The sequence below is a fragment of the Telopea speciosissima genome, chromosome 4 (genome assembly GCF_018873765.1).
Source record: "Telopea speciosissima isolate NSW1024214 ecotype Mountain lineage chromosome 4, Tspe_v1, whole genome shotgun sequence".
Lineage (NCBI taxonomy): Eukaryota > Viridiplantae > Streptophyta > Magnoliopsida > Proteales > Proteaceae > Telopea > Telopea speciosissima.
Genome location: NC_057919.1, coordinates 9,542,461 through 9,664,401, shown reverse-complemented (window position 1 = coordinate 9,664,401; position 121,941 = coordinate 9,542,461). Strand labels below are relative to the sequence as shown.

The 121,941-nt window shown below is 39.0% G+C and overlaps 9 protein-coding genes and 1 pseudogene across 15 annotated transcripts; 5 read left to right on the top strand and 5 right to left on the bottom strand.

Moving 5' to 3' along the window:
- Positions 1-3,087: 3,087 nt before the first annotated feature.
- Positions 3,088-36,168, top strand: LOC122657703 (phospholipase D delta). Its single transcript, XM_043852492.1, has 11 exons — positions 3,088-4,171; positions 8,887-9,003; positions 11,041-11,235; positions 15,226-15,507; positions 15,603-15,671; positions 16,244-16,391; positions 19,271-19,419; positions 19,844-20,014; positions 21,297-21,497; positions 21,735-22,046; positions 36,158-36,168. Exons 1-10 carry the CDS (start codon positions 3,200-3,202, stop codon positions 22,026-22,028), a joined length of 2,598 nt encoding a protein of 865 aa, XP_043708427.1. The 5' UTR covers positions 3,088-3,199; the 3' UTR covers positions 22,029-22,046; positions 36,158-36,168.
- Positions 26,865-27,479, bottom strand: LOC122657707 (plastocyanin B'/B''-like). The gene has a single exon (XM_043852498.1). It carries the CDS (start codon positions 27,394-27,396, stop codon positions 26,890-26,892), a length of 507 nt encoding a protein of 168 aa, XP_043708433.1. The 5' UTR covers positions 27,397-27,479; the 3' UTR covers positions 26,865-26,889.
- Positions 33,586-34,914, bottom strand: LOC122657709. Of its 2 annotated transcripts, XR_006332342.1 has the most exons (5): positions 34,700-34,908; positions 34,506-34,600; positions 34,142-34,399; positions 33,749-34,038; positions 33,586-33,713 (listed from the first exon to the last, which is right to left on the bottom strand). XR_006332342.1 is itself a non-coding variant. In XM_043852500.1 (4 exons), exons 1-4 carry the CDS (start codon positions 34,803-34,805, stop codon positions 33,871-33,873), a joined length of 627 nt encoding a protein of 208 aa, XP_043708435.1. In that variant the 5' UTR covers positions 34,806-34,914; the 3' UTR covers positions 33,586-33,870. The 2 variants fall into 2 exon arrangements, 1 of the variants encoding a protein (XP_043708435.1); XM_043852500.1 differs by having other exon boundaries at positions 33,586-34,038; positions 34,700-34,914.
- Positions 36,169-38,000: 1,832 nt separating the features above from the next.
- Positions 38,001-39,723, bottom strand: LOC122657705 (pentatricopeptide repeat-containing protein At3g12770-like). The gene has a single exon (XM_043852497.1). It carries the CDS (start codon positions 39,569-39,571, stop codon positions 38,063-38,065), a length of 1,509 nt encoding a protein of 502 aa, XP_043708432.1. The 5' UTR covers positions 39,572-39,723; the 3' UTR covers positions 38,001-38,062.
- A 142-nt stretch (positions 39,724-39,865) lies between these two features.
- LOC122657704 (DDB1- and CUL4-associated factor 8-like) lies at positions 39,866-51,345 on the bottom strand. 4 transcript variants are annotated; one of them, XM_043852496.1, is made up of 6 exons: positions 51,157-51,345; positions 43,503-43,754; positions 42,725-42,868; positions 41,505-42,248; positions 40,331-40,488; positions 40,105-40,273 (listed from the first exon to the last, which is right to left on the bottom strand). In XM_043852496.1, exons 1-6 carry the CDS (start codon positions 51,274-51,276, stop codon positions 40,237-40,239), a joined length of 1,455 nt encoding a protein of 484 aa, XP_043708431.1. In that variant the 5' UTR covers positions 51,277-51,345; the 3' UTR covers positions 40,105-40,236. The 4 variants fall into 4 exon arrangements, with proteins under 4 accessions (XP_043708429.1, XP_043708431.1, XP_043708428.1 ...); XM_043852494.1 differs by lacking the exon at positions 40,331-40,488 and having other exon boundaries at positions 39,866-40,240; positions 51,157-51,344; XM_043852493.1 differs by having other exon boundaries at positions 40,105-40,488.
- Positions 51,346-54,242: 2,897 nt separating this feature from the next.
- Positions 54,243-70,093, top strand: LOC122657708 (serine/arginine-rich splicing factor SR45a-like). Its single transcript, XM_043852499.1, has 7 exons — positions 54,243-54,349; positions 54,479-54,498; positions 68,369-68,440; positions 68,524-68,623; positions 68,704-68,853; positions 69,485-69,554; positions 69,733-70,093. The coding sequence occupies exons 1-7, from the start codon at positions 54,347-54,349 to the stop codon at positions 69,957-69,959; spliced, it is 642 nt and encodes a 213-aa protein (XP_043708434.1). The 5' UTR covers positions 54,243-54,346; the 3' UTR covers positions 69,960-70,093.
- An 8,398-nt stretch (positions 70,094-78,491) lies between these two features.
- LOC122659698 (bifunctional nuclease 2) lies at positions 78,492-93,019 on the top strand. Of its 2 annotated transcripts, XM_043854798.1 has the most exons (11): positions 78,492-78,609; positions 78,675-78,978; positions 80,755-80,967; positions 81,091-81,143; positions 81,229-81,285; positions 86,237-86,302; positions 86,469-86,540; positions 88,608-88,717; positions 92,285-92,376; positions 92,559-92,623; positions 92,970-93,019. In XM_043854798.1, the coding sequence occupies exons 2-10, from the start codon at positions 78,720-78,722 to the stop codon at positions 92,609-92,611; spliced, it is 975 nt and encodes a 324-aa protein (XP_043710733.1). In that variant the 5' UTR covers positions 78,492-78,609; positions 78,675-78,719; the 3' UTR covers positions 92,612-92,623; positions 92,970-93,019. The 2 variants fall into 2 exon arrangements, with proteins under 2 accessions (XP_043710733.1, XP_043710734.1); XM_043854799.1 differs by lacking the exons at positions 88,608-88,717; positions 92,285-92,376; positions 92,559-92,623; positions 92,970-93,019 and adding an exon at positions 86,992-87,367.
- Positions 93,020-100,984: 7,965 nt separating this feature from the next.
- On the bottom strand, positions 100,985-104,291 carry LOC122659699 (multiple organellar RNA editing factor 7, mitochondrial). Of its 2 annotated transcripts, none has more exons than XM_043854800.1 (4): positions 103,923-104,291; positions 103,161-103,261; positions 102,991-103,056; positions 100,985-101,172 (listed from the first exon to the last, which is right to left on the bottom strand). In XM_043854800.1, the coding sequence occupies exons 1-4, from the start codon at positions 104,222-104,224 to the stop codon at positions 101,042-101,044; spliced, it is 600 nt and encodes a 199-aa protein (XP_043710735.1). In that variant the 5' UTR covers positions 104,225-104,291; the 3' UTR covers positions 100,985-101,041. The 2 variants fall into 2 exon arrangements, with proteins under 2 accessions (XP_043710735.1, XP_043710736.1); XM_043854801.1 differs by having other exon boundaries at positions 103,161-103,258.
- Positions 104,292-105,796: 1,505 nt separating this feature from the next.
- LOC122659697 lies at positions 105,797-107,313 on the top strand (annotated as a pseudogene).
- A 1,540-nt stretch (positions 107,314-108,853) lies between these two features.
- LOC122658309 lies at positions 108,854-109,921 on the top strand. Its single transcript, XM_043853230.1, has 2 exons — positions 108,854-109,054; positions 109,202-109,921. The coding sequence occupies exons 1-2, from the start codon at positions 108,854-108,856 to the stop codon at positions 109,919-109,921; spliced, it is 921 nt and encodes a 306-aa protein (XP_043709165.1).
- The last annotated feature ends 12,020 nt before the right edge of the window (positions 109,922-121,941 follow it).

Genomic DNA, 121,941 nt, shown 5'->3' with positions numbered 1-121,941 from the left:
TTTATATTTATCGTTCTTTCCTATTCGATGCAAAATCTTCTTCTCTATATTAGCCAACTTTTTTTTTTTGAAGAAGGTTGGCTAAAAAAATATACAATTCAAAAGATCGTCTATTAAAATAATAATCTAAATTTTCCACTAATAGTGATCTAATTATCATTATTAAAGAGAAAACTCTCTACAAGCTCCGAGGGTGGAAGGAGAAACTTTTGTCACATGCAGGGAAAGAAGTTATGTTGAAGGCGGCAGTGGCTCCCATGGCTAATTTTGCTAGCTCTCATTTCAAATTGCCAGGTTCTTTTCATGACTTGATTAGAAAAGCTGCTGCTAGATTCTATTGGGGTGAGGCGGAAGAAAAGCAGAAGATCCACTGGATGTCTTGGCAGCGTCTTTGTAGACCTAAATCTAGAGGGGGTTTGGGTTTCAAGGATACTAAGCTCCAAAACCGGGGTCTACTAGCTAAAGCAGCTTGGAGGTTATGGTCTAGTCCGGATTCTCATTGGGGTCGTTTTCTAAAGTCTATATATTTTCCTCATTGTGACTTCTTACAGGCCAAGCTTGGGAATTGCCCCTCTTGGGGTTGGAGGAGTCTCTTGCTGGGCCGTGAAGCTCTGTTGGAGGGCCTTGTTTGGAGAGTTGGTGATGGAACTAAAATAAATATTTGGGAGGATAGATGGGTTCTAGGACTGCCAAAATTTAAGATCCAACACCCCAAAGCCGAGGGATGTGATCTTGTTTGGGTTGCAGACCTTATTGATCCAGTGGCTCGCAGATGGAATCTCGGTTTGTTTAATTCTTTTCTGCACCCCTCAGATGTGAATGTTGTTATCCAAATCCCTCTTAGTTTGTTTCCGAATGAGGACAGGAGAGGTTGGGGTGCTTCTAAAGATGGGCGTTTTTCAGTTAAATCAGCCTATCGCTTGTTTGCTAAGAATGAAGAGCAAGACCAGTGGGCTAAGGCTTCATCTTCAAGGAGGCGACATTGGGATCAAATTCCAGATTCGGTCTGGAACCGTATTTGGTCAATTAAAACTTTGTCGAAAATAAAGTCCTTTCTTTAGCGGGCTTGTAATGAAGCGTTGGCTTCAGGTGAGAGATTACAGTCTCGGTAGATTAAAATTGATCCTAGTTGTTCTAGATGTGGAGCCCCTTCTGAGTCGAGTGATCACATTCTGTTTGATTGCCCTTTTACTCGATGTGTGTGGTTTGGTTGCCCTCTGCAGTTTGTCCCTCCTGATGATGCTCCTCGGCTGGCAGATTGGATCCAGAGTTGGGACTTTTGGTTTAGAAAGGATAAGAAAAAGGCTCAGGATTCTCTATCTAGAGCGTCCTTTCTTTGTTGGTATCTCTGGAGGGCTCGAAACGAGATGGCTTTTAATGGGAAGGTTTGGACTCCTTCGGATGTTATTCAAATGGCAGAGAAGGCCTTTTTAAAATTCGATTCGGTGACTCATGGGCCTGGTTCGCAGCAGATGAGTGTAGGTGATGACACCTCTTCTTCTACCCTCCATTGGTCCCCCCCTCCAGCAAGTGTGATAAAAGTAAACTACGATGCAACGCTTCCTAAAGGATTTGCTAAAGGGGGAGTGGGTCTGAGTTTCAGAGATCATACGGGCTCCCTTCTGGTGGCTAGGTTCCTCCCTCTCTATTTCGGTTCTATCTTACAAGGGGAGATGATTGCCATTCGCAGTGCTCTAACTACTGCTCTGGAGTTGGGTTTTGATAATATTCTTGTGGATTCCGATTGTAGGGATGCTGTCCTTCTCATTGAGGATAGGATGATCATGGTGTGGGAAGTGGAAGACCTTGTCAATGATGTTCGAAGGCTTTCTTCCTCTTTCTCTTCAGTTGTTTTTTCTTTTGTTCCACGGGCTATGAATGTTGTCTCAAATGCCCTGGCTAGGAAGGCCTTGTCTCTTGGGTGCGTGACAGATTGGCCAGTTTCCATGCGATGGCTTCAGGATCTTTGTGTGACTGAAGCCACAGGTTGTACCCCTTCTTCTCAATAATACGCCCCTTTACCAAAAAAACAAATAAAAAATCTAATTATCATTGTAAGCAGAAATTTATATATTAGTCAAAGTTTATTAGATTAAAAAAAAAAAAAAAAAAAATTCTCTTTTCTCTATCTCCCTTTTTCTCACGTAAAATGATTTCACTGCCTTTCTACTTATGGCTCCTTTATGCCACCTTATCCCCAAACCGTCTCCCATTAAAAAATATCTCAAAATCGTGATATTGTTATCTCATCCATTCCCTGCCCGCTATATTTTTTCAAGTTCCTCTAATGGAAGAGGTGGATCCCATCTAAGAAGTGTGTTGGGGCAAAGGTAGGGTGATCATTTTTGCCTCTTTTATTATAAGAATTTGAGAAAATAGAGGACTAGAATCCTTGCAGTAGAGGCGGGGCAGTGGTGCACACGCATGGCCTTTATTGTGCCATCGGATTTGCCCCGCCACCCCACCGATACTGCAGTAGATTTCAATACAAAAATGGACCTGCCCAGGGAACGGAGCAGATAGGTCCCATGAGTGTCTGTAATAGAGATTGGACACAACTTATTGCGATCCGCGGCCGCGTGGAAGAATTGTTCATTTCATCATCACCTTGGGATAAGAACAAAAGTGATTCTGACGGAGATCTCTGCAACTCCAACTACTTCTGCATGAACTGCCATGGCCCCATGGAGAGCAGTTTGGTGAGAAGTGACAAAACTGATAAGGTAACGTGGAATTGACGAATTAGGATCCGATGAGTCTATTTTTGATAACAATTAGGATCCGATGAGTCGTTCTTACTTTCATGTTCCATCTTTCCACTCTGGCTTTTGCTCTTGGTTGTCACTTCCTCCTCTATATCTGTCTAAAGTTATTCCTTCTTTCCAGATCTGATAAGGAATCATTTTTTTAATCATGGTTCTCTCTTGCTTACTGAAAATGAAGAATAAACGGAAACCTCTCACGGCCTTCAACAAGCTCATGTGCTTTTGATTTGAGTAATTGAGTTTCAAAGTTTTATAGTTCTCTGTTGCAAGCAACCTTTTAGACTTTCAGAGCATTCAGAGAATCAAAATTTCAGATCAGTCAGAGTTTTGGAAAATTTCATTGTGAGAATATGCTTTTCTTCTTGCTGCGGTTTGGATGCTCTTGAGTTGTTCTTCCTACAGTTGCTTATTTCAGCCTCTTCCCCAACTCAACCATGGCTAACGGTTCAGAAGTAGACATTGCTATCTCTGCTGAGCCTGCTCCAATGGAGACCAATTACTCGCACCAGATCATTTACCTTCACGGCGACCTCGATTTGAAGATTCTCGAAGCTCGTAGCTTGCCCAACATGGATTTACTGTCTGAGCGTCTCCGTCGTTGCTTCACGGCTTGTGACACCTGCCGAGTTCCTCGCGCCAATGGCAACCGCAAGCAACACCCTCACCGCAAAATAATCACTAGCGATCCTTACGTTAAGGTTCTTCTGACTGGGGCTACCGTCGCTCGCACCAGAGTTATACCTAATTCTCAGAACCCTTATTGGGAAGAACAGTTTCTCATCCCGCTCGCTCATCCTGTTTCTCACGTCGACTTCCAGATCAAGGATAACGATGTATTCGGCGCTCAGATTATCGGAACCGTTCAGGTTCCTGCTCGTAGAATCCTTACCGGAGAACTCATCGACGAATGGTTTCCGGTGATCGGACCCTATGGGAAGCCTCCAAAACCTGATTCGGCTCTTCACCTTGTGATGACTTTTACGCCCGTTGAGAGAAATCCGCTGTTCAAGCACGGCATTGCTGCGGATCCGCAGCATTTGGGTGTTCGTCACACTTACTTTCCTGTTAGGAAAGGGTGTTCATTGACTCTGTATCAGGACGCCCATATTGGCGAGGGGGACCTTCCGGATATTAAATTGGAGAAGGGGGCGGTTTTCGAACACGAAAAGTGCTGGGAAGATATCTGTCATGCCATATTGGAAGCCCATCACTTGATTTATATTGTCGGTTGGTCTGTTTTCCACAAGGTGAAGCTGGTCAGAGAACCAACATCCGGCAGGCCGTTACCAAGTGCTGGGGAACTGACACTTGGTGAGCTGCTCAAGTATAAATCCCAAGAAGGAGTGCGTGTGTTGTTGTTGGTCTGGGATGACAAGACTTCCCACAACAAATTCTTCATCAATACAGTAAGAAATTTAACTGACATCATGTTTGGATTGTTAATTTGTTATTGCTCTGGTACAGTTTCTTCTGGTTCCGTTCTTTATGCTGTTGTTTCCCAGAAAAAATGCGTACACATTTTTCAGCCCCCCCCTCCCCCCTCCTGTCCAGTTGCTAGGGACCTAAATTAGGAGGATTTTCTTTCGTTCTTGTCTTAATTTCTTTAATATTTCATTTAGCAATGTGGCTTCTGTAACCTGTCTATCATCTAGAAAAAGAAATCTCCATGACCTTGAATGCTGCCATGCATGCACATTTGAGAAGAATACTGTGCCACAGTTTTTTTCTGTTCATTGGAATTCATTGTTGAGGTCTGTTATGAAATGGGTCATATGGATCTCAAACAACTTTAATCAATTACTTTACCAAAGAGTAGGAAAACTAAGGACTTTATGTAGTTCTGTACTTTCCTAGCCAAAGAAGATAAAGCATTAACGCATGGCGCTCGTATTTTGATAATTCAAATCCCCGGTAGAAATATATTAACAAAAACTCAAAATAAGATCAAACAATTTAATTGCATATCTATTTTTTTTTTTCTTTGGGTGCAACATACTTGTCTGCTCATATAAATGTCAAGTATCAAAATAAAGTGAAAAGCTACAGGAAAAGGTGACCTCCATTCCCCCTTTTTAAAAGCGCAATACCAGGAGGACCGCAGTGTCAGCTATATGGGCGACCCTTTACTGTGATTGGTGCACTTTGCTATTTGGATATGGGCTAACTGTTTAGCCAATGCCTTCCAAGGAAAAGAAAAAAAAGAAGGGCATATCCAGTGCACAAGGCTCCCGCCACGGCGGGGTCTGGGGAGGGTCATAATGTAAGAGTCACTGTCCAATTCAGTGGTCAGCTACCTAGAGGACACCAAAGTCCCACAAATGTTAATCAGTATTCCTGCACTTAGAAGTTATCAGATACCCAATTTACATTTTGATCATGGATTGTTGCTTTTCATGCTTAAAATATTTGAGCTGATCCAATTGCAATTGAGTTTGAGTGGAAGAGTTACTTATGATGGGAAAATTATGCCATTGTTTTATTTAACCCCATTTTATGAAAATAAGGAACATTTAGAATAGTTAAGCTTTAAAAAAAACATTTATTATCAGACGGCTACCCCCTCCCCCAAATTTTGTGGGAGAAAAAGAAGTGACCTGTGGAACATGGTAAATAAAAAGTCATGGAAAACAGCAAAGAAAGAATAAAAGCATTGTTACAATCAAAGTGAGGCCCATTTTCTGCCATGGCATTGCTAGGTCTATTCTCCAATGGAATGATATACACAAAAGAAAGAAGGGATTGGAAGCAACGAGTAAGATGATGTTATCTCCTGGCACGAAGTCAAGTGAGAAATCCATCTAATAAACACCTCTGAATCGTGCTCCACTTGTTAGCCGACCACTCTAAACAAGTACTGTCAAAGTCCAATTTTAAGAGATTTCAAGTTTGTTGTCCTTGAGTCACCCAAACCAATAGGTCCTGTGAACACTACTATGTGCTGCCTCATGGTCTCTAACTAATGTAGTTTAGAGTTCTTGAGAATATTCTAGAAGCACAAACCACATTACAGTCCAGGATCGATAGAAATAGATACTAGCAGAACAGGGACAGAATTGACTGGTATTAGTATAAATCGATTGTCTCACAAACCCGTGGTCTGTTCAGCCAAATTTCCAGGTTGTGTATAGTATGATTTCAGATATATCAAATAATGTAAGAATCTGGAAAATCAGAAACCAGAAAATAGAGTTTTAAATGAAGCTTTGGGTGGATTGATGGGATGGTTGCAGAAAAAATTCAGAAACAGAGCAGATTGTATGATACGTCTATAAAGTGAGGGATAAACTAGAAAACAAGAACATATTTTAAGAGATGACAGAAGTATAAGTGTATAACTACTAAATTTCAGACCAAAGCATCGACTACCATAGAAGATATGTATCAAAGGAGCAGTAATGCATAAGTTGACCTCGAACCAGGGAAACCAGTGGGAAATCGATTGCAGCCAGGATCAACACAATAAGGATGAACAAATTGAATAACTGAAATTTTTATTGTTTTTTTTTCCCCCCTGTTTTCATATGAAAGAAGAACATAGAAAAGGATAAGAAGAAGAAGAGGATATAGAGAACATAGAAGAAGAAGAAGAGGGTAGGGGATGGCTTTCCCAGCTGTTGAAACAAGGATATTCTCCCGTAAACGATGGCAACATGGCCTGCAATTAGATACTTAAGAAATAGTAACTTCTAAAAATAGAAACTAGGCTTTTATAGTTCAACCACCATGCAAGGAACAAAATTAGAAACTAGTAAATATAGTAACTACTAAAAAGAAAGAAACAAAATTAGAAACTATTAGCTACCTAGACTTAATAACTAAGAAACTATGACAAAAATAGAAACTAAGTTAATTTCTAATAGAATATTCCACCAACATCCAGCAGCTAATCTTCACACCAGCTGTCCATATCAGCCCTCAAATCACTATTTATGTGAACAGTGACTCGGGTACTGTTGATGTGAACAGTAACTTTTTTAAAAAAAAATTCTCTCTTGGTCTCTTATCTTCTTCATGCTTCTCTCTGGGCTGGGGCTGCTTAAGGCTATGCTCCATTGAACCAACAAAAACTAGCCACATCATCAGACCAGGCTGCCTCTCACAGCAGTCGAATACCACAACCTTGCTGGGCTGGTTTTGGGGCTTGTTCCTGCGGGTGCATATGGACTTGTGATCTACATCAAGCAGGCTGAAACTTGACAGAAAACAGGGTTTCTGCTTAGAACTAGAAACAGGAGGAAAAAGAGAAACAGAAGAAGAATAGAAGAAAGGAATGAAGAGATAGCACCTGATTTGCAGTAGAATGTAGAATTTGGAACTAGAAGCAGAAGAAGAGGAGAATAGCAACTAGATAGATCTGGAATACCAGTCCTATATGTAGAGCTAAACAACTCCAAAACCCTTGAAAAAACTTCAATTTCTAATAGCAAATCAATGCCTAATTGATGAGGGATTTATATATATAACCTTTTAAATTTCCTAAATTGACTTGTAAAAGGACTCCTAATCACTCACACAGTGAATAAAGTGACTAGACTCTAAACAAAATTATGTACTTGCTAATAAGTATCCTAATTAAACTCAAATACTTTAACTACTAATCCCATGTACTAACTTCACCCGCATTTTATGGGCTTATAAATTTGGCCCGTTACAATGAAACCCAAAAAATTAAAGGCCAACCTATAAAAGAACTACCGTAAGCTTGTTTTCAGCTCATTGGACTGCTTTCTAGACTAGTGTCTAGGCCTCCATGTGGGATCAATGTCTAATGCAATTGCATCAGTTGACACTCTAACTGTACTACCTTGTGCAAGGTTGGTTAAGAGCTTCGGTCTTATCTTCTGTTGACTCGGAAATACTATTGGCGTGTTCATCTCAAGGTCATATTTGTTGTTTGGTCATGAGTACTTATCTCAAGGACATATTCTCTGTTGGGTCATGAGCACTCTTGATTTTGCTCACTACTTCAACCTGTGTCATCTTTGGCCTCCCCTTGATCTTCTACACCTATAATTTGCAGTTTGCACCATATCACTCCTCACTGGCACATTTGATGGTTTTAGTGCACCTGGTTTTGCCACCTATTTGTAATACTCGCAAGTTTCACTGTACGTGTCCATATTTAAATTCTGTCCTTCCTCGTCTTTACTCTCATTCTGCTCAACATCTTTGTTTCAGCGTCACTTAGCTTATGGATGAGTCTGCTCTTTATTACCTACTAACTAACATTTAGCTCCATACAATGTTGCTTGTCTTATAGTTGTCTTATAGCTGTCTTATAGAATTTGCGGTTTAGTTTTTAATGGTATACATCAATCGTCAAGCCTTGTCAAACCTCCTTGCCACTTTAATCACTGCCTGTACTATGCACGGCATCCACGCTAATTCATCCCTTCTCTTCTATGGTTCAAAGTGGTACTAGAACTTTTCAATTAGAGATATCTCTAGATCTTGATCATCAATTTTCACCACTCCTCCACTTCTACCCTGATTCTTTCTAAAATTCACTTTATGTATTCTGTTTAGTCAGCTTATGTTAAATTATTTTGATTCTAAAGCAGTTCTCTATAGTTCTAACTTGGCATTTTCCCCAGCTTTAATCTTGTTCGCCAAAACCATATCATCTGCAAACATTATAATTCCTGGGACTTCATCCTATTTATGTCTAGTGTAATTGCTGATAACAAATGCAAAGAGGTAAGGGTTCAATGCTCACCCTGGTATTTGTTTCTCCCCTGCATGTTTAACAGTAGTAACTGCTCCATCGTGCATATCCTTATTTACATCAGGATATCTTTTTGAATCAATTTTCCTCTACAAAATCCCCCTAATTATTTCACTGGCTATTATTTTATATCCTTTCTCTGAGCTAATGAAGACCAGGGGAAGATATATCTTGCCAAGCCATAAGAAAAATACTTTTCTTACACAAGTATGTTGCAGTAGTCATTGTCCAATGTCACTCTTTACATGCAATTCCTGCACTTTCAGTATGGTTTCTGTGCAGTTACAAAATTTACAGTGAATTGTAACCTAATACTCTTTGGAGCCATGCAGATTGTTTCAGGATGCTCAGTGTAGTTGACATTTCCTAACTTACATGATTTTGCTCTGACTGCAGGCAGGAGTGATGCAAACTCATGATGAAGAAACTCGGAAATTTTTCAAGCATTCATCAGTCATTTGTGTGCTGTCACCTCGTTATGCCAGTAGTAAGCTTAGCATTGTCAAGCAACAGGCAGGCTTTAAACCATGAGTTCAGTTGTCTTACAGTAATTTGCTGATTTTGTTCGGATTGAGTTTTTTCTGAAGATTTGGCTATTCATATGTTTTTCTGTCAATTTTTTCCTTCTTTTTTTTTTTTTTGGGGGGGGGGGGGGGGTGTCATATGCTGTTGTGATTATAGGAGTCATAACCATCTAACCTTTGAATATTAGGGTATTGACATGCTGGCAGTCTTAATATAGCAGTATATGGTTGCTAAAACATTTTCAATGTCTGGATACTTTCATGTGAGAAAGCTTTATCATTGAGGTGCAAAAATAAATGGAAGTAATAAAAACAACAAAAACACTCTATACAGAAATGAAGAAAATTAACTGAGATTCTCTCATATACAGCATTAATCCCGCAAGTTGAGACCAATGTTCACCATAATGATAAAACAGGTTTCTAGGTGGGTTACCAATATTTTTTCCCCTTTTTGGTCCCACCTAGATTTCTTCTCTGGGTGATCTGTCCAAGTTCAGACATTTACATAGGTGATGTGGCTGATGCACACTATCCATTAGATCGAGGCCCATAAGATTGGATGTCAATTTTTATAGTTCATATTTGCTGTGTGCCGCACCATGTATTAACATTTTTTGCCCAAAATTTTAAATCTTCTAATTCAAAAATGGCCAAATGAAAGGACCGTGTTTTGAAAATGATGATGTGGTGGCACACTAACCCCCCCCCCCCCCGACACACACACACACACTATTTTAAGGAATTCTTTTCCTTCTGTGATTTCCCACCCCCTATCCTTAACCCAAGAAATTTTGCTTGAACTTTTTTGGTCAGACCAAAATTAGACACTTGTGTTTTCTTTTTGCTTGCACCTTTTGAGTTCTCCTCCTCTCCCTTCCCCCCAAAGCAAAGTCAAAACTGAATTCTCCCTATTTTCCGAATGTTCTAATTACTAGGTTGCTTATATTTTTAATTCTCATTTCATCACACATCACTTCTTGTTAGGAATTTATGGCCTTTACCAATCTAACAAGGTATCATCTTCAAAAAGTGGAGTTACTTGATAAAAACCACTATAGATCAAATGGAGAGCTTTCTATAAAGGATGTAATCATTTCTCTATATGTAGCTCAATTTTGTCATCAGCTTTCTGCTGTCTCAACTATGTGGCCTGATCCTTTAATCTTGTTCTGATGTTTCGATCTACCAGGGCCATGCCTTCCATTATGTGTATACCATTGAATGGATAGCTCTGTGTGTGTGTGGCATAGTCATTTTGTTATATCTATCCCTATCTCATCATCATCACTACTGCCCAACTATCTGGGTCTGATCCATGGATGCTGTTCTGCTTTCCATTCTACCAGTACCAGATCCATGTCCTCCATCATGTGTATTCCATCAGAATATTTCTCGGTATTAGGGGTTCCCTGTACTTTCTTTGAACCTTGGCCCCTAGCAATGGCTTCTGCTAACTAGAGCTCTAACTAGCAATGGCATTCATTGAACATGAACAGATCATCTCCATTGGCTCCATTTTTTTTATCAGCAATTGGAGATGCAACTCGCTGCATGCACTTCTATCTGATTCCCATTCCTAGTCTTGTGAATCATTCATATTTCAAAAGCCTTCTGCTATGTTCATTGTATGTAAATAATTCCATGAATTAAATGATGACAATGTGAAAAGACATAGGCACCTCGCAGACTTCTTTGCTAAGTTTAATAGGCATCATTCTATGCACCCAGGTTTTACTGTGCCAAAACATTTGTGGGTGTGAAATTATTTCCTGGGCCTTTTTTGCTTGCTGTTCAGACTTGATAATCTTTCTTTGACATGGCAGACATGTATGCAAGTATCAATAGGCATTCTATTCACTAATCAGACATATCTTAGTGTGTAGAAAACATTTCTGAATCTGAAATAATTTATGAGGCCTGTTTGCCTTTGAGTTTTATTACTTGATTTCTTTGGCTTGGTTTCTTATCCCAACTTGTTCAATGATGACATGCTAAAGTTGATTATTGTGGTTTCTGCATCCAGGTTGTTGGGACCCTCTTTACACACCATCAAAAATGTGTGATAGTGGATACACAAGCATCTAGAAATAACCGAAAGATTACTGCGTTTGTGGGTGGTCTTGATCTTTGTGATGGTCGCTATGATACTCCCAAGCATCGACTGTTTCGTGATCTTGACACTGTATTTCGGGAAGATTTTCATAATCCTACACTTCCTGTGAGTATTCTTCCATTCTCACAGTTATCTTTTGTTCCTCGTTTAGCCTATTAGTTTTTCTCTCTTTTATTGGATTTGCTTTAGAATCTAAACTGGGATTTGCCTGGCTATGTGTTTCTAGTTTAAGAAGCAAAGCAAATTGATGCTGAATTATCACCAAACTGGGCTTCTTTTATTAGGAATAAGTCTAGGGTTGGCATATATATATGTTGGGCCCTTGATCCCAAGAATTTTCTATGTAATAGGCCGCTTTAATGAGCCTAAACTAGGGGTATATAGGTTGCATACGGGATTAGCCCAATACTTAGTTTATTTTTATGTTTTTAATTGAACCGGTGCAAATTGGTTGTATCCAATTGGTTCAATTTAAGTGATCATGTGACTTGGTTAAGTGAACATGTGACAACTTAAGTGGTCATGTGATGTAAGTTGGGCTAAATACGAATTTGATTAATGAAAAGCTTTTGTTTGCTGCCATTGCTGCTGCCCTGCTCTGTTGAGTGTTGCTCCTTGTGAGTTTGCTTCCTTGTGGTTCTATCAAGGTGGAAAGGGACTGATGGAATCCGGTTGACTCCTTACGCCGTGACGGCTGGGAGGATCTTCTTTAATTCGAAGGTGGTTCTATCCTTCACATCTGTTCAAACTGCTGCCAGTGGAATCTCCAGTAAGTTTGACACCCAATTTCTTCTTCTAACCCTCTAATCCTTTCCCCCAATCGATCTCCTTTATTTTTGGTTTGAATCCCATAAACCTTAACTCCATTAAACCCTAGATCTTGCTGCCCAGCCATATTTAACCATTAGAATTACTTCAAATTCAAACCACAGCCTCTCCTTAACACCCCCTACACTCGACCCAAGCTGCTGCCCCTATTTGTCTTTCAAAACCCTAAATTTGACCTAATTTCTAAAACCCAAAACCTGAAACCCTAACCCTAATTTCTGGAATTTTGAATTCTTATCTAAACCTAACCAAATCTAGCTTTCTAAACTCCCTAAAACCTGCCTATTTTAATCGTATAAATTATATTCCCATTATCCTACCCTAACCCCAGGACTTGACCTAAATTCTAGTGCTGTCCATTCGAACCAGCAGCCCCTTTTATTATTTGATCCTGTTGTTTGGCCTCTAATAGGAACCTTCTCCTATTTAGAGCTACATTACAAATAGATCTCAGAGTAAAAATAATGTGGGCAACAAACTCTTTGATCAGTGGAAGAGAAGCTTCAGAAAAAAAGAGACAAGATAATAGTATCAAAATTAGAGGAGTGAAGGAGCACACATCTCGTAGGGTTCAATGTGGATCTTCACCTACAACTCTGATCTTAACACAGACAGCAACCCAGGCAATATAAAATTTGCATTGTCTATAAGGTCCCAAAAACATTGGTGATTACATCCTTATTTTAGACCAACTTTGATGCTCTAAAAGACTCCTAGAACTAGCAAACTTCTGCAGCATGGACACTTAACTGCCGGACACCTAACTAGAGTAGATAATTGATTTAAGCAGTTACATAGCTGTAAAAAAAACCCACTTTTATTCACCATATGACTGGACAAGTAACTAAACACAAATGGGCTTCTAAAATAATTCTCAGCATGTATGACCTAACCCTTTAGACATTACACTGGGTTCAATTAAATAATGACTATTGAAGTAAAAAGGATTATTTAATTCAAAATGTGTTCAATACTGCCCACCCTATGATATACAATACACCTAGTTACAAAAAGTACACATCAAGGCCCATGTTTGGAAATCAAACCACATATTTGGTCGGCAGAGATGCTTCTGCATCAAAATGAATCTTATATGCCTGTTGCTAAGAGTGTTGTGATGAAGTTACTAAAACAGTGATGGTGTTAGTTTCTTCAGAACAAAAGTTAACTCAAACACCAAGAAACACAAAGAAACAAAACAAAGCAAAGATGACACAAAGATTTAACGTGGTTCACACACCAGTATGATGTGCTACGTCTATAGGTGAAGCTGAAGATGATTCACTATGTAATGGAAGAAAATACAACGGAGATCTCTCAAGCACACCCAAACGACACAGCAAAAACTCTCCCTAGAAACCCCATCTCGAAAATCCCCAAATCTCACTTGTTTCACTTGCTTATACGCATCCAGATGATAAAAACGTATAAAAATTCCTTCAAGTTGGGTCGATCCATTGTGTCGGCCCAAGCCCTCCGCTACCATCACAGGCCTCAGAAAAAAATCCCGTTCAGGTTGCCACCAAAAATGTCGGAGCGGGCCAATCTTCAAAACAGGTACAAGAATTCGAGACGCACATAACAAAAGTTGATGTGCTCCAATGAGACTCCCCCTACCCATCTGATCATCAATCTCCAGTCATGGGTGGAGTTAAGAGTTTTCTATATAGTTAGTGATGGCATCATGACAATCAATGGAGCTACCTAGCTAGCGGATCTCTTTACCCTATCATAATTTCCAATATTCTATCCAATAGATACTCTAAACCAAACTGTAGAGGAAGTAACTCAGCTCTAGTGGAATCCCCTTTTCCAATATGACCTGAAGTTCTGAACATGCCCCAGGCCCCCAGCTCAACTTTATGACCATCCCACCTACGAGAACCTCAAATACCTTGTGGGCCTATAGTCGCTATAGAGCAACCATTGAAATTCAGCTTAAACATACCTTACGGAGTGAGCTGCTATGTGTAGGGGTGCCAGTTGGGTTGAAATTCAGGCTCAACTTTGAGCCAAAATGAGCCAGGACTGGGCAGACTTGGCCTAAATATATTCAAAATTTACCAAGTCCCCAACCCAGACCTGGCCTGCTTGCACCTCTATCTGTGTGAAATGTGAATCTAATGGCGACTAGAGAAAGGTCTCCTTTCACAATGTAGAAAACCTGCTGGTATACCTCTAAACGGATCATCCTCTGCTGCCAAATGAACCACCTTGGTTGTTACCTTACTTATATCTTGTTGTATATCTGAGTAGATATCTTGAAACAGCCTTGCATTCATCTCCTACCATAATCCCCATAGGCTATGACAGCCTGGATAATAATTTGGCTCTTTCCCAAGGGCACAAAAGGCCAAGTGCGGCATCAGTTTAATGAAAGACCATCAGAAAACAGAGCCAAATTGTCTTGGCAAAAGTGCAGTAAAGAAATAGTCACATGTTGCTTCATCCTTGAATTTGAGACGAACATGAAGTAGAAGGTGCATCTATCAAAACTGGAAAAAAAAAAAAAAAGAGGTGGAAGATGTCATCCCGTACATCTCCACTAAGAGCATTTGAAGCGAGTTACCTGTTGTAGGAAATTTTTTACCTCATTGCCCTACATTTTAGAGAGAGTGAGGGATTTTGGATCTTCATGACACCTTGTGAAGAAAGGTCGTTTGGGATTAAAGCGATGGTGAGTGTTTTTGAGAAAAAACATGAAAATTACTGCAGTGTTGACTGAGTAATTCTTCATTGGCATCATCTGTTCTCCAATCCTCCGGAGAAATTTTAATCAGGACATTTATGCCTTGCCTTTTCTGGGCCTCTGAATTATATTTACTTGAACCATCTGAAATAGAATCCCTTTCAGATGTAAGCCTCTTGACATGCAGTCTGGTTTGCTGACCATACACTTTCCAACAACCATAAATGTCCATAATTCAGTTGGCCTTTGTGCATCTTATACTAGCTGCTTCTGTACATGCTGTCTATTTCCTCCTCTCCTTCTTGTGGTGAAGTCTGTTTTAAAGTAGCTTTCCACTGTTGAGATGAGGCTCATTGTTTGTGTGTATTATGAGTTTATGACAAAAACAATGGTGTCCTTGTACCCATTGGCCTGTCACTTAGAACCGTTTGTGCACAATGATGGTGTATGTGAATTAGTTTGCCTTGGCTATCTCGAGATGGCGCTTCTAAGTTTTCTTTCTACTTTTTAATGCTTTTTTGCCATTCCAATAGTTCTTCAAAGCTGAAGTAATTATCTCCTGGTTTTGTGTATAACAGGCAGGAAGTAAGAGTCCACGACAACCATGGCACGATTTGCACTGCAGAATTGAAGGTCCTGCTGCATATGATATCCTTAAAAACTTTGAGCAACGTTGGAGAAAAGCAACTAAATGGTCTGAGTTTGGCCAGCGTTTCAAAAGGATATCTCATTTTCACGATGATGCTTTAATAAAGATAGAACGTATCTCATGGATAATTAGTCCTTCGCCATCTGTTGGTTATGATGATCCTATCCTTTCGGTTTCCAAGGAAGGGCATCCTGAAACTTGGCATGTTCAGGTTGGATAATCTGAGCTTTCACCGGTCCATAACGTCTCTATTTGGTTTCAATGATTAGAATCATGTCATTCAGTTTAATTTCTGTACTTTGGCAGGTTTTCCGATCAATTGACTCTGGATCGCTAAAAGGATTTCCTAAAAAAGTTCAGGAAGCTGAGGCTCAGGTTTATCTTCTAACTTATGTCTTTACTATAAATTATTAATGGGAAGTTGGTAGCACAACATGCATTGTGCCAAGCTTGGCACAATCTGCAGCCTATATAACTAACTGTCAAGTGGCAGCTCAACTGACACTCAGTTTTGATGCAAAAGTAGGCCCCCTATCCAAAATCCAGCAGTAAATTTTGTTTTGCAGGAAAAAGTCAAGGTAGGTGCAAAACAGGTGTCTGGTTGGAAATACATGCAGAAAAGTCCAATATAAGATGGGCCATATGGTTGAGTTGGACTGCCAAATTTTTACACGTGGCCAAGCAAGTGGATTCCTGATCCAATCAATGCATCAGCTTGGCCATGTAGGTCAAAAATAGGCGAATATTGTGCTAGGCCTCGCTAAATACACATTCTGTTGCAAGTTTTCTCATTACTAATTGAAAAACATAATTTATATATTCAGTAGGATGGCATGCTTCTAGGGTTGTTGCCTAGGATTTCTACATTGAAACTGTTATTCTGTTTTGTAATTCTTCAACTTCCCCATTTTCTAATGAGGAAGCTGTTTGATGTTTTTCTATTGCAGAACCTTGTCTGTGCAAAAAATTTGGTATTCGATAAGAGTATTCAAACAGGATACATCCAGGCAATTAGATCTGCACAACACTTCATATATATTGAAAATCAATATTTTCTGGGATCATCTTATGGGTGGCCATCTTATGAAAATGCAGGTTAGAAGCAACTTCCCCATATAAATTGCTTTCCTTACTTTGTCAAAATCATTTCCATTTTTTCAGAGAAATGATTCCTTTATTCTTGTGATAATTGTTTGTTTGCTTTCTGAGTTTTTTTTATCAAAGAATTGGTTCATAATTGCTGTTCGTTCTCAATGCTATCAATTTGAATTTTTTGTGGAGCAATGGTCCCACAATTATCATATAAAAAAGTGCAACCTGGTGCACGAGGCTCGTGGTACTGCAGGATCTAGGAGGGGCAAATGTATGCAGCCTTACCCCCTGCTTCATAGGACAGGCTGTTTCCAATTGTCATATCCTTTATGCAATTTATATGTCCAATGGGCCCCACAATTGTCATATCCTTAATGCAATTTGTCCATTGGTTCGCAAATTTTTTTTTTTCATTTTTCTCCTTTTTTGGTTTTGGAAGTGTCATAATTATAATGTTGTGTCATTCATTAGGTTATCTGAGAAAGTTGTATCATGTCATTGGGATTGGTGGGATTGGTGATATTGTAGGTTCCTTGGGACAATTTTGACAGTCTTGCTGCAAATGCTGTTCCACACCAGTAATGTCAGTTTTTTGACTGAAATGCTCTAACACTAATTGTATCACTTGTACACTGAACCTAGTATGGTTGCAGTGCAACTCGTACGAGGAACGTAGAATCCAGAATTTCATTCTCAATGACATCTTTCTTTTTTTTTCCCCTCTACTTGGAAATAACGGCCAGCAGTCCAATGGTTTATTGATGGCCTGACCATCAAAACTGGTTGGCTTGCCGACTGTTACAAGTTCTTGGACCACAGCCAGTTCTGAGGCTGATATGGATAGTTGTGCCCTGGCAGCCAACGGCAAGCAACTCGGTGAGCCCGATATGAGGAAGGCGTGCTCGCTTACTAGCTCAGTACTCTCCGCTCCTTCACCATGCAACAGGTCCATATTTGAGCCCATTGTACCAACGATTCTCTCTTCTTAACCGACTTGACATTGTGACTTGTAATATTTGGAAACGAAATTTTTTATCCGGCCTAGACTTCTTTGAGAACTGGGTGATCAAAAGCTGGACTACTCAAAACAAACCGGATTGGCTGATATTGTAGGGATGGGATCGCTCTGCCCGGTGATCAATCTTCAACCAGAAATTTCTAAGAAAATAGAGCTTAGGAGCTCCAATGAAAAAAATGTTGCAGAAACTCAGGAAAACAGAGCAAGTTGTAAGAACAGAATATAAACTGGTGCAGAAACTGGTAAGTAATGTCAGAATTTAATAAATAATAATGATAAAGGATTAACTGCCAAATTTCAGGGCTAATTAACGGGTAATAATGAAATTATGGACAAAATTAAAAGTCTGAAATCAGGTCAGAAAACAGGGTATCACCTATAGCAGGGAAAGAAGAGGATATGAGAAGTAAGAAATAAGAAGAATATGGGAGGAATAAAAGAATGAGAGTATTAAGAAATCAGACCTGTGAAAGAGAAGATTTTAGAACCGAGAGAAGGGAAGAAGAAGACCTAGTCGCACAGCCACAGCACACAGCAGCGTAAGAATCTCAAACTAAAAACTTCATTCAACTATCAATATCGTGGGCAAGGCCCTTACAAACATTTTTTTTAAAGAAAGCTAAAACAAATTCCTAATCTGACTATAACTCTTCCCACACATGGAAGTTTATCTTTAACATGACTCCCTAAAATAAGATCGAAAATAGCAACAACTTACTCTCCTGCGTTGAAGTTTAACAAAACCAATAAAATAATCACATGACCCTTTAAGTTGTCACATGGCCACTTAAACTGACCCAAACCACAGATTGAACCAGAATTAAAAGACAAATAAAACTATTAACTCATAGCTATCGTTCCTGCATCACTTCTGCTCCGAAGAGGAAGGTTTGGATCTTTCAATCTTATGTCATGAGGGATGTGACCTATGTTAGTTCCGTAAGATACCACAGCTTTTGGCGTTCTATGATTCACCTCTGAATTCTATTACCCGTTCCAGTGGTCCTTGAATGTATTAGGCTTAACTAAATTTTTAGATGTTGACTAGAGAGTTTCGTATAATGGAGAGAGTTGGTCTTCATCATCGTCATAAACCTACCAGGAAGAGAGATATTATTATTGCCCCCCCCCCCCCCCTGGCCAAAAAAAAATCATCAATTTTTTCAAGAAAAGGATCTTAGGTACACCTAGAGTGACTTTATCCCAAGATACTCCATTCAAGTTGAAGCTGCTAAATGTGGCCCTAAATACTTATACAAGTGGTTTGTGTTTGAATGCTACAAGCATCCAATGGTGGGACTCTCATGCAACTTCAACAGCTGACCTCATCCTATTATAATTTATAATACTTGGAACACGAAACCTTAAGAGTGATAACATTTAATGTGTCACTCGAGACTTTCAGATGCCAGGTATCTTAGCATATCTAAATATTGTTCTGTTTTATCAGAGCTCCCGATCAAATTCTCGACTTAGAAGCCCCAATTAAATGGCTAATACACTAACTAATTCGGTTCAAATGTACTGCTATATACCCGATTGATTGTCTTCTATAATAATTTCTTCTTTTTTCCTTTAGTAAAGTGGTATGTGATGCATCTCTACATGTCTATTTGGTTTTATGCAAATATAAAGTCCTTCTCCATGTTGCCTTTTGGAATTCCAAAAATTTATATTTAACTGTGCCTTCATTCTTTCTAGATGGTATTTTAATTTTGGACAATTGTAGGTGTGTAATTTGTTATTTACTTGACTTCAGTTTTTCCCATCATGTATTTTTATAAATTTCAATACTTTTCTGTATGTTTTTCTTTTAACAATTTTAGCATAGATGTTTGATGTTGTCCTTTTTTCATTTGATCAGGTGCTAATAATTTAATCCCAATGGAGTTGGCATTAAAAATTGCTAGCAAAATAAGAGCCAAGGAGAGATTTGCTGTATATATTGTCATACCAATGTGGCCTGAGGGTGCTCCTAGTTCTAATTCTGTGCAAGAAATTCTGTATTGGCAGGTGATGTGGTTTACTTATTTCTTAATTTATTTTATTGACAAAACATGAAAAGTGATAAAAATCTCACGTAGGATTCTCGTCGTGTCTTGTCTTCTACCATACAGCACAACTAGAAAACATGTCATTTTTTTTTCTTGGTGATATTTGTTGCCTCTAAGTATAACCAGGCTAAATACTTTCAAGATGCTTGGTGATAATTCTGCTTCTATTTCCCGTATAGCATAATAACAGAACAAAGTATTCATTCCCCTGAATTTCTTCTTTATCATAATATCAGCATGATTTATTTCAAAACATTTAAATGGTTTAACACTGACTAATTGGTTATATACTATACATATTGGTATTACCATTATGTAGTAAGCGTTTTCATGGAAATTTAGCTTATGATTGAATTTTAACTTTCTCGTGTTTGCTTTTGCAGAGCCAGACAATGGAAATGATGTATGAAATTGTTGCACGGGAGTTAAAATCCGTGCAGCTTGAGAACTCACACCCTCAAGACTACCTTAATTTCTATTGTCTTGGTAATCGGGAAGAAATACCTGATGAAATGTCACCACCAACTAGTCAACCATCTACTAATGGTGATACGGTAAGCATAGTATCATACAGAAATAAATCACCTTTGTGTTGATTTACTCTTTAACCACAAAACTTAAAAGTAATCTTCAATTATAATGACTAGTGTGTCCAGTAGTTCATATAACATTAGTTATCTAGAACTGTGGATCCACTTAGCAATAATTTCCCTTGCAACGTAACACATCTGATCGTTGCTGATGCGTCTGGTACTGGTTTAAAGTTGAATCTGGAGAGTTAGATAAATTTACCACCATCTAAGCTTCCAGTGTTCAACTCCAGTTTTATCTGGGTTCTCTTTAACAAATGCTTTTATGAATTTTGTTGAAGTGTATAATCATGTGAGTTGTAACCCACCCTACCAATCAATACAAGAGCATCTCTTTGTATTTTTCCACACACTAATTATTTCGATACTCCAAATTTCTGTCAACAAGCACCTCCTAACTGTCACTAATTTTCTATTCTTGAAGGAGAGATTTTCAGGCATTCTCATAAATCCCTTTGTTGTGATCCGTGATGAAATTACCCATCCTCCATCCAGCATATCATTCTCAATCTATGATTTACGGCATTCAATCCGTTTGAGAATTAAACTCATTCCATGTTACATGTAGTATACATGCAATAAATACCAAGAACATCTCATTGGATGTTAATTTGGACATAAAATAAAATAAATCCTTTTTCTACCATGAAATAGACATGCAACATGCCACATGCCACATGGTTCCTAGGTCTCCTGCTGCTTAAATGTGTAGTTACTATTTCTGGGGTAAATGCCAGTGAAAGAGATGGTGCATGAGCATCTCATGTATGGAGAATTCCAAGTATGGGTTCCCCAGATCTCAGTTTTCATCAGGTTTTATGAGCTTAGATTTCATGTAAAATTTGGCATCTTAAGGATCAAATATAGTTTATTTTCCATATAAGAACCACAGGTATATTGGAATTTCATCTGTGATTTGAGATGCATTCAAATGATCCTTCCCTCAGCTAACAAAAACTGCCTGGACAAATCGATAGCACAAAATAATTACTTGCGATATTTCACATTTTAGTCTTCCTATCTGTATTGCTTTAAATCCCAAATCGCCTAGTTTCTTGTGGAATTTTAATGTGGTGGGAGGTAACCAGCAGATTGGTCTGACATATGTTCATTGAGAATTATTCTCACATCAAAATGAGTAAATAACAAGTAGAGGTAGTATCTCCATATATAAATAGCATGATGTTCTATAGTTTGCTAGAAATTAGAGAGAGTGATATTGAAAATTCAATAAATTTTCTTTCAGGCCTCTGCTTCTCAAAAGAACCGACGGTTTATGATTTATGTTCACGCCAAAGGAATGATAGTAGATGATGAATATGTCATTTTAGGATCCGCCAATATTAACGAAAGATCAATGTCTGGTTCAAGAGACACGGAGATAGCTATGGGTGCGTATCAGCCACATCACACATGGGCTGAGAAGAAGAAACATCCACATGGCCAGGTTGGTAAACCTTTTCCTAAGGTTTGGCTTTCATTTATTTATTATGTTTAGCATATTTTTTTGTCCAGAGTCCAAGATGTGGCCTAACACATTGGAGTTTGAATTATTGAGTTGTTTGTACAAATGCATGAGTTGCAGTCAGAGTAGATATAAATCAATCTTCCTTTTCCATACCTTGGTGCCAATTGAATTGTGGTAATCCAATCAAAAAATACAATGTGCTTGTGGTTTGTGCAGATATATGGGTACAGAATGTCTCTGTGGGCAGAGCACCTGGGGATAGTAGATGACCTCTTCAAGGAGCCACAAAATTTGGATTGTGTTAAATATGTGAACGAACTGGCTAAAGAAAACTGGGGGACATTCGTAGCCGAGGAACCGAAGCCAATGGGTGGCCACCTTCTCAAGTACCCGCTCTTGGTAGAACCCAATGGAAAGGTGGTCAGTTTGCCTGGACATGAGAATTTTCCTGATGTTGGTGGTAAGATAATCGGGGCTCCCACTACACTTCCAGATGCTTTAACCACATAGTGTGCAGTTATTTGTTTTGTTTGATAAATTTTAAGGGTATTGGTTGGTGATCACTCTTTGTTGCATCCACCTGCATGTAATTTCATATGTACAACAGATAAAGAACAAAAATGATTCTTCACCTATGGTATCGACAAATTGAATACAAAAATTGTAACATTTCTATTCCCATTTTCCAGTCGGTATTCAATTGTTCCAAATCCTGAGCTGTTGGACAGGTTCAGGAGCCTCAGTCAAGGTAAGCTTCTGGCAATGGCGCTTGCTTGAGAGCTGCTTATCGTTCCCAACTTCCTGATCCCTCGGAAACATGGGCAGTTGTTGCCCAGTTCTTCCAGGACTTCTTCAGTAAAATAGGGTGAAGAGAAGTCAATGAGTTGTAGCCTCTTACAGCTACGGACGACCTTCAAAACGGCCTCCTCCGATGCATGGCAGGACCCATCGAGAGAAAGATGTTTCAGGTTTGGGTAACTACAAAAGAGCCAAAAAATAAAAAATTGGTTTGATGGATTGTTTCAAGGAGAAGAAAATTAAAGCAGTTTCAGATGAGTAACAGTAACAATTAATAATAGACCAGTCGGCAATGAGACGAAGGATGTCATCGTCGTCGGGAGGGCCACCAACACCAGAAGTGGCGAGGAAAGGTGAGATATATATATATATATATATATAGAGAGAGAGAGAGAGAGAGAGAGAGGTGAGCTTGGCTCTTCCTCGTTATCCGGTTATCGACCGTTGGATTAGAGCTCGAAGTCGCAGCACACCCAAGTCATCTGAGCCATCGTTAATCAAAAGGGTTGATGAAGAAATCATGGCAGGAGTTGGGTTCGTAGCTCTCCTTCACGTAGGGTCTGGTGAATCGTATTCATCGGAGTCGACGGTGATCATCGACGCCCAGCAAAGAGGGTCTTGGGAGGCCTGATGCCATGTGTGGCAAACCAGAGATCGGCTCCCTATTCGATCTCTGAGCGTGCTTCTGCACAATATGTTGATCAGTGGACCTCTAGGCAACGACTCCCATGGCCTCTCTTCTTCCTCCTTTAGGACCTCTCTCTCTCTCCTCAAAACAAGAGGGTAAACATCCTATTAATTAATTAGTTGGGAGTGTTTTTTGAGTTTTGTGAGTTTTGAACTCTCCCACTTCCACTCCCACTATGGCAGTATGGAAGTTTCAAATTTCCATTCATGTCGGAGTTGCATTAGCTGGAAATTGGGAGGGGAAATAATTTAGAATGCTCCGTACTTTGAAAGTTGGATGGTGATTTGGGCACATGCCCCCCGCCCCCCTTTCCCATCTTTTCCCTCTCAGCTAGGGATTAAAATACTTTGTAATGCGAGCATCTGATGGTGCAATGCAGTGCGGTTCTGAGAGCTCGACATGTGAAAGAAGTTTCATCCAACGGTGCAAGCTCAATGCAGAGCTGTTTTTTTTTCTTTCTTTCTTCTTGAGCTTGGCATCGTTGGATGTCATATCTTCCACGTGCCGAGCTCTCAGGCCTGTATTGTAGTGCACCGCCAAATTAGGCACTATAGAGGATTTTTTTTCCCTCAACTACCCCTTGTCATCTCGGTAGCATCAGCTTCATTTTCAGGTCTATCGACCTTTGGAAGTTTGTATTTTTTTTATTTTTTTTTGGTAAGGCTCTTTTTCACTTACTCCATGGGTAAACTATGTGATTTCGGTTAAATGGTGCTATTCAATTCAACTTTGAAGCTAAAAAAATAAAAATCGAATCATTTATTAAACGGTTTCATATAATAAAACAGAATGGAACCGTTTATTAATCGGTTACATGGTTCTTTACGTGAGGATAAAGTTCAAAATTAAAATAAAATTATCTACCAAAAAATATTAAAATAAAACTGATTAAGCCGGCAAATGTTTCTGTTTTGAGCATTGGAACCCTTTTTTTTCTGGGTAAATAAACATTCTTAATTTTATTTTTTTTAGGTAAACAATGAACATACTTAGTTTGGCAACTTAATATTGTAACTAACTTGAGCCCTAACCCCCAAATTCAAGTTCATCTTGATGCGTTGAAGAATGGGAATTAACTTAATCATATTTTTATATGGGTAAAGCTGTTTGTAACCAAGTCTTGTTGTAATCGGACTTATTTGCCCATCCCAGTCTACTTGTCAACCCCTAAAAATATGGTGTTTTTTTTGTAATTTTCCTCAAAAACCTCCTCCTATCTACTTCTCCGGTTCTCCCCTTCTTCTGCGTCTCCGGTTCCGGCTCTCCTTTCCTTGCTCTCCGCTCCCTGGCTATGGCTCCCTCTCCCACTCCCACTCCTTTCCTCTCTCTTACCTCCTACGACTCCTTACCCTGCTGCCACTTGCAACATTCGGGTCTCATGGTTGGATGGGTGTTCGATTACAGGGTGGTGCTTGCCGGAGAAGAATTGCCGCTGCAAGTTCTTCGTCTATCAATATGGCCTTGTAATGAAGGTTATGGTTCCAATCATAACCAACACAACAGATCCCAATTGGACTAGTTGGAACAACACGGGATTTGCCAAGATTTTATATCTGTAAAATTAAGTGTAGTGAGGTTGGTACAGGTTTCACGATTTCTACAGTCAATTGTCTCAAAAGCCTCTTTGGTTCAATGAAGCAGTCCCAATAGAATACTAGTCTGATACGAATTATGCAGCCCCTATACTGCTGGATCAAGAGACAATTTTACACAACACCAAGAAAGCCATATCTGCTATTGAGATTGATGCTGATGAGTCAACAAGGGAGGAGAAGCCACAGGAGAGGAGGACAGCTAGAATCAAGAAGATACCCACGTGGACTAAAGATTACCATATGTGTTAGTTGTTAGTTGTGGTTGTTAGGAATAAGTGACAAGTGGAAGGCAAGCTGTTTAGAGTTAGTTAGAGGTTGATTGGAGAGTTATAAAAAGGTTTACGTTTGTAGAGAAGGAAAAAAAAAAGATAATCAATGAAATTCTTTTTCTTTTTGGAGTCCTCTGAAACTCGAATTCAGAATTTCTTCACTTTCCCTGTTTTCTCTGTTTGAATACTTAACATAGTCCCATTGAAATTATGAGGATTGATATACAGTGCATACAGCCTTCCAAATACAACCAATAGGGATCATGAATATCAACTGAAATTATTTCAAAATCTCTGAAAACTAACCCAAAATCGAAGGAACACCACCATTTTTGAACAATAATCAAAACAAAGCCTCACAAGCCTACTTGCAGCAACCCCCATTACTCTCCATTTCCAACAACCTCACAACACCTTCAAACTGCCACTCAATCCATGCCTCCACCCATTCCCCCACTCTGCAAAATCTTCCCGGCCTCCTCTTAAAAAACCATCCTCGCCCCCACCTCCACCCTTTAATTTCTCTCTGTGTTAATCCCCTGCCCCACCCCGCCATCCTCGGCTCGGAGGGAGCTGCCTTGGAAGCAAAAAGGAGAGGTGAGTTGGGATTTGGGAAGGATTAACTTCTAAAACAAACAGAGGCCAACGGGTTTCAGACCGACGATTGAATCGGGAGGAAGAAAAACAGGAAAAACAAAAATATATAAATGTAAAATTACATTATGTGCCCTCAAATCATAAAAAATGCATTCTATTTAGGGGTAAATAAAGTCTGATTACAAATCCTGTTTGTAACAAACAATCGCACATAAAAAAGAATTGGTTAAATAACAAAATAAAAATTAAATAATTAAGAGAGATCCAATATTTGCCGGAAACAAAAAAGTGTGGGCAGACAAACACAGGGATGCAGGCAATACATCATGGGTAAGGGGAACCTTTTTGCCTAAATTAAAAAAAATAAATATTATGTATAAAGTAAATAGATGTACACCTAAATTAAGCAAAGAGAAAAAGTTTTCTAGGAGGATGGGGGGTGTGCAGGCCACGCCCAGACACAATGGGGTGAAATGCTCGCCATGCCCCTATGAATAGCACAAATCTTGTCCCCACATGCCACACACAGTGTGCATTCTCATTGGCTTCCGTGCTCTCTTCCCTCCTCCCAAACCTTGTTCATGTCCAGTCGTGGTGGGTGGTGGGAGCTGGGCAGTCCAGTGCCTGGAAACCACCCCAAAAATGGGGTTGGGGTGCTCATTTCACATGTGGGGCCCAGATGAGACCCACCTATGAATGGCCATCCCACCACTATTTTTGCTGTAGTTTAGCAGGGCTGGACGCTCCAGCCACGGTTGGATAGAATCTTTTTTCCCCCTCCTCTCTTCCCCTCCCCCTGAATTTTTATCACCTCCAATTCGCTGTCCCCTCCAATCCCTCATATAAGAGCAAAAATGACCACCCTATCCCACCTTGGGCAGTGTGTTTGGGCAGTGGATAAAGTGATCATTTTCCCTCCTATGTGAGGGAGTGGAAGGAATTGGAGGGGGCAGGCATTGGAGGTCCCCCCCCCCCCCCCAAACAGATGGCGCTCCCCCTAAAGCAAAAAACCTTTTCACTGAAAAATAAAAACCACCACTACAGGGATATACAGAATTTATTTTTTTGGTTTACTCTGGTTTATCTTCACCAGCTGCTATAGCCAATTTTGTAAATTTTTCTCTATCAGATATGGGAAAAACAATTGAAATTTCTGTAGTACATGCATAGAACAGATCCATGAAATTTTGGAAATTAAGCAAATTAATGTTGAATCAAGTCTAAGCGACTGAATTTAACCAGCCAAAGTACAAATGAGGAGGAATTGTAAGAATGAAGCACCAGTGGATGAAAACTAAGAACCTGGCATCTATGCCCCTTCTCCCAAGCCCTCTTTACATAACTCTTAATCTACTACCCCAAAATGAGAGGAGAGAAAACCACAAAAAGCCCCATCAACAACAGATCCTCCTTGAGAGCTTAAATTAATTAACAGTCACTGTGCCAACCATGCCAGCTCCTTGATGAGGGGAGCAGTAGAAAGCGTAGGTACCCTTCTCGCTAAGGGTGACAGAGTAGGTCTCACCAGGACCGTTGAGGAGGTCTTCCTCGCTCATGGAGATTTTTGCAGCATCGACCCCAGATGGGATCTCGTCCTCATCGAACACCACATTATGGGGGAACCCAGCATTGTTCTTGAAGATGATCTTCTCTCCGGGGCTGATGCTAAAGCTGTTGGGCACGAACGCCAACGACCCATCATCTCCGCCCAGCAAGATCTCAATCGCCATAGCGTTGCTGGCAAGAATTGCGCTTGCGGCCGTGGCCACAACAGCTACTCCCACTTCTTTCAGTGATGCCTTCACACCGGCAACAATTGGGGTATGGGTGGACACAACCTTGGCGGTGGCGCCGCCCATTCTGAAGGTTGCTCCGGCCTTTAGGCCGGTAAAGGAGGGGATGGCAACAGCAGCAGAGGTGACACTAGCCATTCTACTTTTTTTAAGGGAGATAAGTTTGTGAAGCTCGTAGGTGTGGATTGCAGAGAAATCAAAAGATGGAGAGGAAGGGAAGGATTTTAATAAAGGTAAGAAAGGAGAGGGAGAGGTGGATATGGAGCCCTGTGAGTTTGTGGCTTGTGTTGGAGGATTGTGGATGGCAATTGAGTGATGGGTTATCCGCTGCAGCTTCATCTTATTGGCTGAGATGGATACCATTGGATTTTTTAATACAAAAATCTAATCAGATTTGAAGTGAGAGGAGGCTATCATGTGAGGGATTGCTCTTTAGCCAGAAATATATCTATCATTCATGGGTCAGGTCGGGTCATCACTCGGGGAGGAATGAAACCATAGATACTGAATATTTTGTGCCACGATTTGTACTGAGTGATGCTATTGTCCACCATGGGTATAATAGTATGGATTCCTAGGGAAGCGAACTCTAATCGTTGATTCCCTAGCTAGGACTGCCCTATCTACAGCAAGTAAGATAGATTAACATCTATCCACTCCGACCTATGTAATCAAGACGCCCTGTGTGTTCGACTTGCCCTTCTTGTCAATTAAATTTCCATTTGTCAAAAAAAAAATAATAATAAATAGATTGAACCAGTAAAAAAGAAGTGGGGTTAACATCTCGAACTCAGATCCTCTCCCATGGGTGGGTGCCTCTTCAGTGTGCATCCAATGGTTGGGCTGGCATGATGTGTATCCTAGCACACATCTTGATAGGCATCAAGCCAATCCAATCATCGTATGTTCACTAGAGAGGGACCCACATGGGAGAGGATCTGTTTCTTAATATATCTCACAAATTTTTTTCTCAAGAAAAAAAAAATTAGTGAAGGTTCCCCACAATGCCAGTGTGGATGGAGGAATTTGTACGGCTTACCAAAGTAAGTTATGTAGGACTTACATATTCAGAACATGAGAGAAAATAATAAAAAAGCCATGTGAGACAATGAGGGAAATTGCAATGTGACAATTGCATCTTGTTATGACCAAATTGGTGAACTCATAAAATTATAACAATCTTCTGTGGGTTACTTTGAAACCAATTGAATTCGTCAAACACTTTTATCCTTGATGTAAATATATTTTTCTTTGATTATCAAAAAAATATATTTTTTTTCTTTTCCCGTTAAAAAAAAATGAATTCGACAATTTGAGGTAAATCAATGGTAAGCTTGAAATATGTTAATCAGTTTTCGTTGCATATTATCCTCCATATAATGTGGGATTGTAACCATGGTTTGAGGAATCACTATCGAATCGCCTGATACAGTCGATTTTGCATGGTTTTTAAAGTGATCAATATCCAATACTGTGCACTAAAACCATGATTGTAAGTTGTAACAATATCCACTATTGTAATTTTGTAATAGTAGGATGGTGATCTCCAAAAGTATTTGGTACCTCCCTCCCCTCCCACAATCCCCTCCAACACCCACCTCCCCACTACGACCACCCCCACGACCACCTTGCTCCAGGCCTCGCCCTCTGCATCTGCCCCTGCCCCTGCCATCCCCTCCAACAGCCCACCTTCCCACTGCTACCATCCCCCACGACCGCCTTGCTTCAGGCCCTGCCCACACTTCTCACAACCACATTCCCTCAGAGTCAGGATCCTCTACCCACATAGGGGAGGGTCAATGAAATGAAATTTCCATTCATCTGACCCATGTGTCAGATGGTGTGGAGATTCCAATTCATTGGTTCTCGCTATGGGGTGACAACCCATATGGGTAGAGAATCCAGACTCGTTCCCCCGCCCCCTACCCCCATTATTGTATCCCCTGCCCAATCCCTCCATAGGTCCTTGGTGTCTTTCATATAATTGAGAGTGCTCTCAACTTAATGGCTCAAGGTTTTGAATTGAACCCTTGAACATGATATATGTTACATAAGAGGGACCATAACTCCATAAGTAACAAAAGACCCAACTGGTACCATTATAGCACGGGCTTTGGAACTCATACTAGACCCAGGCCAACAGGACCTCAAAGCCTCTAGCTTCAGTCTCAACACTCAAGTTTTGTACTTTTCACCAATTCACACACGGACCAGTAGGATTATGACCTATCGTTCGTCAAAAGTTCTGAAGAAGCCCCTGGCTAACTGCCTAAAGCTAACAAGTAACACCTGAGATGGGATATAAGGCCTGAACAAGTTCACAATTCATTGGCCGGCCATGGCATGTACACCCAAGTCACAGTCCACACCACAGTCCATGCTAGTGAGAGAAGAGATGTCTTCTCCGAAACAAGTCTGATGCAATCGGAATTCAAGCAAAAACTACGTCTAGATTCAGATTTTGATGTTTGATGATCACTAAGGTAAATTTAAATTCAATACATGGTGAATCATATAATTGAATCATCCACCAATCCATATATTCTCTAACCAATGGGAGTGCACGAGCCGCCACTGCAAGTTCTAGAGAGGGTCATAATTTAATAATTTATGCAGCCTTACCTCCACATGGCGGAGAGGCTGTTTCCTTATTCAAACCCATGACCACTAGGTCACAATGGAGCAACCTTACCATTGCGCCGAGGTCCACCCTCTAAGAAGCAAATCTGTGTAAATCAGCAAAATACCTTGACATAAACCAATGTCAGAATTTCAGAAAATTTCATAAAACTTCAAGGGTCCATGAATAATTCAAGGAATGAATAGTTTAGTTTAAACAATTCAGACTTCAAAAAATCAGTCACTGAATAATTCATGATTACCCTGGGAATTCATCATTCCAGCCCGGAAAACCAATATAAAAAAATGAATCAATATATTTACAGAACTTAAATAAAAAGAATTTGGAAAATGAACTAGTTTTTTTTTTTTTTTTTTTTTTTTTGTGGGGGGGGGGAAGCTAATGAAATGGTTCTTGGTCTTACATTTTTTTTTTTAATTTTTAAAATAATCCAAATCCTATATGTTGCCATTTTTCCATATTTTATACTAATACTTCAAACTGACCATATGAATCACCCAATTTTCACTACCTCCAAATCAGTCCCAAATCCGAATTTGTCAAACTATGGTGATCACACCAACATCAACTTTGCACTGGTCTGATGGCTGAGAAAATAAAGCAAAAATCTTCACCATGTAATGTTCTAAACAGTTGGGGTAGGGCCGTGGGCACCAAACATGACAAACATAGCTACTCCATCTCAATCAGCCAAATCAACCCACCCCATATGACAGATAATGGCAATTTGCACTCCACTTAACAGCTTGTGTAGAGAGCTTTCTCTAGTGTGCTCACGTGAACCCTTGTCTTTTGACAAAACCCAACACCCCCCCCCCTTTTTTTTTTTTTTGACAAACCTAAATTGGTCATTTGGAGAATGTAAGATTTTCTTCACGCAGATCATTGACAAACCTAAATAGTCTCGTAGATATCCCCAAGGTGCCTAACAAACCTAATTTTGCACCTAGCTCTAAGCTCCTTGATACCGTGGAGAAAGTTTGCAGAATCCCACCATCTCATAGTTACTCCCCCTAACGTTTGAAATGCCCTTGGCAATGTTTCAGGGGTCCCATCCAACAACCAAAAGTGGAGGATGAAGAGATTCCTTCTTCACCTTGTATGAAGGAAAACCCGGTCCTACTCCTAAAGCTTCATCTGTCTTGGTTCACTAAACACATCCTTAAATAGACCTGATTTAAGGAAAATAATCCCTGAACAAGAAGTAAAACTAAAAGAAAAAACAAGATAAAACAGCTAATCAAACAACCTAAGCTGCCTCTGATTTCAGGATTCCACCTACAATAACCCAAAGGCCCCAAACATGATCTGGAGCCATGAACAAACACCTGGAACTGATAGTTCAGTAGTATTGGTTTAATGATCAAAGGGGAAGATCTCCTCAAATTGCAAGCTGAACAAGTTATGGACCTATTATGAGTGTTACTGACAAAACTTTATACCGAAAACAACCATGTTTCATATAAATAGTACGAGCATATTCAAGATAGCCACAAAGGAAATATGATAATCAGCTATGCCCCTATATATATCCACCACTTCAGGAAGTAGGCATGTAATACTACCAGTGGCAGCACATAAAACAACACCCTCGTCCTTATGTGGCCAACTTAGTACAAGCCACATACCAACTAAACAAATTTGTCAAAATGTTACAGTCCATCATTATTCCCAAACATTTCTAATTGAAACTTGAATCCACTAATTGCCAGTCCTTGCTGAATCAAATGCCAACTTGAGTTTGTTAAGTGCTATTCCAAGAGAAGTGGTACAATCTTTTTCCATTTCTAATGCATCTTAACATTGATCTCCAAGGACATCAAATGGATGTAAATTCAGCAAACTGAGCTTTTAGTTACCAAAATAGCAGGGAGAAAGAGATGAACTTTTAATAATAGGTTAAGATAATAATCTCTCCTCCTTCTATGCTTTGAACCTTGTTTGAAAGTAATATGGGTGAGAGGATATCGTGCTGAAGGATTATAACATCACAGACAATTCTGTTCAAGTATTATCTCAATCCCTTCAAAGTTTATCTAGGGAACAGTTCATAGATATGGTGCACTTAACATCGCAAACTTTGGGATGAGGGAACTACAGATAAACTATCCTGTTGTGCATCTAAAGCAAAATCTATAGAACACGTAGCCTATGTTCAGACTATGGTTGAATAAATTAAACATTAAATATGGCAAGGGAATAAGATTGTGTAAAATGGCTAGCAACCCGACTAGAAGGAAATTCTACTGGGAAAAAAGGAAGGCCTAAAAATATGAAGACATAACCTAATCTTTCCAGGACTATGATTGGTTTTGTTAACAAATGAAGGGCAGTAACCATAGTTGTCACGGGCACGCGATCAAGTCGGTGGAGGGTGTCACGTCGATATATCGACATGTTGCCGCCATGCGAGCATTCGACATGTTTTATTTTTATTTTCTATTTTTAATGTGTTAATAGATGTATACTCAAGCCATGTTTTTTTTTCTCTATTGTTTCTCAAGTTTTAAGAAGAAAATTCAGAAATCAAGAAGAAATCGAAGAGGAAAGAAGAAATCGAACAAGAGGAAAGAAGACGAAGAAGAAATCGAAGAGGAAAGAAGAGGGAAGAAATCAAGAAGAAATCGAAAGAAATTGAAGAGGAAAGAAGAAATCGAAGAGGAAGAAGAAATCAAGGGAAGAAGAAATCAGAGAAGAGTCGAAGAAGTCAGGAGAGGGGGGGGGGGGGGGGGGGGGGGGGGGGGGGGGGGGGGGGGGGGGGGGGGGGGGGGGGGGGGGGGGGGGGGGGGGGGGGGGGGGGGGGGGGGGGGGGGGGGGGGGGGGGGGGGGGGGGGGGGGGGGGGCAGCCCTCTCGGCGCAGACGCCATGGTGTCGCCATGGCGAAGCCATGACAACTATGGCAACGCCATGACAACTATGGCAGTAACCAATGGGAGGGAGTGAGGGACTAAGGAGGGAAAGATCACTAGATAAAAAAATAATTATATTCTAATTTTTCTTATCATGGGAAAAAAAAGAAGGGTAAGGTAATCCCCAGAACAGGTCAAGGACAAGCCCCACACTCATTTCAAATCTAGTACTAAGACTTCTTTAAGTTAATTTTCCAGAATGTATCAATGTGTATTGGACGTAATGCCAAAGGCCCATAAGATCCACATACATTTCAAATTTTGTACTAGGCTCCACTGAGTAAACTTTCCATAGACCTATGAGTTCTGAAACAATGTGTAAGGTAAAACTGAAATTGAATCTCACTCGATCATCACATCTATCACTTAAACTGCACAGGAAAATAGTTTAAAGAACATATGAAAACATATATTCTATTCTACTCCATCCCCCCCCCCCCCCAAAAAAAAAAAAACCCTTTCTTGGGGTTTTACAGTAATCTTTCATAGTGTTTATTATGACTTCTAGAAAATTGAGGGGGAAAATCTTATGATATATGGAATGATTCAAAGTTCAACCACACTCCCTAGGATTAAGGATAAAAATATCAATTTAATTAACACTGCCACAGAGTAGAATCTAATACAAGTTATAGAGATCCAAACGTAGCATAACCTCCTCTGCAAATATAAGGACCTGATCAAATTCCTATAGCTAAGACCGAATAGAAATTTAACCCTTAGGCAAGTCACTCTTGCAGGGTCTCAGACCGAAAGGAACATATGAACACCATGAACTGAAAGAGACTACAACAAACCCATCATCGGTAATAGATCAGACTTATCATACGAACTGCTATTTCAATGTTTATTATTTTTATATACACACTAAATAAGTAATGTTGCTACAAAAAGAAAATAGGAGCCACTAAACAATACAGTAGCCAGTGAGACTTTCAACCAACAGAACCAATAGACCTAGAAGAGACATAAATGAAATATTTACAACGGAGATTAAATAGTTTCCAGTGCAGCGAAAGGAAGGCCATGAATGTACACACCGCATAAATCTCCTCTTTCATTTTATAAGAGGGGGAAGATATCATCATCTTGGTCATCCATGTCCAGAAACTTGAAACCAACATCTCCTTGCGGATCTTTATAACGGAAACTCGGGCCAACATAGCACTTCATCTCGTGGAACAGATTTAGATTATCGACAAGCTTATGAAATACATTGCATCCACAGCACTGCAGAACAACAATAGCAGAACGAGATGAAGTTAGAAAATAGGGAGAGAAAACAATTATCGAAAACAAGAGGAAAAGAAAAGGCTTTGTTTGGAAAATGAACCTGCACAAAGACGGTCCCATCGGTGTAAGCATGGGGATTGATGGCACGAGTTGTCCGCTGGCCACAGACGTTGCAGGTGAAGGCCACACGCATTCTCCGACGAGGCGATTTGGTGAAGAGGGACCAAGGGAAGGTCGAGATCTTCTCTGTGCCAGATTCGTTTTCAACCCCAGCAGGAACAGAAGGGCCTTCCATTCCAGAACCAGTCGTCCAACCCCTTCCGGTTGCCGCACTCAGAACCAAACCCATGGCGGCATCCTACACCACCAGATCCTCATCAATAAGGAGAAAAGCCTCAATTCTAACAGTTCATCAAACAAGAAAATAACGAGAAGAAAAAGAAAAAATTCATATTATATTATACCCTAGAAAGGGGAGAAAGGGAGAAGCGATTTTTGAAAACAGGAACTATGTTCATGTCATTTGAATTGGATCGGAAATCGTCATCGCTTTCATCATCTGACTCCAAAACAAAAAATTGTTAAGAAAATACATAGAAAACGGAGAAGATAAGAAGGAAAAAAATAGAACGAACGAGAAAAAACGGATGTTACTAACTTTTGCAAGAAATGGCGAATCGAAGTGGTCTTGTTGTTGTGGATAAATTCCGCTTTGGAGAGAAGATTGAAGGGATGACCGTAGCAGTAGCACTTAGGGTTTCCATCTCGCAATCGCTTCGTCTCTGTAAATTCTCGAGAAGCCTTTCTGAGAGTAGTTTTGAAGAGTCGCTCTAAGGGAGTTGGGCGCGAGGATCACTCCGGTTCTCAGCTGTTTGTAGAGAATATTGAGATTTGTGGTGATTTTCTTTCCCTGGGAGGCATTAAAGTCCAACGAAGCCTATCTATGTATATATATTTTCAGGAGACTCCAAAAAAAATATATATATATATATATATATATCATTTGCGTGCTCGTGGCCACGTGACTCGTGAACTGGTTGGTTAGGTATACAAACGTACGATTGGAATCTGGATCTATCAATCAAGTTTTGTTTAATCAAATATTAACAACTGGATATGTCGACCAATAACATGCCAACACGATAAATGGTAGCGCAGTAATTACATTATCCTCATCAACCCATGGTTTAAAATCCAAGAATCTTTACCAAAAAAAAAAATCCTAGAATCAAACTCGGGATCATGGTTTTAGACTTTTAGTGCATGGTATTGGATTGGTATCGGACACCTTCAAAATTGATACAAATATTAATACGAACAGGGCCTATATGTATCAGACAAGTTTGCTCATGGAATTTTTAATTGTGTTATGCAAAGAAATTTGCAGGAAATCTTTGATAACACTTCAATTTATGAATCGAAAATCCAGAGATCTCAATTGGTTCCTATGGTTCTGATCTGAACCAGAATATAAGGAAGAAAGTGGAAAAGAGAAATATGAGATCCCGTTCAGTCTCAAACAAGAGAGTTTTTGAGCGAGCGAGCCCCCTCCCCTTTTGATCCCACTCCTGCTATTTATGGTTTCTCCTCAAGTTCCATCATCCTATTACTTTTCCAAGAATGCTCTTCCAAAATCTTGATTTCCTACCCACGGGTTCACGTAATTCGAACTACAGTAAATCACTTTCCTCAACCCTCTTTTTCACCATTTGCTTTCGAAGTTCTCCTTGTCACATGTCCCTATGGGATTGGATGATGAGAAATTATTCATAACAAACTGTTTCACTGATATGGGATCGACATGATAATAGAAACAAAGACTATCGATACCGATACTTCAAACTATGATCAGATCCTTTCCATTTGTTTTGAATATAATGGATCCGAAATTAAATGACTGATTGAACCTTAGAAATTGGAATTAGGAGGAAGGAGCAAAGATTTTTATACATTTATATATTTTTTTTAATCAAAAGACTTGTAAAAATTTGATAAAACTTAAAATAAGTAAATTATTGTTGATTCTCTCTGTCATGTACATACTAAACAAGAATAAAGAGTATTTATAGTTGATTTCAAAATAGATTCTAAGAATTGACATTAATCGGAATCAGAGTTTACTGATTTCGAATCCAATAAATGGATTCCACCATGTCAACCATACATTTGGGGTACTAATACATGTCGTTCCCAATAATAGGAACCAGGAATTTGGAGATAATTTTTTTTTTTACAGAATGAGTCTATTATATTTAATCTTTCATTCGAAAGCCCCAGTATAGAGAAGTGATTTATTTCAAATTGAAAGAGTTAAAAGAGTTAGAAGTAAACCTAAAATAACCATAGGAAAAGTGGTGAAGAAAGACATGTACAGCTTAGAGCCGATATTTTGTATAGCTTTGAATAGAGCTAATTGGAGAAATAAGATCCATGTGGCTAACTCCATTCAGTTGAGATAAGGCTGAGTGGAGTAGTATTTAACCTTTCATCCGAAGCCTCCCCTCGCCCCGCTTCTTCCCCAAGCAAGATAGTTGATCACATGACTGCTTGGGATCACTGCTATGTACTAGCATGAGTACCACCTAATACATTAGCAATTGTCTTCGAATAGAATTGAAATATGAATAAATTTTACATTTGACAATGTGAGTGAATGAAAACAAGTTATAAATTGTCTAGTGGAGCAGCATCAACACATTTTGCATTCAAAACCAATTTTCATGTTGTTAACATGAATCTAACTCTAGGATGCGATTTTATTCTCTTTATCGAGCTACATCAATTGGATCCAGCTACTCTCCAGGGAGTGCCCAGAGGGCATCCAAGGGTTGGCCTGTGCTGCACACATCTCGGCGCACGCCTAGGGATGTGTGCAACACAACCCAACGGCTGGATGCTCCCTGGGTGTGTTGGGCTTCTTGGAGAAGAGCTCAATCCACATCAATCAGGGCGTAAGAAACAATTTCATTAATAGAGCGACACATATGATTAGGGAGGAGAGCGAGTGTTTGGGAAAGTCATTCGCGAGTAATAGGTTGTCTAATGGAGCAGCATCAACACATTTACATTCAAAATCAATTTCCATGTTATTAACATGGAAACTATTTGCAAAATGCAATCTAACTCGAGAATGGAGTTTTTACTTTGTTTTTATCGAACCACACCAATCAAAAAGCAAGAAAAGATTTCATTAATAGAAAGACTCACATGGTTATGAAGGAGAGAGAGAAAGTGTCAAAAGTGCCAGGGCTGTGAAGGAGGAGAGTGTGTGTGGGTAAGCATCCCCACATTATTCATCCTTCCACCCTTTGGGCATACGTTTTCAAAGCTAAGCAAATTTCATTGATGGACACTTTGGAATACCAGTTCAAATTCACATCTAAGGATAGCTTTGGTTTCTTGATTGCTTTGTATACTGATCCAAATGCTGAAACATCTCACCCCCTCAAAGTGGAATTTAGCTCGTCTCCAGGAAGCCCAGCATGCCCAGGGTGCTGCTAGCTGTTGGGCTGTGCCGCACACATCCCTAGACGTGCGCCGAGATGTGTGTGGCACAGCTCAATCGCTGGATGCCTCCTGGCAGCATCCTGGACGCTGGGCTCCCTGGAGACGATCCTGACCCCTCAAAGTGAGCCAAGCTTAATTAGCAACATCTAAATATCTGCCCAATCAATGTAAACCGAGAAGTCGGGCATTTAATCCCAAACTTGAGTTGCTTTAGGAGTCAGCTTGGGCTGCCATTGATAAAGACTACTTGATACTTCTCTGGAGCCCTCTGTTGCTTGATACATATGGAAATCAGTAAACTAGAAAGTCCTCAAAAACACAAAGCCTCTATCCTGTATGATAGAGGCTGCTGCTGTCCACTTCAATGACCTGCTATCAAGTTTCTGTTCTATTATTAAGGTGCAGCTTGTGGGGGATAATGGGAAGATTAGATGCCAATGTTGAGTCTTCATGAACTGAACTGAACTGTTAGGTACAGCGGCAGCCGGAGAGATGCTTGCTTTAGTTTTCAAGTTCAAATTATAGCCTTCTCTTCCCCCACAAGTACTTCCAATCTTTCCAGCGTGTCAAAAATCTGGCCCGTCATTGGATGCGACTCATCCTCCACTCCAAAAGTGTGGATCACATTGTCCACCTCAATAGTACTGCATCCAAGTGGTTTCTTAATTTTCTTCAGTCTCATAACCTTTCTCAATCTAGCTACATCCTCCCATCGACCCGCATCCTCGTACATCTTTGCTAGAATTATGTATCGCCCTGCATTGTTAGGGTCAAGAACAAACAATCTTTCAGCAACCTCTTCCCCCAGTTCTATATTATTATGAATTCTACAAGCACCTAGTAAGGCCCCATAGGCATTCTTGCCAGCCTCCACAGGCATGTTTTCAATAAATTTGACTGCCTCATCAAGATAACCTGCTCGGCCTAGCAGATCTACCATGCAAGCATAATGCTCATCATTCTTCTCAACTGTATAATCTTCCATTTTGTAGAAAAGCTTCCAGGCCTCGTCGACCAACCCCACATGGCAACATGCAGATAACACACTAACAAAGCTGATACCATCTGGTTTTACACCAGTCTCTACCATTCTTGAGAACAAGTCAATCGCCTCGTGGGCATGGCCATGCATCCCGTAACACCTTATCATCGCATTCCACACCACGATGTTCCTCTCAGACAATTTATCGAAAAGTTTCCGAGCAGTGTCCAAGCAGCCACAATTTGCATACACAGTTATTAGACCACTGCCCAAAGCAGCATCCACATTCATTCCTGTCTTTATTATGTAAGAATGAATCCAAAATGCTTCTTGGATGGAAGCTGCTTGGGCACAAGCTGGGAGTGCACTAACAAGAGTAGCGTGGTCAGGCATGCCAACCGTATCATCCCACAATAATTGGTGGAGAATGATGAGAGCTTCGTTAGCAAATCCATTCTGCATATAACCAGAAATCATAGAATTCCAACTCACAAGATCCTTATTATGAATTTCATCAAAAACTCTCCGAGACATTTTGATTTCTTTGCACTTGGCATAAAATGCAACAAACGCATTTCCCACAAACAAATCAGCCTCCAAACCAACCTTGACGACATGACCATGGATAACCCCACCCTTCTTTCCATCCCCTAATGAAGCACAAGCCTTGAGCACAAAAGGGAACGTGTATCGATTTGTAAATATTCCCCTCCTACGCATCTGATCATACATGTTCACAGCTTCCACAAACGGGCCCGAATTGGCATAGCCCTGGATGACCACATTCCACAATAGAATATCTCTCTCGCACACACGATCAAACACTTTCCTTGCATCTTCCATACTCAACTCACCACGGTCTGCATATTGACTCACCAGTTTCGCCGCCAGAAAGGGATTCTGCTCATAACCACCAGTGACTATCTGAGCATGAATAACTTCAAGGCCTTTGGTCCCTCCATAACGCTGTAACAAGCGACTGTACTCATAGGAGTCCCTGAAGGGCTCCTTCCATCTCTTCACTGTACAAAAGAATCTCATAGGTGACCTTAGACGAGAGTACGCTAGATATCCAGCTTATGAACCCCAACACTTCATTAGGATGTTCAACAGAAGACCCATACAAGATGATATACACCTTCGGAGGGTTAAACGCAGCGAACCTCCATTTGGAAGTAAATTGGTTTTGGGGAAAAGAGAAGTTGTGGATTCTAGTTCTAACATTGTCACATTTTATATACATAATCGATGGCCCACATTCTGAGTGTTAACTTTAAACGATTGAATAAAAGATGGAATGGTTTCGTCCAAGGAAATGGCAAAAATATGATATAGAATAAAGAAATAATTGTAAGATTATTACAGAGCTCACAGCCAAGTACTAAAGATTGATTTTATTCCTTTCCCTTCCCGGGATTATGTACAATTTCCATCGTTCTTAAACTACCAATTAAACCCAAAACATCAGTTAACTATACAGTCTCCACTGCCGGCATTGTTGGAGGAATCTCCTGTGTCGTCATCTTCATCTGAGGTACCGTCACGATTGCTATTAAAGGACATTACAAGGTCTAGCAATTCCCTGCTTGGCTCACTATCCTCTTCAACAGAATCTGATCTTGATCTCTGTCTTTGCAGTGATAAGATCTGAAACATTAGCTCCTGGGGATATGATATCCTATACGGCAAGTGCTTTCTCTGACGTTTCAACTGGGTACAGCATCCATACAATCATCATCAACAGCACCACCATTAGAACCGTCGTCGTCGTCATCATCGTCATCATCATCATCATCATCATCATCGTTGTCGTCGTCGTCGTCGTCGTCATCGTCATCATTGGCATCATCATCATATTCATCATCGTCATCGTCGCCGTCAACAACAAAGTCATCATCATTGTCTTCGAAATAATAATCAATGGGGAACAAGCAAGTCTTTCGACCAGTTTTCTGAACCTTAGCAACAACAGCAGAGAAATTAGAACTTCCTCTGCTGCCCATCGAGGCTTTATACCAGAACTCTGGCATTTGCAGAGAGGGGGGGGGGAAGCACACTAAATAGATCTGCTAGTTCTGTCATCCTTTTTTTGTCCTGTCTCTAATGTATGGATCACAAAAATCAACATTTTACAGTTTCAAAGAATGCAAGGCCAAGGGTAGAAATCAAATAGTATGCATCAACTATAACAGTTTCACAATTGTGTACAGCTATGATGTTTATGGACAGCAGTAAGTGCCTATACCCTCCAGAATAGATTTACCCAAACTCAGATAGACCACTAAAAATATAGCCATTTTCCAATTTTTTTTTTAAAAAGTACTAAATGAAAGTAAGTACTAGGGAAAAAGTAGTAGGAAATATTTTTTTAACAAGTAAATAAAATAATAAAAAAGAGAACAAGTCACAAATCAAATAAGGAGTTAAAAAAGAAATTAACCCATCGCAGATGTAGCCACAGCATAAAATTAGTCTAAGAAACTTTCTAGCAGCTAAGTGACATCCCACCAACAGTACACAGGAATGCTATGATAACCAGCAGCTAGATCTTCATATAGATACCTCAGCCAAACGTGTACCCTTTAAGATGATGGTGACCATTCAATTGAAAGTGTTCATTTTGATAGTCGGAAAAGACAAAGGGTGAGGTAAAAGATCAGATTGGATGACTACAACCATCTAAGAAGAATATTTTTGGTAGAGAATGCATCAAGGTCCAAGTGGTGGTTATCAGGTCAAAACGTTTGCAAAACTAGCGAGCTACCACATCAAACTGTACCACCAATAGAATACCACTAAAAATGACCCATGAATAACTAAGTTCCACAAAATATTTGTAATACAACTACACACTGAAAAAGGATGTCAATAAGAAACACAGTTTTGAGCTTTCCCATGTTCAAGCTTCAACATGGAATACCATAAGCCATGTCTCAGTGTAAGGCTCTATATTCTTCAAAATAGAAGGGCATACCTGTTCAAGGTTCACCGGCAGAGAAGCTCTCTCAGAGGCCTTGGGAATCCATATCTTGACATCATTCTCAATGCCACTACTAGCGAGAAAGGTGGCATAAGGATGCGGCTCAATACAGTTAACGATATGCTTGTCTGCTTCCATTGCACGCAGGAGTTGCCCACCTTTCTTCCTCCAAATAAAGATCCGACCACAGTCAGATCCACTCACCACATACTCACAGTTGGGGCCAAAGAAGCCAACACCCTTCACCGTTTCGCAATTCATATGCCCAGTATAGACTTGGGGCATAGATCTCTCATCTGAATCCTGAGTAGACAGAGATGATATGGATACTGGATCAGATTCAGCGGCTTCGCCATCCCCAGATGATGATGATGATGCAATAGGATTGGATCCCAGTCCCATATCCCTCGTGAAAAGATAGATATGCTCATCATTGTAAGACACAAGAAGCTCACTCTGATATGAGAAGGATAAGCCTGTAATTACCGCCTCCCTATCACTGATCATATGTGAGGGGCAGAAGGAATCTGCAGGTTGACCAATATCAGTAGATCCATCCCACTTGTATTTGCGGATGTCATAAAGCCTAGCATATTCATCAGTGCCCCCAACAGCAAAGAAATTTGGATTTCTTGGATCAATGGCGATTGTGTTTAGATGAACAATGCTGTATCTTGATTTATCATGGAAAGATTTGCATGCGAAGAGCTCAGTAGCAAATCCAGTTCTCAAATCAAACTGTGAGAAATCTATTTTTAGGATTACATGGATTATGAGACAAAAAAGGAAATCTAAGTCGCAATTTGAAGCGGATAATCCAGGAAGGTACACCAACAACATGATAAAATGAAAGTAAATGGATGTTGCCAGTCAGGGTACAACCAAGAAGATATGTAAAGCCAAGAAAAAACCCAATCCTAGGTTATTCATCCTCCCATATTTTTTATTTTATTTTACGAATTAAAAGAACATATAAGGGCTCTTTTTTTTTTCTCTTTTTTTTTTTGAGGGGGGTGGGGGGAAGAGGTGATGGGTCCAGCAAGTCTTCAGTTAAGAAATTTTGTTGCTGGAACCCATCAGATGGTTTGAGTGTCACACCTAACATCTGAGCCAAATTTTACGATATAAAATCATTAAGGCCTAACATAGTTCCTCCACATATTAAAACAAAATAGAACCAACAAGCAAAGAGTTAGAGAGATCACACAACTTACATGCTGGACAAATCCATCTTCACCACAGGTGTAAAATATGTGAGGGCTTCCAGGCTCAATGGCCAACTTATGAGCTCTTCCTTGATGCTTCCCGAGCATTACTGTCTCCACCTTTCCATTTTCAAGGATCTTAGTATGTCTCACCTTAAATTTGACAAGGATGAAACAACATTCTCATTAGGAATCCAGTCTGCAAGCTCAAAAAAATGTTGCAAAACTGAAGTTTCTAAAGCATTATCAAATTAGAATTTTTCAAAAAGGATACATGCAGACAGCATTGCAGGACTTGAGGCTATCCTACCAATGAGCTACACATGCACTTGGAGGTGCACAATGCAGGTAGTCAACTGAGATCTAGCCCGAAACCATTCAATTTATAACACTCTTCAGAATGTTCTGAGATACTGATTAGGGATACAAGTTATGATCCATACGATGGAGAAGGTTGCTCCATTGTGACCAAGTGGTTACGGGTTCGAGTCTGGAAACAGCCTCTTTGCGAAAGCAGGGGTAAGGCTGCATACATATGACCCTCCCCAGACCCCATAGTGGCGGGGGCCTCGTGCACTGGGTATGCCCTTTATTTTTTTTTATTAAAAAAAAATTGGAGAATGGGTGCTTAGCTAACAGCTAAGAAGTCTCCTATGTGCAATCCACTGCTAAAAATAGGGTTTAGAACTGCAGCATGGGTGCAAGATACAGCAGAAAAGGATGGGTGGAATAGCTCTTTCTTATCTGGCAGTTCTGAATTGAGAATCCTCCCTAAGCTAAAATGTACCTGCCCATCAGCAGCACATGAGACAATGTTACGATCATCTGTGAATGGCATGATCTTTGCTTGGAAAACATTCTTAGTGTGCCCTGAGTGGAAAGAAAGTTTAACACGTCCAGCCTCCCAATCCCACAGCTTAATCAGCCTATCATCTGAGCCTGACACAAGAATGTCACCAACTGCATTGAAACTAACAGTGTTCACGCAACCTCTGTGCTTTTCCAGCTTTTTGTAGAGATCAAGTTGCAGCACAAGATTCTGAGTCAAGAAATGAGCATCAGAAGTTAAGAACTGCAGTTCAGAAACTAAGAATCACATGAATTTATGGTATTGGTAGCATATGACTAAAAAAGTTTGTGTGGCCATGTGGGAAAATATTCACTGAACAATGACTATTTTTAGAGTAATTTATTCACCCAAATATGAAAACAATGTTCAGCAAAAGCATTTGCACCACGGATTTGAGGGCCTGCAAATCATATAATTACAAGAAAAACTGTAATCCTCACTTATAACCTAGAAATAAACAGTAAGTGAGTGCATTTTGGTTTTCCCTAGCATCTGACTGTATATGTCATCGTTTTCTTTGTTTTCTCCTAATTTATTGTTTATGTGTGTTTATGAATAGAGTGCATACGCCATATGTAACTTGGTCCAAGGCATCTACCATTATACCCACAGTGATTGACCATACAATTGCCTCTTCACCAAAAATGGATTCATTCTCATTCATAATGAAATAATATCAAAGCTCGTGACCACAGAAAGAAGAAGGTGATGGAGATTGAGGAGGAAGAGAGAGAGAGTTGTGTGATAGAGAGATGAATCCCCCTACCGTGACAGCCTCTAAATATATACCGACTCTTAGCAGTAAGCCTTCTACGAATCAAAGTCAGATGACAACTTGAAACCAAAGTCCAACCAGAAACAAAACACTTAACTAGCCTAGAAACCTAATTACAAAAGGAAAAGACAAACAATTAACTTGCTAATAACATAGACATGATCCCATGGTACAAGGTCTATGGACATCCATAGACCTTTAAGCCGAGACACACTCTAACACTCCCCCTCAAGCTAGAGTGTACATATCTCCCATACCTAGCAAAGAACAACCACTACGAAACACACACCGAAACAGCGTCTTTGTGAACATATCACCAAGTTGATTGCCGGAATTGACAAATGGAGTCGAAATAAGCTCCTGCATAACCGCATTTCTCATAAAGTAACAATCGACCTCAATATGTTTAGTCCTCTCATGAAAACATGGATTACTAGCAATATAAGTCACAGTTTGATTATCACAATACATCTGCATAGGTTTGGTGTATGGTGAACCACAACTGTTGTATTAGAGACTTTAACCACATCAACTCTTCTACAATATGAGTCATAGCTCTATACTCAGCCTCCACACTCGAATGAGCCACAATAGTCTTCTTCTTAATCCTCCAAGACACAAGATTGCTACCAACAAAGGTACAGCATCTAATAGTTGACCTACGATCATCGGCAGCACCAACCCAATCAGCATTAGAGTAGCCCATAAATTAATATCAGTATGAGTGTATGACCATGACGACAATTAATAAGACCTTCGCCAGGAGCATCTTTCAGATACCTCAGGATGTGACAAAAATTATCCCAATGAACATGTTTGGGATTCTCCATAAATTGATTAATAACTCCAACAACAAAGGAAAGATCAGTGTGAGTAACAGTTAAATCAATAAGCTTCCCAACCAATCTTCTGTACTGATGTTTGTCCGCAAAGTCTTTGCCATCACACATACGAAGTTTCAGATAAGGATTCACAGGATTATCAACTGGCTTACAGCCTAACATACTAGTCTTGGATAGAAAATCTTGGACATATTTCTATTGAGACAGGTTGACAACCTTGCAACGAATGACTTCGATACCCAAAAAATATCTGAGCATCCCTAAGTCCTTCATCTGAAAATGTCGATGTATTTGGAGCTCCTCTGTCATGCCTTTAAAAATACTGAAGTACTCACTCAATGAATGTTCCCCTTGTTTCTTGTTAAAAATTGTCATGTAAATCATAGATGTGGGATATATTCTTTTCCTGTGATAAGGTTTGATTCAAATCATCCCACACTCCTTTTGCAGTAGTGTGGAACATGACATGGGCGGCAATTACAGAATCCATACTATTCCACAACTAGATGAGGGCATCATTCTTACGCATCCACTCCTCATAAGATTTCATCTCAACAGGTTCCTTGGAATCTGCAGATGGAAGGATCAGACTAGAGATACTTCAATTTTCCTTTTGCATTAATATAGTTTTTTACAGCCTGAGCCCATAATAGATAGCTAGCAACTCCAGTGAGTTAGGTAGTGGTGATCTGGATACTGAAATTGTCTATGGAGGGTTTGGGATCAGCCATCATGCACAAATCAAACTGAAGAAATAGCTAAACCTGTTATGCGTTAGTATAAAGGAAGGAGACACAACTCCTCAAAGCAGCACCTGAACTGAGAAGTTCTTCACCAACCAGCAGTACCAAAAGAGGGAAGTAACCCTTGAAGCAGCCCAAAATAGGGGTGAATATAAAGTGTAACAAGAGGCGGTGTCAGACAATCACTACAATAGAGTCAAACGGCTTACTATATAAAAGCAGGGAATATTACCCTAAAAACTTAGGTCAATCTGAAAAACAGATTATGAATAATTGCAGAAATTAATCCTAAGAGAAATAGGCCAAAAAAAACAGGGTACCACCAGACTGAGATGGAGATTTCTGATTGCCAAAAGACCAAAGCCCAGATGGGCCCCAAAACTGGATCGAAGTAGGTGTCCTAGGAGGACAATAATCATACAGAATATGAAGAAAAAACTGCTGGACAGATAATTAATAATTTCAGAAATCAGTTTCTGAAAACCAACTACAAAACAGAGTACCGTCAGGAGTGGAGATCAAAACTTGATCAAGTGGACTTCCAAGTGGGTTCAATCTACCCCCAAAGCTGAAGAGAATCCATTGGTTGGATAAAGAATAATTGAAGATCTCGATTGGGAGAAAATATGAATTACATAATCTGCCGCAAGCTTTAATCTGCAAAAACCTTGGCTCCAATTGATTGTTCAATCGATGGACAATAATGATTAGGTAGTAGAGACCCTTTTATCACCATTACCATCAACTAGGGCCTAAGATAGGCAGTTATTTTCAATTAAATAAGCCCTCTAAGTGACTTATTTACATCATAAGAAGCATAGGGTGCTGCAACCCTTAATAAGAAACCTGTGAGACTTTCAAAACCAGAATCTGAGTATAGAGAACAATTATTGAATGTGCTCTGATACCATAAAATAATATCAAAGCTCGCAACCAGAGAAAGAAAAAGGAGATGGAGATTGAGGAGGAGAGAGCTGTGTGAGAGAGATGGATCCCCCTACCGTGACAGCCTCTAAGTATATATATATATAATCACTATACCAACTTGTAGTAGTTAGCCGACTAAGAGTCAAAGTCAGATTACAAATTATAACCAAAGTCCAAACAGAAACAAAACACTTAACTAACCTAGAAACCTAATTACAAAAGGAAAAGACAAACAATTAACCTAACTAATAACATAGACATGATACCATGGCACAAGGTCTATGGACACTCATAGACCCTCAAACAGAGACACACTCTAACACATAACTAAACAGGAACATCTTCATCTCATACAGACCTAGAATGACCTCATTTCTCTTTCCATTTCTAATAAGTATAGCTTGATATGAGTCCATTCAGAAGCAATTCCTTGTGGATTTGAATGCTTTGGAAACTCAAATAAAGTGATTTCATTCCAAGTGGCAACACAAAACAGCCTTAATTTTTTTTTCCCATTTTCTTTCAGAATTCTAGCTTTTGGCTTGCAACTTCTGAGAACATGAACAAAAAAGCATGTAAGATTTGGACCGCAAATAACTTGTTCTCAAACCATCAAATTTTTTTTAGATATTTATTCACACAAAAATTCAGAGATACACACAAAAGACAGAGAGCTGAATTCCACCAAATGAAGAAAAGAGGAATACACAAAAAAATATAATGTCTTACATCTCATAGAGGGATACTATCCCAGTAGAAAACCTAAGAGCCTTTTCCATTTAGGATGTGTCGGATTTTTTTGGAATTCCTGCCATCCCTCTAGGCCTCAAATATGAACCCTCCATAAGGAGATTCACCTACTAGATTGGAATTTTTTCCCAAAAGGTGACATTTGTAGGTGGACAATAAAGAGCGCTGGGAAATTTTCAGAAGGGAAATGATTTTATGAATTAACTTATGCATATCAGAATACTACAGAGAGGAAAAATCAATAAAAGGAGGCTTTATGAAGGTTGGACCGGGGAAAACCCAAATGCTCCATATTCCAGTGTAATAGCAAATTTCTGAAGTGATATCCTTCTCTTGCCAAAGGCCAAGCCCACGATAATCATTACAATAATTTCAAGATACTCTTTGCCATACAGAGAGAGAGAGAGAGACAAAGACAGATTTACTCTTCTACCCTTAATACTAGCATGTAGCTGTACCCCAAAAGATAATCTTCTCCTTGGCTTCCACATATCCCAGTTCACAGTCCTTAAGAAGGCCCTTGTATTACTTTAAAAGCAAATACACTAGTCGACTGCAGCTGCAATAAACTTCCACACTTTCCACCATCATGTAACATAAGGATCTTCTCTCCAATATCACAATAAAGTGGACATTCCACAGGCATGACCCAGTTCATAGCTTCAGAGCCATTCAGTAAAAAATTGTGGTTCACACCTCAAGTGAGAAAGTGAAATGAATCAAGATGCATGACACCGTTCCAAGATTGAATGAATTCAAGACTGAAAGGCTGCGGCACATAGGAAATATGGAATATGAAACTCGATTATGTATCACTCGAAAGGGTCCCAAAAAGGGTTGAAGCTGTCGCAACATTTGTCCAGCGGGGCCCTATCCAACACTTGACCAATACCAACGAAGCGGCAACGACCTTTAAAGGCGCCTGACTGTTTTGTCTCGCAAGCAACTTCACTAAGGCACTTCCCAATAAACAGCAAGGTGGGATCTCAGCAGGAAATGCTAAGGTTGCAACAAGCCGGCCGGCCGATAGGCGAAAGAGAATCAACTAGTTTAGTTCTGATCTAAGTAGCGACCGATTCATTCGAGTGCCGTAGCAGCAGCTAGTCCAGCCTTTGAAGCCTCAATCCCTCGCTAAATTGGGACAGGATATGATAGAACCTTCTTTAGGATGAAACCTCCCGTCTTCAGAGATCCCTCAAAAAGAGCAAGCACTCAGTTGGTATACAGAAAACTCTCTGGATGAGGAACTTAATGGTTATGCTGTCTTACTCCACATGAATTGTCACTTGTCAGACAATTTCCCCTGTAGATTTCTTGCATGTTCATGTCGAGCACTTCTGTTGACACAGCTAAACAATTGAAATGGACACTGCTGTACATCTTTTGCTTTTAATCTAGCTTAACTTAGCTTAACTTGCATATTTCCTCTCTATCCTAAATCTTTTACCGATTGCTTCCTTTGACTTGCTTTACTAACATTCATTAAAATATTGAACGCCTAGCCCTTAGTTTTACTTACAATTGACTTGGCTTCTCACTTAAATAAAATAATTTTTTCTAACATACAAAGGGGCAAGAGAATATAAATTTTTCATTTTAGCATCAAACAATCCCAATGTGAGATTGCCTTTCACTTATGAGAAGGAATTAGAATCAGGTATTTTGGAGACATCCAGATACTTATCAAATATAATTGATCAATTAAATTTACCCATGCCTGTTCTTGTTTCTGGCTATTGGAGGCAATTGCTGAATTCAACACTGTGTCTGTCTATACCAGACAAACATGTCAATGTCCACATGCCATAGTTTTCTCCAGTCCATATCAAGAACAAACATGTCAATGTCCACATCCAAGTTTTCTCCAGTCCATTTGAAGAACTAAGTTTCCCCTTTCACCAAACCATTATCACCAGACAAGTTGCCTGACCTGGTCCGTCCAGAATATTCAGAGGTGAGCTAAAACTACAAAAGACCCAGTCACAAACTTCCTTCACAAATATGGCATTGGATGAAAGTATGGGCTCAAAGCACATCTACAAGTATGGTGATGCTGAAACCAGATCTTTCTTCTTTGTATGATGTCCCAAGTGTTGACCTTTTTTTGAATAACTTCCCAAGCACGTACCTAGTGCACAAGGCTCCCGCCATTGCAGGGTCTGGGGAGGGTCATAATGTACGCAGCTTTACCCCCTCTTTGCAAAGAGGCTGTTTCATACTCGAGCCCGCAACCAATAGGTAGCATTGTAGCAATAGAGTAACCTTACCATTGCACCAAGGCCCGCCCCTCTAAATGCCTTGTATTTGTCTAGGGTGAAATTGCCCCAATCACTTTGAATGGTTACAGGCATGGGGGCTGCGTATTATGGTTTTGATTGTTGCCAGAGGGCTAGGAACAGAAGTTGTGCAAGCAGCTGCAATCAATCTCAGTACCATAGGTCCCAATTGTACATGAGGAATCCCGCTATAAAATGGGATCTTTAGCTGTTTATGTCGCACAGCAGTACATTGTTATTTTCAGCAAACTTGTGCAATGCTCATGTCCTTAGCTGAACTTCTGTTATTGTTCGTTACCTTTAGATGGGCTATCTCAAAAGATATTAAATGAATCATTGTTGATGGAATGCCTCCAGCCACGTCCACTGTTGACATTGGTGGATGGGATTTGGAGATTCACATACTTCACTAAGGCAAGCTAAATTCTTCTCTTCCAGCCATTTCATACGAATAACTTGCCCAGTGGATAACATTGCCAATCATAAAGGTATTTCATTCCTCCCTCGCAGATGTAATGGAATTAGCTGCTGGTGCTTTCCTTCTTTTCTCTGAATTCTCTCTATTTTCTACTGTGTTATGTTGGTTTATTAAATTCTGCAATAGCTATATTGGCTCTATAATTCCAAATGAATACCATAACATAATATCCCGATTCCTTCATTGTTTGATCTTTATGAAACCAATTCCCTAGCCCTGCACCCAATTCCCTAGCTCTGCATCATAAAGACACCGATATATCAATCTTGCACTGGTCCATTGAATGCCCAAAAGTGCATAATTGGACATCAACAGCCATTCAATCCCAACTTATCAACTATCACCGAATAGTGTGATTATCACTTACTCCAAAAACAGATGTCAATTCATCAAATAACCATAGACTGAAAGCTGTTCCTTCTACAGTTCCTTCTACAATTTTTAGTCCTTATGAAAGGAAAGGAACAGTGGAATCTTCGATGAGAAAGATAACACTGTATATTCAGCGGTGGGTGCTAAATTTTCCCCCCCTTTTTTAAGTCTCCCTCTTAGGCTTGAATTCGGACTTTGGACATAATTTCTATTAAAAATCAGAGCACTAAATCCGGATAGTTATCCTTCCATAGCAAAGTACAAACATATCAGATATTCAAAACAAGCAAAAAAAAAAATTTTGATACACGGTCAATGAAAGACATAATTTCAGTACCATAGAAAGTTAGAAACCAAAATGAACCCAATATCGAATAGGTGAAAGGATTGAAATAGAGAGGTGGAGTTGGATATATCCAAGAGATTACCTCGGAGGCGCCAGCAGTGTGAGTAAAGGCTCGTGGCGATAGCTCGCCGACCTCTCGCTGGTAAAGCCGTAGGACTTCCTTCTCAGAGGTTATCCTCGTCCTCTTCCCAAACCTAATCATTTTTCTTCTATATCGAAATCGAAGTGTTGTTGGGTGATTGATTGTGATGGATCGTTTGAACAATAATAAACGCCCAATGCCTGAAACGGTAAACCTTCCCTCTCTTTTTGAGCTTTCAGTGAATCGGTAAATGCAGAAGAAATGAAAAAACAGAAACCAAGAATATCTCTCATGTGGAAGACATAGCGGGCAGGGATTCGTCGCAGCGAAAATGGGAAGTGGGAAAACAGGGTAGGTTTCTGGGAGCTTTCACCATTCTCTGTCTCTTCGCCTCTCTCAGTCTCAATCCAGATAGTATACCATTACCCCTACACTCCATGCTTTCTTTTCTCTCTAGACATTACTCTTTCAAGCTTCATCGGTCTCTATTCTCGAACTCTCCAAGTCTCACTCTCTCCCCATCTCGATCTCTGACACTGTAGCCGACAAGAAATATATAATAGGAATGGCATCAGCGTCTTCGATAACGACCGGGTCCGATTCAAATACTCTTCGGTGTTTGTTCCAGGGATTGAGCGCCTCTCCGGGGACCCAGCACGTCCAGGGAGCATCCAACCGTTGGGTTGTGCCGCACACATCCCTAAGTGTGCATTAAGATATTTGCGGCACAGACCAATCCTTGGATGTCCCATGGGGACTCTTTGGGCGCTGAACTCCCTAGAGAAGAGTCGGATCCTTGTTGTTCCAGACCCCACTCCATAGGTTCCCTTAGCTCCCACCATGAAATAAGGGTGTCAATATGTGTGTTTAACCTAAAAACATGTTTTGTTTGGTGTTACCACGGTTGATTATATAAATTGGTCAAATGTTCTTATGGTGCTCAGACACATGGGGGTGGGCAAAATGACCACCTTGCCCCCTGAATGGCAGGAACATGTCATTATGGCATAGAGAACATTAGCCCAAATGAATTTTAGTATTTTCAGCAAATTCTTCAATTCAACCCAAACACATTAGGAGTTAACCCAAAAATATGTTTTGTTTGGTGTAACAACAGTTGGTTATATGAAGTTTAATACTTTGAGCAAAATCTTCAATTCAAATTGGATTAGTCACGATGGTTGCTCAATCCCAAGCCGCAGAGGATCTCGATATAATAAGTTATTTTGGATAATTAAAATGTCAATCTCGATAATGATATAATGACTTCAAGAAAAGGCCAGTCCCTCTCTCCTCCCCTTTGAAATGACCCCCATGCTCTCTTACCTTCAATGATATTGATACGGCTAAATATCACCACCTACAACATGACGACATGTGGCTCGGGATAAATGTCTAATATCTCCCGTGACTCTGGATATGCTAAATTGCCCTGTTATATCCAGATTCTCCTCCTCTGTCAAGAACGACCATTGTATCAGGACTTTCTCCTTAGGATTCTCGACTATGATCTCTTCCCATATTAGATCCTCCAAAGATTGAGCTTCCTTTCAGAGGATTCATACCAATATTGTATTCCCAACACCGACTCTTGATAGGACACTGTAATTCTATCCTATAAATACAGAGGTCAGCACCCAAGTAAAGGGATCGATCAATCTTCACTCTCTTGGGGCAATTACTTTGCAAATTCATGTCATTGCTTGGAGAACTGACTTAAGCATCAAAGAGTCCCCCCGAAGTTCACTATGGTCCTCTCTTATACACTTTGCTCTCTAGTTTTGTAGATGCATTCGTCCACATCAGCCTTGGTTGGTTTTCTACAGCAATAGATACTGTATGAAATCAATTTTGAAAAGTTCAAAAATAAAAATAATGATAAGTTACACAAAGGTGAAAGTTTTTGCAATCAATAAGCCGTAGGCAAACTTGGTAGATATGTGTGTTTGTTCTGATATGTGGAAAAGTAATGTGATAATTCTTACTGTTGGATGTCTATGAACCAATTTAAATTGGTTGTGTCAAACTTTAGCCCCTAAATTCCATAATTTACCTTCCCATCTTTTGGCATTCCCTCACTTGATATTTAAGTGTATTTGTTCTGCTATGTGAAAGAGAATGCGTTAATTCTTATTGTTGGATGTTTAGGAAGCAATTTAAATTGGTTTTTATCAAATTTTAGCCCAAATTCCATCATTTACCTTCCCATCTATTTGCATTTCCTCACATGTATATATATGCACTCTCGGATGGGACAGAGGCCATAAGCAAAAGATGTCAATGAAACAAGAGAAACATATATATGGACATGGGCTCCCCATTCAGGGGGGTAGGGTGATCATTTTGCCCACCCTCATGTCTGGGTGCGGTCTGCGTTGCTGCACAGAGAACTTTCCCCAAAAAACTATATATTTGTTTTGTTTTTTTTTTTTTTTTTCGGTAGAACCCAAAAAATATGGTAAGGGTTTTAAAATGCATGTGACATGTGATTAGTAAGGTGCAATGCTGCATCTACTGGCACACTATAAGTTGTCCAGCTCGGGGTGCGTTGGAGAGGAGCCGGATCCCTCCATAAGATAGGTAATTTTTTTTGGTTAATTGGGAGCTTTACATATATAGTTTGATAGAAGGGGGGGTGGATCGAATCAAGGAGGGGATAAAATACCAGCCAAGAGACTCGAACTCGAGACCTCTTGGTGAGCATGGGCATGAAGCGCACCATGGCTCACCAACTGAGCTAAGCAGTTGTTGGTAAGATAGGTAATTTTATTTTGACTTGATTTAACAGCTTAACTTGGATAAATGCTATTGTGATTCCAATCCAACGGATGTAACAGTCAATAGAACCTGCCCTTCTTTTTACCGAGGCATTGTAAGGAGAGAAAGATTCCAATCCATTATTTATTTATTTATTTTTTTGGGAGACAAGAGAGGTATCCAATTTTAAGTGCGCCACGCACGAACGGGGAGCTTCTGGGCCCTAATGAGCCTCAGGCGGGTGGCCACAAGAACTTAGATCCCAATCCATTTTATTTGCACGAGTCCGCGTGAGTCAGCGTTCCTAACTTCCGTTATAAGTGGGTCGTCGCGAAGTACACGAAAGAATGATAACGAGACCAGTAGAAGCAAGAAAGCTGAAAGCCCTAAGTCTCCATTACCGTCTTCTAGGGTTTTTCGCGTTTGTCTTAGAATGGCAAGCCAATCTAACTCAGTCTCTGTGTCTGTAGTAATCAGTATTTGTGCTGTGTCCCCCTCCTCTTCTGCAATCGTGGTATACATATGTGTGTTTATTAATTTTTATTTTCTTTGTTTCTTTTCGCAGGCGGACTCACCTCGTAGAAGGTAAAACGATTATTTTATTTCAGCTTTCGATTCCTTGTTGGTAATGATTTTGACATGCAAAACCACCGGAAACCTTTCCCCCAAGGGGGGAGGGGGGAAGATGAAATAAAAATTCAATTTTGATCTGTCTGTAGACAGATCGGTGGTATTTATTGATGCCCTTTTTTTTTTTCTGTTCATGAAATTTATGCAGTTGCCTTCATCTTCGATTTTATTGGTCTGCATAGTGTGAAACGTTGATAGAATAGTTAACTTATTGTTGGTTTTCGCCAATAAGAGTAGAGGACATGCTTGCCTACCTGGTAGGAGATGCTCTTAACTTCTCATGTAGTGAGTCAGCCTTGTTTAGGTGAGGTTTTTTTTTTTTTTGGGGGGGGGGGGGGTTGGGATACTCAAATAAGCTGAATCTAATCCAATTTCTATATAATTTAGCAAATTACAAGTTTCCTTCATGGATTATGTTCCAGATATCTCGCAAACTGGAATTCAGTATTTTCAGCTTACAAACTACTAGTTACAATCTGTATATAGTGTCAGTGTCAATCTTTGTTAATATATGTGAGCTTTTGGAGATGTTTGATACTGTCTGAAATTAGTATCTCTTTTGAAGGATGATTTTTGGGATAGGTCATGGAGAGACTTGTTATCCTCCAATGTCGAAAGACCTATTATCCTCAAGTTTGGAGCGACTTGAAAGATTTTTTGCAGTTAGTAGCAACCTTGGTCTTTGTGGATGAGGGTTTATTCTGAACATCATTTGGTTGTGCTGGACTTGGAAGATTGATTGATTATGCAGTTTGTACGATTATTGGTGCCCTAGGTCTTTGCGGATGGGAGTATAATGTGATCATTGAAATGGCAAGAAGTTTTTTAAAATGTGACCATTCACATTGGTTGGCTCGATTTTCATGTTGAACTTTTGTTAGTATGGATATACGTTTTGCAAGATTTGTGAGGCCATCACCTTGAGGGCTGAAGCTTGCTTTGAGATGAGGCTCATGGAAAATTCCTGAGGTGTCTTTTTAGTAATTCAAATCCTTTGAGGTACATGGGACAGTATGTGTTGCACAAGTTGAAACGTTGCTTTGTTGCTTTTTGTTGGTTGCGTGGGCCACTAATTAAAGAAAGCTGCAATAGTGTTCAGGATTGGGAACTTAAAATTTATCTTTCATCTGGATCACCATTATGTTAATTATTTTTTAGTATTTAATATATATATAATAATGTATATGCATGTATGTTTTGAGGAGGTTACATCTTGCAGTGAGAATTTCCTTCACAGGTTTTAAGGGGTTTCGAAGACACTAGCTTCTACTGTAAACTTAAGTTGAGTTATTATTTGCAAATTCAGTAGTTCTGAAATTGAATCACATACACATTCTTTTCCCTTCCATCATCATATACCTAAATATACACACAAACACATGTACACATGCACCTGCAAACATGCATTTTATTACTTTATCTAGATTTCTATAGATGGTTGTGTTATTTCTATAGATGGTTGTGTTCAGGCTTCCATACTCGGGGCTTACTCCCTGTGCCAAACGAAGTCTTAATGTATTACCTCAGGGCTGGCATCTTCTTTTGATACCCATTCTATGCTGACGGACTGATCTAAATCATTATAGTTGTTAATAGCTTAATGCTACTCAAATTTCATTGTAATGCGAAATAGTTGTCAAGTAATGCAAAACAGTTGTCCAGGTGTCCCCTAGGTGTCTTGGTGTTGTCATTAAAAAGAAATAATCAGGGACTTAAGTGCTACTGTTACGAAATAGGAAATTCTCGTTGAAAAACTATTAGCTCAAGGATTTTAAGTGCTTATAAGAAAAAGTACACGGCAAAGAAGAAAGAGATACATTCACCTTTCTATTGAATATATTGATTCTGAGAATGTTTAGTTAACTATGTATGTCCTGGTTATTTGAGAATGTTTAGTTAACTATGTATGTCCTGGTTATTTGCTTCCCTAGATCAATGGCTAGAGTAGTTTTCCAAGTTTTAGTCATTACATGTGACCTGAAGATTTGACCAAAGTGATCATAAAGGTATTCCTTTATCACATGTTGCCCTGTTTCCTAGACTTGCTACTGGCCCATATTCTTGTCTAGACATTGCCTGGTTGATTTTTTTATACCAATTGAGTTTGTGTGTGTGTGTGTGTGTGTGTGTGTGTGTATGTATGTGTGTGTTGCTGTGCATTGCTCGTGGTGCCCCATCTTCTAGTCTATAAATTGCACAGTTGGACCATTTACCAACTTGCATTGAAGTTCTTAGAATCCTTTGACACCTTGAAGACTTGGTCATTAATTCCAACTTATGAAGCCATATGACAAATGTTTACATTTTCTTTTAACAATATCATTTGCCAACTTTCCTTGTGTGCTCTTTGTTGACTTGAACCGAGAATGGGAGAATGGCTTGAATGATCTATGAGATCAGTCAAGCTCTTTATTTATAATAAAAAGAGATAACAAGGGAAAATACTATTCACGATACTGTTCACGTGAATAGTGTCACATCCCTAATTACATTTCTACCCTTGCTCATAAATACATAAATAAAGAATAAATAAAGCATCCAAAAGACCAGAATACCCCCACGGTATTCTGGATTACATATTCCAACACTCCCCCTCAAGCTGGATTATATAAATAAGTAAAGAAAGAAGATCCAGCTTGAATTAAAGAAAAAATAACTCCTAATAATGCTAACACTCCCCCTCAAGTTGGCACATACAAGGTACTAATGCCCAACTTGAACAAAAAAAGAGAAAAAACTAAGTTGGAGCAGAATCCAGCTTGACATATGAATGTAGCTCCCAAATAAACCTTCAGGAACTTGAAAAAAATAGGTCTTCAAAACATGGGCAGACTTGAGAAGCAAACTTTCACCAATCTTTAACAGCTGTCTAGTGATGAATCTCTGACTGATAATCTTGAAGATAAGCAACTAGGGCAGCAAGCAGATGAATCAAGTAGCAGAAAAAATCAACAAAATTATAGAACCTCATATAGGCAGGTAATAACCAAACATCTTCAATACTTTAATACTTCAATCTCCCCCTTACGACAAACTTAACCCAATAACAAAGTAGATATCCATTGGCAATGGTGAAAACTCTGATCTTTTGTGTTTTGCACCAAGTGTTCCTGCAAGTTTTGCTTCTACAATGTCTGCAGGTATACTGTACATAATCCCCCCCTCACGTGTAGGACATGTGGACATAATAGAGATGATGTAAGAGATAGGACAAAAACATAATATTTCAGAATTTTTCAAGAGGTGCTAAGGGTAATGGAAAAGGTAGAAATGGCAAATTAGAGAATACCATTAACTTCCAAAGGGGTTATGGGTATATGCCAAAGGTATGTTTTGGGAGGTGGTGAAGTGAAAAGAGCAATGGGATAATGAACCATGGACAAAAATAATGCAATACAGTAATCTTCAACCTTTATCAATTGATCAAACTAATTCCAAAACACCAATCTCCAATGATCATATCTGAATTATAAAAAAATAGGTCTGATTTTTAGAAGGAGATGGCACCATTCTTCAAAAACTTGATCGATCTTCATACAAGGAAGAACCAGTATGTAAAATTCCAAACTATAAACTCCCACATGCTAAATAGAATTGACGAAGATATCTGGACAGCAATGGATGTAAGAAGCTTCAACAAAAAACTTGGATCAGTTTTGAATTAGTGAATAAGGCTAGGATCAAGCTCTCAAAGTAAGCCGGATATGAACCAAAAAAGCTTCACATAATTTAATAGGTTCGTAGTTGCAACCAATAACCTTGGAACACACTATTGTAATTCCAAACAAGCTGATCTCCAAGGTAGTAAATTCGAGTCTTCAACAATGAAAGAAATTTGAACTCCAATAGTAGGATATTCAGACTCAATAATAGGGCAACAGTAGTCCACATAAAGGCAGCAGTAACATGTCAACCAATTATGCTTACAGAAGCCAATCAATAGAACCAGCAAGGTAGGTAGTAAAGCTCAATAGAATCAGCATATATAAGATAATCATTCAGTAGATCCAATAGGTAGTTGAAGCAGCCAGCCACATAAGAATAAGGAAAATAGGTTGATAATTAGAAAAATCGAGCCATAAGAATGAACCTGAATTTTTCAAAATGAACCAAATTAAGATGGCTCACTAAGATTAGAAATTTCAGGCAAAAGTTGGACTTCCCCTTGTGGCTTATCGAACTTCGCTTCACTAACATCTTCAGGAAACTCAATCTCAACAAATAAATCATCTTGAAAATCATTTTGTTGGGGGTGATTCTCATCAACTTCAAACTGGGGTGGTGGACTTTCAACATCATTAAACTGGGGATGGGGCGGTTCATTCTGAACTGGAATCGGGTAACATAGATTAGGTTCAGGTTGACTAGGTGATGCAGATTCGTCACCGAAATGGGCTTATTTCTTTAGAAATAAGTCTAGGGTTGGGTTATATGTATGTTGGGCCTTTAATCCCATGGGTTTTCTATGTAATAGGCCACTTTTATGGGCCTAAAAGAGGGGTACATTGGTTGCATACGGGATTAGCCCAATATTTAGTCTATTTTTATGTTTTTAATTGAACCGGTTTAAATTGGTTGCATCCAATTGGTTCAATTGGTCTAATTTAAGTGAAGTGATCCTATTGGCTAAGAGGTTCTTATATCCTATTGGCTAGTAGGGAATCTTCTTTATTTTAAGTAGTTTAAGTTGTTTTTAAGTCATTAGGACTCTATTTTGAGTTTATTTTAGTTTCCTAGTCAGTTTAAGTTACCTAATAGGTTAGGAATTGGGTTAGGGCTTTCCTTTTTAGAATAAAAGTCTATTTTTGAGTCTTTTATATAAGGTTGTAAGGGGGCAAAGCCTTGAACACGAATTTGATTAATGAAAAGCTTTTTGTTTGCTTGCCATAGTTCTGCCTGCTCTGTTGAGTGTTGCTCTGTTGAGTGTGCATCCTTGTGGTTCTATCAAGGTGGAAAGGGACGGTGGAATCCGGTTGACTCCTTACGCCGTGGCATGGAGGATCTTCTTTCTTCGAAGGTGGCTTCATCCTTCAACCATTCAAACTTTGTTAGAGGATTCGAGAGTGAGTTTGAATTTATTATTTTCTGTTTATCCTTTCTTCCCTTCCCCAATCAATTCCTTTTCTCTTCGTCCTATTTTCATAAACCCTAGAAGACTCTAAACTCGATTCAGATCTGCTCCTCCATTGGAATCGATCGATTTGGACCATAACTTCCCCTCATCACCATCTCCACTCGACCCTAGCTGCTGCCCATTCTGTCTATCCAAACCCTAAGATCCCTCTTCTCCATTGACCCTAAAAACCCTAATTTCTGCAGGAAATTAAAACTGATTCAAATCCAGATATTTTTATACCATAATTGACCCTCTAAACCTGCAGATTAAAACCCTATAAACCCCATTCCCAAATTCCCATCCTAAACGCTAAGCTTGGTTCTACTTGGTTCCTAGTGGGATTAATTCCTATTCTAGGACTACATTACTAGGTAATTTACCCGTTTCCTCCTCTTGCATCATGGTGATAAGTTGAGAGAGTTGCTTCTCCATGTTATTACTACTTTCTATGAAAAAGGCAACGTTCTTCGCAAACTCACTCATTCTGGCCTCCTCACCCATTTTTTAAAACTCAGGGGGTTGTTGATATGGTGCAAGGAGAGGTGGCTCATTGAGATTCAATGGAGGGTTGGGCATTGAAGGACCAAACTGACCATGATATTGAAAATTGGGGGGTCAAGCTTGGTTATTTCATTGATCCCACAAGAAATTGGGATGATCACTCCACCTGTGATTGTAAGTGCGAAAAGAATTGTACTAAAATAGAGGACTCACATTCTCATTACCATAGCTACCCCTATAAAGATTAGGGCATCCTTCTACAACATGGATAGTCTGGGGATGTGACCAATCAAAATTTCCTGAAGGCCCATAGTTGGGTTGGGGAACAAAATTGTATTGGGGTGGTGCAAAGTTGTTCTCTAACTCACTACTTTTGGCCACCCTAGCCTGGTTAAACCTTTCCCCCAAAGTCATGGCTGCCTTAGCATGGTACCACCTTTCCCCCAAAGTCATAGGTGGAGGTGTATCTCCCATTATTCCAAACATGCGTAAACTAACCACCTATCCAAAATTGAGGTCTCCCTAAAACAATTTTTTTTTTCAAACAAAAAAAGGAAAATCACAAGAAACACGAGGGAATTAATAGACAGTTGGTGCATTGCCCTCAAGGATTGAAACAATGGTTCCAAAGCTGTAAGGTTGCCATATAGGTTGACAGCAAGGGAATCCGTATAGTCTTCACTAGCCACCTACGTGCGACTCCAAGTGAATTTCGATGTAGAGTGGAGGACTACTATACGTTTTTGTTTCCAATCAAAAGCACTCATGATGTTGCTTTCCTGTTATCAAAGTTGGTCAACTCAAAAAATAGGTCACATGCCAATCCAAACCACCCAAGCAAATCAAGGGGCAGCGTCATAGGTGATGAAATCCCATAAGGTACACTAAGATTGGCTGGGTTTGGGCATATGAGAAATTTTGGATTGAGCACACATTCTTTGAAACAGAAGAGAAACAAGATGAGGTTTTCTTTTTTTTTTTTTAAAGAAGAAAAAGGAAAAGAAAATAAAGTACTTCGATTTACTTAAAAATAAGAAAAATAAAGTGGACAATTATCTCCCCGACAACGGCGTTAAAAACTTGTTTTGTTTAAATAATATCACAAGCGTAAGGGTCAATCGTAGCTACGGGTCGAACACAAGAAGATAAACCTCTCTATCTTACTCATTTAAAGTAACGTAAAATGAACCAAATTAAGATATTTAATTAAACTAACGAAGCTTAACTCACAAGTATCTACGTCCTAAGACACATCCATCTAACCTACTATGCATCTAACGCGGATTAACGAAATTGGAGGAATTAAAATTACCACAGCAACACAATCAAAAGCTAGAAATCATAGGAATAAAACTAACGAAAGTTGCTTGAACCGAACTGAAGTTGATTGCCTTTCTCCACCACACTTGAATGCGCATACCAAATCTGAAAAATAAAAATAAAAACTGTTAGACTAAGAACTTAATATAGGGTATGCAGAAAAAAAGATAAAATTCCACAAAGATAGAAGAAATAGAGATGATGAGAATGAGAATAAAATAAAAAGAGTGGAAAAATAAGATCCTAATAGAATGGAAGGAATAGAGGGGATGAGAGTAAGAATAAAGTAAATAGAATGGAAGAAATAGGAGACTAAGAATAAGAGAAAGAAAAAAAAACTTTGAACCAATACTCCTTTCTACCAAAATTGTGATTGCATGTATTGAATGGGCATTTGATGGATGTAGTTGATGAAGCCTACTTGCTTGAATGAACTTGCATGCCTTCCTCTTCCAAATCTCTAAGCTCTCTCACAAGAATTAAAAACCTAGAACTAGAAAGCTTAATATTGAAAAGATCATAACCACAATTGAAGAACAAACCTTGAATTAAACTTGCATAAAAATAATTACAACCATGGAAATAAAATTCATAAAAGCAAAACTAGAAAACTAAAAGCCAAAAAGAAGAAGATTAAAAATTCTCTTAGCAATTAACACTCTAAACACCCCCAACCCCTTATGTATTTATAGGGAAGAAGGAAGAGAGGATGAGGGAGGATCTCCATGATTTTGAGTAGGCCCCACCTTTCTTTTACATCAAAGCTTAGTTGCCAAGAAAAAGAAAAAAAATGGAAAGTAGAAGATACAAGTTCCTAGTTGAATACACCTGCTATTTTCTAAAAAGAGAGCTTTCCAATTTGACTCTCGTGTTTCCTTTTTCTTGCAGGTGTCTTCTCCAAGTAATGTGAACAAAGCTATCTCCAATCTTTGACTTTTCAACTTTCAAAGGATGAGAGAATATTCCTCACAAGATATCTATCACTAGTCAAATCCCCATAATGCCCTTGAAAATTTGGTGGAGAGAGTGTGTGATGATTGGGATTCCTTTCAAGAATTAAATTCTCATTCTGTCCTTAAAAAAATGTGGAGCATGGGGTGCTTATATAGACCTCACTGTTGCGTTCCTTGCGAAAAATCATCCAAAATAGACCCAAATTTCGTCCAATTTGGAATTCAGGAGCCCAAGATATCTCAAGTTGAAGTTGAACTGCTCCAGAGCCTTCCAAATGGAAACTTTTGGCTAACAGAAAAGTCAATTCCGGATTTATCGCGAAATAGATACGTACGCGGAACTTCCGCGCCACGGCACCATTCTGGGCCGTCAGATCTGCCTCTAAAAATTGGACTTGATATCAGCCTTCGCGTCGGCAGCTACTTGAATTTTAAGACAACTTCTGATAATTGTGATACAACCCCTCGAATCCGAACTTTCTCTTTATTTTGTCTCCGACCAATTTTTGATAATTACAAACAAACCCTTGTCATAAAAATGAAAACAGTGGTATACCATTTTCGCGTGTTACAAAAACTGCAGTAACTTCTTCGTTTCAACTCGAAATCAAGTGCCGTTTGAACTGTTGTGAAGCTTACTCGACGGGCTACGTATCCATACTATTAACACCTCAAAATTATGCTAAGGGGCCCACTGTACTCACGTTCATATTTGACTGATTGGCGTGATTCTTTCAGTGCTCAATCCAAACTTGATTTTCTAGACTCCTGGACGCTTATGGCTATTGCCAAACACCAATAAACAGTTTAAAAACGGCTCCTTAGCATAATTTGCTCCATTTTCACAAGAATTCACCTAAAACCTGAAAACACAAACAAAAACCTCGAGTAGCTCCGTTCCAAGTATAAAAATGCATGTTTTATTGTCTTTAGATTTCACACATAAATGTGCTCATCAGATTCCCCTACACTTGAACTTTGCTTGTCCTCAAGTAAACAAAACAAAAACTATCCTAAAATGCAAAAGTCCTAGCTCACTTTCGTAGGAATCACGGTTGCACTTAGCATGTGCAACAAGCCTTTAAACCCCTAGGTTACCCCTAGTGGATGAGTTTTGTCTCGTGGGTGTTTGCAGTGAATGTACTCCCAAAATTCTATAAGTCAAAAAAAAAATGTTGTAAATTTTAATTATGACATAAGTAGGATAATGCACACAATCTCTAAAAATGCTCAACTAAAGATCAAGGAGTCAAAGATTCCCCCATACTTGAATTTTATTACCCCAAAAATATGAGGGCAACGTTCAAGTGGGGGGGGGGGGGAATCTGATGAGCACATTTATATGTGAAATCTTAGGGCCATAAAGCATGCATTTTTATACTTGGAACGGAGCTATTCGAGGTTTTTATTTTGTTTACTTGAGGATAAGCAAAGTTCAAGTGTGGGGGAATCTGATGAGCACATTTATGTGTGAAATCTTAGGGCCATAAAACATGCATTTTTATACTTGGAACGGAGCTACTCGAGGTTTTTGTTTGTGTTTTCAGGTTTTATGTGAATTCTTGTGAAAATGGAGCAAATTATGCTAAGGAGCTGTTTTTAAGCTGTTTATTGGTGTCTGACAGTAGTCGGAAGCGTCCAGGAGTCGAGAAAATCAAGTTTGGATTGAGCACTGAAAGAATCATGTCAATCAGTCAAATTTGAACGTGAGTATAGTAGGTTCCTTAGCATAACTTTGAGGTGTTAATAGTATGGATGCATAGCCCGTCGAGTTAGCTTCGCAATGGTTCAAACGACACTTGATTCCGAGTTGAAATGAAGAAGTTACGGCCGTTTCCGTAACGACACGCGAAAATGGCATGCCACTTTTCATTTTTTATGATAGGGGTTTGTTTGTAATTATCAAAAATTGGCCAGGGACAAGAAAGCGGAAGTTCGGATTCGAGAGGCTGTATCGCAATTATCAGAAGTTGTCTTAAAATTCAAGTAGCTGTCAATCCGAAGGCTGATATCAAGTTCAATTTTTAGAGGCAGATCTGACGGCCCAAAATGGTGCCGTGGCGCGGAAGTTCCGCGTACATGTCTATATCGCGATAAATCCGGAATTGACTTTTCTATTAGCCAAGAGATTCCATTTGGAAGGCTCTGGAGCAGTCCAACTTCAACTTGAGATATCTTGGGCTCCTGAGTTTCAAATTGGACGATATTTGGGGTTATTTTGGGTGATTTTTCGCAAGGAATGCAACATTAAGGCCTATATAAGCACCCCATGGTCCACGTTTTTTGAAGGACAGAATGAGAATTTAATTCTTGAAAGGAATCCCAGTCATCACATACTCTATTGCCACCAAATTTTCAAGGGCATTATAGGGATTTGACTAGTGATAGATATCTTATGAGGAATATTCTCTCATCCTTGGAAAGTTGAAAAGTCAAAGATTGGAGATAGCCTTGTTCACATTACTAGTAGAAGACACCTACAAGAAAAAAGAAATACAAGAGTCAAATTGGAAAGCTCTCTTTTTAGAAAATAGCAGGTGTATTGAGCTAGGAGCCTAGGAACTTGTGTCTTCTACTTTCCATTTTTTCTTCTTTTTCTTGGCAACTAAGCTTTGATGTAAAAGGAAGGTGGGGCTCACTCAAAATCGTGGAGATCCTCCCTCCTCTCTCTCTTCCTCTCTCTTCTTGCTCCTTTCCCTATAAATACATAGGGGTTGGGCCTGTTTAGAGTGTTAATTGCTAAGAGAATTTTTAGTCTTCTTTTTTTTGGCTTCTAGTTTTCTAGTTTTGCTTTTATGAATTTTATTTCCATGGTTGTAATTATTTTTATGCAAGTTTAATGCAAGGTTTGTTCTTCAATTGTGGTTGTGATCTCTTCAATATTTAGCTTCTAGTTTTTGTTTTAAGCTTTCTAGTTCTAGGTTTCTAATTCTTGTGAGAGGACTTAGAGATTTGGAAGAGGAAGGCATGCAAGTTCATTCAAGCAAGTAGGCTTCATCAACTACATCCATCAAATGCCCATTCAATACATGCAATCACAATTTTGGTAGAAAAGAGTATTGGTTCAAAGTTTTTTTTCTTTCTCTTATTCTTAGTCTCCTATTTCTTCCATTCTATTTACTTTATTCTTACTCTCATCCCCTCTATTCCTTCTATTCTATTAGGATTTTATTTTTCCACTCTTTTTATTTGATTTTCATTCCCATTCTCTCTATTTTTTCTATCCTTTTGGAATTTTATCTTTTTTTCTTCATACCCTATATTAAGTTCTTAGTCTAATAGTTTTTATTTTTATTTTTCAGATTTGGTATACGCATTCAAGTGTGGTAGAGAAAGCCAATCAACTTCAGTCCGGTTCAAGCAACATTCGTTAGTTTTATTTCGTTGATTTCTAGCTTTTGATTGTGTGGCTATGGTAATTTTAATTCCTTCAATTTCGTTAATCCGCGTTAGATGCATAGGAGGTTAGATGGATGCTTGTGAGTTAGGATTGGTTAGTTTAATTAAACATCTTAATTTGGTTCATTTTGCGTTGCTTTAAATGAGTGAGATAGAGTGACCTATCTCCTTGTGTTCGACCCGTAGCTACGATTGACCCGTACGCTTGCGGTATTATTTAAACAAAAACAAGTTTTAGCATCGTTGCCGGGGAGATAATTGTCCACTTTATTTTTTTTTAATTTTTAAGTAAATCGAACTACTTTATTTTCTTTTTATTTTTCCCCTTCTTTAAGAAAAAAAAAGAGAGAAAACCTCATCTTGTTTCTCTTCTGTTTCAAAGAATGTGCGCTCAATCCAAAATTTCTCATATGTCCAAATCCAGCCAATCTTGGTGTACCTCATGGGATTTCAGCACCTATGACCCTGCCCCTTGATTCGTTTGGGTGGTTTGGATTGGCAGGTGACCTATTTTTAGAGTTGACCAACTTTGATAACAGGAAAACAACATCGTGAGTGTTTTTGATTGGAAATAAAAACGTATTGTAGTCCTTCACTCTACATCGAAATCTACTTGGAGTCACACGTAGGTGGCTAGTGAAGACCATACGGATTCCCTTGCTGTCAACCTATATGGCAACCTTACAGCTTTGGAACCATTGTTTCAATCCTTGAGGGCAATGCACCAACTGTCTATTAATTCCCTCGTGTTTCTTGTGATTTTCCTTTTGTTGTTTGAAGAAAAAAAAATTGTTTCAGGGAGACCTCAATTTTGGATAAGTGTTTAGTTTATGTATGTTTGGAATAATGGGAGATACACCTCTACCTACGACTTTGGGGGAAAGGTGGAACCATGCTAAGGCAGCAATGACTTTGGGGGAAAGGTTTAACCAGGCTAGGGTGGCCAAAAGTAGTGAGTTAGAGAACAACTTTGCACCACCCCAGTACAATTTTGTTCCCCAACCCAACTATGGGCCTTCGGAAAATTTTGATTGGTCACATCCCTAGATTATCCATGTTGTGGAAGGATGCCCTAATCTTTATAGGGGTAGCTATGGTGATGAGAATGTGAGTCTTATATTTCAGTGTAATTCTTTTCGCACTTACAATCAGGGGTGGAGTGATCATCCCAATTTCCAATATCATGGTCAGTTTGGACCTCCAATTCCCAACTCTCAATTAGCCACTTTTTCCTGCACCATATCAACAACCCCCTGAGTTTCAAAAAATGGGTGAGGAGGCCGGAATGAGTGAATTTGCAAAGAACGTTGCCCTTTTTATAGAAAATAGTAATAACATGGAGAAGCAACTCTCTCAACTGATCACCATGATGTAGGAGGAAACGGGTAAATTACGTAGTCAGCCTGAACCTAATCTATGTTACCAGATTCCAGTTCAGAATGAACCACCCCATCCCCAGTTTAATGATGTTGAAAGTCCACCACCCCAGTTTGAAGTTAATGAGAGTCACCCCCAACATAATGATTTTCAAGATGATTTATTTGTTGAGATTGAGTTTCCTGAAGATGTTAGTGAAGCGAAGTTAGATGAGCCACCTGGGAAAGTCCAACTTTTGCCTGAAATTTCTGATCTTAGTGAGCCTAGTGTTTTTATTGATTTAGAATTAGATTTTCATGATAGCATTGAAACCCAGGAAATTCGATCTCCCTCTCTCTCTTTGTAAAACCCAGATAATTGTCATTTTGAGGATTCAATTGTCCCATATGTTAATTTGTCCAAACTTATTAGGTTGGATTTTTTTGTGATCTTTATTTAGACAACCAAGTTAAGCCAAAAGTGGATGATTTTCTTGTTGCGATTGATTTAAGTAAACCTCCCGCTGTTGAAGATTTACCTGATGAAGTTACTTTTCGTCACGCACCTTTTGTTAATTATCAAGATCCATTTTTGGGTGGTTTTTCTAAGAATGACATGTGTTCTACATTGCCAATGGGAGGGAATGGAAGGATTTATGGCCTGAGTTTTAATGCCTTCATTTTCCACTGTCTCATGAGGACAGATTTTCTTGTTGGGTATTTCTCATTTGTGCTTAACTGCCATGTTATTTCGCGCTTTACTAAAATTCATGGTCGAGTATTTTTTGGTTCTAAAGCTCTTTTTACATTTACCGGCCATGGATTGAGATTTCTATTGATGCCCTTAGTACCTTTTGTAGACCTCATGACTCTTCATGATCCTCTTTGTTGATTATATCTGGTAAGCCCCCTCATCTCCGCCTTTGTCCTTATTCTTTATTTTTTGCATGCATTGAGGACACTGCATAAATTAAATTTTTTTGGGGGGGGGGGGGGGTGTGAACTTAATTGGTGAATTTTGATGGTGGCAGTAGTTGGTTTTGTGCATACGTTTCTTTGATTGCGAAGTGCTCTTTATTTCTTCCCGTTTCTTTCTCTTCTCGTCGTATATTATTTATGATATAAAAGAAAGAAAGTAATTCACACTCTCCTTCTTCCTGGCAAGCAAACTCCAGGTCTAGATCCAGGTCCAGGTCCAGATCAAGGCCCAGATCCCCATCGCGCTCGAGGTCAAGGTCTGGAAGTCGTGGCAGGTTGGTACCAGTTCTGAGGGTGCTGTTTCTTACATGTGTGCATCGTTTGAATGATTATCTCATCTGACTCTTGGCTATGCCAGGGAAGATGCTACAAATCCAGGAAATACACTCTATGTTACTGGTCTGTCTACAAGGGTCACTGATAGGGACCTTGAAGATCATTTCTCTAGGGAAGGAAAGGTTAGTTTTTTTCAGATACTTTTGAACGCCAGTCACTTGTTGCTTCATGGTTGTATTAATGTCCATTCTTGCTGTGTTAGGTACTTTCTTGTCGACTGGTTGTGGAGCCTCGGACACGCATCTCTCGTGGTTTTGCTTTTGTGACTATGGACTCATTGGAGGATGCTGAACGTTGCATAACGCATCTCAATCAGTCAGTTCTGGAAGGCCGCTACATAACTGTGGAGAAGGTAATTTCTTGTACCTTTGGTGCTGTACCTATTGGGCTGAGGGAGTGTGAGAAGGATTTTTTATTGGTTATCCTTTCTTGACTTGGAGGTTTTTGATTATTCAGAAGACATTGCGTCAGCTATGTTGGCAGCAATCAAAGATGATGAGTTCATCCATCTCAACTTATGTCACACAGCCTTGATCAGTGGCCAGCTTAACAGCTTTTCTCATGCATTTGTTCAACTAAACATAGGCAATAGCCCAACAACTAAACAACCTCAGCATTCACCTTCAACACTATCAACTAATCAACGGATATTACCAACAACTCTCTGTAATTGGGCATTTATGGTATCTCTTACCTGACAGTCATTTGATGGCGCTATTAGATGTGTGCCAGATACTTTTTTGGGTGTGTTATTTCCCCCTTTTTATTTTCCTTATCGATTTTTTATTAGATGGGGTTTCCCTTGGAGTTTTCAGTCTTTCACAGTTGTTTATCTTTCCTCCTGACTTAATATGGTACATGGAATATTTGCGACCAGTGATATTATTTTGCTATTTGTTTTTTATTTCACCATTTCATGTACTTTGCCAAGGCTAGGTTCTTTTTGTGTGAGTCAGAATTGAGGAGCTTTTGTTGCATTTCAGTCAAGGAGGAAACGGCCAAGGACACCTACACCTGGAAACTATCTTGGAATGAAAAGCTCCAGGGAGTCAAGTGAGTAACTTTATAGGATTCGGTTTACCTTTTGGGATTTGGTGTGTTGTTTGTGTGATTATACTTTCAAAAAAAAAAAATAAAAAATTTATAGGATTCAAGTAGAGCTTATATTGGGTTCTCTTATAGGGGGAGGAGAGTAATATAGTTATTGTGTTCCATTTCTTTGTGGCAGCAGGCTATCGTGGTGGTGATCGTGGTCGATACCGTGGTGGCTATGGCCGTGATGATTATGGGTACCGGAGGTCTCCGAGGCACTCACCTTATCGAGGTGGCCATGATTATTCACCCAGGCGCTCACCTTATGGTGGTAGGTCAAGAAGAGAACGGTCTAGGTCGCCCCCTTATTCATCATATAGCCCAGATAGGGGATATGGGCGTAGGCCTAATGCCTATGCAAGATAGATAGTTACATGACACAGACTTCGTAGTTCGTGCTTAAAGATCAGTTGCAAGATCCTTTGGCAAATTATCAACTTTTCTGTTATAAATTTGGTTTACTGGAATTGTTGGATTAATCTAGTTGTTCATTTGTATTTGATAGTTGTGCACATTGGTCTTATCCTACCATCGACCTTTTTGGAAGGTAGGCAAATTACCATTTGAGGCATCTAGGGTTGTCACATTTTGCTCTTAGTAGATAATTGTAGTTGAACCAAGTTTTCCTCAAGCCATGAGGAATTTCTTCACTGATGGCATTAATGATGGGTGGTATTTTGGACCTTCTAGTAGTAGGTGAAAGGGTAGGGTATTGATGACATTAGAGCTATTGGTGAATCCTTCACTTTGGGTGAAGGAAACCTTTCTCCATTGTGGGGTGTGATGTATCTTTAGCCACTTGGGGGGGTGGGGGGGTTTGGTTTGGTTTGGTTGTTGTGTGGTTCATTTTGCGTACTTTTGGAATTAAATCTATAAATGCTAAAGCATTATATTTGGGTACCTCTATGTCCTTTCTAAGGAATTGATCTGTTAATTTGGAGTAGATTATAAGTAGAGTTAGATCTAAGTTAGGGATAGGGAAGATTCTTTTGTTAATCTCAGACTGGTAAGAGGCATTTTAATTATGGGTGTCAATTGGTCTGGTTTTGATTTGATTGCCATTTTGACAAGGTTTACATCAAAACCGAATCGATTAGGAATCAACCAAAATCAGAATTGTTTTATATTTAATCCTATTTATCAGTTTCTATTCCGTTTTCATTATCCGTTTTGCATAAGGTTGAAGTGCCTTTTTTGGAAAATGGTTTGTAATTCCCTTTTTAATGTGTTTAATTATGGTTCAAATGTGATTTACATTCAGTTTGTAGTGTTGGTTCACATTCAACTTCACCTATGTTCCCTTCAGTTCGAATCTTTTAGCACCTAATTTGAGTGCAAGAATAGGCAAGTATAGCATAATTAAAAAGCTTACCATCTCAATAAAACTAGAATTGAATAGTTTCTTTGTGGTCCGATTTGATTGTTCAATTTTGACACCCTTAACTTTAATTGAAAATGTTTTGAACTATTGTCCTACTTAATAACCCTCCATGTCTTGTTTTTTATTTTTTTTGGGTAATAATGTCTTTTTCTTTTATTACCCCAAAAGGAGTAGGACCTTGGATTCTATAACTTCCACTTTTTGAAGATGTGAAAATGGTAAACATAAATGGTCTCCAATTTCTTAGACTACCGTGTGTAATTCAAAGTGGCGTATGTCCACCATACATAATAAGGCTCTAGTGCATATGTTTACCATACATAAAATGGCTCCACTACTTAATTTTGAATGGTTACTTCTTAAAAACTAAAAAACCCTTCTAATTTATGGGCATCCATTTTGAAGGTTTGATACTTTCTCAATCGGTCTTTATTACATGAGGCCACCGCTAAGAAAAAAAGAATCTTAGTTACTGAATCCCTCTTGGGTTCGTACATGATCCTCGCACCACACACGAATTGGGAGCTTCTGGGCCTTAGTGAGCCTTAAGCGGGTGGCTCCAAGAAATTATGAAGCGGCGAAGGTTTGTCATGTGAGATTTCCAGCTCATCTCCCTTATCTTGTATACCATTTGTGTTGTGTCTTTCCTTTTATATAGGAGTAGAGTTAGACATTTATTTGTATATGTTCACCACATTATAGTTAAGATTATCAAATGATTGAATCCAATTTGGATACTCAAGATTAACATGGTATCTGTTGGATTTTTACTTGTATTTAAAATTAAAGATTCAAAACAGGTTTGTGTTGGATGTGTTGGAGGGTTATGTTATTTCCTAATAGACATTTAAATAGCCAATGGATGTCTATTGGAAGAATTGTTTGAATGGTTAACAAACAAATCTTATGGGAAAAGACACATGTTTTGAGGCATTTCTCTTGGAGATATCCTTCAATGGTGTCTCCTTCTCACCTATATAAAGAGAGGTGGTCTTGCTCATTCTCTAACAACTGGTCTTGAAAACATCTTTAGAAGCATTTCTAGTTTATGTTTTCTTTCCCACCGTAGTCGGTCAGTGTTGATGAGTTAATGAATATAGCCTTTGGACACCCTTTGTAATCACATTTGGAAGTGCAACTTACGTGATTAGAGAGTTGTTTTATCTTGGAGGTATAGGTGTATGTCAACCCAACCAATCTTATTTTATTCCTACAGTATCAGCCAAAATTATCGATCCATAATCCCTTTCTCAATTTTTAGCCATGCCTGGAGACGAAAACACCACGGTGCGACTGCCTCTTCTTCCGTTATTCCGGTATCATTCCCTTATTCCCTTCACTCTTCCGATCAACCTGGATCTTCCTTTGTTCAACCTCTCCTTGATGGAGACAATTACCCCGCTTGGCATCGATTGATGCTCATGCCCCTTGAACGAAAAATAAACTACTGTTCATTGATGGTACTTTGCTGAAACCGGTCCCACCTCTCCTGATTTGCACAACTAGATTAGGTGCAACAGCATGGTGCTGTCTTGGATAGTTCATTCCACAATTGCCTCAATTTCCCACAACATCTTATGGATTGATTCCGCTCTTGCCACATGGCTTGACCTTCGTGAGCGCTTCTCTCCCAAGAATGCTCCTCGAATACCATGTTAATCTTGAGTAACCAAATTGGATTCAATCAACTTGATAATCTTTACTATAATGTGGTGAATATATACAAATAAATGCCTAACTCTACTCTTATATAAAAGGAAAAATACAACAAAAATGGTATACAAGATAAGGGAGATGAGCTGGAAATCTCGTGGAAGAATATATGAACAATTTTATGATTCCTAGTTCTATTAAGCTAAATCCATTGTTTTCAAAAGTTAGTGGTTTTATTGTTGATTGTGTTATACCCGCACCCCGGATCATAATTAATCATTGTTTTTTTCCTACGACGTGTAGTTATCACTGCCACGTATGCTGGTGAGTTGTTCTCACTGGTGGTCAAACCCAGCTACAAAATTATTGACAACAGTACGAGTTTGCCTGTGGAGGAAACTATTCGGGGTCATGGGGGACAAACCATGACAAGGAAATAGTAAGTGCTAGCCCTTAATTTTATTTATTTACCCTTTCCCTCGATGCCCTCGAAGTGCGGGTTAAGGTTTGGACCGCCCAGACTATTTTAGTTGAGTTGGGAATAATTCACTTATGGGCCCCACTTGCCTTGGAAAAACATGTGAAGAGCAATTATACCCATATCATGTGAGCTCATCTTTTAATCAGGTTATTTCCTAATTATAACTAGTGGGTAGGCCCATTAGCTTAAGAGACCCATTGGGCTTAAGTGGCAATTTAACCTAAGGGTCCATCTAACTCTATTTGACCCAAGATTGGGTATTCCTTTCTCTTATCCAAATAGAACTAATGGGTCCACCCAGTAAACCCTCTTGACCCATTTAACTTAAAGTACCAATTTGGCTTAATGATCCATTTGTCGATCCAGAACTAATGGGTCCACCCATTAAGCCCTCTTGACCCATTTAACTTAAAGTACCCATTTGGCTTAATGATCCATTTGTCTTGGATCCATTTAACTTAAAGTACCTATTTGACTTAATGACCCATTTATCTTGAATCAACCCATTAAGCCTTCTTGACCCATTTGACTTAAGGGACCCAAATCACTTTCTATAAATAAGACAAAAGGGGGGGGGGGGAGAAGCATTCTTTCTCTTTACTTCTCCCATCTAACATAAATCGTGAAGGAGAGAAAGAGGAGAGAAAGGAGAAAGAAGAAAGAAGAAAGAAGAAAAGAGCAAAGGAGGAAGAAGAATGGAAAAGCTTGGCTGAAGGCTTGGAACCTCACCTTGTGGAGCCCTCTACGTGGAGCTTTTCTATATTGGGGGTAGGTAAGCCATTAAATCCCACATCTTTTCTTCTATTTTGGGTTTTGGGGTTTGGGAAATGGGAGAGATTCGACCTAGGGTTCTCTTGGAACCCAAGGAATCGATGGAACCTCTAAACCTAGACTGTGGTGGAGTTATTTCACTCCATTACAAGCTCTAAGCCTAAGCAATCTCTTTCCATTTGAGAAATTTAAGGTTTCTACCCTATTATGTCCTAAATTAGTTCTTTGCTTTCTCTCTTAAATCCTTAGGATTACATGGACCTAATGAGGTCTTAGAACCCTAATGGACCTAGGAGGAGGAAGCCTCCTTATCTTTAAACCCCTTGAGAAAGGAACCCTTGGTGAGAACCTTTCAAATTTTGATTCTGCAGGTATGTGATTTTACATGCGGTTTCAAGACTTAAGAGAAACCACCCTTGTAACCACCCCCTGAATAAGCCCCTGTTAAAGTCGATTTTAGGTGCGATTTCATGTTCTGAGATAAACCACCTATAAAACCACCCTTGGCAGAGACCTTCTTAAGCCTCTGGTTCGCTAGGATTTACATGTGGTTGCAGGAATTGGGCATGAAACCACTCATAAAACCACCCTGCCTCTGAAACCTTATACTTAAATGATTTATGGGAGACCTTTTGGGGATCCGTCCCTTTACTTAATTAACCTTGTTTTCACTCTTTATTTAGGTTTAAAGTTTTTGTCTTGCGACGTGTTACTTAATTGCGGCAACAACTCATAACATCGGAACATAACTTATATGTGAGTGGGTTTGGTTGTTTGGGTTTGATATTATTATTGCATTGTATATTATGTCATCATTATAAATTATTAAACATGCTTGCGCATATTGCATACTTTTATATATGATTGTTATGATGTTGATTGGAGATGCTTCACTTTGATGGGTCTCGGTGCCGGTGCCGGAATCCCGGATACTATATACATTTATGAAGTAATTATGTTGAATGTCATGTTGAACTGTATGCGCCGTGCCGTGCTGGTAACCGGGCACTAAACCAGATGAAAAGTTGATGCGCCCAGATTACCTCTCGGGACGATAGGACTTGCATGTAGTATATCTGCGGCTAGGATTTTACATCCTTATGTTACGACCCTTACCAACAGGGGTTTAGGTGTTGGATAATCAGTACACCGGATTTTGTGGAGGTGGGAGAGGCCAGTCATGGTAGTATTGGTTATCAGGGGTCTGCCACTGAGTGGTCTTGGAGGCTTCGATCGGCGTAGGTCCCAGGTGACAATTGAGGTTTTATTGTGGCGATAAGTTAAGTGACCTACAGTGTCTCTCGAGTTGTCATAGTAGCATATACCTCTGACTTAGTTGTGATGCTAGGTGAAAAATTTATTTAACATATGCATGCATCATTGGACTATGTGAATTGTGTGTTTGTGCATCCCCATCTCCTCACTGGCTCAGTGGAGCTAACCCCCTCGTGTACACATTTTTTTAGATTATGATGCAGGTACGGAAGAGCCGGAAGTTGTGTTAGAGGAACATGCCCTTGTGACGATTACACCTACGGCGTGAGGATACTTGGGACTTGATCCATTTTTTGATTATTTTAGGGCTTAAAACCCATGTATAAACATTTATTGTTATACCTTTGTTGATAATTATTAGATGGTAATGAAAAATGGATTAATTACAGTATTTATCATCTAGGCTTTGATCATCTTGTAACTATTTGATTTTATACGCTTCCGCAAAACTATTGATCTTTTGGAATGTAATATTTTCCTTTCCGCACTCTGATATTATATTATTTTAATATTGGTTATGACTGTGCGTTGGGACACTGTGTCAGTGATCTTGACAGCTCAGTAGGATGACACGCGTCGTTCTAGTCACCCCTTATAATGTATTTTATTCCTTATCGGGATGGGGGCGTGACAGATGGATATTAGAATGTTTCTTTAATCTCTTCTATCTTTCTAACCTATGTAACTGAGGCTATTTTACGCATTCCTCTAAGTTCAATTTATCTTTCAGATGATTAGGTTTGTCCTTTGTTTACAACATGAAAGTTTTCTACTAAAGTTGGTGCTAAGTTGTTGTCTCTTAATCATACTCATAACTCGTTGAATTTGAATTTCTCGTGTGTGGCATGTTATTTGGAGTCTTAAAATCCGTTGTAAGTTTGTTGTATTTGTATGTATGGAGTCTTTTAGTTAATACAATTCCAACTAATAAATGTAAATTGCCACAAGAACCGCAGATTAATCAATTATGTTTTTTGTTTTTACATAAAGAAACTAAGATTGATTGACACTTATTTCTTTCCTATGAGTTTACCAAAAGAATTTGGATTGCAGGAGCCTTGGGGTTGCATATTGAGTTTACTCTCGCTCCTTCCTTTCTTCATCTTCTTAAAAATATTCTCTATGATTTTGGTTTTCCAAAAGTTGATTGTAAATACCTTGTGTTGGTAATGGTTATAACTTTCTACTTCATATGGATGTTGCGCTACAAGTCTGTGTTTTCTGTTCTCCTCCTATGGCGATTACTGTTTTTTATCTAGGCTCTGTTTGTTTTGGCATAAAATTTTGTTACCTAGAAAATTTAACTTGAAAATTTTTTCAATGTGTTTTTCCATAAAAAAACAAACATTCGAATACTTTTCAACATATAAATTTTACGTGTCAATTTTTTTGAAGTGAAAATTTTCAACATATAAAATTTTACATTTACAAATTTATAAGTGGGTAAACCAGTCATTATTTGAGTCAGATAGACAAAAAAAAAAAAAATTTATTTTTTATTGGGATTATCTAAGGCTTCAGAAAATGGGTAAACCAGTCATTATTTGTGTTGGCCATTATGATCGTCATACAAGAAAGGCAGGTTGAAGATCTGTACTATTTTATTATTCAAACTTTCTTGTTGCATCTATGGATTTTGGATTCAAAGAATGTACACAAGAGTCGGAGGTTAGAGGCATTCTGCAAAAATTACAAATCGCTCAAGAACAAGAATGGGAAAATATAGAAATTTGGACCGACTACGAAGAGGTGGTTTGGAACTAAGGAGGGAAACTCGGTCTTGGAACTTATTTGTTTTACTGTATTTTGGTTATAAACTTATCTTTGAATTTAAGTCTGTTTTAATTGTTAAAAAGTCTAGGAAGACAAAAGTTGATAAGTTACCTAAGAAAGCAAGAGTAGATAAGGTTAAATGTAAAATTATTGATGATGTACATTCTTTTATCTTTAATTAATGTTTTTATTATTATTTTTTTCATTAAAAGCAAAGGAAAAAAGAACGCTGCTTGGTTGTGTGGTCTTTTGTCCAACACGTGGACCAATGGAAGTGCACGCCCAAACATCATCGAACATAGGGGGTGAGGTGATCATTTCATCAACTCTATGTGTGAGTGTACCGTGCATGACCAAGCTGCCAGCGTTGTGGAAATATGATCGAAACAGTTGATCACATTTTATTAGATTGTCCATTTGCCAGAGCTGTTTGGTTTGGCAGCGACCTCTCCTTTATTGCCCCAACAGTGGAAACTCCAAAAATCCACAACTGGCTGCAGTGCTGGATGCAACTATTCTTCCCCCCAAACAAAGCAGCTGCTCAGGAAACTCTCAGTCACTGCTTCTTCCTCTGTTGGTTCCTCTGGGTTGCCAGAAATGAGCTGGTGTTTAACAAGATTACCTAGACTCCGGAGCAGGTCATCCATGCAACTCACAAAGCCTTCACCGAGTTCTGGAATGTTACCAGTGTCAGATAGTTCCTTAATATCATATTAGATTCCACATTCTCATCCATTTCTATAAAAAAAAATATGACAATTTATTTTTTAAAACCTTTTTATGCTTCTATCTTAAAATATTTTTGAGGATAAGATAAAGAACATTTGAAAAACATGTCGAGTTTAAAACCTTTTTGTACTTCTATCTTAAAATATTTTTGAGGATAAGATAAAGAATATTTGAAAAACATGTCGAGTTTAAAACCCTTTTGTACTTCTATCTTAAAATATTTTTGAGGATAAAATAAAAGACAATTGAAAAATATGTCAAGTTTTAAATATATCTATAAGACGTCATTCAAATATAAGGTGGATTTGTTTAAGGCGAAGAGTTCTATGTTGAGGGGGAGGGTGCAGCCTAGCCTCTACGTTCATGTGGGGATCAATGGAAACACACATGGAAGCATCAATAGAATAGACATTTCCTCCTTTTATGGGGCGGTATGATCATTTTTTCTCCTGTATGTCTAGGCTTAGGGGTTACACTCTCCAACCTAATTAAACGTTGACTTTTCAACAAGTCTAAAATTCACGATCTACCGTGTGATGGACTTTGTTTTTTTGTGCTGGCAACGTAAGATGATACATGGCTGATCATCCCCGATGAGTTCATCAAAGTTTATTGTAAATGGAAAGTATGATTATAGTGGGTAATATTAGTGGAAAGTAGTGGGGCCAAAGTCCAACCATGTGATGATCCATATGTCATCATCATGTCATCATCATGTCACATCACCACATCACATGATTAAAATTGGACAACCTGAAAGAAACTTATCTGATCGGCTAATGTTTCCTTATTAAAATATCGTAGTTTTCCTGTTTTGGATATCTAATATTGGGCCTGGTCCTGGGCCTGGGCCGGACTCCATTGGACCTGGTTATAGACTAAAGAGTGGAGAGAGGTTTTCAAAAAAGCAGTTGTTTATTCCAACGTCCAACATTAACGGAAGCTCTCAACTCTTAAATTTGCCTTTCTTCTTCGTTTCGTTACTGCTGTCCAATTATTAATTTCTCTCAGAGAGCAAAAGTGAAGTTTGTCGTTTCGATTTGTGATCCTCTCTCGTTTCAGAATGCTCGGAATTCAATTGAGTCATCAAATATCCTCCGGTTTTGGTGCCTTAATCGATCAGGCAATTTCAAATCGTTCAATCTCGAATTCGCTGTGTTGTTCTTCATTTCCATCCTCATTTAAATTAGGTTTCAGAACCAGAAGATCTCATGGAGCAAAGCCCTTTATCATTTTCTGTAAGGCTGGAAATTTTGGCGGGAATTCGGATAGTGATGAAGAACGCAATGATGACTACCTCGAGGCGTTCCTTATGGGATCAGGTTCGAGTTCACCTCCCCCCTCAAACCCCGTCCCCTTGTGACAGTACCGGTATATATTTGCCTTCGATTTTGTAATACTTGGACGTTGAAGGTCTTAATTGAACCATGAGTTGGATTCTTCGTATCTTATGTGTTCCCTTTGTTGAATGCTGTAGTTGCTATAAGCGATTGTGAAATTACATTCTGAATATCTTGCTCCGGCCAGCAGGAATATGGTTGTTGTCGACAGGGTGAGATGTAGGAGTTTTCTTTACTTAGATTTCGAGGCAGCGTCCTGGATATGGAATTGTATCCGAGTGATCATTTTAGGTTGTAAATTGGAAGGGATTGGTGGGTTTTGCTTACTTTGTTTAGTTGCAATTGAGGTCTATCTTTACTGATTAAATAAAGATTGAACATTTATGGGAATTTTGGATCAGATTAATTAAAATTTATTGGAAAACTGGACCAATTAAGTAAAAAGGATTTCGGAAGGGGAAACAGCAGAGACCAGATGTCCTGTTCTATTGGACTTCAGAGTGGATCCTATATTGAATTCTCAACGGCTTTGTGCAGTAATTAACTATGCAAATTAGAGTAGACCCTGTTGATACTTGATATATTATTATGTTACTGTCCCCCTTCTCATCTTTTAAATGCCCTTGTTATATTATCCAAGCTTGTCTTTTTCCCCAACCAGTAGTTTTCAATTCTAATATCTGCAAGTTGTCCCTTATTGCTTTTGCAGAGCATGTATTTTTCAGATATTTATTTTGCATTATAATTCATTGTTTGCAGTTCAACAAATTCATGAATCTAGCTCTCATTCGAATTGGTCGATTCTTCCAACCAAGTGGTTGCCCTATAAACAAGTCCAAAATATTAATAGAAAATAAAAAACTTCTATATATTCTTTTTAAATTTTATTAGATAAAAGATGGGAAAATTTTGGATTTTTTCATGTTCTTGAAGATTTCTCAATGATTTGGCCAAAACAAGTCAGCAAACACATGACATGATTAACTAAATATGTAAATCTTGGATCTATGCACCACATACATCAAATTCATACCGCAATCAACAAAAGGGGGTTGGGGGGGGGGGGTGGGGAATTGAGTTTTACCTAGTTGCACGGAATGTCTCCCAAATCCAAAAATTCTCTCTAGGGATCCCAAATCCGTTGTTTTTGATCAATTTGGAGGCTTTAGGTGCATAGATCGGTAACAAAGAACCTTCTCCCCAAGTTTGAACCTCTGAGGTGGTCAAATGATTGAGAAATTGCAAGAAATGAGGACTCTAGCTCGTTTTGCAAGTTTTTAAGTTGTAGGGGTGAATTGGACCATTCCAGATCGGCCGATTCCCTTCATGGGTTGAGGAATCGGAATCGGGACTGGTCGATTCCATTTCAAATCGGCCAATTCTGCCACCATTAGAAGGTTTCGTCTTCTTTTTAGTGAAAGAATTTTTAATCCTTTGTCCCTATATCTCTTGTATTGGGTGTTGCTAGCCTGCTAGAAATGGTTAGAATAGTGGAAAACATTGAGATTTTACATTCTTAATATAAACTCTTCCCCAAAGCCCCCTTCAAAAAAAAAAGGGTAACTCCTTGGGCACTTCTCTGTTCACACTTTGTTAGGGGCACTATTTGAAAAACACGTTGTGGAATCTTTTTCTGTTTACTATTTTGGTTGTTTCAATTTCTCAGTCTTGTCCGTTGATAAAATTATAATCTCATGAGAACTAAGGTTTATTGTTTCACATCCCCCCCCCCCCCCACCCCTACTTTAATTGGCACAGAAATTATCAAGCACCACCAGTTGCGTAAGCAAGGGTTTCTAGAAGAGACAGAATGGCAATCATCTGGTCAGCTGCTTCCTTTTCCTATTCATGAAAAGGGGCCCAAAGCTGATGTTAGTTCGATTAGGCATGGGTTTCTTCATCGTTTTCAGAGTCCGACAATTTTTCTTAAAATTGCTTGCACTGGAGAATGGTTTTTGCCGATTATTGTAGGTACGTTAATGGCGTCATTACATTATAGTTATTTTATATGTGCTTACCATTACTGCCTTCTATTCCATTGTCATTTTTTGGACACTTCTGTGCATTGTTAACTTTGGTTTTCTGCTAGTGCAGGAGAGTTTGCAATTGAAAAACTTATAGATGCTTTCAGAGGGAATGAAAATGGGGTAATATTTCATTTTAAGCCCACATTTCTTGTTGACATTTTACTTTCAAGTTAGAATTGAAATTTTAAATTTGAACTTGGTGCAGGATTCACTAAACCACTACCAGATTGTGAAAAACCTCGTTGGGAAACTTGGTTATGAAGTAAGGAGTTAATTTGATCGCCTTTCTTTCTTATGACTAATTAAGTATTTGATTTGGACATTTTCAGGAATATCATGTTAGTCCTCATCTATTTGATCGGTTTCCTTTCATTCTTCCGTTGATAATATTCCACAGAGAAACTCTGTTCAGATTTGGTGCAAAATCGATTGAGGAATATTTGCAGTTCTAACAATTTGACTTAAATTATCGTAACCTTTTGAGGTCTTCTTCCTCTTTCCCACTCCAACTGGACAGATCATTCATCAAAAGGAAGATGGAGGGAAAGGCTCTGGTAAAACGAAGGAGTAAGGAGTAAGGGCAACTCAAAAGGAAGGGAAATTATTATTATTATTACTGTTATTATTTGATAGGCAACCAAAAATTAAATGAGAAGAAAAGGAACAAATAACAGTCAAGGGAAACACCAAATCTTTTCAAACTACTGCCTGCAAACACCTGCCAACCACCCCATTCCACTCAACTCTTCCAAACGGCGGGCCTAGGCATCTAGGCGCCGTGGTCACCTTGAGTCCATGCCCTTCCAATGTCTTGGGTTGTCTAAATGCATAACAACTCTGAAACAGTGAATCTCCACCAACCCAAAATGAGATACAAGAAAACACCTTTCAAAAGAATTTTTTTTGGGTGGATAAATCTTTCCAAAACACATCGCTAAAGTTTCAGTGACGAAACTCCCTTGACCCTGCCTCAATGGGAGGGAGATTATTGGGGTTAGGACTTAGGTGAACATTTACATTAATACTATTGGCTGCAGGGACAATGATTTACATATTTATCTATCTGGTTAGTGGTAATTAAAGCAATGACAGTATGAGAACAGCTGTTACATCCAAAGAAAAGCACTATAAACATACTCACCTGAAATCTTAATAACGATATCTTTCCTCTTTTTTTTGTCTTTCCCTTCTCTTTTGATACTTAATGGGCCTATATTAGCAGATCTAATTTCAAGTGCAGTGACTGTAAAATGCCAACAACCCAATGCTGAAAGTTCGACTCCTTTTTTCCTGGAAAATGTGTCGGCTTCCTCAGTGCTGCTCTTATGTAAATTGTTGAACATCAAATGATGTGTTCAGCACATTACATGACTCAAGGATTTTTTTTTTTTCTCACTTTTCTGTCTCTAGATTTCCTCTCTACTTGTGTATAGTGCAATCATTGGAAATCAATTGTTCCTCGACTGCATGATTTGATGCCTTTTGACACTTATTGTAATTCAAATTTATCTGCAGATCCTCCAACCCAGAAAGGAAAGTGACAACTGGGTGTTGAACTGAAATATTGTACTTTCCATGGTCAAAGCAAAAACTGAAATTCAATGAAATTGGTTTCATGTGAGGTTGCCCCTTATTAGAATTATACAGGTGGCAACTGGATTTCCTGCAACAGGGATGGTGGTCGCAGGAAAGAGAAACCAATACAGGATCATGTGGAAGAATCTGTCTGTAAAAACAGTGGGTTTCAACCAATTTCAGAATTCCATGGTGTTTCTAAGGCGGCCCCAATGATACTTCTATCCAATGTTCTATTAGTGGCTTTGTCCTGCAGCAACCATGCACCACATCATGGGATATCCAAACTGATTAATGGAAAATTGAAGACCTACCAGTGTAGTAAATCCAAGAAAATTCAGGCCTAGCATGGCCCAGCCCAGTCTATTCTAAAGGCTTGGGTCCATTTTGTTTTTACGGTTAAGTTTTTTATTTTCTGTTTTAAGTGTTTTAAGTTAGTCTTGGTTGAACTAGTGCTTCAATTGGTCTAGTTTAAGTAGATATTTTGTTTCTTTTCTTTTATTATTTAAGTTTGGTCCTCATCCTTTTAAAGGATATTTAGACTTTAAAAAGGAATGACCAGTTGTAACTTGTAAGAAGAGTCGGCTAGTGAGTTTCCTAGCTGGATTTAAACTCTACTTCATAGCTTTTTATAAATAAAGGACTTGGGGCTCAATGGCCTACGATTTTTCTGTTTCAAAAACTGTTGTTGCTGCCATCGTGGTGTGCTGCTCTTCCTTGTGGTGATTCAAGGTGTGATTGGTGGTGAACCCAATCAATAGCTTGCGGTGGGAAGCCCAGGTACTACTGTTCTTTGTTTTGATTGGTATGAATTCTGCTCTCCTGTTTTCTGTATTTGAATTTCAATTCTGTTCTTGCTATAGAAGCTTTCCTATTCTCACTAGGATTGCTGAAATCAAGGATTCTACAGACTTGATTTCAATCTGATTTCAGAAAGTGTCTATTGATGGTACCTTAAGTCATGTTCTGAGATCAAATTCTGATTTTTCTGCATGGTTGTTACAGTCCTACCATGAGTGGGTTTGGGTTCTTGTTGCTTTGAAGGTTCATTGATATCTGAACTTTAGTGATATATTTATTCTGAAATTAATATCATAGATTTAGTCTCTGGTGAGCACATGGAATCTGTATTCTGATCATTCAGTTGATTCCTAGTTTGACTGGGTTTTGACCCATCCTAGTTCCACTAGGAGTAATCCACATCAGCAGATCTAACCATTGGATCTGGCTGAGATTTTCAGCATTGATTCCACCCAATAAAAGAGGCACTCTAACGGATTTATATGATGATGTGATTTGTTGATCTCGTTTTATGAGTTTTCTCTTAATTCTGGAAAATTGTATCTGTTATCAATCCTTTTTTGGTACTGGTTTTTACATCTAAATCAGAACCACATCACTGATATTGGTGGGTACCATCAATGAGACTCATTGAATCAGTAGTGATGCAGACAGATAAATCAGCAGAAGTGGGCTTATTTTAGTGGAAATAAGCCTTGGGTTAGGTTCTATACATGTTTGGCCTTTAGTCCAATGGGACTTCCTTGTAATAGGCCAATTTAATGGGCCTAAATTAGGGGTAGAATGTAGGAATACGGGATTTACTTTATTAGATTAGTTTAAGTTGTTTTATTTCAGTCTAATACTTTTATCTTGCGTAGAGGGTTTACTCTTCAGTGTTCTTTTTTGTTTTAAGTTTCCTATTGGCTATGTAAGTTTGGGTAGGCAAGTCTCTTGCTTAGCTAGGGAGTCATTTCCTTTGAATAGAAAAATTGTAGGCTATTTCTATCCAATGAATTGATGAATGAAGTTTATGGCTGTTGCCTCTTTTGCTGCTGTGAGGTTCAGTGTGGAGTGCAAGACTGTGATTAGAGAGATTCTGATCTAGGCTTGTTGATGGGAAATCAAAGGTCTTATCCCCCCTTCCTATGCTCTATTTTCTGTCAAGTACTGATTTCATCTACTGTTATTCGAGCTTACTTTAGGTTATTTAATACTATGATCTGGAAGGGAATCATCTAATGTTATCGCTGTTTAAGTGCTGTTAATACTGAAATTAGATTCACAGCAGAATACCACCAAGAAGAACCGGGCAGCACCCTGTTTTAGGGTCTCTTCTGCCAGAATTGAGATTCCATATAGAGAGGAATCTGTCCATCAGATTCCTTCCATATTTGGGGCTATTACAGGCCTACCAGTGGGGTCCTTCAACCAGGGTTTTAGGTTGATCAGACCCATTAATCTGCTGTGGGAAATCTCCTAAATTCTGGGTTTTGAATTTCAGATTCTATTATTTTGACTTCTGACCTAAAATGATCCGTCAGATCATTGCTGTATTTTGTGGTTTTATTTCCCTAATAGCCCACACTACCTTTGACCAGAATCTGAACCCCATCCATAAAGGTTGACTTTGACTATTACTTAACCTAATTTCTGGTTTAGGGTTTCTTGAGATCTAAAGGGTTTTGATATCTAAACCTGGTGCTCAGCCTGCCTATCCTCTGCCAGTCAGGCTCAAAAACTCATTGCATGTCGCTATTGGTTGTCATGCTGACCATGTGAAGCATTTCTATTGGTGAGTGCAAATTTCTGATGGTAACCATGTTAACTAGTCCATGATCCCGTTGATTAGGAACTTGTTGCAAATACTACTGGTTAGAGTATGGTCTACCCTTACATTATTTTTAAGGGAAGCTGATGGGGCAGTTTTTTGGGTTTTGTTTTTTTGTTTGGGGGTGGGGGGTGGGGTGGGAGGGAAAAAATTGTGTAACGAGTGGCTTTTTGTATGGTTAGAGTATGGTCTACCCTTAGTAATAATTCATTATTCAATACCAGATTCCTTTTATTAGTCCACTGTGTGGGCATACCCTCCGATTTAGAAAGTCTTCCTTTGGATAACTTGGATATGTTTATTTCTTTGTCCATGTATCAATATAGCATATCTGTGGTTGAATAATTTCGATGTAAATGATTGATGCCAACATCAAAGTTGATCTCTTTGCTGTCTACTGATTAATTAAAATCTTTTCTCCATCTAAAATTCTCTTGCTGAGTTTTTGAAAATTCAGTTCTTTTGACTCTGTTATTGGAGGCATGATAACATAATGGGGACTAAAGAAATAGTTTATGACACACAGTACTCAACTCAACTTGTTGGTTTATTTCTGGGGTCAGGTACAAAAACTGTTTGGCTATTCTACTCTATCAAGAATATGATTCTGCTAATAAAGTAATAAGTAGTTTACATATAAATGGATAATCTAAGCATCTGCTTGATCTTCTGAAGTATAGTGTTTTTTTAGTCTTTTTACTGAATCTTTGGAACCTCTTTTTGTCACTGTGTAATGTGGGAGGACCAGTAATATGGTTGACAAGGCGTACAAGTTTGATATATCGCACTTCATTATTCATGTGACCATAATCCCTTAAACCTTCATAGCTGTGAAAGCCTTTTGTTTTTTCCTGAACTATTTCCAAACAGGATTTAAAAAAAAAGGGATATATGAATGCTGTTATCATCTGAGTTGATCTTCCTGAAGTTTAGTGGTCAATTGGAGTCTTTCTGCTTAGTGTTGGAACATCAAATTTTCAATTTTGAGTGTAGGAAATGTGACACGGTTCTCGCTTTCTGTTTCCAGGTAAAGATGGTGCGGATTACTGAAAGAGTTGTTAACACTTACTATGCAAGGATATTTTTTGGCAAGGTGGTACTAGAACTTTGCACATTTTAGTTTCTTAGAAGTTGTAATAGCTGGCTATGATGTATGTCAGTGTGAGATTGTCTTTCCACTACATGTCAGTTTCATATGAAAAGCTTATCAGATTTATGAAGCCTCTCTTTGTCTTCACATATTGACTTTTAATCTGCAGCCAGGGGAAAAAGTTATTCTTAGTGTGGATGCACGTCCATCAGATGCCATTAATGTGGCAACGAGATGCAAGGTAACATCCATTTTCTTGAAAATTATTGATGCTGTAATTGTTGGCAAAAGTATATATATGTTTGTTATGATTCGTCTTTTGGTGCTTGTAGTGTTTGGCTGATGCTTCAGAAACATTAACCCAGTTGGTGGTCAAAGATTAGTAAAACTAAGCCCCCTGACTGCTTGAATTGCATTGATGGGTTATGATGAAAAGAATACATTTAGGGGAAGGATGAAATCAAGTTTTCATTGTAGAAGATTTCTCTGTGCACAGACAACAAATTTATGGATTAATCCATAGACCAAGTCTGCTAGTAAGATAGTCCTGATTGTCCAACTTTGTATGCTTTTCAAAATGGCTTGTCCCAAGCATATTACAACATTTGAATGGTTTGCTTATGAGCTCTGATGTAGACTTTGAAGTCTTTATCCTAAATACTTTGGAAAGTGAACCTATTGATCTTGTGAAGAGGACACAGGAAGTTGGGAGGAGATGTGAGTGGCAGATTTTCAGTCCTGTCCTATCACACAGCTCTGGCATGTGAGAAGTGAGACCTATGAAGACAACCATATAAGTAAAATTTGTTAGAACCTAGACCTCCTAGAGTCTCTCTTTCTCTCTCTGTTGCTCTAGGGAAGGTTGTTAATTGGATAACTTGAACAGAAGAAGTTATAGTTTCTCTCATGTCTGTGTTCTATGTAAAAAAGAAGAGAATGTGGGACACTTGTTTGTTCATTGTGACAAGCCATCCGATATGTCAGGATTTATTTTAGCCTTATTTGAAATTTGATGGATTTGTCCTTTTGTACTTTGATAAAATTCTGCTTCCTGGCTCTCTTGCATTTCCTCCCCTACCCCCCCCCCCCAAAAAAAAAAAAAGAAAAAAAAAAGAACTGTAGAATATGGTGCCTTTTGCTATTAAATGGAGAGTTTAAAAGGAAAATAGAAAAGTATCTGATGGGATGGATCAGTCAAGCGAGCCATTGTGTTTTATATACTGGACAGGGCATTTCCTGACGAGTTTAAGGAGGCAGGTCAATGGGGTCCAGTTTTAATTGTTTATTGTTCCCCTTTATTTCGTGATTCTTGATGTCTCCCATAAAGATATTCTTTTAGTAATTGGGAATAATATCTTTTCCTTGCTCGTGGGATAATTGTAACCAATCGTAACAAAAAAATGCATGATATGTAGCTTTAAATACAGGCCTTCTCTGTTTGCTGTTCAAAAGAAGGGCAAAAAAAAGTGGGCGACCCTTGGGACAATGGTTAAGTTGCACTATTGCAACCTGTTGGTTGCAGGTTTCTGTTCATTGCACAAAAATTGCGTCAAACTGACCACTAAGCTGGATCTCTTTAGTGAACCCACTACATCTGCTGCCAGGAAAGATTTAAAACTGCAAAGATGAAGAGAAAAGAGAAAACGAAAAAAAAAAAACGAAAGATATCTTTATAATTTTATGTAGTACAAAGACATTTATACCGAGGGTATACTTGGTTTCCTCAACTTCATGTAGCTTTCTTTTCTTAAAAAGTAAAAAAAAAAAAAAAAAAAAAAAAAAAACTGTGACATTCATGGTACAAAAAATGTAGGGTACCTAATTTCCTCACCTTTATCTCATCTCTCAAAACGGAAGAGTCCTGAAACCTTATATAATATAACAGTATAAACTCAACTTCATGTTAGTGGTAAAGAAGTGAAGAAATTGTTAGTGGGAGAAGAATTGGATGAAGCAGGGTTGTAGCTGGTTGCTCCTCAACTACTTATATTTTTACTACTGTTTTCCTCCTGATATTTTGACAACTCTCCAGCCAGTCTGGGAATCAATCCGTGTTTGAATTTTGAGTATGTTTTTTTGAAAGCGTGGCAATTACCACAGGCACCATTCTTGATATTCAACTGTCGAATTTTTAGACTAACAGTTAAAAATTTCTAGCCTGTCTTGATTTAAATATATTCAGGGATATTATGGCATATAAAGCACCTATTTTTTTTTATCCCAAGTATTCAAAGGCATAGATTTATTTAAATTAGATCAGTTTTGCTTGATTTAGTTTCATTGTTTTACCACAATTGAATGGAAACAGGTCCCAATTTATGTTAGGAAGCAAATTGTCTTGACTGATGCTATTCGAGTTGTTTATGGGATGCAAAGAGGAAATGGTGCGAAGGCAGTATATGATGTATCCCTGGACAGGTGCTTAACATTCTTGAGCTTCACTTTTATTCCTGTTCTTGTTTGTCATTCTTATCATAAACTCCAGTTCACATTCTTCTTTAAGTTAAATTCCAGTTTTTATATTAAGTTTAATTGCCATTGTTTATAGTTCTGTGTCCTCTTTTTCTTTTATCTTGCCCAATTTTTATGATGGCTTAATGCCTGGAGCTTTGATCACATTTCTTGAGGCATTTTTTTGGAGAGAGAAAATAATTAAAGATGATCTTGATGCTACTTGGAATCAATGCTTGAAAACTTTGAGTTGAACACACACACAGAAACAGCAGATGGGGCGGATTGATTATTCAGTAATAAAATTTCTTTTTAGATTATGGACATAATATTCAGTATTAGTATTAGTACTAAATATATAATTTAATAATGGAATTACCAGAAAATAATACTAATTCAATTTATTCAACACTAGTTTAAACAATCAGTAATGCTTGATGACAAACTTGTCTTATCATATCCATGAAAGCAGTCCAAGGTTTTTCCAGAAACAAGGACCAGAAGATGGTCCTAAGTAGATCAACTCCAGAAACAAAGGGTCCATCTTTTGTTAGAAGTTAAGGGAAAATAGTCAAGTGAAGTAACGAAAAAAAAAATCCCCCTTTTTAGCTGCAACCAAACACCACATTGAAGAGAACCTCCCCCCCCCCCCCCAACAAAGAAAAAACTGAAATTTTCTCTTTTATTTTTTCTTTCCGCTTCACATTATCCATAAATATTTCACTGTATTGCACCTCATTTATTTCTTAAAAAACAGCGCTTAAGAGACATACCAAATATCCTATTCCCACTTTTTCTCACTGGATGACTTTGACTTTAATTTTATTAGGCGGAACCAAACTGATTCCATTGAAACAATTTCAGTAGTTAATTTCTGTCATCGGTGTCAATGCACTTATACACCAAGGAGCTCGGCTGATATGACCCCCAAAATCTTAGGGCTTAGCTACAAAGGCACCTACTCTGGTGCAAACATGGTTCAAATGGGTATGGCCCCCCCCCCCCCCCCCCCCCAAAAAAAAAAAAAGGTTTGGATACATACTGGTATTAAACGGTCCTAAGACTTCAATAATACTTTTTAAAATTCGGCAAAAAAATTGCACAACAACAGACTCAGCCTTATCCCAACTTAATGGGGTCGGCTACATGGATCCAAACAAAACAAAGTAAGGAAAACTAAACCAAAAAAGGGAAAGAAAAGATGGGAAAAGAGGGATGGGGAAAGAGAAGAGAAATGAAAAATTGACAATGAGAAATGAAAGATAGTAAGAGGAAAGAGGTTGTACAGTTCCTCTTAAAAAGATTCAGGAGCAAAAATATGTATTAATACGAGTCTTTTTAGTTTTTACACTCTACGACTCCATAAGATTGTGAGGGACAAAAATTTCCTTTAATAGCTAAGTCCCACCTGCATATCAAACAAAAACAGCTCACCAACTGACCTGTGCATCATCAAACTCAAAAACAGAAACATAGAAGTGGGAAAGAGGATATTGGAGAACAGAGTAACAGGACTGAGAGCTTTTGATAACGAAGATCTTGACAACAACCACATCTATGTTTCTCTCCATGCCACCGTAGTGTAGTGGAGTCTTTAGATCAATGCCAGAGGAAAGAAGAAAACAGTGAGTGATAGAGAGGTGGATCCTAGAAGGTTGCCCTACATTCAACGACCATGCTCGCATATGGGTTTTAGACTTTTGGGGCAAACCCCTCCGTTCCATGAGAGGTAGAGTATAGGTGTGGGCAATGCAAATTAGTATTTTAAAAAGTAAAAGCCCAGTGACAATGAAACAAGCAATGGCATCTAAGAATATCAACGATTGGTAGTGCAAATGGCTCGAGATGTCTTACAATAACCTCTCTAATCAGATTTCGGTTACTGTCAATCATTTCACTCACCTCGTCACGTTACGGTTTGAAGAAAACCAGTTTTCTGGCCAGATTACAGGTTTGAATCTCCCTATTCTGCCAGACTTCAACGTCTCTGTAAACCGCCTCAATGGGCCATACCGACGTCCCTCTCCAGTTTCCCAAAAACTGCCTTTGATCGCAACCCAATTTCTTATGGTTCACCATTGCCGAGCTGTAAGAGCACAGTAACAGATCCGAGCAGGCCGGGATTGGAAGGGGCTATGACATAGCCAGCCAGTCTAATGGTGGTTTTGTCGTCGCCGAGCACGAACCTACAGCTTTCAGGTGCCAGCGCACAGACAGGGAGCATTTTTTAACCATACTATATATAATATGCGTATTATACGTGTTTAATACAGATGGTGTAAAATACTAAATTTTCATCTTTTTGGAGGAAAAAAAAAACATTTTTTTAAATAATTCGATATAGTACGCATAAAATATGCGTCTTTATTTATTAACTATTGGTGCATGCAAATTCATTAATATATCTTGGATTAAAGTTCTGGTACATAATTTTCAATTAGGAACACTATATTTTCTAATCGAACTATGCTATATCCTTATTGGGAGTTCATAAATACTAAAGTAAACATTCAAAACTATCGCTTGCAGAAAGAGAATGAACTCCAAATTCCATATTGTACTACAATTTGTAGTGTATAAGAACAAACAGATAAATCTAGTCGCATGTGGTACTACAGTATATAAGAACAAACAGATAAGCCTAGTCGCATGTGGTACGATACGGGGTTTTGACTAGTGATTGTTTTACTTTTTATTTATATTATTTTAGAGTTTATGTCCTAAATATTAACAACTGTTGGCCACTGACTTTAAACTATCAAAATTGGATCATGGTTGTATACCCAAAATTCTAGTTACCATCAAAATTGACACTTGAGAAGTTTTTGCTCTTAATTTTAACTTATATAACTTGTAGCCAAAGTGGTGAACTGAGAAGTTATAAAGTTCTTTCGATTGCCCTTTGCCTTAATCCCAAAAGTTCTTTAAGTCAAAGATAGAAAAGGGTTTTCAAAATTATTTGAAAGTGACTTACCATTATATCATTTTCAAGAGTTGTCATTGTTGTGCACGTTTTTCGAGGATTTATACGAAATGACAGGTTTTCCTCGTCGAAAGAAGAATTGTATTATACTAAAAGGGAAAAAAAGTAACGTTACTTCTTTTTCACCAACTTTGGTTGCGACAAGATTTTCCTTAATATAAATCCATTGGATGATCAACAAATAGACAAAGCTATAGTTTGGTGCTATTGCTTTGCTTCTGCTTTTATGAGAAGGGACACAGGACTTGGGAGGCAATCTCCCATTTTAGAAGATAAATTCTCTGTTAACTTGTAGTTTAACTAATAGAAAGAAATTGTGGATGTTAATTTACATTCAGACTCAGTGGAGTTGAGTTCATCATAAACCTTGATTGCGATTGGTTATGGTTTCTTTATCTTGCCTACTTTAACATTCATAATTAAGGAAAACCTTGGCTGTTATTACAAACAGCATATTGGCAATAATAGATTTTGCATTCCTTTTCATACTGTTATTGCTTCCTTCATGTATGTTCTATTTCATTTCTAAGCCCGATTTTTATCTTGTACAGTGCTGTAGAGGGTCCTGATACACTAGCTGAAGAACTTGACTTGGTGAGGAATATGAATATAGCAGTGCAAGAGGAAAGATACAAAGATGCCGGTATTTCAAACAATACTGCCTCAATTTTCATTGTCATGAACTCACACGCAAATGCTTCTTACATTCTAATATTAATTCTTGCGTTCTCCTAAAAATAAGGAGTACTCATATCATACAGAAATGTAAATGATTACATTCTCTCTTAGTGGGTGAGTAACATAAATAATTACTGTTTCCTGCAGCATTGATGAGAGACAAACTCACAAAGCTCCGTGCTTTCACACATGATCTTTAACTTGTTTATAAGGTATGATGCTCTTACATTCTTTTTTTTTTACTAAATCTGACTAAAAATTTATGGTTATGAATCTTGTCATCAGGAAATAGGTGAAATAAGATCTTTTATGCTTACTATAAATTTTAAACTGGATGTTCTGATTGATGGAAAATAAGCTAATAGTGGACATAACTTTACGAGGAATTTGTTATTTATAACCAAATTGAGTTGTTTTAGTTGAACCAGCTAGTCTTCGACTATGTTTAACTTTGCTTGGATCTATATGTGTTCCATGCTTTTACTTTTCATGTGCAACTTCAACAGAGACATAGACCTATTTTTTTTAGTTCTAACATGGCTTTTTCCTTTTGAACAGAAGTTTTCTAGTGGAAGGGACAATCCCTGCCGAAGTGATGCATCCCCCCCCCCCCCCTAAAAAAAAAAAAGACGTTTGTACAGGTTTTAATTTTAGATAGGAACATTGCCATTAATGTAAATATGAAGAGACATACTTGATTTGTACTAATTGTTGGATAATTAATATTCTCTGAATACACCGACTCATATACACATAAAAGGAAAAGTAATAGCATTATTGTACACTCCTCCCAAAGTGACCATCTTTTGTAATCTTGTTTCAATAATCAATAAGGAAGGAGTGAATGAGGATTGAACTAGGAGAATAATTGAAGTAATGATGGGTTGTGGTGTAATGTCATCTTGTTTCATAAATCAGTAATTGAGAGAATGAGGAGGGAATGAGATGAATGTTTAGCAATATAGAAACTAACAACATATAAAAGATGACTGGTTTTGAATATTGAGATATGACCAAATGAAAATAAAGAAAAACATTAATCAGAATCAATGTGTTGAGTTCAAATGATAATCTGGTGCTGAGCTTGTAATGTCTTGATAATATATTAGAAGAAATGAGAATAATTTTTTCACCTGATTTTCCTTCCACAATCATTTCAGATTTTGATTATATATTAGAAGAAATGAGAATTTCATCTTCACCTGATTTTCCTACCACAACCATCTCAGAACTTTTATTTCGAGACTAACGCCAATCCTAAGCTGTTGTTGGGTATTACTAGTTTACTTCTATTTTCATTTAGATTTTGTATTTACTTACTTACAAAATGTTCTTATTCAAGGTGTTCAAGGGCCCTTGAAATATTAAATGTGTTGCTTTCTTAGGCTTCGTTTTCACTGGTTAAATGGCAAAATGTGGGAAGTCATTTAAACTCCGACAGTACCTTTTGTGACATGGTAGTATTTTATGAGGCTCAAATTTTGTGGACATGTTGTCTATGTCATAATCTAATTTATAGGTTGATTTTCAAACCAATTTGATTTCTCCATTTTTGAATATAATGTTTTGAAAGTAGTTTGGAAAAAATTAAATCTATATGAAGGACAAAGGCCGCCGAGAGAAGAAAAGGTAGAAAAGAGCCATACATGGTACTCACACAATTGAGACGGTCATCGATCTTCTGGTTAAAATGATCAAATCATTTGTTTGCATCACAAAATCCATGGGAGAAAAATCTCCCACAATTTAGAAGAAACTCTTTTCTTAAATTTTGTTCAAAAAATATTTTCCTGTGGGGGAAAGGGGGGGGGGGGGGGGATTGCTACATTGACCACAAAGCCAAGTGTGACACGGAAAATAATCCTCTCCAATTCCCTAAAAGTGTGCAGTGCGGCAGTTCGGGGTGGAGATATTGACACCTGGCAGCTCGAACATCCAATGGTGCCGATCTCGAGAAAAAAGAAAAAAAATATGGAAGTTAATGAGCTCGGACCATTGAATGTTCGAGTTGCCAGGTGTCAACATCTCCACCCAAAAATGCCACACTGCACATTTTAGGGAATTGAAGAGGATTAAAATTTAGTGTGACCCCACGCGGGCACAGTGTTTGGGTAGGGGTAGAGTGGTCATTGTGCCCCCCTTGTTAGGGGCACTGGGGAACTGAGCCGGACAGGGAATTGGAGGTGATAAAGAGAGTTACTTCATCCACTATATCTTCACCGGATGGGTCTTCACTGCTTGTATTAGGGATCAAGAGGGCACCGTTGCATTTGCCATGAATTCCTCAGGTGTCCAACGTGGAGGCACTTGAAGTTTATATTGAAAAATGGGAGAATGTTCTCTGTGTCGTAGGGTAGGCTGCGCCCAGGCACATGGGCCTGTCACTAAGGGGGGCAGGGTAGTCATTGTACCTATCTCCATGTGCCTGGGTGCAGCCTGCACTGCGGCACAGAGAACAGAGCCCCTTGAAAAATATAAGAAGCTGCACTTCTCATCACTTGAGTGTGAACTCTCAGTGGGAAATAGTGAAGCACTTGCAGTCTTTCATCATTATGAAAGACAAAAGTGTCTTGTGAAACGGTCCTTCAAAGGGACAGATTAATTAATAGCTATATTTCCTTTGGTTGGTGTCGTTTATATTTTCATTTGCACCTTCATAATCCAAGGCAGAGTCAATAGCCAATGAACGTATTTAGGAATCCATCAGTGAAAGGTCACAATTTACAATGTGTAATGACTGTTGAGTCTCAAACACATCGGTTTTTTTTATTGGAAACTACTGTTGGAGTCCTTAAAGTGCTCAAAACTGTTGGTTATGAGTTGTGAGTCTCGTCAGTAATGGAAAGAAAACTCGATCGAAACTAACGAGATATTTCGGTTTTGTAGGTTTTCAAGATGAGATAGAGGAGTATTTTAAAAATTACACGATTTTGATTCGGTATCGACAGTTTCGACCATGTTGGTTGAATCACCTTGAACTAGGCCTATATAATATTTTATCTCGATCAAGAAAGGCATATCTCGATTTGGTTTCGACAGAAACCCCTCCATTTCCCCATGAATGGAAAAAGGTACCACTACCAAATCTTGGTTTTAGCCAGATCAAAACTCGAGTTCTTAATCCTTGGTTGTGATTATTGGTAATGGATTGACAGATTCATACCCATAGTTGGTTTAGCTTTCTTTCATGAGATGGACTTTTCATTTAACAAGGAATTAAGTGTTGAGACTACGAAACTCGAATGGTCGAACTACCTTTGGTTGTATTTGAACGGTTTTAAAGCTAAGTGATCAAATTGGTTGGCCAAACCGGTTGTCATTAGAGACAAGTAGCTTCGTATATTACATTTTGGTCTAAGATATAGTACACTAGTTTTTGTGCATATATTTTATGTACATATAAAGTTGCATGGGAACCACCTTGGGGCCTATCCCCATCCCCTAATTCCCCCCCCCCCTCCTTTATACAAGCGCTTAATCCAAAAAAAAAAAGTTGCATGGGAACTTCTTTTTTTTTGGGTAAATAAGTTGCATGGGAACATGAATACTCATTGAGTGACATGCTATTTTGATATTCAAATATTATTGTATAATAAATTAGAATGGATGTGTGGGGGTTTTATTTAGTTTCCCACAGAGAGCATGCTCCCATTTTATCGACATATTTGAATGAATGTGGAATATCTAATTATGTAAAGGTTATTGTGAATGCATACATTTGTATATTAAGTCTCCGCTTATATTATCAATTCCATGAATTGTCCCACCAAGATTTGTTTGTATTTGTTACCTTTAGACCAAGGTAGTATTATAAAGGATAAATTACACGTCACCCCCTGATTTTGAAACGAAACTCAAATCACCCCCTGTATTTAAACCCCATCCGTTTACATGTAAATATAGTTTTAGGAACATCGTACGATTTGTATATTAGGAGAGTCACATGTCAAGGATGAGAGAGGGAGAGTGTGTGGAAAGTAGGGGAGAGAGAGTGTGAGAGAGTGCATGATACCATAGTTGTCACGACATCTAAGCAAACAAAGGTATTAGAGGGGGGTTGGATATGCAAGGTGACTAGAACTCCTGCCTAGGTGACCAAAACGACACTAGTTTTCAAGGTGCCTGAATGCCAAGGTGATCACCTAGGTGACGCCGACCAATTAGAGTGCACACTTTGGCATCATCCCCCCCCCCCCCCCTTCCCCCCCTCCCCCACACCAATCTGTCTCCACGTGGACAATACACTCCCCCAAAAGAACTTTTCTCCCTTTTCTTTATGGGGAAAAAGTTTTCCTAGCAACTAAGGGAGGCTAGATCAGGTTCTGACAATCCATTGGCATTTTTGTATGCCAATGGATTCCATTTGTGTGTCATCTAATATACAAGAATGGTTCTCGTACAAGAACATGAACCATTCTCCAACTAGGGTATCATAGTATCATACACTCTCTCACATGAATTTTTTATTATTTTTTCTATCATTATTATTGAGCATCTAAACTCCATATGGATTATATTGTTTATGGTGTGTGTGCTTTCCTCTTTAGTTTTTTAAGGGACAAAGATCGATAACTGGTGCTGCCTCAATGTGTACCTGCGCCGCACAGCCGCTACAAAATGAGCAGTGCACCCCTGATCCTTTCCACCTTTCAGGGAGCACTGATCATTTCACGTACAGGTACTTACTGAGGCACAGCACCGGTTAGCATTGTTTTTCCCTTTTTCTTAAACAAATCTAATGTCTCCATAAGAAACGGAGGAAAAAAAAAAGAAGAAACTTGACTGCACTTAAATTTTCATTTCCCTCAAGGAATACAGAATAAAGAGACGACGTGCCATGGCCATACAAAAAGTACCCATCCTCCTCAAATTAAGAGAAAAGGCCGATAAAACCTACAACGTTACAACAGACACACACACACACACACACACACACACACACACACACACACCTCTCCACAATTCAATTCCGATATATGCGATTCTAACCTGCATATCTATCTTCAATCTTTCTCTGAACACACCTATCGTTTCCCATTAGATTTTTACTTTCTTTGCCCTAAAACACTTCAATAAGAGGAAAGAGTGGAACGAGAGAGACAGAGGAACTCCCTGGATGAATTTCAATTCTGCCTAAGAGAAGTTGGGTATAAATACATAAAGATACAACCCGCCATTCCCCATCTAATTCATAGAAGAAATTAAAGGGGAAAGAAGGAAACAGAAAGAAACAAAAAAAAAAAAAAAATTGAAAATCTCGGTACATTACTTGCTGTATTTATGCCAACAGAGGAGCATAACGATACATTTCCTCATGATATAAAACCTAGATCGACGCTCCCTCGCCATTGCCCAGCAACCATGTCTTCCAGACCCGGAATCATTCCACCTTCCTCTGTCCTTCGAATTCGATTGCCGTGAGACGCAATGACCCATCAAATCTACACAGAAACAAGAACACAGCAACCCCCAGCGAAATTATCCTCCTTTCCTTCCACTGCCTTTCGCTCTAATCTTCCTCTCTTCACCGATCACTCTCGCGTACGTACAAACCCGTAAGCTACCATTTTCCTCTGCACTCTGCGACCAATAAGGCTCTCTCGCTCTCTGTCTCCCTGACAACAGACACTATCCGCATAGCTCCTCTGTATTTGGGGGGGGAGGGGGTCCCCGGCCCGGCCATAGCCTTCTCTGCTGCTCTCCCTGACAACAGACACTATCCGCAGAGCTCCTCTGTATTTGGGGGGAGGGGGGTCCCCGGCCCGGCCATAGCTTTCTCTGCTGCTCAGAGAGAGAGAGAGGGAGAGAGAGAGAGAGAGAGAGAGAGAGAATTTATTTCATTCCAAATTCCAACTCGATTTTTATCTTGGATTAGGATTAGGATTACTGTTTGTCTTACTTGGTCCTTTCATCACTCATCGAACGGTTATGATTCGATCAAAAGTGGAATCCACGTGTTTAAAATTGACTGGTCTAACTTTGTAGAGGGAAGTTGGTTTTGTTGACCCTGGATAGGAGGGAGACTATACCGGAACCTTTTGTCTAATTTATCTTCGATCCTCCTCCTCCACTCTTCCAAATCCTCAACTCTGATTCTCTTTCTTTACCCAAAAAAAAAAAAAAAACCTCTGGTTCTCTTGATATTTGGGCCAAACATTCAGATTCCCTCACGGTTTTAGGCATCGGTGTCGGTTCGGTCGATTCATATTATACCGATACGGTACAAACATTCAATCTTTAATTGAAAATACGAGCTTTTCTGACCCGTGTCGATTCAATATGGCTGATATATATCAGTATCAGTGTTGATATGCCGATGCGGATACCGTGAATTACATCCAAGGAAGTTGTATGTTCAGGATAACTAAAAATGGGCAATCAACTCCGGACGTATGGGAGGATTTCAGGGTTTGGATAAGATCTCTATTACGTCTTTTGACTTATCAACACTTTAACATAGAGGTGTAAATGAATAGCCAAAATCCGTGTCCGTATCCGTTTAGCACTATCTGAATCTGTCTGAAAGCTAAACGGATGCGGATAGAGACAGGCTATAGCTATCCGAAAAGCTATATTTACATGTAAACGGATAAAAAATCCAATCCATATCCGTGTCCGTATCCGTTTAGCCCTATCCGAATCCGTCCGATAGCTAATCGGATGCAGATGCGAATATCACACTATCCGAGTCAAATCCGATCCGTTTACAGCCCTACTCCAACCTCTCTTGAATTTTTTTTCTAAAAAGTATCCTAGGTAAATAAATGTTTGGGAAAATAACTTGAATATTAATAATTTTAAGGCAATATGTTATATACAACACATGTACATAGTCGTGCATTCAACCATTTGATGGGCGATGTGTTATTACACTTCCGCACCCACCCCATCCAAAGGCACGACTGTGCATAAAAACTAGTCCTAATTCTAATTATCAGAATGTACGATGTTTGAAACTTGACACAAAAATATGTAATCAAGCTGAAAATATTGGCAATCAAGTTGTAATGTCACCACAGTTCAAGAGAGATATGAAATAATCACAAACTTGAAGACACACCTACTATAACTAGGAGTGCAAGTCGTCCTGACCCGCCCTAAGCCCGAACAGGGCCTGGGTTGAGATATCTTGGCCCTGAGGGCGGGTCAGGGTTGGGAATTTCCAGCCCTGAATCAGGGTCGGGTCGGGTTAGGGTTGAGGCCTCGGGTTAAGTTCGGCCCGGCCCAATCTGGCCCTGTCTTCTTCTTTTTTTTGTTCTTCCTCTTCTTTCTATTCTTCTTCTTCTTCTTCTTCTTCTCAGCTTGGTCAGCCCATGCATCTCCCTCCCCCCTCTCCCCTCCCCCCTTCCCCCATGATTAGGGATGAGGGCAGGTCAAGATTGGATTTTTCTGACCCTGAGTTAGGATCGGATCGGGCCTGGGCCCAACTAAGGGGAGTCAGGGTTGGGCTAGGATTTTAAAAGGCCCGGCCCTACCCGAGCCTGTTGCAGCCCTAACTGTAACCTTAAAACTCAAGGGGATACTCTACCCAAAAACAAAAACTCAAAGGGATATTTTCTAAAACTAAGAAATTTTACAAGATAATCCAGTGGGTTTGCTCTCCTGGTTTAGGATGATGTGCTTCGATCACGGGGTCCCAGGTTCGAGTCCTCACAAATGACGCATTACACGGTTTAGTTTGTATGTTCCTCTATTTATAGAAAGAGTATGTCTCTTACAGATATTGTCCTAAGAGACACGTCTCAAACTGTCCTAAAGCCATTCTCTTCTCAACATGCCTATCTATAAACAATAGAGACGATCACATCAACCTGCCACAGCTCAAAATAATGGACCATTCAGAATTTTAGATAACTAGATAGGCTTATGAACTGTGTAAATAAAAATTCAGTTTTAGCCAACTAGAATATGTATCTTGAAAACAGGTAATTTTATGGTGTGTTTTCTCACATAAATATTACTTTTTATGCGAGGCAATTTAACATGACAAAACTGCAAACCACTAGTGCCTCATAAACAGAGACTTTCAAAGAAGTTCCATTCAGTTGAAGTGAAGTGTGTAAAGTCAAATACAAATCCTTTTTCCACCAAGTTTTCTCATTTGTTTTTTCATTTCACTGCAATTCACATCACTTTACCAGTGAAAATTACTGCATCCTGTTCTGATGATTATGCATCGGAACTGGCAGTCAACTAATCTATTGAGGTAACGGGTATGTATCCACACCATAAACCTAATCTGTTTGATGGACAGATGAGAGGATGCAAAACCTGCCTCCAGTGAAAAGAACACATGATGCGCATGCAGTCTCTGGTGGGGCTATTCACAATGTGGTGATATCACAGTCCAGACTGTGATGCAGCAAGACGATGATGAACATTTAGGATACAGAGCTGCACGTATAAGTACAAATATTAGACCATCAACTTACCACAATGTTTGACCAAGAATATAACAACCTTGATGGAAATTACCCTATTTGCCAACAATCCAGTGGCTTATGCAAGATAGGCAGGGCCAGCAAGGATGGCTTGTGTTCATCGTCGTGTTCTTATCTCTCTTTAACTTCTTGTTTGTCCAATCTTAAAGGACCTGAATCCCATGTCTAAGTCTCTAACAGAGACATCCTTTATTTTCTTTTCTTTTTACTGTTGCTTAACTGATCTTGGTTTTTGTGTTTGGCATCATTTTGGTCCCAAAGCCAGATTGCATGATACTTCTCTTCATATGGAACAGCCTCTCCATCAACAAATGGTTCTCCTGTGAAAAACTAAGTTAGAATAACACAACAAGAATATCAGTAATACAGAAGGATCTGTAACATCGATACTGTAAGACAAAGCCATTCTATCTCAAAGGTAGAGAAGTCGTCTTCTTGTCTCGATCTTGGGAAACACAATGTATAAGAGCTAATTTTAGGATTCAATTTATCAGTGGAGAAATACTTAGGGTGAGAACTTTCAGCATCAATTAATGCTTAGGAGTCATTTTGCCTTCAGGAAATTACAATAAAATCATGACTCCTTGACAATCCCCACCTCTGTTTAGCAAAAAAAAAAAAAAAAGGCTCGAGGCTGTAAACCAACAATAAATTACATTACATAGATCACTCCATCCAAGCCAACATGCTTTCCACCCTTTTTCTTCTTAACCCTACGTAGAATTAGACTATGGAATATTGATACATAGTTAAGTAGGTACAAATGGACAAGGGTTAGTATCTGTTGCCACTGTCGAAACCAGTGTATTAGTAGGATATCTTTCGCAGCTTGGAATAATTAAATCTTCATTTCGTTCATGAACTTTCTTTCAACCAGAATTTTCAGCCTCCATAGTTCTAAGGTCCTTTTGGAAGCTTAGGAAGACGACTATAGATGAGTGACATTCCACCGCCATCAATCCCAAGGGACATAAAGAAAATGATCATAACTTTCCAATAAAAACTTCTGCCTCTCCTACACTATAATCTTTAAAGACAATGACTTCGCCAAGACCCTTCTTTATGATCTCATGTGCAATCATAACTGCAGTGCACTACCACTAGCAAATGTCCAAACAGATACACATTTTGGACTTGGTACACTTCCTTGCCCCAAGGATTCACCTTAACATCATCCAATTACTATTCCATAAGTTCTCTTAAGACTTCTCTGTGACAGCTTCCTTTCTAGAAACATGCCTCACAAGCTGGGAAAGTCTTTACCATGTAAAGAGGATGCATACACACATATGGACATGGATACAGTGTCTCCAACATAGCAAATAACAAGGCCTCATCCCAATTACTTGAGTTCTTTTACATGAATCACATTATGCCACTACACTATTAAAGCCAATTTTATTGTTTATCCATGGTACTAAGATATTTCCTCACCACTCCAATTGAGGTCATCTTCAGCACCCCCTTTGTCCTTTTAGATCCTCCAATACAATCCAAATCATTGGTTTTGCCCTGCTGCACTCACTGGTCTTATTGCATGTCTAAACCATCTCAAAAGGCTTCCCCTCGTCTTGTTTTGCCAGTTTTTTCTAGTGCTACATTCTTTCTTTATTCTGATTATAGAATACAGACACTCTAATTCATCCAACCTATTGGCTTCCAAGGAATAACATCTTAAATCTATCTCTTGTTACTTCTGCTTGAACTAAAAGTTAAAGAAATGGTCAGTGAGATATCTCGACTATCGATTTAAACTATCCTCGATTCACCCCATAAATGGCCTATATAGAAGAGAGACATGTTATTATGAGCATCAAACACAACAGAATGATGAAAAATGAAGTGTCCTTGAATGGAAGATTCTGGACCTCAACAAGTTTGTGGGACATTATTTGCATATTGCAAATGTAATTAATTTTTAGGTCAAATAAAATATGCATAAGTATTAAAAAGAGTAAGCATGAATAATAAAAGAAACTAAGTGAAGATTATCAACCAGTTTCATATGAAATTCCCTCTAAACTTGAATTCAACAGAATCAACTTTTAAGTGTCACTAGGAAAGAGCAGTGATAAATGATTAAGAGTACAGCCTAATCTTTTCCCCCCACTTTCTATAAAGTAAAGCAGAAATTTTACCTCCATAGTCATTCTCACTGGCGTTTAGGTAAGAATCGGGTAGAACCCATCTCACATTTGGTAGGGCTGCAGGAGTACAATTATTAAGTTCAGAAAGAATTACCACAATGCAGTAAAGGAAGAAAGGAAAAAAAAGAGGAAATTGATGTTGGAAAAAAATGATATCATACATCTGATCTTGCAAGTTAGCTTCTCAGGTACTCTGCACCCAAAAGCATAGTAGTACTTCGTAGAAATTGAATAAATAGATTTCTTGGCTGCCTCCACACTGCTAAAATTACAATTAAGAATCGAACTAAGAATGGACATAACACATATAAAGAACTTAAGCAGAGCCCCTCAAAAGAACCAGGACATTAACATGAAAAGGCTGGCTATCACTGTGTATAAAATAGGAGATGTAACACCTTTTTGCAGGCACAAAATGAATTAGTGAATGTCTTCACAAAAACTATGTACTTATAATCAGTAGGAGTTTTTTGTTACAGGCCGAGCATTTTTGATATTTGTTCCAAACTTTTTTTAAACCTTTTTCCCTTTTAAAAGCCCAAATATAATCGTTAACAGGTTCAAATTTGCAACAAATGATCATGGCATATCACAAAGCTAAAGGAATCGAAAAAACAATAAGTTACGAAAGCCTAATAATGATGAACCTGAATCCATATAAGAAGTATAGCAAAAATGGTTAAAGGTGATTAACTCTGTCTTCTCAGTAGAATAGAGCCGCTAACTTTGACTCGGTGCATCAACTCACCATACAGAACAAGCAAGGATTCGATTCTCCGATTCACTCATCCGAATTCCAAAATAGGAACCTTGACTCTTGTTGATGAAAAATGAACCGAAGGGACATACTAACAATGGCAGGGGCGGGTAAAGACCAAGCCGTCAGCCCCGGCGATTCAATCAGATTTTAGTTAGGGTTTTACCTTCCCAAGGCCATGGCAAGGGTTTGGATGTATCCGTCGATGATTTCGTGCCGAACAGGGTATCCCTTGGGAGGTTCCATAAGAACGAACCAATGCTCGTAGTCGCAGCCCTCTGGGAAAGTAGCCTTAGAAGACCCAGTAGTGGTCTGAGTTAGTGACGAGTTGTCAAACTCAGGATCCTTGGAGAAGTATCTAGCAGCCAGAGACGAAGAAGAAGAGAAGGGCGGACGGAGAGAAGGAAAAACAGGTGGGGGAATCGAGAGTCTGCAACGACGAAACATCGAAATAAAAGGAACGAACATGCGTTCTCGGATGATATACCTGATTACTTTCTCGGTATCGATAATTGGTCTTTTTAGGTCTTTTAACTTTCTGAAACAAAGTTTCATCATCAATAACCAGAGACTGATGAGAGTTTCCAACTTTTCATCGAAGATCTTACAGAACTTACTCTCACCTCTGCGTTTTGTTCTTCGTACCCATCCGGCTCTCGTGAGTAAGACTGTGAATTACTGGTTAGTCCTTAATAGCGTGTTTGGTTGGAGGTGTCGGCGGAGTCGTATTCGATATTTTATAGCGTGTTTGGTTTCTCGGAACACGGTTCGTGTTGGAATCCAAGAATCCATTGGAGTCCAATTTTATGTGTAAATTTAGAATACACTTTTATGTATAAATTCTAAAATGAATCCAGTTTCATGACCTAGGTATTATTCTTGTGGACTCTAACTATCGAGACCAACCCTAACTCTCTCTCGTTCCTATCTCACGCAAATCTTTCTAAGCTCTGCAACTGCTCTGGCGTTCCTCTCTCACGCAAACCCTTCTAAGCTCTTGGCGCACCCTTCCAACTGCTCTGTGACTCCATTGAAAGAAGCTCCTTCTCCGGTGGTAAAACGACTCGTCTTTCTCCGGCTCAAGCTCAAGTTTCGGAGTTCCTCCATACGGCGGTGAAATCTGCTTTTCCGGGTCAAGCTCTCGCGTTCTTCTCTCGCGCAAACCATTTTAGGTATTTTCTTCTTCGGCTTCGTCTTCTTCATCTGTCACTGTGGTTGAGAGTGAGTTAATGAGACTGCTAATTTGGTCATAGAGATGGCCGATTCTAATGAGATTGCTACTTTGGTCACAGAGTCTGCTATATATTTCATTTTTTTTCTTTTTTCTGACCCTTTATTGGGGGTTTCACAAGGTCGTCTCAACCCTTTTATCTTCTCTTCTTAGTTCCAACTAGAAAACCTGGAATAGAAATTCACGAATCAGATCAGCCTAAAAAGCTGGTCGAGCTCCCTTCTTGACTGGCTAATGCAAACTCCAAAAAATTAATTCGACTTAATGCTCAGAGAAAGCTCAGTGATCAGACGCAGAAGCTTCACATCTCTAGTTTTTTTTTTTTTTTTGGTTCTGGTGTGTTCTTTGGGATTTGGATTTTGGGTTTGAGATTTTGAAGTGGGCAATGGGTGTGGCTGTGGCTGTGGCTGTGGCTGCTGCAAATTTTTGTGTTTTTTCTGGCTTGAGAACTGTTGAGAACAGTTTGTTTAATGTTAGATTTGCAAGAAGTTTCTTTCACTTGAATACTCGTTGATGTCGGGTTATTCGGAAAGGAATGTATGCTAGTCGACCTTTATTCTCTAATTGCTCTTTCAATTGTGGTTTTGTGTGACAATTTGGATTGGTCACTGAATTCTGTTATTTTCTTGGTTAGTTTTGGATTTGGGTATTCATTGATATAGTTTAAATCCTTGTTTTATTATATGGGGAAAGGTTTCGTACACGGTCGTGTAAACCGTGTACGAAACCTTTCCCCTTTTTATATTACTAAAGGGGATCTGAAACCATTAATTTGAAACTCTCATTTCTCTTCCAGATTTTCAACTCCCATGGCTTCTTCCATTGAAAACCATGAGCTTCACTTCATTCGGATTCCTCTAATGGCTCAAGGCCACATGATTCCATTGACAGACATAGCGAGAGTGCTAACCCAACAAGGCGTTACCATCACCCTCGTCACTACCGCAATTAACGCTTTCCGATTCAAATCGATCATCGATCATGCCGCCGAATCCGGCCTTCGAATCCGACTTCTCCAACTTCGTTTCCTATCTACAGAATTCGGATTACCAGATGGGTGTGAGAATCTCGACAATCTCCCCTCACGAGAACTGATCAAAAATTTCTTCAACGCTGCAAGCATGCTTCAACCAGCCTTGGAGCAATCTCTTCAAGAAATGGAACCATACCCGAGCTGCTTAATCTCCGATATGGGTCTTCCATGGACATCTCATACGGCTCTTAAGTTTGGAATTCCAAGGTTTTTCTTCAATGGTATGTCTTGCTTCAGTCTCTTGTGCAACTAAAAGTTACTCTGTTACAAGCCGCAGGAAAGTATCGAATCCAATTTGGAGCCCTTTGTGGTTCCAGGCATGCCTCATCGAATTGAGCTAACAAAGGCTCAATCATTGGGAAGTGTTCGTGACGATGAACCCTCTATCAGAGAAATCAGAAAACAAATCAGAGAAGCTGAGCGAATGGCAGATGGTGTGGTGATTAACAGTTTTTACGAATTGGAAACTTGTTATGTGGATGAGTACTAGAAGCTTATGGGGAAGAAATCTTGGTGTGTTGGCCCTGTTTCACTATGCAACAAGGAAGCCTCAGATAAGGCTGAGAGAGGTAATAAAGCAGCCATTGATGAGGAACAATGCTTGGAGTGGTTGGATTCGAGAGAAGCAGAGTCTGTCGTTTACTTTTGTCTTGGAAGCCTATGTCCCTTGGCTCCTTCACAATTGATTGAGATTGGGTTGGCTTTGGAGAGATCAAATCGCCCATTTGTATGGGTGATCAGACAAGAAAACAACAATAAACCATCTGAAGAATTGGAGAGATTGGAATAGAGGAACAAAGGAAGAGGGCTTTTGATTGGAGGCTGGGCATCACAAGTGTTGATCTTGTCACACAGGGCAGTGGGAGTTTTCGTAACACATTGTGGGTGGAATTCGACCCTGGAAGGGGTGAGTGCAGGTGTGCCTATGATAACATGGCCCATGTTTGCAGATCAATTCTATAACGAGAAACTGGTCGTGCAGATTTTGGGGATTGGAGTAAGGGTTGGTGTGGATGTCTCTTGTCAGATGGGGGAAGGTGAAAAGCTTGGGGTTTATGTGAAGGGAGAAGAGGTTGAGAAGGCAATTGGGATTTTAATGGATGGTGGAGAGGAAGGAGAAGTGGCAAGGAAGAAAGCAAGAGAGGTTGGGGAGATAGCAAACAGAGCAGTTGAAGAAGGGGGTTCTTCTCATCTCAACATCTCACTCTTTATTCAAGATATCAAGCTTCAGGTAGTAGAGAAGCAATCAAGGAGGAGAGGAGTTGATTTGAAGTGAAATCAAAGAGAGTTATATTTATTAAAATTTTATTTAAGTTGATTTATTTTTATAATAATGGGGAAAGGTTTCGTACACGGTTTACACGACTGTGTATGAAACCCTTTCCCCTTATTATATTGCAAATTTGTAATTATTTGGAATTCACTGCTTGTATTCTGGATTTTAGTGTTCATTAATATAAATGTTTGCCCTCCCTTTCACCTGTTCTTTTTAGTTTGGTGCATCTAATGTAACAAGTATACGGGATTGATCTGTTTCATTCAAACTAGAGAAAGAAGATATTTTTTTTTGGTGTCTTTATGGAATGTATCCTTCCTATCCTCCACTGCTTATATATGCCTGTTCTCACGGCTGATATATATATAGGATCATCCCTACATGCAAAGCCGATGGAATAAAGGAGTCTATATTGTTGGATAGAAAGATATTTGTGTTGGTGGTTAGTTGTTAGAGACAAAGCAGGGGTTGTGGAGCCATCTGTGTGATTGAGAACAAAATAAATACTGTAGAAGTAACCAACTTAAGCTAGCATCTTAATTTTTGGCACAGGATCTGTTCCATTTGTTTTAGTAGTTGTAAACTACTGTTTATGTATCTGATCCTATTTCCTTTTGGACATTACAACAAATTTGAAAACCAAAAACCTGGGTTGATTACATGTAGCACAATGAAGATATTTTTTTTTCCCGGTAATAAGCACAATGAAGATTGACCAGGCTAAAGTTGTGGAAAGACTATGAAACACCTATCTAATACTCTATACATGTAGATCCCTTTGTAGAAAGGTCATTTAAACACCTGCTCCTTCGAGTAGTTCTAAATTCCTAATTAAGCACCCTCAGCTCGAGTAATCTCCAGAAGAGCAACAGTGTCTTCAGCCTAATTCAAAAGCAGCTGTGGTGAAGATGTGTGTAGGGGCAGCAATGGGGTGGGTGGGTGTGAGTGTGTGAGTGTGTGTAGGGGCAGCAAGCCTGAGAAAACCAATAGAGCACTTTGTCTTCTTCATCTCTCACTGTGTCTATAAATTTTAAGTTATAACAGTTTCCAGCTGTTCCCATTTATCGCCAGAAACTGAGACACGTTGAAATCTGCTATATATGCCATATCAACCATACCTCAGTTATTCTAACTATGTTATATATATTACTATGACTTGTTTCTGTTTTTGTCATGTTGTGAAGCAAGTTCTTCACTCCCCCCCCCCCCCCTATCCAATAACTCACTCTGTTTGACTATTTGATGTTATATAGTACTTTGATAAATGAAAATTGTTCCATAATTATTTTTTATGAAATTTTAGCTTTTGTAGATGATGTTGCTAGATTTTTCCTAATTAATTTTTTTTATTTTTTGAAATATTTGTTTTGGTATTAGATGGATTTTGATCTCGATAACGAAGAGAGCGTAATAATTTGGGTAGTTATTGCCATTGTTATAGCAGTGGAAAAGTATAAGAAATTGTACCTTGCTAAACAACCTTATCGAAATGAGGCTAACCGAGGATGGCTTGAGACAGAGAGAATTATTGGTGGTTCTGACTAGACCTGTAGAGAAATGTTAAGATTGAGCAAGAAGGCGTTTTATAGCTTACGTCGATTGATAGAAGATAGAGGCTTTCTGTCTCATAGCAAATCAGTGCAAGTGGAAGAACAATTGGTCATATTTTTACACACAATTGCCCATAATGTTAAGAACCGAATGATAAAGAATAATTTTGGACACTCTAGTGAGACTATCAGTCGGTACTTTAACAAAGTATTATATGCAATACTTCAATTGTACCCAGCATTATTGAAGCCTCCTAGTACCACAATGCATGAAAAAATATCAAGTAACCCCAGAAGCTTCTACCCATATTTCAAGAATTGTTTTGGAGCCATAGATGGGTTACACATTCCATAGCGGGTTCCAATTGAGAATCATTGTAGATTTCGTGATAGGAAGGGAAATATATCTCAAAATATTCTAGCTGCATGCGATCATGACACCAGGTTTACAAATATACTATCTGGTTGGGAAGGATCAACAGTAGATTCTAGAATATTAGATGAAGCTATTCATAGACATGGTAAAACAAAGTTAGTGGTACCTCTAGGTAAGTATTATCTTGTTGATGTTGGGTTTGCCAACAAAAAGGGGTTCTTGAGACCGTACTGCAATGTTTGGTATCATTTGAAGGAGTGGAAAAATTCTAACTTGTCATCAGCTGATAAAAAAGAATTGTTTAACCTGCGACATATTAAGTTGCGTTCCATAATTGAACGGGCTTTTGGTCTATTAAAGTCAAGATTCAAGATATTGAAGAGTCGGTCAGAATTTCCATATAAGACTCAAGTCAAAATTGTGCTAGCATGTGTTCTCTTACACAACCATATCCTTACACAAAATAGTGTTGAAGAAGAAGAGGAGTGGGTAGCTCAAGATGCAAGAAATGCAGGACCTAGTTCCAATGGTCAATTCTCCCAAGGAGAAACAGATGAGGAAAATGAAGTTGAAGATGATGGTGATACAGTTGACCAATTCAGAGATGAAATTGCAGACATGATGTGGGCTGCCTGGATGACAGTTGACATGAATGCTGAAGATATTGCTGAAGATTCTCTTGATGAATACTCTGATTGATATTGTAATATGTGGTTTGTGAAGTTATGACAAGTTTGTGTTAAGTTTTAAGAATTTGATCCAGTAGATTGTGTTAGATTTTTGTGGTATGTGAATTCATTTTTATTTTTATTTTGTGTTAAACTTTTAAGAATTTGATCTAGCAGATTGATATGAATATTTGTGGTTTGTGAACTTATTTTTTTTGTTCTCAATGTTGAATGTTTATGACATGTGGCTGATTGGATGATTTGAGCTTTGCTTGTCTTAATATAATGTGTTTTTTTTTGTTATCATTTATTTTATTTATTAATTTCAATAATAGTCGTACTTAGATTTGAGTACTTGAAATCAGAGTAAACATCAACTATAAATGGCAACACAAGAGGGAACCCAGTTTAGATCACAAACCATTGCAAATTGGCCAATGGAAGTCTACCATTTTATGTTGGGAGAATGTGTTGACGTACACAAAAATGGAAAGGCTGGGGACAACAGATTAAGGAAGGAACAATGGCACAACATATCAAAATCTATAAAGGATAAGTTTGGTATGACATATGATTGGGAACAATGCCGAAACCATTTCAAGATTTGGGAGGCAAGATTTGAAGCGCTTGGTGACCTACAAAAAAATAATGGCATGGGTTGGAATTCCCAAGAAGCTAGATTGGATGCACCCCAACATGTATGGAATGAATTCAAAGTAGTCTTCATATTCTTTCAAATTTTACAACCTTATATATTTGGTATTCTAGAATGTTTTGATCTAAGTGTTAATATTTATATTTGAATGTTCAACAGAAGGAGCAACGATATTGGAAAGAGCATAGTGTTCTTCCAACCTGAAATAGCCCAACATGACTGGAATCTAATTCGGCTGTTTCGTTTTGGGAATTACGACCTCAAAACATAATCGAACCAAATTGATCTACCCCGATAAGAAACCGATAACAATCCGAATTTCATTAAAAAACATATTTTTTTTCTATAGTTTTATATAAATGCGTATGATAAACCAACCTGAAATCAAACTTTCCTTATTGGTTAGGTTTTGGTTTTACCATTCCCACACTGAAACCAACTCAAATCGAACTGAAAGCAGCCCAAATTGACCAATTGACACCCCTATTCCTGGCATTATATATGTTTTTTTTTTTGGTTTTGGTTGAAGCATTCTATATGTGCTCTTTAGTGTTTTATAGTGGATTTACACTATAAATTGGGAGAAAGAATGCTTCCTAGGTGTGTGTGGTGTGTGGGCATGTGCTCAGACACAAGGGTCGCGCGAAATGATAGTCACACCACCATGGAAAATCGGAAATCCTGGGGTGCCGCACTCATTTCACGTGGTTCTGTGTCTGGGGGAAGGGGCCGTGCACCACATCACCTAGTTAGCATTAGTTAGCATTCTCTTTCCTATATAAATTATAGGTGAATGTTCTCTATGGGGGGAGCTGTGGGGCCAATGAGAGTGCACGTAAAAGCATCATGGGAGTTGGGATCCTTTCATAGAGGGCGTGGGCGGTCATTTCGCCCCCCACCATGTCTGGGTGTGGGTAGTACACTTCACAAAAAAACTTTTCTTCATAAATTATTTTAAGAGATGGGGATCGATACGGATCTTTATCTCCTCCAGTTCCTTGTCTGGCCCAATTCCCCAGTTCTTCTAGCAAAGGGGGTTGGAATGACCACCCTACCCTTGCCTGAACACTCTGCCCATGTGGGGTCCACCACCACCCTATTAGAGGAATTGGGGAACTGGGCCGGGCAGAGAACTGCAGGAGATAACTTTCCGGATCTACACACTAGCATTGTATCAAGAGAGAACTGGAGGAGATAATTTTCCGGATCACACATTAGCATTTTATTTTAAGAGAGAGGGTCTACAAACTACCAATGTAGAGTTAGATCTTATAGAACTTATTCTCAGCTCTGCCTTTGTTCTTCGTATCCATCCGACTCTTGTGACTTGTAAGGTTGTGAATTGCAAACCGAAATCATATCAAAAGCGAAATGAACCTTTAAATCAGAATCAATAAGCCATTTATGTAATCGCTTTGGTTTTAATATAAACCATTAGTTTTGAAATCGATTCGAATCAATCTATTATTGAGTCAATTTATGGGAGAAAGATCACCACCCGATCGCCCCAGACACGTAGCCCCTAAACCCTACCACAGGAGCATGTGAAATGACTGTTGCACCCCTGGTCATTTTTAGGGTTCCAAGAGGGTGGTCATTTCGCGCGACCCTATGTCAAGGCATAGGGATAGCATGCACTGCATTGTCCGGGTGGCGTTCTCTTCCCCCAATTATACATACTACATCAATTAAAAAAGCCGGTTAGTATTGGCATTCTATATGCGCTGTTTTATAGTGGATTTACACTATGTAAATTAATGGGTGAGTGTTCTTTGTGGGGGCCGATGAAAGGGCATGTAGAAGTATCCTGGGGGCAGAATTTTCATCCCTATACACTACCAATATATAATAAAAAATTTCACTAGCATTTTATTGATCATTCGATAGGATGAGAAATATTTCAACCATTCAATTCATCCTTAATTCTCTCTTGTTGGAATCCCAGGTACGATTTTGTTGAAGCGAATTGGAATCGTTGCAACCTATGGGATAAATCATTCAAATCTTATAACGAAACTTAGGTTTTTGATCAGTACTTTAAACTTCACAAGCGCAAAGCCTCCACGCGATCTTAACTCTCTCACAATGAGTTCCAGGCACACATACATCTTTGCATTCCTTTGAATGCAAACTCCTCTACAATCAATTAAATTTTGCCAAAACCCTAATCACATATTGGTAGAGAAGGAAATTGGGGAAGATGGAAAACCTCAGTAATATTATGAAAGCCTGTACCAGGGTTTTTTATAACATATTTTTATATCATGCAAAACCCTAGTATTAAATGATGGGGTGGTTACCAAACTACCCCTGGGTTTTCCTAGTGTGAATCGAAATCCATTTCATAATCAAATTCATTGTTCAACATCTCTCTCTCCACCACACAGCTCCTACCCCTCCTAGCTAGCCGCCCCCACCCTTGCTGTGGCCTGCCACCCCACCCCACCCCACCCCACCTCGCCTCCCCTCACCTCACCTCACCTCACCTCACCTCACCTCTCTCAATTTCTCTATCAAACCCTTTTAGTGGCTTCACTCCACCCCTAAATTTCTCTATAAAACCCTTTCAATGGCTTCACCTTAGATCAAGTGTGGATCTGCTTCAACTAACCGTTGATCCAGGTTGCTGAGTTACAAGAAACTATGTACTGTGCACAAGAAAACCAACCCAAAAATACCTCCAAATGCATGGTAATACGGTGTTGCTTTGTTCAACAAAAGATGACGATCATGGGTCGTTTTCTTCAAACATCCAACACAACCTTCTTGTTATTGGAACCCGGATCTTTATCCCCTGCGGTTCCCTGCCCATATAGTTCCTGCAATTCTACTCATAAGGGCGGAATGACCACCTTACCCCTTGCCCAAGCACACTGCCTGAGTTGGATCTACCCCACTCTTATTAGAGGCACTAGGGAACTATACCAGGCAGAGAATCCCAAGAGGTAATTTTCCATTGGAACCCCCCCCATAGTAAACCTATCTCCGCCATTGTCGATTTGGGACGGAAAAGCAATTCAACTCCTCACCTCTCCTCCCTCAACAAACAGACCATCTGAAGTATGTCTATCCTTTCAACTCATAAGCTGATGCAGAGTGTCCGAATCTCACTATTGTCAATGGATTTTTAGAGTTCGAAAAGGACTTGTCTATGGCATGCAACACAATTTGGCCTCTTTCCACTCCTTGGCTCTCTAATATATTCTAAACTCAAACCAAATAAATTTCAAAATAGAAAATAAAAGGGATGTCTACGTTATGTAGAAAAAAAGTTTATCCTTAGAACAAAGAATTAAATAAAAGATTAATATCTTATATCTATTAAGTACGAAAAAGATTTACAAAACAAGGGTGGACAAAAAAATGTCTATCCTTAGAATTTAAACGTTCCCATGTCGTTCATTTCAAATCATTTCATGTAAGGGTAAAGAGGGTCAGATTTTTCTGATAGCCCAAGTCCAGCAACCCTGAAACCTCTTAGCTCAGCCCAAGTCCAAGTCCAACCTGGCCCTGAGACCTCTTAGCTCAGCAGCTCAAGTCCAACCTGGCCCTGAGATTGGGTTGTGATATCTTAGCCCACTCTCAACCCTATTGAGCCCAGCCTAGCCCATCCCATCCCGGCCCTAATCTCATGACGTCAATCGCTTATACCAAATGAGAAGATCAAGACCGTCAAATTGGTAGCCTACCGCCAAGTCCGAAAAACTTGAGGGTTGAGTGGGACCCATCCGCTCTCTTGAATGTGAATTTCGAACTCACTCCAGACTCTAGAGTTGGTTTTATTGCATCAGATGAATTAGAATCTGATCAATTCCAACTTTGTGTCGTCGGGATTATTCTTCATATCTGATACCAATCTCGCGGTTAAGAATTGACTAGTACAGCATATAATGATGGTGCAGATCATCCTAAACTAAAACACAACAACCGACTGTCGATCTCGTGAAATCATTAATTTGCGTCAAACAAACGGAGACGTTTCCTTCCTTCACGATTGCATGCATGGTTGGTTGGTTACTCCATCTAGAGAGAGAGAGAGAGAGAGAGAGGGAGGGAATATAATGGGAGGTTGCCTTATTTATGTTGTGGCCTGGTTTTCTGGTTTGGTAGCCCTCACATCTGTCTTTCAGATTTTGTATGTATGAGAGAAGGCTGAGCTAGAATATTATATGGGTCGGTTCCGGAGACCTGACGAGAGAGAGAGAATATTATGGGTCGTGCACCCTTACTATTAATGCTCTGGCCCGTTTTTCTGGTTTGGTAGTCGAGGGTTTTAAATGCTTTCCAGACCTTCCTCAACCTTCTTAAATTCACTCAAGACATTCTTCTCTCTTCCCACCACGCTCCTTCCCCCCTCTCCCTCCTCTCTTAACTTCTTTCTCTCTCTCTCTCTCTCTCTCTTCTTTGGTTTTTGCTGTTCTGTTAAAGAGATAGTTCCATCTTTCTGGTTTGTTGCTCCGGGAAGACTGAAGGATGGAAAGAAGGAGATGGGTTGGTTCATAGTTATCGTATTGAAACAGTTACTGTGATGTTGGCTCGGTTCATTCAGAAAAAAAAAACTATATTTTGGTGGTCTGGTTCTGATTGAGCCGTGCCAATATCTTAGTGCTCTTTCATTTTCCCTTTACCTCTTTTCTGCCAAGGTTTGCACTTCTCTTACATTTGTTTTTTTTTATTAAAAAAAATTGCGTTCATTCTTCTTCTTCTTCTCTATTGCTGTGAGAGATGCCCTCCTACCATAAAGAATACTCGTCGATCTATTTTGTGAAGTAGCAAGTGGGCCAACCGGGTTTCGGTTGACGGCTGACCCACCCGGACTATGGAAACTTTCTATATTGGTTAGAGGATTCCTCATTCTTTTGTTTTTCCCCCTGTTTTTTCTTAAAATTCTTGAGACAGTTTCTTACATACTATTACAATGGAAAAGGGTACAATTTCTTATTTGGATCAAGTTTTCCTTCCTTCAGCCATTGTCAAGTTAAGAAGTGCACTCGATTGGTTGGTGTCCATAGGGTATCGTGAGCAACAATACGTTAATAAAGGATATTTTAGGACCCTAGGTTGGTGGGTTTTTCCTTTCTTTTATAGTAATTAAATCTAATTGAACCTTCTGTCACTCTTCTATGAAGAGGGAAGAGGGATCTCTTCATCTATCTATTTTTGTATTGATTGTATGAGATTTCTGGAACAGAACGAACGATCAACATTTTAAAACTTAATATGAAATAGGGTATTATCTTCATCATCAAATCAAAGAAGAATAAAAACTTTCTATAGTACTTGTTAACCTATGTTTGAGTGTGTGGATGGAAGGAAACATACTTTTAAAAGTGACACTTATGGCTGTTTAGCGTTAGTTGGAGGAAAGTAAATGTGGGAAAAGGGGTGGATGAGACTGATTTAATGATAGTAGTAAATATGAGCCGGCCTGGTAAAGAATAGAAACGATCTACATTTATAAATACATGATATCCTTCTGCGCTTTTTTTATTTTTTTGCAGACAACAGACAACAGACAACAGACAAAGATTCCCTCTTTAATTAATACTCCTCGCATGCTCTTCCCTATTTACTTTCTCCTGCATTCTTCCTCTGCACTATATGTCTCTTTAAATTCCAATAACAATAGCCTTCACAAACTAATTTTTTTCCTAAGGAAATGGGTTTTTTTTGTCCTACTTATCCTGGTTTTAGAAAATAAATAATGTATTTTTATTTTTATTTAAATTTTGTAAATAATGTCAATTTCCTCTTCTTATTTTTGTAATGGAGAGGATTGAGCATGTTGTGCTCATGATTGTGCCTAATGGGAGAGGGTGGGAAGGGGAAGGCAGAGGTCGTTTCCGTAGGGGGTGGGAGGGAGATAGTACTTAGTGCATTGTCTTTTAGGTCGGTGAAACTCTATTTCAATGTACAACAATGGGTTTTCAAGTATTTTCCTTTTTGTGTGTGTAAGAACTAAGAATAATAAAAGGGAAAAAGAACTCTCCCCAGCATTCCCATGAGTTTATCTCTCTTCTCTCCATATGAAAATATAGATACATGGGAGTGTTAGCATACGCCACACTGTTGACAGAAAACTACTTCCCATAATAAAATAAAGATCAAGTGTTTTCTTAAACAATGATGAATGGGGCTTTCAGTTGGTTGTGGGAGGGTATCACAAGGGTATTTTGAAGAACATATTAAAATCCTATAAAGGGTTGTGAACCTTAAGAATGGTATGGTGAACCTTCAGTATGCGGTGAAAGAAAACTACACACCATGCCCGATGCCCGATGCCCTATGCCCTATGCCCTATGCCTTATGCCCTATGCCTTATGCCTTATACCCTAAATTCTAAACCCTATAACCTATATCTTAAACCATAAAGGGAGATAGTTAACTACAAGGGACTGTAGCCCTACATGTGTATAGGGACTAATGGGAGCACGCTCAAAAGCATCAACAGAGAGGAAAGTGTTTCATGAAAAAAGTACAAATCATTTTGCCTCATTATGTCTGGGTGAAGCATGTACACTCCTCGATAGGATTCTTTTTCTTTACCAAAAAAAAAAAAAAGAAGAGAATTTTATGTACTCCATTTTGTCAATGGAATTTGCTTTTCTTTATACCCTTTAAACCAGACTAAAGTATGTATCTTAAGGATTTGTCTTGTGATGCATGTTTATCTCCAAAATCACATAAAAGTGGGTTTCTCATGCCTTTGACATATCAACACTTTCTCTCATTTTAGTTATTTCTCACATAAACATGGATGCATGCTTTTGATAATTTTTTTTGTACCAATTCCTATGAAGAAGAAAAATAAAAAAGGAAAAGATGGTTTAAGTGGATTTCCTTTGGAAAATGGAAGAAAGACATAAATAGGGTTGAGACAAGTTACATGTGCAACATTGAATGCTATAGTGGCGATCGAGATTCCCTACATTAACTGCTGGGATTTTGGAGCCAAAGAGGTCATGGCCATTATGTTGGACTTTGTTGCAGAAAATTAATATGGGCATGGACTGGTATGGTATGGTATGGTATGGCATGGTATGGCAGAGCAAAGAAGAATGTAATTGTATGATAATGGTACTACCTGCTTTAGCACATGTTCGGAAGGTTTGGACTCTGCGATCTTCAATCTTTATTGATGGGTAAGAAGGTTATAAAGCCCATCATGACTCATGAGCGTACGGGGTATGTGGTGGATGACCATAATAATTGCCACTACACATTAATCCAATGTTTTTGACTTAAAAGGCCATGTTTGTTAGTCATAAATGAAAAAACAACAGGGAGAAGGATTGCTACAATGTTGTAGTTTCCCATCAATGTGGGGTTAGGAAATCAAATCATCCAATAGGGGGTAATGAAGGGGTGTCGGCCTCATCTTCAGCGACCCCCATTGCCTAGAAAGTATCCAGTGAGCATCCAACGGTTGGGTTGACTTGACCCACGTCAAGAAGTGTGCAAAATTGAATAATTCAATAGGGGGTAATGAAGGGATGATGAGCTCCTCTCCAGCGACCCCCCATCGCCCAGGAGTGCCCAGGGAGCATCCAACGGCTAGGCTAATTGCGCTCACACTGGGATGTATGTCTGCGTGCATCTTGGCGCGTGCCCAATTAACCTAACCGTTGGATGCCTCATTAGGCACTCTCTGGACAATGGACTCGCTGGAGAGGAGCCTGATCCAATGAAACGAGAGTGTGGGATTCATAGGTGGTACGTTAGCGTTGTGGTAATCTTTTTAAAATCATTTTTTTTTTTTGTATTTGTTAATTGGAAAAAAAATTGAATATTCTTTTCTCGAAATTGAAATCACTTTGAGAATGTTGAAATTTGCTTCTTTTTTATAGTTATCCATATAATAATAAAAGCTGGTGTTTTTGAAAATCATAAGATAAGTATGAGACGTCATTCATTTTTATTTTTATTTATTTATTTATTTATTTATTTATTTATTGTTAATTTAAACTATCTATTACCACTTAAGGTTGAATTGAGCTCCTCTCCAGGGAGCCCAGCACGCCCATGGAGCATCCGACCGTTGGGCTGTATCGTACGCATCCCTAGGCATGCACCAAGATGCGTGCAGCACAGCCCAACCCTTGGATGTCCCTTGGACACTCCCTAGGTGCTATACTCTCTGAAGAGGAGTCGGATCCCTTAAGGTTGGGGGAATGCTGTCTAGAATATAAAATTTTTTTTTTTTTTTGTAGAAGTCTAGAGTACAAATACACATGCATGGACATATTTACATACACGAGATATGTCTCAATACAAAAGTTTGATTGAATAAGACTATAAAATTTGGTATGTGGCAATCATGTCCTCTTTATCCAACGATTAGAATAGATGTTTTGTTATAATAATTATTCTTTTTTGTTACAAATTTTTTTCTAGTTTTTAAGCAAATTTTAATTTTTTTTACTTCTTTATTATATTTTATTTTATTTTCTTTTCCTTTTTTGTTCTACTTATTTCCTGCCAAACAAACACATTAATTGTAAATTTTTAAGAAGCTCATAATTTATAATATTTATTTTTTACCAGACAGGCACAACCTAAATGTTTAAGAGGCTCATGACTTATACATTTGTCATAATACTAGCAAGACGTACGGATATATAGGCATTATAGTCTATGCCAAATAGTGTTTAAATAGGCTGCGTAATAGGTCACTATGGACATACAAGAGTACAAGACCCACTGAGCGGCTAGACAAAGACCCATACTAGGGGGCCAACATGGGTCCAATAGGCCCACTGATTCAAAGTACAACTACTACTACTCTGACTATTACTCAAAAGGATGGGGTAAAAGGGAAGGGGGTCTAAGATTTCAATATTGTTTGAAATTCTTCTACACCAATTTGGTGTTTTGAAGTGTTGTATTTATAAGTATTTTTGACACTTGGTTTACATGTAACTGTAGATCACAGGATAAGGATAACCTTTAGAAGGTTAGTTACAGTAGATGAGATAACGACTAAGAAGTTTCTTGAGTGGAAGAGTCCTTGCGTTTCTCAGTGATAGAGTCCTTGTGTGAGTCATCCTGTGATATTGAAGGTGTTACGTTTACATACCCCCTTAAGCGCAACGAGAGTTCTTGAACTGTGAGCTTGTCCCGAAGTAGCTTGAATCTCGGGTGAGATAACGGCTTTGTCATTACATCCACCGTCTGATCCTGAGTGCATAGGAATCGAACATCCAGGAGCTTCTTGGATACCTGATCTCGGACGAAATGATAGTCTATCGCCACATGCTTCGTCCGGGCATGAAGAACAGGGTTGGCAGCCAAGTACGTTGCTCCAATATTATCACACCAAATTAAGGGTGGATGTGGTAAAGGACACCCCCAATCACGGAGTAGGTACTGCAGCCAAAGTAATTCGGAAGCTGTATTGGCGATACCTTTGTATTCAGACTTCGTACTAGAGCGTGCAACAGTTGGTTGCTTCTTGGAGCTCCATGAAATAATGTTGGGACCAAGGTAGATGCAAAAATCACTTGTTGATTTACGATCATCAGGGCAACCGGCCCAGTCAGCATCCGTGAATGTTGTGAGTTCAAAGTTGGAAACCGACTTTATGGATATACCATAGTGAGTGGTGCCCTTGATGTAGCGTAGGATGCGTTTGACAGCCATCCAGTGATTTAAGGTTGGACTGTGCATGAACTGACAGACCTTATTAACACAAAAGGATAGATCTGGTCTTGTTAATGTAAGATACTGAAGGGCCCCAACCGTGCTTCTGTATAGAGTAGCATCTGGAAAGGCTGAACCAGTGTCTTTTGTGAGTTTGGTTCCTGATGGTGCCATTGGTGTGACACATGCTTTGCAATCTACCATGTCCGTTCTTTACAGCAACTCAAGGGCATATTTGAACTGAGTGAGGAGAATGCCACTTGGTGAATGATGAGCCTCAATGCCAAGAAAATAGTTCAAGCGTCCCAAATCGGTAATGGAAAATTCTCTGCCTAGTTTGAAGAGTAAAGAGGATACACCAGTGGGTTCATTACCAGTTATGATAATGTCGTCAACATAGACGAGCAGTAGTATCACTTTGGTGTCATTAGTTTGTACAAACAACGAAGAATCAGATTTGGAAGTCTTGAAGCCAATACTCAATAAGTAGGAACTGAGGCGAGAATACCAAGCACATGGTGCCTGTTTCAGGCCATACAAGGCCTTACGAAGATGACAGACATGGTTTGGATGGTGCTGATCAGTAAAGCCTTGTGGCTGAATCATAAATACATCCTCAGAGAGAGTACCATTAAGGAAGGCATTTTGAATGTCTACCTGACAAATTGGCCATCCATATGTGACTGCAAGAGATAAGACCACACGGATGGTTGTATGTTTAACCACTGGACTAAATGTTTCATCATAGTCAAAGCCAGGTTCCTGAGTGAACCCCTTAGCCACCAATCGGGCCTTGTACCGATCAACAGTACCATCAGACTTGGTTTTTATTCTGTAAACCCATTTGCACCCAACCACGTTCATCTTAGGGTTGTACGGAACCAAATCCCAAGTCCCATTTTTTACCAATGCATTAAACTCAAGTGCCATTGCTGTCCTCCACCGAGAATCCCTATTGGCAGATGTGAAGCATGTGGGTTCAACTGGTATGGAAGAATTGGTTTGCAGATCGGTTGAGTAAACCCGCGGCTTGTGAATATTGTTCTTGGATCTGGTTTGCATAGGGTGGGTGGGTTGTTTATGAGGTGATGGTGCAGGTGATGGTGCTGGCTGAGAAGAAGGAAGATTAGGTATAAGAGCGCTAGAAGCAGACAAGAGAGGCCGATTAGAGTTGGCCGGTGGTGGTTGACCAGGACCAGGTGGCGATGGCATGGCTAATGATGGTTGGCTTATCAGGGAGGGCGTATGAGATGGGTGTAATGCCCCCTGGGTGGAAAAGGTTAATGGTAATTGTAGGATAACAGGTTTGGGCGTGGTTTGTGTAGGTGATGGAGAAGAGTTGTAACCCACAAATGGAAAATGTTGCTCATTAAACACAACATGCCTTGAGATATAGATTCTGCCGGTTGGAATATGTAAGCATTGGTACCCTTTGTGTTGAATTGAATATCCCAAAAAAACACATTGGAGGGACCTGTTATCAAGCTTGTGTTTCTGATAAGGCCGTAACCAAGGATAGCAAGCACTGCCAAATACACGCATCATGGAATAGTCAGGCACCTGTTGAAACAGTTTCTCATATGGAGATGAATTTTGAAGCACTGGTGTAGGCATTCGGTTGAGTAAAAAGACCGCTGTGCGAAAGGCATGATCCCAATATGATTTGGGAGCATGTGCCCGATGGAGAAGTGCAAGTCCCGAATCTACTGTGTGCCTGTGCTTCCATTCCACTATTCCATTTTGTTCCTGTGTATGAG

Bases quoted from the DNA above. Each gene is read 5' to 3' on its own strand.
- LOC122657703 (XM_043852492.1), top strand. From the start codon at position 3,200: ATGGCTAACGGTTCAGAAGTAGACATTGCTATCTCTGCTGAGCCTGCT. The intron at 9,004-11,040 runs GCAGGCTTTAAA...TTCTGCATCCAG, and splicing joins TTAGCATTGTCAAGCAACAG to GTTGTTGGGACCCTCTTTAC. The intron at 19,420-19,843 runs GTGATGTGGTTT...TTGCTTTTGCAG, and splicing joins AAGAAATTCTGTATTGGCAG to AGCCAGACAATGGAAATGAT.
- LOC122657707 (XM_043852498.1), bottom strand. From the start codon at position 27,396: ATGGCTAGTGTCACCTCTGCTGCTGTTGCCATCCCCTCCTTTACCGGC.
- LOC122657709 (XM_043852500.1), bottom strand. From the start codon at position 34,805: ATGGAAACCCTAAGTGCTACTGCTACGGTCATCCCTTCAATCTTCTCT. The intron at 34,601-34,699 runs GTTAGTAACATC...TTTTGGAGTCAG, and splicing joins ATTCGCCATTTCTTGCAAAA to ATGATGAAAGCGATGACGAT. The intron at 34,039-34,141 runs GTTCATTTTCCA...GTTGTTCTGCAG, and splicing joins ATGGGACCGTCTTTGTGCAG to TGCTGTGGATGCAATGTATT.
- LOC122657705 (XM_043852497.1), bottom strand. From the start codon at position 39,571: ATGAGATTCTTTTGTACAGTGAAGAGATGGAAGGAGCCCTTCAGGGAC.
- LOC122657704 (XM_043852493.1), bottom strand. From the start codon at position 51,276: ATGATTAGGTTTGGGAAGAGGACGAGGATAACCTCTGAGAAGGAAGTC. The intron at 42,869-43,502 runs GTACATTTTAGC...GTCAAATTTAAG, and splicing joins CATGTGCTGCTGATGGGCAG to GTGAGACATACTAAGATCCT. The intron at 42,249-42,724 runs GTAAGTTGTGTG...GATTTCTCACAG, and splicing joins AAGATGGATTTGTCCAGCAT to TTTGATTTGAGAACTGGATT.
- LOC122657708 (XM_043852499.1), top strand. The intron at 68,624-68,703 runs GTTAGTTTTTTT...TTGCTGTGTTAG, and splicing joins ATTTCTCTAGGGAAGGAAAG to GTACTTTCTTGTCGACTGGT. The intron at 69,555-69,732 runs GTGAGTAACTTT...TTGTGGCAGCAG, and splicing joins GAAAAGCTCCAGGGAGTCAA to GCTATCGTGGTGGTGATCGT.
- LOC122659698 (XM_043854798.1), top strand. From the start codon at position 78,720: ATGCTCGGAATTCAATTGAGTCATCAAATATCCTCCGGTTTTGGTGCC. The intron at 88,718-92,284 runs GTGCTTAACATT...TATCTTGTACAG, and splicing joins TATGATGTATCCCTGGACAG to TGCTGTAGAGGGTCCTGATA. The intron at 92,377-92,558 runs GTATTTCAAACA...TGTTTCCTGCAG, and splicing joins GGAAAGATACAAAGATGCCG to CATTGATGAGAGACAAACTC.
- LOC122659699 (XM_043854800.1), bottom strand. From the start codon at position 104,224: ATGTTCGTTCCTTTTATTTCGATGTTTCGTCGTTGCAGACTCTCGATT. The intron at 103,262-103,922 runs GTAAAACCCTAA...TTGTAATTTTAG, and splicing joins CTTGCCATGGCCTTGGGAAG to CAGTGTGGAGGCAGCCAAGA. The intron at 101,173-102,990 runs GTAAAATTTCTG...AGTTTTTCACAG, and splicing joins CAGTGAGAATGACTATGGAG to GAGAACCATTTGTTGATGGA.
- LOC122658309 (XM_043853230.1), top strand. From the start codon at position 108,854: ATGTTAAGATTGAGCAAGAAGGCGTTTTATAGCTTACGTCGATTGATA. The intron at 109,055-109,201 runs GTATTATATGCA...CACATTCCATAG, and splicing joins TCAGTCGGTACTTTAACAAA to CGGGTTCCAATTGAGAATCA.